The sequence below is a fragment of the Phascolarctos cinereus genome, unplaced genomic scaffold (genome assembly GCF_003287225.1).
Source record: "Phascolarctos cinereus isolate Bilbo 61053 unplaced genomic scaffold, phaCin_HiC Scaffold_1;HRSCAF=81, whole genome shotgun sequence".
Lineage (NCBI taxonomy): Eukaryota > Metazoa > Chordata > Mammalia > Diprotodontia > Phascolarctidae > Phascolarctos > Phascolarctos cinereus.
The window spans coordinates 129,515,178-129,659,356 of NW_027555514.1; the positions used below are offsets into that span (position 1 = coordinate 129,515,178).

The 144,179-nt window shown below is 37.2% G+C and overlaps 2 protein-coding genes and 1 non-coding gene across 9 annotated transcripts in view; 1 reads left to right on the forward strand and 2 right to left on the reverse strand.

Annotated features, from left to right (window-relative positions):
* Nucleotides 1–14,169, reverse strand: part of ST7 (suppression of tumorigenicity 7) — a 283,470-nt gene extending 269,301 nt beyond the window's left edge. For 2 of the 6 annotated variants that reach the window (XR_013486445.1, XM_078154113.1), the window contains exon 1: nt 13,831–14,169. Coding sequence is in view for 5 of the 6 variants with exons in the window: in XM_078154113.1 (XP_078010239.1) it covers nt 13,831–13,981 (151 nt within the window). In the remaining variant the exon portion in view is untranslated. The remainder of the gene's footprint in view (nt 1–13,830) is intronic. The other 4 variants (XM_078154112.1, XM_078154138.1, XM_078154131.1 and 1 more) reach the window with 4 other exon arrangements.
* A 25,688-nt stretch (nt 14,170–39,857) lies between these two features.
* Nucleotides 39,858–39,964, forward strand: LOC144455263 (U6 spliceosomal RNA). The gene has a single exon (XR_013483981.1). It is a non-coding gene; the product is annotated as a U6 spliceosomal RNA (small nuclear RNA).
* A 20,528-nt stretch (nt 39,965–60,492) lies between these two features.
* CAPZA2 (capping actin protein of muscle Z-line subunit alpha 2) lies at nt 60,493–109,685 on the reverse strand. 2 transcript variants are annotated; one of them, XM_078154143.1, is made up of 11 exons: nt 109,346–109,513; nt 92,099–92,248; nt 83,147–83,210; nt 79,220–79,271; nt 72,326–72,389; nt 70,806–71,012; nt 69,776–69,855; nt 66,634–66,712; nt 65,702–65,773; nt 63,067–63,129; nt 60,493–61,906 (listed from the first exon to the last, which is right to left on the reverse strand). In XM_078154143.1, the coding sequence occupies exons 2-11, from the start codon at nt 92,135–92,137 to the stop codon at nt 61,766–61,768; spliced, it is 861 nt and encodes a 286-aa protein (XP_078010269.1). In that variant the 5' UTR covers nt 92,138–92,248; nt 109,346–109,513; the 3' UTR covers nt 60,493–61,765. The 2 variants fall into 2 exon arrangements, with proteins under 2 accessions (XP_078010269.1, XP_020834972.1); XM_020979313.2 differs by lacking the exon at nt 92,099–92,248 and having other exon boundaries at nt 109,346–109,685.
* Nucleotides 109,686–144,179: the final 34,494 nt, after the last annotated feature.

Below are 144,179 nucleotides of genomic sequence, written 5' to 3' on the forward strand. Positions count from 1 at the left end.
AGGGCTCTGGATACTAGACAATGTGCTTGTGCTTTCCCAGTCACCAATGGAGTGAAACAAGGCTGTGTGCTTGCTCCCATGCTTTTTAGCATGAGGTTTTCAGACATGGATGCAGCATCGAGGTCAACTACCGAACTGATGGTAAATTCTTCAACTTGAAAAGGCTACATATAAATAAGCCAAGACCAAAGTGGAGGGAGTGTTGGTGCATGATTTTCTGTTTGCAGATGATTGTGCATTCAATGCAGCCTCTGAAGCTGAGATGCAACAAAGTATGGATCAATTTTCTGCCGCTTGTGTTAATTTTGGCCTAACAACACCAAGAAAACACAGGTCCTCCATCAGCCACCATCACATCATCTATATGTGAAACCATTGGTTACCGCAAATAGAGAAGTTCTGAATGCTGTGGATAAGTTCACTTACCTCGGCAATGTACTTTCCAGGGATATACACATTGATAATGAGATTGACACACATTGCCAGAGCTAGCTCAGTGTTTGAGAGGCTCTGCAGGAAAGTATGAGAGAGAAGAGGGGGATTAGACTGACTACCAAACTGAAGGTTTACAGAGTTGTTGTGCTGACCTCATTGTTGTATGCCTGTGAAACCTAGACAGTATACCAGCGCCATGCCAGGAAACTGAATCGCTTCCATTTGAATTGTCTTAGGAAGATTCTGAAGACCACTTGTCAGGATAAGATACCAGACACTGAGGTCCTTTCTCGAACTAAACTGCCAAGCATTCAAACTCTGTTGCAGAGAGCACAACTCCAATGGGCTGGCCACATTGTTCGAATACAAAATGTATCCCTGCCAAAAAACACTACTTTATGGAGAACTCACACAGTGCAAGTTTCACATGGTGGTCAGAAGAAGTGATAGACACTCTCAAGGTGTGACACTGGAGAGAGACTGAAACAGGACTGCTCAGCGTGGGGTGCCTACTTCTGAGAAGGTACTGCGCTCTATGAGCAAAGCAGAACTGAAACAGCTCAAAGAAAAAGCAGGATGCTCAAATTTAGAGAATCACCCCAAATGTTCACAGGGACTATCTGTGCCCGACCTGCGGTAGAGCATTCTGAGCCCATATTGGTCTGATCAGCCACAGGCGGGCACACTGAAACTTGATTCTAGCATGGTGATGTCATTTTGGTCCTCTTCAAGAACAAAGGACAACAACCAACCAATCACATGAAGGCTAGCAATTGCTGTTATTGTTATCGTTGTCATATTTTCCTTTCAAGTGAATTCAAAGAGCTTTATTGGGAAATGTCAACTTACTCATCTTCAGGTCAATCAAACTTACCTGAGGAAGATGGCAGACCTTATTACCTCTTGTTTATACCTGTCAGAGAAGCTTAGAAAAGTTGTATAAAACAGCCCCATTACTAATTTTTATGCTCTTTAAGGATTTTTTTGGAGAGCACGTAGAATCCAGGGAATTCTACCACCCAGATTACTCACTTATATCTCTGTGCCAGACACTGTTAAAACCCTAGAGATCAAAAGACAAGAGCTGGGGCAGCTAGGTGGTGAAGTGGATAGAGCACTGGCCCTGGACTCAGGAAGGCCTGAGTTCAAATACGGCTTCAGACACATAACACTAACTAACTATGTGACTCTAGGCAAGTCACTTAACCCCACTGCCTAGCCAAAAAAAAAAAAAAAAGAAGAAAAAGACAAGAACAAAAGTGTTTGCCCTCAAAGAGCCCACATTCTATTCCAACCACCAATTTTAAAGGATATTATGTGAATCCCCACCCCATTACTCTCTTCTTCCTCCACATTTTTTCCCTTTTTCTCTAAGTCACTTACTTTTTTCCTTACCAAAGAAATTAAAGGCTTTAAAGTCTGAAAACTTAAAAAAAAAATCAGACTTTTTTTTTTCAAAAAACAAGGAAGGACAGTGTGGCATAGTGGAAAAGTCAAATTCATCTGAGCCTCAGTTGCCTAATCTGTAAAATTAAAATCTTGACCTAGATGAGAAGTTCTGCTCTAATTCTTAATCCACTATGAATCTCTAGGTCTTCTTCAAAATCTACCTTTTTCCTCAGTCTCTTCCAATCAAGAAAATTTTTCTTCAACTATTCATGACAAATTTTTAAATGATTTGATTTTCTAGTTTTTAATTACTATTATTCTAATAGTGGAGTCTCCCATTTTTCACTCCAAATGTAACTGCACTATTTATACACATTGTTTTTCAAGGGAAATGTATTTCTAGTTCTATACAGCAAACCTGGAAGAAAATTTTTGAAATGCTCCCCATGTGAAAATTGAAATTTACCTGCATAAGAACTACAGAGTAGTAGAGCTGGTACATATAGGCACCCTCTTATAGGCACCCTCATTTCACATATGAAGATACTAAGGCTTAAAGAGATAAAATCCTGTTGCCAAGGTCAATCTGCAAGTTAAGTGACAGCTTTTTTCATGGCTGGCTGTTCCCAGTGCTGGGAATGTTCTCCTTCCCCATCTCTGCCTCCTGAGCTTATCTGACTTCTTTCAAGTCTCTGGTAAAGTCTCACCTTCAGCAAGAAGCCTTTTCTAGCTCTCCTTAAAATCCTGTCTTTCCTCTGAGATAACCTCCAATTTATCCTGTCCATGTTTTATTTGTGCACAGTACATCTTGTGCTGTCTCTCCCATTAGACTTATGAGCTCCTTGAGGGACAGAATTGTGTTAGGCCTTTCTTGGTATCCCCAGTACTAAGCTCAGAACCTAGCACATACTTAGTGCTTAATAACTATGACTTGGTTGACTGACTGGAGTTACAGAGAAAGGACTTGAACCTAAGATGTTTTTAGTCCAGGACTCTTTCTAGCTCATTAAGTTCCTCCTGCCCACAGGCAGCTTAAAGTCTAGGTGAAAAAGTAAAACCAGCTGGGTCCAAAAATAAATTTAAATTGAAGTTTTAAAAAAAATCTGGAAGCATAAAAGCCTAGCATACTGTACACACAAGTAAGAAAAAACACAATTAGGAGTAAAAATGGGAATGGCAGAACAAGATGTCTCTCCAACGATCAGGACCAGAAACTCCAGTATTTGATCAGTAAGTTTACTTATCTCCTAACGGGTTGGAATAACTTAATAAAATCTTCTGATGCTGTTAAGTGATCGTTATCTTTTTCAGTATCCAACTCTGTATTACTGCACTGATACAAAATTTTCTTTTCTAAAAAACTGACATCACTTTGCTTTATGAAACAAAAGAAACCCCATGAAAATTGGCTGTGAAACAAATTTCAGTATCTTCACATTGACTCCAATATAACAGCAGAATATGCTGAAAAATACGTTTTTCAGCTATGACTGAAAAATTCTCATATAGACTGAATTTATAACTTTTGGCAAAAGGGAAGATAGAAACGAGCCCCAAGGTAAGCTGAGTTTTGTTTTGCCTGCTGGCACTGTTTTGCAGCACCTTCCAGTTCTAAATCTTTCCTCTAGAGTTGGCCATCTCACTGACTTTTATCCTTGAACCACAAAATGTTTTCACACTTAAGCAGCAACTAGATTTACAACTGGAGAGCCCAACACACAACTGACAATGAAAATTACTGACATCCTAAGTCCTAGGCTAAAAGTCTCACCAAACAAATTCGTTTTCTCTAAATCAGCATAGTGAGTTCATTAAAAATAAAACATGTGTGTACCAACAAAAAAAATTCTTCAATCTTACAACACAAAACTGAACAAATACTTAGTTAAGCTCACGACATCGTAAGGACATGTGGATGCTATTTACCTCCCCCATTCCCACCCTATGTCTTTATTCCTACAAACCTATGCCTCAAGAAACCTACATCATTTTTATACAGTGAAATCCTATTCACTCCTCAAAACCTCACTCAAATGTCACAATCTCTGCATAACCTTCCCACATTTTCCTGATAAGAAACGCCTTTCTCTTCTTAGGAAATCAATTTGATTTTTCATTCAAACATTTATTAGGCATTTAATACATGCAATGCATTGCACCAGACACTGGGAAAGATACCAAGATAAATGAGACTTAGTTGACATTCTCAAGGAACTTAAAATCTAATGATTACATAAAACTTTAATTGTGTTTCTCTCATGCAATTTTGTATTGATTGTTTATATATATATGTACATATATATATATATATGTTTTCCCACTATACTGTATGCTCCTTGAAAGCAGATACCAAGTCTCATTAATCTTTTCATCCCCTCCAGGGCCTCCTAGCACAATACTTTGTACATAATTAACAGCTGCTGAATGAGTGAATGAATGAAAGAAAATGATATTCAAAATTTTAAATCTACTTGAGAGCTTGTGATAGAAGGGGACATCCCGGTGCAGTCATTTCAAAGTCATGCTAATAGGGAGCAAGTCACTTAACCTAGCTGTGTGCCCCAGTATCTTTATGTATAAAATGGCAACAATCATTCCTAAATTATGAACCTCACAGTGATACTGTGAGCAATGACTATGAAGCACTATAAATATATGACATTATTTCTTTCTTGTTACAGGAAAAGAATTCTCACTTGTAAAGGAAATTTCAATATGATAGACCCCAAGTCACTTTCCAAATAACACACAGCACTACTACTAAAATACAATTACTTTAATAATGAATCAAAGTACAAATAAAAACACTGTAATAATTCTAAGAAGGGAAATATTGCTTCCAATGGGGAGGAATGAGGGAAGGCTTTCACGGGGAAGATACTATTTGAAGCAAACCTTAAAGGACAGATAGATTTTTAATATGCCCAAGTACGAAAATGGTATGAGAATCATGTAAGCAAAGGCTCAGAGGTAGAAGAACCCAAAGAATGATGACTAATCCAGTCTGGATTTTAGGATAAATAAATGGAAACAATGGGATATAAGGCTGGTTGTATTTAAGTTAAGACAGGCCTTGAATTGATACAGTTCATTATATAGTGGTTTAAAAAAAGGGTCCTACCTAGATTCAGGAGACTTGGGGAATCCCAAAAATCCCACCTTGGATATTAACTGTGTGATCATGGACAAATCACTTAACTTCTCTTTATAACCTCAGTTTCCTCAGCTGTAAAATGGAGATAGTAAAACATATTATACAATGACAAGGAAAATCTGAGCTCACATCTAGCCCCTGACAATTACTAGATGTGTAACTGGGCAAACTCTGTCTGTTTCAGTTTCCTCCACTGCAAAATGAGGATAATAATAGCACCTACCTCCCAGGGTTGTCGTAAAGATCAAAGGAGATAATCTGTGTAAAGGCACAGTGCCTGGAACATAATATGCAGTTAATAAAAATGTTTCCTTCCTTCCTTCACAGCTCTGTTTTGATAAAATGACTTTATAAACCTTAATATATCAATATTAGTTGTCATTACTGCTGAATGCCATGCTCAGAAATTTTTACTTTATTCCTAAGGTAACAGAGAGTTTTTGAGTGACAATGAAGACTAGAGGATGGGAGGTGGGTTAGAAGTCTATTTGTTGTTCAAGTGAGGGGAAATAAGCAACTCAACTAATTTTGTGGCAGTGGGACTGGAAAAGGGGATGAATGCAAGGAATATTGAGGAGTCAGACTGTCAGACTTCTTAAGGTTTATAAAACATTACATTATTACGGAAACAGAGGCAGGAATAGCTCTAATTCTGGAATCTAAACTGGAAAAAAAAGATTAAGTACATCGAATTGCCTCATCATTTAACTCACCATAAGATAGTTCCAAGGTAATGAATTTTTCTGCCAGCCGCAGTTACAAAAGGGGTTATGATCATGGTAGGATCTGACAAAATTACATATCCTTGAAACACTGAAACATTTATTCCCTTGATGTTAATTAAGACAGTCACTATAAGATCAGTTTTAAAGACCAGAGTTTTAAATGTTGCTTACATAAATCCAGGGAGCTAGGTAGCACAGCGAATAAAGTATTCTACCTGGAGTCAGGAAGATTCATCTTCTTAAGTTCAAATAGGGCCTCAGACACTTAGTAGCTGTGTGACGCTGGGCACTTTTACCCCATCTGCCTCAGTTTCCTCATCTGTAAAATTAGCTGGAAAAGGAAATGGCAAACAACTCCAGTATTGCCAAGAAAACCTCCAATGGGATCATAAAGAGTTGGACATGACTAAAAATGACTGAACAACAAAAATTCCTAATGTCAAATCCATGATGGAAACTAGGACATTTGGAAGTACATTAATAACAACCATAATATTTTATAATGTGTTATTAGAGATACTGAGCTAGAGGGTCTTGATTCTAAGTGTCTTGAGGGTAGTGACCAGTGCCTAGCATAGTGACATGCATATGTGAGATGCTCAATTAATGTTTGCCATTGAATAAATAGTAGGGGCAATGCCTTATAACTGAGACTCAATTACTTTAATAAACTTCAAGAAATTTCACACTCCAAATTGAAAGAAATAGAACTTTGAGTGGTCAAATAGTTCGATTTAGCCCTTCATTATTAAAGTGGCCTTGACTCCAACCGGAATTTCTTTGCCATAATAATTCCAAGCTGCAATCTAAAGATGAAAATGCAGAGGTGGATATACACAAAACATTTGTGCACAGCAGTTTAAACAGCCAATTCATTGACTATCCAGTAAGGACAGAAATGCACACCCACTAACCCTGTCAATAGTGACCACATTCCCCAAAGGCATGAAACCCATTTTGTTAATCATGCTTAGACAAAGCTTCTTTATTTAACAACAATAAAAAAAAGACCATCCTAGGATTCCTCCCTCCCCTTCCAGGCAAAAGAAGGTTTTTTATATCTATCTATCTATCTATCTATCTATCTATATATTAATATATATCTGTGTGTGTGTCTGTGTGTGTATGTATATATATATGTATGTATATGTACATGTATGTGTATGTATGTGTGTATGTATATAATTACCAGAAATTGAGAAATATATATAATATTTTCCACCAAATAACTCCGATGAAGATGAAAAGTGACAGGGAAAGGAATAAGTATTTACATAGTGTCTACTAAGTCCGAAGCACTGTACTAAGCATGTTTTACAAATAAGTTCTATTTGATCCGCACAACAACTTTGAGAGACAGATGCCATTATTATCCAAATTTTATAGTTAAGGAAACTAAAGCAAACAGAGGTTAAGTGACTAGTCCAGGATCATACTATTTACTAAGCATCTGAGGCTGAACTAAGTACCTGAGGTCTTCCTGACTTCAGGCCCTATCCTTGGCACTACCAGCTGCCTCTAATGTGTAATCTAATTTATTTACAATTATACATTTAATATGTAATTTAATTAAATAACTTTAAGCCACAATTATCCCACTATATATCCTAGGCAACTGGGTGGCACAGTAGACAGAATGCTGACATTAGAATAAGGAACATAGGAATTCAAATCCTGCCTCAGATACTGAATAGCTCTGTGACCCTGGGTAAGTCATTTAATGATTACTTGCCTCAATTTCCTCACCTACAAAATAGGAATAATAACAGCACCTACCTCTCAGTTCTTGTGAGGAAAGAATGAGATAGTATCTGCAAAGCACTTTCCTAACATAAATGCTAGATGATAATAATAATAATTTCAGTGTATAAATTGCTAAAGTACATCCTCAACTGTGGAGACATGTTTCCAAAAATTATTTAAAGAGTTATAAAATCACTTAAGTCATCTGGCATTAAAATAGCAAAACTGCACATTTTTAAAAATGATATATTACATAAATTATTTTATGTTCAGCTCCTGCAATGCTTCAAATAAAGATAAAAGGACTACTGTCAAGATACTATGAGGAGACACCCTGTTTTCCAGAGCTAAGGTCCAGCAAGCAGGCTGTGCCCTGAGTCTGGCTTAACAACAATCCTTTTCGAATGGATGATCCCTGAGCTCAGGCAAGTACCAACAGACCCAGACGTGAAGCCCTGCTACGATGGGACTTTTCGACACTAGACAACGGTGCCTCACTGTTGCTGTTGTGCCTCACTACTGTTGCTATACTACACTGTTTAATTCTTTGTCTAGCCACAAGTATATAAAACAAGTTCAGCCACATTAAAGCTGGTCCCCCTACAAGGGGTAGGGGCCCCTGGCACATGTGTCTAATCTGCCTCCTTGCTTACAAACGGTTTCCCTCACTTCAAAATTAAACTTCTGTTTGATTCCTGACTCTCCCATCTGTAGCCTGCTCAGTTCAGCTCCAGCCATCCACAGGTTAGATGCCAGTTTGCTCCAGTTGACACACCTAAACAACACTGGTATAAAGTTAGTTATATCACTATGGTTTTTCAGAGCCAAAACTACTATACTGCTTTTCTTATTAAACAAAGCCTTATTTGATTCTTCCTACCTACAATTAGTTTTCTGTCTTGATATAAAGTTGACCTCTGGAGTTACTGCTCTTGGGAAAAATATGACATGTAATAAAATGTTCAGTGTTTTAAAAAATCTTGTTAAAAGCTTAGCCTACCATATTTTCTGTAAAACATAAAACCACATTAACAAACCTTCTCCATCTAAGCATAGGCCCATTATGTCACAAGTCCAAACACATGCTGTAGTGTTTAACATCAAAGTTAAAGTATGAAAGCTGACCTTTGTATTCTATTAGCCTTTTTCTCCCTTCTTTTCAACTCATTTTTCATTGCAAGGTTCAGGAGCCCCTGTAAAGCAACAGAGTTATCTCTGTAAAGTCTAAAGCAAGGGATGCTGGGAATTTTCCCATCTTTAACCTCCCTACTTTAATTGGCATTAGGTCAGTTCAATGAAAATACATCAATTCCCTGAAGGGAGAATGGAGGAGGAAAAGAAGGAGAGTACCAAAATTAACGTCAGAAGAAAATGAAATATATGTGTGTATGCATATATATATATATATATACACACACACACATATATAACAAATATAAAGAGCAGTGAAGCTCTTAATTTTCAGTATATTCTACAATTTCCCCCAAATTAGTAATGCCATTTCTTGGAAGAAAAAAAATTCCATAAGGTGTTATAAACCTTAGAAGTTACTTTTTCTTGGCCACAAAATTTGATCTAGAAATGTAAAAATGCTGGATTCCAAAATCACAAAGTACATAAACAAAGAAGGAACACTATAGGCAATATGCCAGTCAGTGAGAGTTTCAAGAAAAACTGACATTTTCAGCATATTTTCTATAACCTAGAGAAAGTGCAGAACTGGTTCTGTTCTAAGCAAGAGCCCTAGACAACCTCAGGATATTTCTTTCTCAGCCAGGCAGTGCTTGTAAAAGCAATGTAGAGATAATGTTCTCAATTTCCCAGAGAGGCCTGAACACACTTACTATCCCCTAAAAAGAGTTCTTATAAGAAAGTAGGCTCTCAGGAGACTATTTGCCTTGTCTGTCACAAGAAAAGAACAATTACCAGGGGAACTGTAAACAGTAAAATTGTCCATGTTTAAAAGGAATGGGTAAGGGATTTCTCTCTTTTCCCATACAGACTTTTTCAAAATAAGGAGATAGTTACTGTCTCAGGAAGCTAACAGGGCCTTTGGCATTTGCCCTTTGGCACTGAGGACTCAATAGTCTGACCTTAAAGACCTTTTCCAAAAAGGGAGAAAAAAATTAAACCTGACAATAAACTTTTGGCAGTTTTCCCACTATTTTCTCTACTCATTTTAATGTAGGGGAAAAAAAAGAAATGGTCTCCAGTGCCTCTTACAGCACTTAGAAAAAGCAAAATTATATTGAAGTAGATTAATTTAAGTCTCAAAAATGGAAAGCATCCTTAGAGGTTATTTGACCATACCCTATGCAGAAGTCCCCAGACAGATGATAATAGGACCTAGGCCTGTGAAGGGCCCTTAAAAATCACCTAGTCTAAATTCATTTTACAGATGACAAAACATTAAATTATTTACCCAAAATCATACTAAATGGCAAAGCTGGGATCACAGCCCCAAGTTTTCTGACTACATCTCAATGACCCTTTCTATTCCACCAGAAGGCTCCACAGTCTTTGCCTGAACTGGACAATCTTATTATTTAAAAATAAAAGAGGTGCAGCTATGTGGCGTAGCAGATAGAGCACCCATCCTGGAGTCAGGAGGACCTGAGTTCAAATCTGGCCTCAGACACATAACACTTACTAGCTGTGTGACCCTGGGCAAGTCACTTAACCTCTGTATGCTTTAATCCACTAGAGAAGGACATAACAAACCAGTCCAGTATCTTTGCCAAGAAAATCCCATGGACAGCACTGACATGATATGATCCACACTGGTCATGAAGAGTACAACAAGACTGAACAACAACAACAACATTGTTAAAAAGCTACTCCAAAGCCTAGGACAATGGCTAGGGGCACAGAGTAGGTGCTTAATAAATGCTTGTTCACGGACTAGACTGAAATCTGCCTTCCAATAATTTTCACCTTTTTGTCCTACCCTTCATAACAACAAAGAATAAGTAATATCCTTCTTTTAGTGGATAATCCTTCAAATAGTAGGAAACTGTTATCATGCTCCCTTTCCCCTTTAGATTCTCCAAGCTAATCATCTCCAGTTTCTTCAATCAATTTTCCATATTATATAGTTTCAAAGAATGGTGGAAGGAAATGTACTTTCAGATCTTTTTTGTTTGCTCTGTTTTATAACTGATTCTTCTGCCTCTTTTTTTTTTCATAGAGAAATGCCAAGGGACGTGAATTTCTCTCAGCCATTATCCTTTTACCTCAGGTACCTGCTTCCAAACACAGATGAAACTAGTCCTATATTAAACTGGTGTAACACCCCCTCAGTTTCTATTCTAGTCTTTGTTATCTCAAGAAGTGAAGATTCTACACACAAACTGCCAGAGCTATTTGGTGAAAATAGTTTTAAAGTTGTTAGAAAAGGCATATGATAATAGCTCATTTATGTATCCTTTCCACATAACAACACCATGAAATAGGTAGTTCAAATTCATGTTGCTACCTGCTTTTTACAGACTAGGTCACAAACCTAGAAAGAACTGCATCAGGAGTCAAAAGTTAAGTCTTTGATTCAAAAACTCTCTCCAAATTCGCATATATTTCCAGATCACCACGCTCCTGCATTAGTTTTTCTCCTAAAAACTAGATATCCATTCACCCCAGTTCATCCTTAACTTGGCTGTCAAATTAATCTTTCTAAAGAGCAGACTCAACCATGTCATCTCCCTGTTCAATAAATTCCAGTGGCCAGTAAGTGTCTGAGGCAAGACTCTCAATCCCTTGGGCTCTATTCATATTAGACCTTGCAGCCTAAATCCAAACTCTTTTTGGATTTGGAAATTAACCTTCAGAGAGGTTAAGTCACAAAGGTCACAGAGATTGCCAGAGGCAAAGTCAGAATTCAAATCAAGTCTTTGAATCCAAATCCAGAAACCTTTCCACAGTACTACAAATCCAAGATCATTTAGTTCTTAAGCTATACACAACACCTGAGAACCAAAAACCCTACTATTTCTAATTGAAAGTAAAGTTTTTCTCAAGTTCAGATACATGACTGCAACACAAGAAAAGAATCAATTAGTCAGTAAGTATTTATTCGGCACTTACTATGTGCTAGGAACTGTGTCTATCCTCTGTATACAAATACAAAAATAAAACCACTTCTTTCCTAAAAGGGCTTACAATCAAAGTTAGCATTAAATAACAAAAAAAATAATTTTGCTACCTTACATATTTAGACCCCCTCAAAAAACTATTAATTAAGAGTTTAATACAACACGTAGGAACTCCTCTCTAAAATCTTTTGGCCCCACCAGTTCACAGATCACTGTACTAATACAAAATCCACATGTAGTACAGTAATTCCAGAACTCTGAGACGGCTAGTAATCAATAGAGAACCTGTAAAAAGTAGTCCTGGGGACGGAAACTACAGTACACTTCAAGCCAAATTGTCATCACTTTCTAAAATACATCTCATTTTTTTGGTGTGGAATGTTTTGGAGAGGTTTCTGTTGCTGTGTTTTTAAGGAGTTGCTGGCTAGATAATTTTCCATTTTCTTCTACCATTACAAACCCTGAGACAGGAAAGTTGGGACACATTTCTTTTGTATGTGGGTTACTGCATTAAGTTCCAGACTGAAGTTCAGACAACTCTTGAAGACTCCAAATTGCAGAGCTGTTGCTGATCCTCAGAGACAGAGTGAGTTTCCTCACTAAGCTTTCCTTCTACCAATGAAATCACAAGTATGATCTTAAAAAAAAAAGTTCTGGACACAAATAATGAATGCCTTATATTCTGCTAAAGGAAGTGGAAAAGGGAAAGTTAGAAATTTCTTTAAAATTCCCACTAAGAGCACTGTAAATTCCAGATTTCCTGTCTTTATTTTTGTTCCTTCTACATCTGCTTTAGAGATCTGATGCTTCATTCATACTCCCTAACTTGATGAAAAGCAACCGACAAACCTTGTCAAAACAGTTAGAAATCCACCACCCCATTCAGCAGTCTCTGATTTTAAGGTCGAAAGCGGGTTACGAGTAAACAATCTTCATGCCACTCTGGCAGTAACACCGACTCACATTCATACAAATAGTGCTTCGAGGTTGACAACGTACTTTCCTTACACCCACCCCCAAGGACTTCAGAAGGGGGGCGGGGAAGACAGGCTGTTCTGCTCCCGAGCCAGCACCAGGCCCACCCAGATTCCCCACTCCTCCACCACCACCCCGGCAGGGTTTAGTCTGCTTTTCTCGACACGGAGCTCTCCTCTCCAACGCCTCGACAGGCCCGTTTTCACCCTCCCTCCTCATTTTCTGGCAACATCTTCACCCCCACGGTCTCCTGTAGCAACACTACAACCGGGCAGCACACCAGCGTGTGTCATGCCACAACTTTCTGACGGACGTCCAACTCGGTGGTGGAGCCTGGGCAACAGAAGTGACATATCTTTCTTAGATTCTGTTTCCTTTTGGATTTAAAAGGAACAAAATAGGGAAAAGAGTAGGGGTGATGAACTGGGAGAAGGAGAGAGATTACTTAGCAGCTTGAGGAGAGGTCTGAATGCTCCAGGACCAACCTGCCGGGGTGGTGGGGGGAGGCAGGAAGGATTGGGATGATTCCCCTTTCTCTGAACAGACTGACGCCCACCCCCTACCCTTCTCCAGCCTCTTCCCCGGACAAAGTTGCAAACTCTTGAAGTAGCTGCTGCTGCAGTTTGCTCTCAGCAGGGGGACGGCATGAGCAGGGGCAGAGGAGTGGGGGAGGAAAATTGGCTAGGATGATTCTCCTTCCACAGAACCGACCCCTCCTGCTTCCCCTGCCCAAGGTCCTTCCCAGGGGAACCGACCAAACTCTTCGAAGTAGCTTTTTTTTGCTGCACGCACACAGCAGGAACGAGGGCGTATGCGGAGGGGTCGCTTTGGGCCTGGCATCTTCCAGTGCGGGGCGAGGTGGTGAGGAAGCCCAACGGCTACTCCCCTACCTCCCGCACGTACGTGGCTCCCAAGAGCTCCACTCTCCCTCCTCCCCCCACCCGCAAGCTCCTGGTCCAGCCCTGCTCTCCACGCCGCCAGCTTCTCTTCTCCGGAGGCTACGGGAGAAGTTGGGGAAAGGTCACCCCGGGGGCTGTCCCCAGCCCCGGGGAACCCCACGCGGCCACTACCCGCGTGGGCGCCGAATCCCGCGGGCAGTAGGACCCGGGGGGAGTCGCCGCGGGGCTCATTCCCAAACTCCGCCAGCCCCCCCCCCGCCTCCGGGGGAACCCCAAGCACCCCCTCTCCCACTACACGCGCGCGGCCACTCTCCCCTCCCCCCCGCCCACGAGGCCGCCCGCGGGGGCGGGAGCGAGGGCCCCGGCACGAGTTGCACAAACTTTGGCGAGAGGGCCCGGGACGCCGGGCTCCCGCTTCCTACCTGTGCTCAGGTTGTCGTTGATTTTCAAGGGCACCCGCAGGATGTAGACGAGGAAGAGCATGATGAAGAACCACACGGTCCAGAGATAGGTCCACGACCACACGATGCACGACTTGAGCTGCTCCAGGAACCCCGGCCCCGCTTCAGCCATGTTTTCTGTCTCGCTCACCGGGGCTTTTTTTTTAAGTCAAGAGTTGCTGCTGCCGCTGCCGCCGCCCCCGGGGCTTCTCCGCACGGGCTGCCCGGCTGACTCATGGGCCGGCCCAGCGGGAGCGCGGCGAGCGAGTGAGGAACGCGGGCTGTCCCTCCGCCCCGGCCGCGGCGGCCCCGAAGCCCCCGCGCTGCCCCGGCCCACACTTTCTCCTCCCTCACGGCTTCTTCCCGGCTCGGGATCCCGGCCCCCGCTTCTCCTCCTCCTCCTCCTTCCCCTCCCCCTGCCGAGGTCACCGAGCGGCGGCCGTGCCCCCCCCCCCCGCCCGCTTTAATAGTTAGGATACTACTAGGTAACGAGACCGAAGTGCCGCCTCTTAAAGGAAAAACTGCGGCCCCGAGCACAGCGTGGCGGGAGCCCCGGCCCGGGAGAAGCACCCCCCGTCCCGGGCTCCTCACCCCTCCCGGGTCAAGGAGCCCGAGGTCTTGGGGCAGCCCAGGCACCGACCCGGCTCCGCGGTACAAAGGAAACCAACTGCACAGAAAGACGGGGTTCAGCACTCTTGGGGAGGCACACAATTACACATATTTCTGGAACAGATAGAGCATAAAATGTTAGGGTTACAAAGAAAACCAACTATATTGAAATACAGGGATTAACCGTCGTATAGAGTTATGTAATTGTGCAGATATTTTTGAACAACTTGTGTTGTTTATGTGTGTACACATATACAAAGACAAGTTATCTCAAAAGGCATAAAATAAATAGGATTACAAAGGAAACCAATTACACAGAAATGTAGTGATCAGTATTTATACAGAGGTTTTAAATTGTGTATATGTATATTTATGTACATATATACACATATTTTAGAAACACCTTGTATATGTATACACGTGTGTATAGAGATAGAAAAAGCATAAAATACGTTGGATTACAAAGGAAACTATATATGTGTGTTTATATTGTGCATGCATATATAGACACATAGTGATCAATATTCATATATATATTACATATATACTTTTGGAGTACCCTGTGCACATGTGCATACCTATATAATGAGTGTTTCAAAAGGCAAAGTACATAGGACTATAAAGGAAACCAATTGTATAAAAAATTCAGTCATCACAGGAGTGTTCCAAAGGCATAATATATATAGGATTACAAAAGAAACCAATTATATATAAATATAATGATCAATATATTTAAATATATAATATGCTGTTGGGAAACCTTTTATGTATGTGTATGTTGATTGCTGCATTTCTATACAATTGGTTTCCTTTGTAATCTTGTGTACTTTATGCCTTTTGACATCCAGCATATGCGTATGCATATGTGTATAAGTGTGTATGCATATATACTTACAGGCACACATATAAAGCGTGTTCAAAAAATGTAATACATATCCTAAATATGTATGTGCATACATATATATGCACATGTGTGCCAGGTGTTCAAAAAAATTCTCTGCAGCTTAACATTAAGAGAGCCAAGAAATATGAAGTAGGATTTTAATTGTATGAGTCAATGTGCATTACTGAGAGACTACTATGTGCCCAATATTAGGCTAAGCAGTGGAGGATAGAGAACTCAGATTTCTTGTCTCTTCCAAACCATGTACTCTTTCCATGACATCATGCACTCTTTTTATCCTGTAAGATTCAAGTACATGTTCTTCAATACATTTTCTGCCCGGGATTCATCCTGTGTGCTGAAGGCCTTCTAGGTCTTTTTACATTTTCAAGTTCCAAAGGAACCCACAAATGGCTATCTGTTATCCCTCGCTCTCAATATATAACTAGCTCACTTTTTTTTTCAAATTGTACATTTACTTTGTAATATCCCTTATACCAACACTAGGAACCAAACTTCCAGTTGGGCAACACAGCTTTCCTTCCTTCCTTCCTTCCTGTCTTCTCTCTCCATATAAGATATCATACCCTTCCTTACCTGCCAGTGCTCTGCCAAAAGGGAATGTAAATTTTAATCTCTGAAACTTTTTTGTTTTGTTTTTTTTCCCTTAAAGACCAGCCTTAACCCCAAATCACTGTCCCAGACCAAGCTCTACTTGGTCACTCTTTGGGCCCTGATTGGCTCAGAATGAATGTAAATAACAATTGTTTCTGTTTTGGCCAGAAATCCTGAGGGTCTTCCCCTCCCAGATTTTTTTTTTTAAAGAGGCCATTTTTTTGGCCTCATTTTTTATTAAGTCTCAATCACTGAATGGGCGCTGCCTCCATCATACCGAGACCTGTTAAAGACCTTGAAAAGGCCAAGGTCTTCCACTGCATCCTAGGCCATCTCCAGTTGTCCAGATCCATATCTGGCCACTGGACCCAGATGGCTCCAGAGGAGAAAGTGAGGCTGGTGACTTTGCACAGCCCTCATTTAAATCCAATTCGCTTGCATGTCATGGCATCACCTCCCCAGTGTCATGGTCCTCTTCAAGAATGAAGGACAAACAGCAGAAGCAACCTCATAAGACATTAGAATTGACCCACTTTCCCTGAAACCCCTAAGCTAAAATAATTCAGAATTACTATATTAGAGGCATTCTAGCACGAGTAGATCTTCAAGCTCAGCCAGAGTTGAGAGGCATCTACCACTTGCCTTTATTTTTGGTTTGTTTGTTTACTTTGGATTTTTTGTTGGCAGTTAGAGCCATGCAAGTTTTTTTGATACCCTTCCTCCCTTCCCCTTCCAAACATAGTCCAATATAACTAATATTATTAGTTTTTCTTCTACTTTCTAGATCACAGATCAGACATGCTCAGATCTTCCTTCCTAGGTCAAAGTGGCCCTTTTAAAATAAATGTATTCCCTTGTGTAGATTTGATTCATTAAGCTATAAGCCTGCTACTTATATCCATTAAGCTAATTATGAGCTTTCACTTATGCCTCTGAGGTGAAACAGTAGATAGAGCATTAGATTTTGAGTCAAAAAGAGCTGAGTGTAAATCCTACCTCAGACATATACTAATAAAATGAGGATAATAATGGCCCCTACCTCCCAGGATTATTGTGAGGGTCAAATGAGATAACATTTCTAAATAGCTAAAGTATTATATAAATGCTAGCTATTACAATTATTATTTTGGCTCCTGCCTTAAAACATTGCTACATCTGCTGATATTTTTAAAAATCTTGTCTTTTAAGTTGTCATCATAAGATCCTATGGCTCATTGTTTAGGTTTTAATGACTTAAAATTACTGTAAATTGCAATTGTTGTCTGTTCTGGCCAGAAACTTTGAGGGTCTTCCTCTCCCAGATTAATATTTTTGTGATGGTAAATTAGGCCATCTTTTGTCTCAATTCTTAACTAGCCCTTAGTCATTGAAAGGGGGTTGCCTCAGACAAAATGAGGCCTGGGAAAGACCTTAATTTAGAAAGACCAAGGTGGCCCCGTTGCATCCCAGGGCATCAACTGTCATCTTAATTTGTATCTTGCCACTGGACTTCAATGACTCTGGAAGAGTCAAGACAGCACCCTCCTGATGTCACTGATCATTGTCAAGAATGAAGGATGAACAATACCACCAATAACTGGTAAGGAAGTAGTCTCACCATTTCTTCCAACTAACATTCAAGGTGTTAAGTCATTTAGAATTCCAGGAGTGATATTTCATTTTCAATATTATTTAGTTTATTCCTTTTTATTTTTACCTATAGTAAAATAAGGTGTTCTATGCTTCCCTCTTGACATGAGCTTATGTTAATAGTTTAATGAATCTGTGATCTCATCAGTATGGATATTCTCTTTATTGGTGCAAATTACAATCCATTCATGACTTTTAGATAGATAAAGCTCCCTGTTTTCAAAGGGCTGAGCTAAGCACTGGAGATAATAAATACATACAAGCAAGCCAGTACTTGTCTTGTGAATGTATGATTGGGAAAAAAAAAAAGAATGTACAATTGAAAAAAGAGGTAGGCTAGCCAGTTGAGAGAGCTAACAAATGGACAGTCATTTATGAGCTCCACTGGAACCCATAAAATGTTGTTGTTTTTAAAGCCTTAAAGAAGGCCTATAGCACACTGGATGGATCCTGTGCAGAAAATCTTTGGGACAACATGGACAAGAATCCCACAGGATGAAAAGTTGTAGCAGCCAGGTGGCAAAGCGAATAAAGTTAGGAAGATTTATCTTCCCCACTTCAAATCTAGCCTCAGATACTTACTAGTTGTGGGCAAGTCACTTAACCCTCTTGGCCTCAGTTTCCCCATCTGTAAAATGAGGAGAAGGGAATAGCAGACCATTTAGTAGCTTGGCCAAGAAAACCCTAAATGACATCACAAAGAGGCAGAAATGACTGAACAGCAACAAAGTGCCTGGCGATCAGTTGGTCAGTCAACTAGCATTTCTTAAGCACCTACTATGTGTTAAGCACTGAGGATTGTTGTTGTTGTTTGTCCTTCATTCTTAAAGAGGACCATGACATCAGGAAGGTGATGCCATGACTTTCAAGTGAATTGGATTTAAGTGAGGGAGGGCTATGCAAGGTCACCAGCCTCACTTTCTCCTCAGGAGCCATCTGGGTCCAGTGGCCAAATATAGATCAGGACAACTGGAGATGGCCGCCGCTGGGGATACAAAGAAAGGCAAAAGACCATCCTTAGGATCAAGAAGTTTGACTATAATAGAAGAACTTACATTCATTTTATTAGCAATCAAAAGGCAGCATTTATCATTTGTTTTCATGATTATTGGACTGAAGTTCCTGGAGAGCAGTATCTTTTGCCTCTCTTGTCCTTAGAATCCTGCCTGGTACACAGTAGGTGCTTAATAAATGTTAAAAAAAAAAGAAATGTTAGTTGGCTGACTGTCAGGCGCTGTGCTAAGAAATAGAGATAAAACTTTTCATCTTATAGGATCCTTTTCCATGTTCCTCCACAGATTTTTTGCACAGGATTCATCCCATGAGCTAGAGGCCTCCTTCTAGGTATTTTTACATTTTATGGGCTTGGGTGGAGCCCATAAATTGTGGTCGTTTGTTATCTATCACTCTGACTACTTGTCTACCCCACCTCTTTTTCCACTTGTAGATTCTCTCGATAATATCTCTTACCTCATTTCTCTTTGGTCAACGTTGAAACTACTGCTGCAGCCTAAATATACCCACCATGGCCCTCTCCACCACCCTTTGGGTGATCCAGATGGATGTTTCCTCAGGTTTCAGTGTTCAAGATTCACGAGTGTGTGTGTGTGTGTGTGTGTGTGTGTGTGTGTGAGAGAGAGAGAGAGAGAGAGAGAGAGAGAGAGAGAGAGAGAGAGAGAGAGAAGGAGAGAGAGAGAATTTGAATTTTAAACAATTGTTCTTTTACTAGAGAACAGCTTCTCACCCTTAATAGTTCTGCAACATTTCCCAAATAAAATCCAACCTGCTTTTTTTCTCTTGTACTAACTAAATAGGCAAGCCAACCAGCCATGGTATGGCGTAGTTTCTACAATGGGCATCTTTTTTTAATCTTCTAGTTTTTCCTCTGTGGATTACTAACCTGACTTTTTCTTAGTAATTATGACTCTCACTGAGGAGATTCTGTAATGTTTTGAGGCTTGATAGGATCATCACAAGGTCATCTGCAAACAAGGGTACCTGGAGGACCTCACCACCTATAGCAGTAGGTCTGTGGATAGATTTCAGGGGTCTCTGGAATTGTGTAGGAAAAAGGCATATCTTTATTTTAATATCATTGATTTCCTTTACAATCCAGTGTATTTGATTTTCTTCACATTATCCTGTCCATAGATGTCACCAGATTGCCAAAGGGGTCTGTGGCACAAGAAAGGTTAAGAATCCTTTATCTGAAGGAAATCTCTCAGTTTATAAAACAACTCAAGGACTGAGGCTAGCACCTTTGCGATATTTCCACTTGAGATGTTGTCTACATTTGATAATAATCAAAGGGTCATTGCACAAAGTTATCTCCATTGTTGCACTTATCAAGAAATCTGAGGTGCTCTTAACATATACATGAGAAACTACTTGTTTAAAAGAACTTTTAAGGCTGCTTCTTTTTCTACCAAGTCAAATGCTTTCAATACAGCTGTAAGTTATATTCTGTACACCTTTGAGTCAGTTATATAACTGTTAAGATATAGTCTGTTGAAGAGAATGATTTACAAAAGCCTGCTTGCTCCCTTCTAATATTTTTATCTATTAACACCTTCAATTTGCATATAGATCATTCTCATCAAGATTTCATGAGATGAGAAAGTAGATATGTGGGTCAGTAATTATTTATGTTATCCCTATTGCCTCTATTAGATATTAATATTATTCATATTTTTTCCATTCTTTTGTTATCTTCCTCTCCTTTAGATATCTCATAAAAAGATCCATCAGAGGCTTTCAAGATTGTGTTACCTCCAACAGATTTCTTCCATGTACCTGGTCTAGCATCTCTGATTCATTTTAAATGCTTTTTTTTTTATTCCTTCCTAAAGCATATCAGAGAATAAGGTGTTAGTGTCCAAATGTGGTGGTCTGTCACTACTTCATTGTAGAAACATTGACAGATATATTCCATTTTACTTCTATTAGTTGCCCTGCCAGTTTCATCTATTAATGCTTTTAGGATTCTGTGTCTCAGCTGAATCTCATGCCAAGCCTTCTGTAAATTTGTCTCTCCTTGCGCTGCTTCTCATTGTTTTATGAGGTGACACTACTCATAATCTTCTTCAAAACACTTTACAACTGTGTATGATTTCTAAATTTGGATTGCCCCTGCATACAGTTTTTCTCAACTTGGCGAAGAGATCAAGTGTTTTCTGGCTTGGGCCATTCCCGGGCGCTTTTGGCCTCCTTATGAGGAATTTTATAACTACTCAACTTTGTAGGAAGTGGTGACAATTGAGATCAGTATCTTTTCCCGATTTTATCATTCCCCAGTTTGAAGTAATGACAGGTCCTTGAATGAATGCTTTGAAGCTGGCGCCCTTGTTGTCAGTACCTTCTCATCCTTTCCCTGTCTTCTGATGTGATGCTGAATTTGTCTTTATGCTTTAATCAATAGTCTGCACATAGATGGCCAGTTCCAAAATCAGGCAATCAGCAATCATTTACCAAGCACTTACTATGTGCTAGGTATTAGAAATACAAAGACAAAAAGAAAATAAATCCTTTTCCCTAGAAACTTACCTTAGACGAGGAGATAAAATATGTACACTTGGAAATATGGTACAGTGAAAAGAGTAATAGATTTAGCGTAGAAGAGCCAGGGTTCAAATCCAGTTTCTACCCCTTAATGCCAGGGTAATCTTGGGTAAGTCACTCTGGGCTTCAGTTTTCTTAAGTGTAAAATGAAGAGACTGGACTAAAAGACCTTAAAGGTTTCTTCCATTTCTAAACCTATAACAAATAAGTACAAACTATTTTGTTGAGTCATTTTTTCAGTCGTATCTGACTCTTCATGACCCCATTTGGGGTTTTCTTGGCAAAGATACTACAGTGGTTTGCCATTTCCTTCTCCAACTCATTTTACAGATGAGGAAACTGAGGCAAACAGGGTTAAGTGACTTGCCCAGGGTCACATAGCTAGTAAGTGCCTGAGGCTGGATTTGAACTCAGAAGGATAAGTCTGGCCTGGCACTCTATCCACTGAATCACCTAGCTGCCCCAATACAAACTATGTACAAGATAATTTCATGGTATGGAGGAGCAGGGTGGGCACTAGCCACTGAGATGATCAGGAAGTCACATACTGGAGATGGTGCTTGAACTGAGCATTAGAGACTAAGGTTTTTAAGAGGCAGATATGAGGAGGGAGCTTGTTAAAGCATAAGAGTCAGGCTAGGCAAAAGCATTACAATGGGAGGTGAAAAGTCATGTGTGAGGAACACCAACAAGGGAAGCTTGGTTGGACAGTAGAATACAAGAAGGGGAGAAATATAAATTTTGATTAAAAAGGTACACTGGAGCCATAGAGAAAAGGGCTTTCAGTAACAAGCAGGGGAGTTTGTATTTGTTCCTGGAGGAAACAAGGAAGCATAGGAATATTGGGAACAGAAAAGTAACATGATATTCAGTTCTTCTAATGGTCTATCAATTTATTGGTTGCTATTCAGAGTATTTTCAGCTACGTTAATGCTTGTAGGTGTCTACAAATGTGATTCTTAGCTTGTTCTGTCCCCGTTCTCCACCACCTCCATTCTTGTCACTATGGAAGCAAAAAGGCCTGCGTAGAACTGATGGCAACTTTTTTATTTTTATTTAAAAATTTATTACCTAGTAGTTAGTGTACAGACGAGCCTCTCGTTACATGGCTAGATTGAGTCTCATAGTACAGACTCAGTCATTCACTCCAGAACGGTACACAAAACTCTTGCAACCTGATAGAAGACAGAGCATCCAGGCTTACCTGGATCACCTCATCACACCATGATGAGGAATATGAATAGAACCTTGTGTAAGAATTTTATGGTATTAATTTATTTTCTTGAACATCCCTTTCTTTTAGTTATTTGTTCTGAATCTTCATGTATAATTTGCTACAATGATATAGGTGATCAAAAGCATGTAAGAGAATGTAAAATATATTCTCTCAGACACAGTCAATGCATTGATTAATTTTGTAGAACTTTTTTTTTCTTCTTAAACCTTCTTACAAGGGATGGTTCACTGAGTAAGATGTGGGAGAGGGAAATTTTTGGAAACGAATGTGATGTAAAAATAAAATATATCAGCAAACCCCAGACATTTAAAAACCATTTTTAAATGTATGTAGGAAAATTCTATTGATATGTATTTCTTTATCTATGGTAAACCAATAGATTTTGCATCCAGTAATCTACCCAGAGTCTTGATGGAATAAAACTGTTAAGGAAAGCAATCTAGTAAATTACAAAGACCTCTGAATGCCAGAGTTAGAGAATTATTTGGAAGACCACTTAATGTTGAAGCAGGAGGACCTGCGTTTTAATTTTAGCTCTGTTACTGATTACTTTGGGCAAGCCATTTAACCTCCCTAAGTCTCTCTTTCCTCATCTGTAAAATAAAGAAGTTGGATTAAATTATCTCAAAGGTCACTACCCCCTCTAGATCCTATGTCAAATCTATTGCAAGGTTCTAATTTCCTGTGACATTTTATTAAATGACTTGCTAGGTGTTGAATAATTCATATGCCAAGAATATCACCCAGTTAATTTATGTTATAAAAGACTTCCTCCTCATTGCTTATTCCTCACCATCATTAATAGCTGTCCTTGATGTTAAGGACATTACTTTATTACCAGCATATCAGCTATCATCATTACTTCCCAATATACTAAGATTTTTCTAAAGGTACAGTAATTTAAACAGATTTGGTTGTAATGATGATTTAATGTTTTATACATCAAAAAATGTGTGTACTGTCCTAGAAAAGGCTTCAAAAGAATTTCAGTCCACAGGAGTTTTCACAAGTCATTTCCATTTCTTTCGAAAGTAGGGATTGTTAACCTGTGGTCTATAAACTTATTTGTTTTAAACATTCTGCTACTGCATTTAAACATAACTGGTTTCTGTTTTTAGTCCTCTGTATTGTATTTTATGCTTAAAAAAAATTATTCTGAGGAGGGAACCATAGGCTTCACTAGGTTACCAAAGGCATTCAGGGTACACACACACACACACAAAAAGTTAGGAACGCCTAACCTAAAGGCCATGAACATAAATGTTTTTAGTGCTATAGAAAATTAAAACATGATTTTTCTTAGACCTAGCCAATCTCTTATGTCCATGTGTAAATTGTATTAATCATGGGTTATCATAACTATCAAATATTTTAATATAAACATTAAGTTTAGACTTGGGAAACTTGGAGAACTATTTTAGTTAATAACACATAAATATTAATATTGCTAATGCATACTTTTGACACCTAATAAATATCATGATTTTATTTTCCACCAAATAGTGAACATAATTCAAAGTTTATTTCAAAGCAAATAATAAGTAGAATCATAGAATCTAACAGTATAAAGGGAGTTCAGAAGCCATCTAGTCCAAACTGTACCTGAGAAGGAATCCTTTCTCTAATTTCCCCAAATAGTGGGCATCCAGCCTCTGCTATCAGACCACTTGCCAGTAATGGAACAGCCTTCACATTTCGTTGTTTGTTTGTTTTTTTCCATTTGGGGCTGTCATTACTGGGAAGTTTTTCTTACTACTGTGATAAAAAATGCCACTTTTACACTCACTGCTCCCAGTTCTGCCCTCTGGAGCCAAGCAAAACAATTCTAATCGTCTACCACGTGAAGGCCTTTCAACTAACAGATATCATGTCCCCTCTAAGTCTTCATTTTTCTAGGTAAAGGATCCCTACTTCCTTCAACCTTGGTTGGCACTTCTCAGGTTGCCTACCAGCTTATCAATGTTCTCCCTAAAATGTAGTCCTCAGAATTGAACACAGTACTCCATATGTGGTCTAACTTCAACAATGTACAATAGGAATATCATCTTTCAATCCTAGGCACTTTGCCTCTTTAATGTGGTTTAAATATTTGTTGAATTATGTAGTCTTTCACATCCTGAGGAAGTATCTACATCTAAGTGAAACTCCTCAGTACCTATTATTTCTCTTCAAATGAAGGTGCCTAAAATAAGATTAAGGAGCTTTGTTGATGCACACAACAATCCTGATTGACAGGATACCAGGTAGAGAACAATAACAGCTTTATTAAAAGATGATGGTGGCCTAGCCCTACCTCCTCCCTAAAATACCTGCCACTGGCAATGAAGTGGTGAAGCCCAGCTTCCATTAGGAAAGCAAAAGCACTAAACACCCTTTGAAAGGAAGTGGAAAGGAAAATGAACCAGCAGCCCTTCTGAACACATATTAATAGCTCTCCTTCTGACCATATAACTATATAGTACTTACAAGGTTATATAGTGCTTTAAGGTTTGCAAAGAACTTTACATATATTTTCCCCACTGACCAGGAGAAGATACTAGAGGAAGTAAAATGACAATGTAGGGATAAATAAATAGATCATCTCAAAAATACCAACCAAGATCCAACTTCTCAACAAAATCCAGCTGCCATATTATATGGCAAGATAGAGTGGAAAGAACATTGCAACAGTAAACAGCAGACCTGAATTCTAGTTCTTACCACTTTACTGACTTTAGTTTTCCTGATACTGAAACAACTAACCCTGCATTCCTGGTATAAAACCAACCTGGCCATAGGGTATAATTTTTTTATATTTTCTTGTAGCCTCTTTGCAAATACTTTTATTTTAAAATGTTTCACCAATATCCTTAGGGATATTTGTCTATACGTAGTAGTTCTCAAACTTTTTGCTTTTCAGGTTACACTCCTAAAAATTATTGAGGACTTCAAAGAGTTTTGCTTATATAGACTATATTTATCTATGTTTACCATATTAAAATTTTAAACTGATGAATTTTAAAAATTAAAAATTTAAAAATTTATAAATACCATTTAAAAATAATAATAAACCCATTACATGTTAACACAACACATTTATATGAAAAATGATATTTTCGAGTGACATTATTTTACATATTTTTGCGAATCTCTTTAATGTCTGGCTTAATACAAGACAGCTGGATCCTCATATGTACTGTATTCAGTCTCTTATGATGTTGTTTTGGTTCAAGTATATGAAGAAAATCCAGCCTCACATAGAAATAAAGTTGGCAAAGGAGGAAGCATTTTAAAAGGCAAATAACAGCATAGTATTTTTTTTTTTTGAGGCAGTGGACTTAAGTGACTTGCCCAGGGTTCAGATAGCTAGCAAGTTTCTGAGGCTGGATTTGAACTTGGATCATCCTGACTCCAGGACCAGTACTTTATCCACTGCACCACCTAGCTGCCCCAAGTTAGTATGATTTTGCAAATAATCTTGACTTCACCGATCCCCCTGGAAGGGGGATCCCCAGGAGTCAGAGTGGTACAGGTACCCCCTCCCAAGATCTTCAGAGGCTTCCTCAGTCCATGTTGGATCCATAAGGTCAGAAGACAAAGCTAACTGCTGGTTTTTGTTCTTGCTCCCCAAACCGTACACAGCCTTAAGCTCCTAGCACGGATCTTCAACCCTTCACTTTGCCCTGGTCGCTCCATTTGCCCTGTGTTCCAAACAAGCTTCCTGGCTTCACCCACCCCTCCCCAGAGCTTGCAGGCCTCTGGTAGGCTTCCTGTACTAACCTGGGCTGGAAAAATTACTGTGGTTTCTCCTTTGATTTCCGGATCAACCACATAGTTTACCTTGAGTTTTGTTGGACTAGTTGTGGGAGAGAGCTAGGCTGTATTGCCTTGTCCTAAGCTGCTTTCTTTTCCGGCTGCCCCAGAGATATTTCTGTATTTTGTTCTCCTAAAGTGACCATGCTTCCAAAAGCATCTTGCACTAATGAAGACCAACACAGAAGATGGATATAAAGAGACAAAGATATTTTCTAATGATTGCTGGTACCATTATCTTGCTTGTGCACTGATCCTTGCTTGCTTTGGTCAGGTTTACCTAGGACAACACAACTCCAACCAGCATTAATGTAGTTAAACAATACACCAACCAGTCACATAAGAAAAAAATCAGTAAAACAGATCATGTTATTTTAGTCTGCCATTTCCTTATTTGTGAAATAAGGAGATTGGATTACAGGATTGCTAAAGGACCTTCCATTTCAAACATTCTATAATTGTGTCACTGGTAAAATGATAGAATTAACCAGTGAACTCAAACTCTAATTCTGCACAAACTGCCTTGTTTTTCTTTGTATTGTCATCAGATGAGGTAATTCTTAGACTTCACATGGAATTATAGTTCCTGGTGTTTCTATGAATTATATATTATTCCCACTGAAAAATTTATTTCAGTTGAATTTACTCTGCCTATTTCACAAGTAATGAGCTACCTGCCACAAGATATAGTCAGAGATCTCTGTCAGTGACAGGATACCAAGCAGAAAAGCACAGTCTTAAGTCCATGTTTTCCACCACAGTGTGAACTGAAATACATTGCTTTGTATCATATGGATCAATTTTCTTTCATTTACATTTCTAATATCCAAGAATAATTATACAAACACCCAAAGTAAAGGCGAAATGTGTTAATTATCTGGTTTATTTGACCAGAGTAGAAAAATAATCCAGTTACTCAAACGTACATAACCCAAGTTAGTTGAATTCTATACAAACTATCCCCTTCATTTTGTGTTATCAGTTCATTCTCAGTGTCTTTTCTATTAGTTAGTGTTAATTATTGTGTACAATCATGCCCAAGGTAATATCATATGAAGATTTAACTAATGGACTTCACTTCCTTGTTAAAAAAGCCAATAAGTAAATGATTAAAACTGAGTAAGTGATTTCTCAGAGGTTGTTAATTCCCTGTCATCATTACCTAATAAAACACTTAAAATTTGCTTTTGTCCCTTTGATGAAAGCTATTTATCCAATTTTTTCTTTTGAGGATTTAGAGCATTGGATCAAGAATGAAGTTGGTAAATATGAGTGTCTTCTGATCCAAGTGCCTTACTGAAAGCCTACACTTAATCACATGTACTTGGCTTCCATTTACTGATGACATCTTAGTAATTTATTCCAGAATTGCACTTAGTTTAATTTAAACATGTCTAGGCATATTTGTTTAGTATTCTTTATACATTTATTGATAATGTTACAGTTGTATATAATTTTTACCCCCTTTCAAATAACCTGATTCTATTATTTGAAAACCCAAGACCCTTGGTAATATAAGTCCACGTGATTTTTTTCCCCCAGTAATAATCTCATTCAGTTTTTATGTGGCATACTACTCTTGATCTTCAGCCACTCCACTACACAGAATGGCAAGGTTTGCGCTATCCAGTGGAGACTAAAAATATGCTCCCAGGCAAGGACTTAGTAGTTAGTTTTGTCTAATGTGTCTAGGCATATTTGTCTAGTATTCTTTATAAATTTATTGATAGCTGCATGTTGCATTATTGCCCACCCTTTTAAACCCCATTTCAAATATCCTGATTCTATTAATTTTAAAATCAGAGACCTTGGGTAATGTAAATCCACATAAGAAAGCCAACTGCATGTTTCTGCATGTAATACCTATGTGCCTACCCAAGTACTTGCAGGAACAGAAGGAATGTGATCTACTTTTCAAGCGCAAAAACTGGAATTTAAGATATCAAAGTTAGAAAGCTGACAAGTAGAAAGACTGCAGCAGGCTTCTCCTTGCCTGGGCCTGCCATTGAATTTACTCTGTCTGTTTCACAAGTAATGAGCTACCTGCCACAAGATATAGTCAGAGATCTCTGTCAGTGACAGGATACCAAGCAGAAAAGCACAGTCTTAAGTCCATGTTTTCCACCACAGTGTGAACTGAAAACCCAGCTGCAGAGTTCCCTTATGTTCCTCTAATGACCATTCCTAAATAAAATATTAAGATGAATATCGTCTGGGAGATGTGTTTTAATCTACATTCCTTTGCCTAATTGTGGGAAGAACAGCAGTGGAAAGTTAAGCAAACTAAATTTTGCCTTTCCTAGAATTCCTGTGTTTTGTGGCCCAAATTCTGTTTAGAGTCTTGAATCTGGGAGTTATAGGACTAGAGCCACATGTTAGATAGTTTATGATGTATTGTTTTTATTGTTTCTATGCAAAGAATAAAGTTTTATAAAATGTCCAAGTATTCTGTCTGTCCCTGTGGAGAATGACTCCATTATAGCAAAGTCACATTACTCTTTGTGAAATATAGCACAGTCAAGGAGGAGGTAGGTTTTCCTTGAGGTGGTGGCTCATAGCTTTTCTGATTGAGTAAATCCACACTTATCACACATTACTGGGACCACTTAGTCATAAAAAATCCAGAGATTGGGACCTAACTCACTTTCTGGGAATCATAGAATGCTTGGTACTTTCTAGTCACTTCTGCCAGGTGAAGTACCATAACCACCAACATGAACATGGAACTTACCCAATTTCTGATCCCTCCTGCTAGCTACAATCTGGCTAATGATTCACATGCCACCTGGTGGTTATACTTCTATCTAAAATTTTGATGGTGTAATTATGTGTAATTCTTTCATATATAAATTATCTTAGTTTCTTCATAAATAAATTCCCCATTGATTTCAGACTCCCTGGAGATAGTGAGAATTACTTTTGGCCTCACTTTCTCTGTTTTCTCAAACTGATATTATCCACCACCTTTTCCTCACAATTTTAACATATATTTGCTAAATACCTACAAGCGTTTTAAAAATATTACTTGGTGACATTGCTACATGATTTTAAATAAATCCATCTAGACGTTCAGACTCATTCCCTTCATCCCATTTTCCTTTTATTTTTGATTTACATCATTTTGTAAACATTTAATCCAGAAAAGTCAAGTGTAAATCAATTTTTTTTTCTATATTTGACACATGGGAATAGGGGATTTGCTATTAATAGGAAGAAGAGAAGGAAGGAAAGTTGGCTGACCTGTATAAATGGTAATGCTGTTGTGTTGTAAGAAGTGATAAAGGGGATGGTTTTAGAAAAACCTGGAAAGATTTGTATGAATTGATGTAAAACAAAGTGGGCAAAACTAGAAGAATTTCTATAATAACAATACTATAAAGACAAACAACTTTGAAAAACTTGGGAACTCTTATCAACACAATGGAACCATTGTTCTAGAAGATCATGATGAAACATGCTGTCTACCTCCAGATAGAGACCTGATAGACAAAGTGCAGATTGAAGCATGTTTTCTGGACATGTATAAAACAGGTATTTGGTTTTTTTGATTTTTTTAAAATTTTTTTTATTGATTTATGTATTTTTAGTTTTCAACATTTACTTCCACAAGATTTTGAGTTCCAAATTTTCTCCCCATCTCTGCCCTTCCCCCGCCCCAAGACTGCATGCATTCTGAATACCCCTTCCCGTGATCTGCCCTCCCTTCTATCTCCCCCTCCCTTCTCTTATCCCCTTTTCCTTCTATTTTCCTGTAGGGCAGCTTAAATTTCTATACTCCACTGCCTGTATATCTTATTTCCCAGTTGCATGTAAAAACAATTTTTAACATTTGTTTTTAAAATTTTGGGTTCCAAATTTTCTCCCTTCCTCCCTCCCCACTCACTGTCATTGAAAGGCAAGCAACTTGATACAGGTTATACATGTGTTGTCATGCAACAAACTTTCATACTAGTGATGTTATGAAAAACGAACTATATTTCCCTTTCTCATATCCTGCTCCTCCTCCCATTTATTCTATTCTCCCTTTTGACCCTGTCCCTCCTCAGAAGTGTTTGCTTCTGATTACCTCCTCACCCAATCTGCCCTCCCTTCTGTTATCCCTCTGCTCTCTTATCCCCTTCCTCCCTGTTTTCCTATAGGGTAAGATAGATTTCCATAGCCAACTGAGTGTGTATGTTATTCCCTCCTTAGGCCAAACCTGATAAGAATAAGATTCACTCATTCCGTCTCACCTTTCCCCACTTCCCCTCCACTGTAAAAGCTTTTTCTTGTCTGTTTTATAAGATAATTTACCCCATTCTACTTCTGCTTTTCTTCTTCTCCCAGTATAATCCTCTCTCACCCCTTAATTATATTTTTTATATATCACTCCTTTATCTTCAGCTCACCCTGTACCCTCTGTCTGTCTGTCTATCTATCCATATAATTTTTTTCCCTCCAACTACCCTAATACTGACAAAGGTCTCATGAGTTACAAATATCATCTTTCCATGCAGGAATGTAAACAGTTCGACTTTAATATGTTCCTTATGATTTCTCTTTCCTGTTTACCTTTTCATTTTTCTCTTGAATCTTGTATTTGAAAGTCAAATTTTCTATTCAGCTCTGGTCTTTTCATCAAGAATGCTTGAAAGTCCTCTATTTCACTGAATACCCATTTTGTCCCCTGAAGGATTATACTCAGTTTTGCTTGGTAGGTGATTCTTGATTTTAATCCTATCTCCTTCAACATCAGGAATATCATATTCCAAGCCCTCTGATCCCTTAATGTGGAAGCTGCTAAATCTTATGTTTGAATGTGTTTCCACAATACTTGAATTGTTTCTTTCTGGCTGCTTGCAATATTTTCTCCTTGACCTGGGAACTCTGGAATTTGGCTACAATATTCCTAGGAGTTTTCCTTTGGGGATCTCTTTCAGGAGGCAATTGATGGATTTTTTCAATTTCTATTTTACCCTCTGGGTTCTAGAATATCAGAGCAGTTTTCCTTGATAATTCTTGAAAGATAACATCTAAGCTTTTATCATGGCTTTCAGGTAGTCCAATAATTTTAAAATTATCTCTCCTGGCTCTATTTTCCAGGTCAGTTGTTTTTCCAATGAGATATTTCACATTGTCTTCTATTTTTTCATCCTTTTGATTTTGTTTTATAGTTTCTTGATTTCTCATAAAATCATTAGCTTCCATTTGCTCCATTCTGATTTTTAAGGAAGTATTTTCTTAAGTGAGCTTTTGAACTTCCTTTTCCCTTTGGCCAATTCTGCTTTTTAAGATATTCTTCTCCTCATTGACTTTTTGGACCTCTTTTGTCATTTGGGTTAGGCTATTTTTTGAGGTGCTATTTTCTTCAGTATATTTTTGGATCTCCTTTAGCAAGCTGTTGACTTATTTTTCATGATTTTTTTGCATCACTCTCATTTCTCTTCCCAATTTTTCCTGTATTTCTTTTACTTGCTTCTCAAAATCCTTTTTGAGTACTTCCATGGCCTGGAACTGATTCCTATTTTTCTTGGAGACTTTGGATATAGGAGCTTTGACTTTGTTGTCTTCTTCTGGTTGTATGTTTTGATCTTCTTTGTCACCAAAGAAAGATTCTATGGTCTGACTTTTTTTGCACAGTTTGCTCATGTTCCCAGCCAATTACTTAACTTTTAAACTGTTTGTTAAGGCAGGGGTCTGCTTCCAATATGGAGAATATACTGTCCCAAGCTTTGGGGGTTTTGTGCAGCTGTTTTCAGAGATATCTAGGGACCTATATATTTTCATTTCTTCCAAGGTGGTATGATAAGGGGCAAGGTGTTTACTCCTTTCCTGGCATGTGCTCTGGTGTGTGAATGACCACAAGCACTCTTTTCTGCCCTGGCACTATGAGGAGGATTCTCTCTGTATCACCACCATAAGCTCCACCATGTGAGTGCTTCTCCTTTCCCTAGGACCGCCACCCAGGACTGTGACCCAGATCAAACCATGGGCAAAGCAAGAGAATCCTGCCTCAGCACTAGCAAAGAGATCCCTACAATCCCCCTCTGATCAGCCACTCAATTCCCCCTCAGTCTGTGGTCCAAGGGCTCTTGAAATAGCCGCTGCCCCGGGGCTGCGCCAGGACCAGGGCTGGGACCTAGCTTTTCTCTTATTATGGTCAGATACACCTTTTCTATTGACCTTCTAAGTTGTCTTTGGTGTTTGTGGGTTGAGAAGTCTGGAAACCACCACAGCTACCAGTGATTTAGTCTCCAGGAATTTGTTTTGCTTGATGATAGATAGATAAACAGATACATACATACATACATACATACATACATACATACATACATACATACATACATATATATACACATATATATACATATATATGTATATATGTACATATATATGTATATATATACATATATATACACATATATATACATATATATGTATATATGTACATATATATGTATATATATACATATATATACACCTATATGTATATATATGTATATACATATATATATATATACACACATATATATATATATGTATATACATATATATATACATATATATACACCTATATGTATATATATATGTATATACATATATATATATACATATATATACACCTATATGTATATATATATGTATATACATATATATATATACATATATATACACCTATAGGTATATATATATGTATATACATATATATATATGTATATACATATATATATATATATATACATACACACACACACACACACACACACACACACACACACACACACGGCCAGCTAAGTGGCATGGTGGATAGAGCACCAGGCCTAGAGTCAGGAAGATCTGAGTTCAGATCCAACCTCAGTCACTTACTAGCTGTGTGACCCTGGGCAAGTTACTTAATTCTCTTTACCTCAGTTTCTTCATCTGCAAAATGAGCTGGAGAAGGACATGCTCATCTATGTGGATCCTCAGAGCATAATTTCAACTATCCCTAGGGTGATGCGTTATATGCAAAAATAGTACTCCATCCTATCTTGTGATCTGTGGAATCCCATGAGTCTTGGACTAGTGAGTTATTAGTGAAGATGCCTGATGCTATGATGCTATTCTGGCTGGCGTGTCACTAGCAGCAGTGGCATCTTTGCACAAAAATCACTATGAGAATCTCTACTCTGAGATGTCTGGGAAATATACTTTCTCCTGCCCCCACCTAGTGACTGGCCTTTCATTCCCTATTAACTATATACATGGAGGAGCATCCTTGGGTAGCTTCTTCTACCTGCAGTCAAAGATGGTTCTAGCTAAGGAATGGCCATATGAAAAGCTCAAAATCCAGGCCCAAGAGGAGAGTGAAAGAAGGCAGAAGCCTAAAATGTAACCATCTGTCCTCTATCTTTGATTCAGTGTGAATAATTTGTAGCTCCATAATAAATATATTTTCTGCAAAAAATTTTTATAAAGCATCCTTAGAAGGAACATCCTTGCTATAACCGGAAATTCTAATAAGTTGTTTTTTCACTGTATCTACTATCTCCCCCACTTTCCCTCTGCTTCTCTAATAGGGTTACTGTCTGGGACTGAGTAAGTAGTTTTTTATTTCTCTAACTCCCAGTGTATAAAATAGACCAAAAAGCATAATCTGTTTTAAAGTGGCATAGCAGGTATGTGGTACAGTAGATAAGAATGCCAGGCCTGGAGTCAGGAAGACCTGAGTTCAAATCAGGCCTCAAACCTAGTTGTGTGATCTTGGGCAAGTCACTTAACCCTGTCGGCTTTAGTTTCCACATCTGTAAAATGAGCTGGAGAAGGAAATAACAAACCACAAAGATAACTGATCTTTGCCAAGAAAATCCCAAATGGGGTCATGAAGAGTTGGACATAACTAAAATAACTGAACAACAACAACAAAATTTTAAAGTGGAGACAATCATATTGTGAAAGTTAAAATCTAGTTGATGGAACAGGAGAATGCTATGTTCTTAGATATCTGGATTTTAGCCCAACATTTAACAAAGTTAAACTCCAATACAGTACACTGCCTTCTTAATAATTACATTCTCTGAAATTTACACAGTACTTTCAGCTAGAATTTGTCCCATTTCATAAAGTCTCAGAATCAGAAAAGACGTCAGAGGTTTAGCTAATCCAACCTTGCCTTAAATTATAAATTCCATCTATAATAATCTCTAGTATTTATTCAGCTGATGCTTTAATATACCCAGTGCTAAGGAACCCACTCACTGCCCTCCAAGGCATTCTGTCCTTTTTCTAATTGCTTGGAAGATTTTTGTTTTGTTTTGTTTTAATGTAGAGTTGAAATCGACCTCCAAGTAACTTCCATCCATTGATCATTGTTGGGACCACCTAGACCTTGCAAACTAGGAAAAATTTCACATTACAGTCCTTCAGATATTTGAAGAAACAGATTCCCTTAAGCTCTTTCCTTTACTAGTCAGAATCAGATCATAATAGCAGTGCTGCTTGTTGCTTCAGCCACCCTCTGGAACATGAAATTCTCATCAAAGGAAGTAAAAAAAAAATCTATAAGTTGCTTTCAACAGAAAGAGACCTTCAACAAATATCTGGATGGTTGAAGTCCTCTATCATAACTGCATCCTGGGACTGTGTCAGCTTTGTGATCTGGGTCAAGAACTCATCCAATTCCTCCAGCTTACTGTCTATATTTCTCCCTACTTTGCTCTTCCCCAAGTTCTCTCCACTGTGTTGATCTTCACAGGTTCATAGTGTCCACTGGATATCCTCTTGATCCTTCTTCCATTGATACGGTCATAGTCATGAGTCCTATACCATAAAACTTCAGTGATATCTGTGAGATTTTATCACATGTATTAAAATATCTGGTTCAATTTATCTATTTTTTGCATAGACTGCTTTTTCTTATACTATAGATCTATCCCACCCCTTCCTCTTCCAAAAAGGGGATAAAATTCAGAATTGCTAGAGAGTCCAAAAACCTCTGGTTCCATCTTCCATTAGGACTTACACAGTTCAAGTGATACATGGTGTCAGTGAAAAAACAGGTGCAAGTTGATCCTCCACTGCATAGATCGCTGCTGTGCCAGTCTTTGCCAATCTTCCTTGACCTTACTGTCATTGTCTAGTGAATTCTCCTTTTCTTGTTCTGCATCTCTCAGTCCCTATTGGTCTATATCTGCATCTGGTTTTGATTCTTCCTCTTCTGGGAGACCATGTAGTTGCTGTCTCAGTTTGTCAACTTACTTATGTATCTAATTTCAAAAGTAATGTGTGGACTCATCTTTGAATCTCACAGCATTTATTAGGGTCTCCAAAATACGTGTGTATACATCTATACGTATGCATATTTAGGTATGTATATACGGACATATCAGCTCACAGGAAAACAAACATTTGTAGTGTTGGAAGGGTACCCCATTTTAAATTGAGTGCTCTTGCATCTGGGCCAAGAATTCCTACATATCCATACTAGACCCCCACTTGCCTGTCCCTAGCGATACAGTCAGCTTTGTATTGGCTGGGATTCAAGGCCTGGCATTGTGCAGACCAGCGATTCCTGGCAGAACACTGTAAGTAGGCCATTGTGGAACTAAGCTTTTATAGCTCTCCTGAAGGCAATGGAAACACTCACTTGGTCCTTTGAAAAGTTGTGGTTTCCAATATTTGTTGACATAGTGCAACCTGTCCTTGTGCCTTATTAAGGCACATCAGGCCAATCAGCTCCCAGCAATAGACGCTGGCTAGGAATCAGTAGCAAAAGAGTGTGTTTAATAACCCAGTGAGTATATTCATGACCAAGTTAGTTTACCTGTCCCTCCCCTAAGTCCTAGTATATGTCTGGCTCAATTCTCTTTTGGCCTGTGTTGCCACCTGGTGGTTTCCCTGTGCATGAGGTTTGCTGGAAGTAAATCCACCTTTGTGTGGAGCTCTTCTTCAAGTTCCCCTGTCCTCTCCCGATCCTCACCTCTTCCTTTTAAAGGTAATCCCAACATTTTCACTCCATTAGCAATGTGGTATTAATTTATTCATCCTCATTTAAAAACTGAAGCTATGATTTTGAGTAAATGAAAAAACAAAGCACCCCATTACCAGTTCAGCAAAGCCCTCCAGAAAGATGAGTTCACACCTTTCAAGGACAACCTAAAGGGAGCTAGGGTTCTTCCTGGGTATATACCAGGACTCAGACTGGCTTCATTTTTAAAAACCATCTTACCTGCAATTTGTTACATTTAATACCTTCCTCCCACGTTTTTAATTAAAAGGCCTTAAAACCCCACTGAGCTAATTCAGGTTATAAAACCTTAAATCACTTTTAACTTACTAAGTTTTGTTAAACTCAAAATGACACATTCATTTTGGTACAGTGGAAAGAATACAGCTCTGACATGAGAGTAACTAGGTTCAAATCTCCCCTCTGATGTTTATTACCTGTGACCCTTAGGCAAGTCATTTATCTTCCCTGGGTTTCAGGTTCTTCATCTGTTAAATGAGGGGGCTGTACTGACGGCTTTAGAGATCCTTCCAGTTCTAAACCTATGCTTGTGTAACTTGCTGTTTTGTTCTGTGCTTTCACCAAGTCACAGTTTTTGCCATATAGGATCCTATTGACTGGATACCCAATATATGAAAAGTTCTTATTGCTTAAAATAGCTACCTTAACTGAATTTTAACCAAATGATTATATGCTTTCACTATTTATTAAAATTGATGAAAAGACCTTAGGTAATGGGAATCTTGATTATATCTATTATTTTTCCAGTAATAAGCCTCATGAAATGTGTAATAGCAAGGAATTTCATCCTTAGGGAACAGTCAATATTAAAAACCCCAAATCTAATTTTAATACTTAAACCACCACTGATTGCTGTCAACACTTAAGCAGCACATCCCTAAGATAATCTTCAAATAAATACAAACTGTCCACTGGGGAAATTACATCTTATTCCAGGGTCTTCATCTCCTCATTATCTAAGCAAGATGTAATCAACCAAAATTTCCCTCTTGGGCACAGACAGTCTCAAACAGAAACAAGTTTTACTTGTTAAACCTAACTCCATTCAACCTTCATTAGAAAGGAAGAAACAAATTCCACCTGCAGACGTCGGTTCTCTTCCGTGCTCTATTAACAAGTATCTTCAGATCTAAATGCAATTTGCAAGGGCCCTATCAACATGGCAGCAAATAGTGGAGATTTAATCAGATTAACTGATGGAGAAATTAAGTTGTTCTCACTAGAAACCAATCCAGATTTTCCATTTTGATTCTCGGCTTGGAATGTATATTTTTTTACTCACGTCTGACTCTTGGTATCCCTAGCTCAAGAAATAAGCTTAAGAGCCATCTCCTGGATAAGGCCTTTCATGGCCCCACCTTCCCATCCTCAGATCCTCATTTAGTATTTTTCCTCTCAAAAATTACTTATTTACTTTGTGTATAATTTTTAGTTACCCATCTGTGTTCACATTGTTTTACCTTACCAGAACAAAGGCTACCAAGGACCATTTCATTTTTGTCTTTGTATTCTTTGTCTTTGTATAATGTTTGGCATATGTGTGTATGTATGTATGTATGTATGTATAATGTGTTCTTAATGAATACATGTTGAATTGAAAAAAAAAGTAATTATAACCCAAGGCCCATGTATTCCAGCAACTAGTGTATTTCAAATTAACAAAGGAAATTCACTCCAGAACTACAGCATCTCTCGGTCTTAGTGCCATCTTGTTGAAATCCAACATACCATTAGAAGTAAGTAGAAGAAGAAAGAGAATACACAGGTCAGAGTATAAGAGGAGAAAAATAAGGCAAAGGTCCAGGTAGCCCGGCTGTGCTAACCACATTTGCCATGGTAACAGAGACATGGAATGCCAGACCCCTGTTGACAACTGGCAGGTCATCCTGCTAGACTTATACTAGCTCTCCCACTGATGCAAAACTCTTATCTCTACATTCTAATATGGGACTCTTGGTACCATTCAAATCCTACTTGTCACAAAATATTCCATCTTTTAATGAAAAATCAACTTTCCTGAAACCAGTTTTCTTAGTTATGTGCCATCCAGGATTCTCTTGGTATTCCAGACTGAACATTTTCTTTGTGGCTTAGCATAAAACTGTTATAATCAATCATTTTGCCTTTTGGGGTTGGGGGGGGGAAATCCCTTTATTACAACAGCTACTGTTTAATAGTTCTCATCCCATAGTTTTATAGTTACACAGGACATTAGGTTGAGAATTGGAATGGACCTCAATCCATGTAGTCCAACTCCTCATTCTATAAGAGAGTAACTCAAGGCCTAGTGACCTGTGCAAAGCCAAAGAGAGAAGTGGTGAGTCTGAGGTTTGAACTTAGGTCTCCTGACTCTAATCCCACACTCTTGACATTGACATAAAGAAAGAGCCCAACACTAAAATAATGTATATTTAATCACTTCCTTTCCTTTCCTCCCCTCATTCTCACCAAATTGGGAATAGAATTTAGGAGACTGGAGATAAAAGGGGGGAAAGCATTTTGAATACTTGACCTAAAACAAGTGTGACCTTCCTGGGAATCTTATGAGAGTCTTTATATTTGGCTCCCTTTTTCTGTTCACTTTCTCTTTTTGAGCCTCAGTTTCCATCTGCAAAATGGGGGTGATGATACTCATAATATAATTGGGCTATCATGAGAATCAAATGGGATAACAGTTCAACAGACCAGGGGAGCTCCCCAATCACTTGTTACGAAGTGTTTTGTAAAGTGCTATACTCTGAACACCCTTATTTCCTAGTGCTCTCTCCTGTCTCTCTTCTACTTACCTGTAATGCTGAAGCTCCCATTGGATTACTATAAATCTGTTAGAGTTTCAACTCTGCCTTTTAAAATTTTTAAATATTTAGAGAGTATAAGAAGAAAGAGAAGGAAACTAGAAAGAAACCAAGGCTGAAGAGCGTAATGGAGGACTGGCCAATGAAGGACCAGTCTTAGGAGTACATATGACTCTTTGGTGAGCCTGCTTTTCTGAGCATGCATGATGGAGGTCCCTGCTCTCCCCTTTCGAGCAGTTATTTTTAACTGTTTCCTATCTGCTTACCCTGTGGCAAAGGCTTCTGAGTCAGAACTAAATATGTATACAAAAGGCCTCAGTGACTTGACCCTATTCTCTTTCCAGCCTTGGTGTATTTGATTGAGGAGATAATAACTGTTTAAGCCTTTGAGTGGGGTGGCACTCACAGTAATCTCTGTTACTGAAGAGTCTGGGACTGGTGGATAGCTTGTGCTTGAGAGTTCTGAACTGCAGTAGGGCTTACTTAGTCTGAACTAAGGCTGGTACCAATAAGGTCAGCCCCTGCGAGCACAGGGCCACCAGGCCCAAACAGGCCCAGCAGTCTAGATTAGAAACAGAGGAGGTGAAAACTTCTGTTTCAATCGGTAGGATCAAGCCTGTGATTAGTCACTACATTTTTAGCCTTGTCAAGATAGGGAAACTCAGTCCAACACCCCCTCCCCCCCAAAAAAAGAAGTCTTTGGTTGAGGAGGGAAGTCGAAGCAGAAATGGCAGCAGTATTGCTGGTAAGTGGGGAAATGAGCACTCAGCAACATACTGCTGCCATTTCTGCTTCGACTTCCCTCCCTAACCAAAGGCTTCTTGCAGTTGAAGGATTGTTAGAGACAGTTACAGCCTCTGAAATGTTGAAACTTGGAAAGGTTATCAGCTTTGAAATATTGAAGAGGTGCTTGCTTCAGCAGCGCATACATTAAAATTGGAATGATACAGAGAAGATTATCATGGCCCCTGTGCAAGGACGGAACACAAATTCATGTAGTGTTGCATATTTTTAAAATTAAGGAGGTAAATAGAATTTTTTAAAAATTAGATGCAATGTTCCTCTGAAGAAAACTGAATGGAGATAGAAAGGAATATACCTTTTTCTCAGCAGTACATGGCACTTACACAAAAACTGACCATATATTAGTGTATAAAAACCTCATGATCCAATGCAGAAAGGCAGAAATATTAAATGCATTGTCATGTCATGATACAATAAAGATTACATGTAATAAAAGATCATGGAAAGACACATTAAAATTACTTGGAAACTAAATAATCTAATTCTAAAGAATGAATGGGTCAAACAACAAATCATAGAAAAAATGAATAATTTCATCAAAGAGAATGAGAATAATGAGAGAACATACCAAAATTTATGGGACACAGCCAAAGCACTTCTTAGGGGGAATTTTATGTCTCTAAATGCTTACATAAGTAAAGTAAAGAAAGAGAAAATCAATGAACTGAACATGCAACTGAAAAAGCTAAAAAAAAAAAAAGAATAAATTTAAAATCTCCAATTAAATCCTGATTAGAAATTCTGAAAATCAAAGAAGAGATTAATAAAATTGAAAGTAAGAAAACTATGAAAATAATAAATAAAACTAGGAGCTGGCTTTACTTAAAAACAATAAAATAGATAAACTTTTTGTTAACTTCATTTTAAAAACAGAAAGAACAAAATTTTTAAAAAGAAAGAAGAAAACCAAATTACCAGTATCAAAAATGAAAAGGGTGAATTCACCACCAATGAAAAGGAAATTAAAGCAATAATTATGAGTTATTTTGCTCAACTACATGTCAATAAATCTGATAACCTAAATGAAATGGATGAATATTTACAAAAATACAAGTTGCCCAGATTAACAGAACAAGAAATAAAATATTTAACCCCATTTTAGAAAAAGAAATTGAACAAGCCATCCATGAACTCCCTAAGAAAAAATCTCCAGGCTGGATGGATTTACAAGTGAATTCTACCAACATTTAAAGAACAATTAATTCCAATAATATATATACCATTTGGAAAAATAGGAGAAGAAGGAGTCCTAACAAATTATTTCTATGATACAAATATGATGCTGGTACCTAAAATGGGAAGAACCAAAACAGAGCAGGAAAATTATGGACCAATTTCCCTAATGAATATTAATGCAAAAATTTAAAAAATATATATTAGCAAAGAAATTACAGCAATTCATCACCAGGATAATAGACCATGACCAGGTGAGATTTTATACCAGGAATGTAGGGCTGGTTCAATATTAGGAAAACTTTCAGCATAACTGACCATGTCAGTAACAAAACTAGCAAATCATATGATTGTCTCAATAAATGCAGAAAAAGCTTTTGACAAAAAAACACTAGAAAGCATAGGAATAAATGGAGTTTTCCTTAAAATGATAATTAGTATCTATCTAAAACCATCAGCAAGCATTACATGTAATGAAGATAAGTTAGAAGCTTTCCCAGTAAGATCAGATGTGAAACAAGGATGCCCATTATCATCACTACTATTCAATATTGTACAAGAACTATTAACTTTAGTAATAAGAGAAGAAAAAAAATTGAAGGAATTAGAATAGGCAATGAGGAAACAAAGCTATCACTCTTTGCAGATGATATGATGGTATACTTAGAGAATCCTAGAGAACCAACTAAAAAACTACTTGAAATAATTAACAATTTTAACAAACTCAGAGGATATAAAATAAACCCACATACATCATCAGCATTTCTATATATGACCAGCAAAGCCCAGCAACAAGAGATAGAAAAAGAAATTCCATTTAAAATAACTGTACACAATATAAAATATTTGGGAGTCTACATGCCAAAGCAAACACAGAAACTATATGAACACAATTACAAAACACTTTTCACACAAATAAAGTCAGATATAAACAACTGGAAAAATACCAATTGCTCATGGTTAGGCTGAGCTAATATAATAAAAATGACAATTCTACCTAAATTAATTTACTTATTCAGTGCTATACCACTCAAACTATTAAAAATTATTTTATAGAACTAGGAAAAAATAATAAAATTCATCTGGAAGAACTAAAGATCAAGAATATTAAGGGAATTAAGGGGAAAAAATGCAAAGGAAGGTGGCCTACCCAGATCCAAAACTGTATTATAAAGCAGCAATCATCAAAACTATTTGGTACTGGCTAAGAAATAGAGTGGTGATCAGTGGAATGGGTTAGGTACACAAAACACAGTAGTAAATGACTATAGTAATATATTTGTTGATAAACTCAACAACTCCGGCTTCTGGCATAAGAACTCACTATGTGACAACAACTACTAGGAAAACTGGAAAATAGTATGGCAGAAACTATGTATAGACCAACTTCTTATACCTTATACCAAGATAAGGTTGAAATGGGTACATAATTAGACATGATTAGGATGGAACCATAAACAAATAAGGAGAGCAAGGAAAAGTTTACCTGTCAGGTCTGTGGAGACAGGAAGAATTTATGATCAAACAAGAGATAGAGAACATTATGAAATATGAAATGGATAATTTTGATTACATTAAATTTAAAAGGTTTTACACAAACAAACCAATGCAACAAGATTAAAAGGAAAGCAGAAATCTGGGAAACAATTTTCACAGTCAGTGTTTCTGATAAAAGCCTCATTTCTCAAATATATAGAGAACTGAATCAAATTTATAAGAATACAAGTCATGCCTCAGTTGATAAATCAAAGGATATGAACGGGCAGTTTTCAGATGAAGAAATTAAAGCTACCTATAGCCATACGAAAAAATGCTCTAAATCACTATTTTTTTTTTGTAGGCAATGTGATTAAGTGACCTGCCCAAGGTCACACAGCTAGTAAGTGTCAAGTGTCTGAGACCAGATTTGAACTCAGGTCCTCTTGACTCCAGGGCCAGTGTTCTATCACTGCACCACCTAGCTGCCCCTCTAAATCACTATTGATTAGAGAAATTAAAACAACTGTGAGGTACCAACTCACTACCATCAGATTGGCTAATATGACAGAAAAAGAAAATGACAAACGTTGGAGAAGATGTGGGAAAATTGGAACACAAATGCATTGTTGTGCAATGGTGGAGTTGTGAACTGATCCAACCATTCTGGAGAGCAATTTGGAACTATACCCAAAAGGCATACCTTTGGGTATGTGCATACCCTTTGATCTAGCAATAGTAGTACTAGGCTTGTATCCCAAAGAGATCATAAAAAAGGGAAAAGAATCCACATGTACAAAAATATTTATAGCAGCTCTTTTTGTGGCAGCCAAGAACTGGAAATTGAAGCGATGTCCATCAATTGGGGAATGGCCAAACAAGTTGTGGTATATGAATGTAATGGAATACTATTGTTCTATAAGAAATGATGAGCAGGCAGATTTCAGAACAACCTGGAAAAACTGATGCTGAGTGAAGTGAGCAGAACCAGGAGAACATTGTCTACAATGACAGTAACATTGTATGATGACCAACTTTGATAGGCTTAGCTCTTCTTAGCAATACAATGATTTAAGACAATTGCAAAAGACTCATAATGGAAAATGCTATTCACATCAAGAGAAAGAACTTTGGAGTCTGAATGCAGATCAAAGCATACTATTTTTTTTTTACTTTCTCATAGTTTTCCCCTTTTGTTCTGATTCTCCTTTCACAACATGACTAATGTGGGAATATGTTTAACATGATTGTAGATGTATAATCTATATCAGATTGCTTGTTGTCTTGGGGAAGGGAGAGAGAAGGAAAGGAAAAAATTTGGAACTCAAAATCTTATAAAACTTAATGTTAAAAATTATCTTTACATATAATTGGAAAAAATAAATAAAATTTAGTTTAAAAAAAAGAAAGGTTGAAGAGGAGTAACCAGGACCCAGCTTAGAAGTAGACTGACCCTGTAGCCAAAATACAAATTCTTGTAAGCAAGAGAGCCACTCTGTCCATCAACCATTACGCATTGGAAAGTGAGCTTGGTGGGGTTGAATGTTTTTTAGATATGGCTTTAAATCTGAACGTATTCTTCCCAAGGAACAAGGCAGTAGAGGGGGAAGTATGTTCCCACTCTTTGGGGGAAATGTTTGTCCTTTGCTTCTTACGATGTCTTTTCAATAAATATCTCTTTGTAAAAGCTAAATGATGCTAACTGGTTAAAAATATTAGGGTGTTAATCATTCTCCCCATCAGTTGCCTACTCTTCCCATCCAAAGACTTAAGTAGTTATTCCTTCCTGACTTGACCATATTTAGGCACAAAAGAGAAAAAGGTGAAGTCAATGGGACCTTTTGAATGCAGTCTCATTTCAGTCTCAGAAGCCAATCACAAAGCCTTTCACCTGCCACTCGGTGAGTGAATGAGAAACAGTTAATAGAAAACTGTGCATGCCCCAAATTGGAGAACAGAGCCCTCTGTTATACATACTCAGAAGCAGGCTCACCAAACTTTCATGTGCTCCCGGGACTGGGCCCCTATTGTCCAGTCCTTAGAATAATACCAAACATGTAGAGAAAATATGAAATTTCAGAAAATGATCTTCATTTCTTGAACACGAAAATAACACTGGAATCACCGTATTTTAAACTATGTTGAAAGTATGCCCTTGAAGCAAGAAAAGCATTCTTAATCTGCCCTGTAACAGTATGTTGAAATTACTTTGCTTTTTTAAAAGATACCTTTGAATTCAGGATTTCAAAACACTTCTCTATTTAGTATAGCCAACTGCATGAACGTCAATGGCCTACTTAACCTCTAAGCCTTAGTTTCTTTATCTGTGAGATGACAGAGTTGGAAGCATGACCTCTATGGTGTCTTATATTTTTAATATTCTATGATAAAGTTGGAGTGGCAATGGGGAAAGTATCTTGGCTCTGGAGTCAGAGACAGGCTGTATTTGAATCTTTCATCTGACACTACCTGGGCAAGTCATTTAATTTCCCTGGACCTCAGTTTCCTCATCTGTAAAATTAAAGGATTAGACTGTTTGGCTTTTAAAGTCCCTTCCTGCTCCTTTTTATGACCCTTCTCTCAGTGGACTAGAAAAATATAAAAACTACTTGTTCTAAATCTGTCTTTGAGGTAGGCTATTTAAGGGTCCTCACAGCCATTTTTTACTCATTATTTAGAAAATACTCTATTATGTTTTACAAAGATTGACGTCCTGGAATATATGCATTTGTTTTCTTGTGACTTTTAATAAATGCCCTCTCTCTATTTCTCAGCCTTTTTCTTTCTGTCCCAAGCCTCAAAGTATGATAGTGGATTTAGAAGAGCCTTTGATGATGTAGACTGAATGTTCCTCCTAAAAATACCATCAGCCAAAAAGCCCCCTTCTTTCCTCCACTGACTCACATATATACATAACCCTCCCTTACTGCCTTTGCTCATTATTCTTCTGTAACACCCAGACCTACAGTTTCCTCAAGATCAGGGAAACAAAGAGAGGGCAGGTAAATGGGTAAGGAAGCTTTCTTGCAACAGACTCATTCATTGTACCCTATATTCTTTCATGCTCTATTTGTCTTCAACTTATGGCTTAATATTCCTAAAGACTGCAAAAGGTGGCAGTTGGCTTGATGGGCATATTTCTCCCGATTTATTCTTTAAATTTCAAAATATGTTGTATTTTTTTTCTTCTGGGACTGATAATTTTGAAAATGAAACTCAGTGATTTCCAAACCATTATTCCAGAATAACCTTACTGAAGAAACCAAAGAAACTGTTTTTAAAAATGTGCTTTGAATAATCCAATATATGAAAATCCAAGTTTACAGAACAGAGGTAGAGCTGCTTTCCTGGCCTTTGGGGACCTTCTTTGCTGCAGCTCCTGCTTCCTTCCTCCTCTTCCCTTTTGTTCCACCTCATCTGCTTTTTTTTTCTTTCTTTCTCTTTTTTTTTTTGGCTAGACAGTGGGGTCAAGTGACTTGGCCAGAGTCACACAGCAAGTAAGTGTCAAGTGCCTGTGGTCAAAATTGAACTCAGGTCCTCTTGACTCCAGGGCCCGTGCTCTATCCACTGCTCCACCTCGCTGCCCCACCCCTCCCCGCTTTCTGTTTTTTTAAGGCTTTTCTAGACACTCTCCAAGGCACTCCCTTACCTCTTCTGGTGGCATGTTTGCTAGTAAGACAAGCTTTAGTTCACATTTCCCCCTCACCTCAGGTATTTGCTTTCCCAGCCCAGATCCCATTTGGATCTCAGGGACTGTTTTCCTTTCCAATTCCTGTTTCCAGGATCCTGCTGCTCCTGCCTAGAGACCTCAGTATCTGGGACCAGATCACTGAAAAGTCAACTAGACGTTTTCCCCCCATTTGATTCTTTTGGCCACTTGGTGTTTCATGGCTTAGCACATGGGCCTGAGGCTCTGATTGGTACAGACAAGAAAGATCAAGAAGATGAAATTTAAAATTTTAAAAGACTGTGCCTCTCCACCAGCCCTGAAACTCCAATGTAAGTAAGCCCTTCATAGAAAATTGAGGATTTATTGAGCAATGTCCAGTTGGAAAAATAATTTCTTTTAGCCAAGAAGATAAAGCTGAAAAAGATTATGCTGTATTTCAGGGAAAGGAGAATAATTTGATTTAAAAAGACCTTTTTTCAAAATTTATATTTTTAAAAATAAAGTTTAGTTAATTTTTAAAAAATTAACTTTGGTTAAGTCTTAAATTTTTTTTATGAATAAGGTAGGTTGGACAGTTACTATTATTCCCATTTTACAGATGTTTTTCTGCCCATGAGAAAAAAGATATTTCAATTTGACAGGTGCTAGCTTTGTATGCCTTTTCTCTCCCGAATGACAGTCTTCATATCCAGGAGACAAAATCTTTTGGAATACAAAAAAAAAAAAAGGATGACTGAGTACTCAAATATTTGCTTGTAATAAAAGCTATCATAATAATGGCATTTACATAGCACTGTAAGGTTTACAAAGCACTTTACATATATAAACTCATTTGATCAACACAATAACCTTGGAAGGAACGTGCTATTTTGTAGAGGAGGAAATTAAGGCTGAGAGAAGTTATATCACTTCAAAAAATAAATTTTCTGGAAGCACACTCTAATGAAATGTGGTGGTTCTACCTATGAAGAGATATAGACTTCAAACTAAAGTGTTAAGAGTCAATGTCAATGGAAGATCAGTAAAAAAGTAAGACAAGCTTTAGTTCACATTTCTCCCTCACCTCAGGTATTTGCTTTCCCAGCCCCAGAGCACTTTTTATGACATAGTTTCCCTCAGTCTCATGATTTCTATTGGGAAAACTTTCTTGTCATGCTGACTAAATTCTCTCTCCTTTAATTTGAACCAAAGGCTTCTTCTTACTCAGTGCAACTGACTAACTTTCAGATCCCTTACAATTATCATTTTGCTAAAAAAGCCCCACATCTACTTTATGCACATGACAGTCTCAAGGTAGGCTGATTTAATTTTCTCAGTTAACTCTTCCTTGAACCAAAATGTTACATACTCCATAACATTTATTATATAAATTTTTAAATGTTTAGGGGCACCCTAAGGCTATGGAGAGTTGCCATGAAAATGAACAAAATAAAAATAAACTTCCCACACTCAAGCCTATTTTTAAAAATTTTTTAAAAATTTTATGATAAACCACAGATGAATAAAATTTTATGAGCTAGTGTGTTGTGATAATTACTATGTATAATATGGCTGAAGCAATAATTTGAGAGCCCTCCTTTACAGTAGTGGCTTTTAAACTGCTGAAGTTTCTTCGTGTTTTGTGCATACAGAAAGAAAATTAAAGTTAAGTAGTCTGTATGTACTTTGTCCTTTAAGATGTTCAAGGAAATGAAAGTAAGCATGCTAAAAATGGACCCATGCCTCTTAAAGTGCTGGCACCTAAATAAGGCTGTAGATTTCATAGAATAGAAGGAAATGATCATCTTGTGGTTTTTCGGTGAAAGAAAATTATAGGGAATTGTTACATGTTAGCTGCACCCTTGACCTGAAATCATTCTCAAATTTTTGTGAAAGTAAAATATAGCTCTTCATTTAGATGGTCATCTAGCATGGAAAATCCTTCTACCACACATTAATAATTGGTCAATAATTTGTAGTTTTAGAGAGATGCCTAGCACAATGAGAGTTAAGCAATATGTAAAAACAACAGCATACAAACAAGATATTTACAAGCTAAGTTGGAAATAATCAACAGAGGGAAGGGATAAGCATTAAGAGAGATCAGGAAAGCCTTCTCATGGAATGTAGGACTTTGTAATAAGGATTCTAGTTATAATGAGATTAGAATCATAGGCTCTCAGAGTTGAATGATACCTCAGAGCTAAGTATAGTGCAGGGGAGCGTTTGGATTCAGAGGAATTGGGTTTGAATTCCAGATATTTCACTTTCTACTTGTGACTTTGAACAAGACATTTCATTTCATCTCTCTAGGCCTCAGTCACTTCTTTTGCAAAATGAGGGGGATGGGGGATGGAGGGTCAGACTAGATTACCTGTAAAGTTCCCACTAGCTTTAAATCTATGATCTAATTCAGGGTTTCTTAAACTTTTCTTCATGCAGGAACCCTTTCGTTACACGGCCTGGGGGCAGACACAGTGCAAAATGTGTATGCTGTGTGTTCAGAACCAAGGCTGCAGTGAACTTGTGCGATGCGACACTCTCAAGTGCTGCCAGAAACACCTCAGATTCATTACGTTTGATTTTCAATTATTTTTTGGTTGTTGCATGTTCAGAAACCTATTACTGTTGCCAAATTTTGGGAAGTGCTGGACTCTGATTCAACCCCTACTGGAAAAGAGAATCCACTTCATAAAAGGCCTGCCAAATAACCTCTCCACAAATGAGTAGCTTCCTGAGGTAGCCCATTTTTCTTTTGGTTGGTTAACATTATCAAAGAAGTTTTTCCTGGTATTGAACTAAAACCTGACTTTCCTACTTCTAGTTACTATATTTATATTATATTTATTTATATTTATTAAAGCCTCAGAGAGAAAGCAAACAAAGGGTTTCCGTTTTAAAACTAATGTGTTGGGCCATTTTTCCTATTCTTAGTTATTTCTGCTTCTCAGAGTCCTTATTATCAACAAAGCTTCCCATTACCCTTGCTGGAGTAGAAATTGTAAATTATAAACTGTAACCTTCAGAATGTCTAGAAATTGTCAACTTTTTAGCTGGGTCCATAAATAGTGAAGGCACAGCCTGATTGTTCCACATGATTCCCTTTCTTTTTTTTAAAATTTTAATTAATTTATTTTATTTTTAGTTTTCAACATTCACTTCCACAAGATTTTGAGTTCTAGATAGTCTCCCCATCCCTCCCCTCCCCCACCCCAAGACTGCATGCATTCTGAATAACCCCTTCCCCCCAATCTGCCTTCCCTTCTATCACCTCCCTCTTCTTTTATCCCCTTCCCCTTTTATTTTCCTATAGGGCAGCTTAAATTTCTATACTCCATTGCCTGTATATCTTATTTCTCAGTTGCATGTAAAAACAATTTTTAACACTTGTTTTTAAAACTTTGGGTTCCAATTTCTCTCCCTTCCTCCCTGCCCACCCATCCTCATTTAGAAGGCAAGCAACTTGATACAGGTTATATATGTATAGTCTTGCAAAACACTTCCACAATAGCCATGTTGTCAAAAACTAACTATATTTCCCTTCATCCTATCCCACTGCCCATTTATTCTATTCTCTCCTTTGACCCTGTTCGTCCTCAAAAGTGTTTGCTTCTGACTACCTTCTCCCCCAATCTGCCCTCTCTTTCACATGATCTCTCCCTTTCTTATCCCATTCCCCCCTATTTTCCAGTAGGGTAAGATAGATTTCCATACCCATTTGAATGTGTATATTATTCCCTCCTTAAGCCAAATCTGATGAGAGTAAGATTCATTCATTCCTTCTCAACTACCCCCTCTTCCCCTCCATGATAAAAGCTTTTTTTCCCCTCTTTTATGTGAGATAATTTATTCCATTCTACTTCTCCCTTTCTCCTTCTTCCAGTACAATCTTCTGTCACCCCTTAACTTTATTTTTAGATCTCATCCCTTCATATTCAACTCACCCTGTGCCCTCTGTCTATCTATATTCCCTCCAACTACCCTAAATCTTTCCACTAAATATCATCTTTCCATGCAGGAATGTAAACAGTTCAACTTTAATAAGTTCCTTATGATTTCTCTTTCCTGTTTCCTTTTCATGCTTCTCTTGAGTCTTGTATTTAAAAGTCAAATTTTCTATTTAGCTCTGGTCTTTTCATCAAGAATGCTTGAAAGTCCTCTATTTCACTGAATATCCATTTTTTTTCCCCTGAAGGATTATACTCAGTTTGGCTGGATAGGTGATTCTTGGTTTTAATCCTAGCTCCTTTGCCCTCCAGAATATCATATTCTAAGCCCTCAGATCCCTTAATGTAGAAGCTGCTATATCTTGTGTTATCCTATCTGTGTTTCCATAATACTTGGATTGTTTCTTTCTGGCTGCTTATAATATTTTCTCCTTGACTTGGGAACTCTGGAATTTGGCTATAATATTCCTAGGAGTTTTCCTGTGGGGGTCTCTTTCAGGAGGTGATTGATGGATTCCTCCAATTTCTATTTTACCCTCCATTTTTACCCAGGGCAGTTTTCCTTGATAATTTCATGAAAGATGATGTGTAGGCTCTTTTTTTTTTTGGTTTTCAGATAGTCCAATAATTTTTAAATTATCTCTCCTGGCTCTATTTTCCAGGTCAGTTGTTTTTCCAATGAGATATTTCACATTGTCTTCTATTTTTTCATTCTTTTGGTTTTGTTTTATAGTTTCTTGATTTCTCATAAAATCATTAGTTTCCATTTGCTCCATTCTAATTTAAGGCATCATCTTCTTCAGTGAGCTTTTGGACTTCCTTTTCTATTTGGCCAATTTTGCTTTTTAAGGCCTTCTTCTCCTCATTGGCTTTTTGGACCTCTTTTGCCATTTGGGTTGGGCTATTATTTTCTTCAGTATATTTTTGGATCTCCTTTAGCAAGCTGTTGACTTGTTTTTCATGATTTTTTTGCATCACTCTCATTTCTCTTCCCAGTTTTTCTTCTACTTCTCTTACTTGTTTCTCAAAATCTTTTTTGAGCTCTTCCACGGCCTGGGACTGATTCATATTTTTCTTGGAGGCTTTGGATGTAGAAGCTTTAACTTTGTTGTCTTCTTCTGGTTGTATGTTTTCATCTTCTTCGTCACCAAAGAAAGATTCTATAGTCTGACTTTTTTTGCACAGTTTGCTCATGTTCCCAGCCAATTACCTAACTTTTAATCTCTTTGTTAAGGTAAGGGGGGGGTCTGCTTCCAGTGTGGAGAATGTACTGTCCCAAGCTTTGGGGGTTTTGTGTAGCTGTTTTCAGAGATACTTCTAGGGACCTATAAATTTTCTTCTTCCAAGGTGATATGATCAAAGGCAAGGTGTTTACTCCTTTCCTGGCCTGTGCTCTGGCCTGAGAATGACCACAAGCACTCTTTTCTGCCTTGGCACTGTGAGGAGGGTTCCCACTTCACCACCATCACAAGTTCCACCATGCCAACGCTCCTCCTTGCCCTAGAACCGCCATCCAAGAGTGCAACTCAGATCCAAGCATAGGCAAAGCAAGAGAATCCTGACTCAGCACCAGCAAAGTGATTCCTGCAATCCCCCTCTGATCAGCCACTGGATTCCCCCTCAGTCTGTGGGCCAAGAGCTGAGGAAGTAGCCACCACCCTGGGGCTGTAGGCACTGGGGCCAGACTAAGCTTCTCTTTCACTGAGGTCTGACAGACCTTTCCTACTGACCTTCTAAGCTGTCTTTGGTGTTTGTGAGTTGAGAAATTTGGAAACCACCACAGCTCCCCTTGATTCAGTGTTCTGAGGCCTGCTCAAGGTTCACTGAGGCCTGATCTTTTCCTGCACAGCCCATGCTGAACTGCACTCCTCTCCCAACCCAGTGCAAGAGACCTTTCCCATCAACCATCCAGGTTGTCTTGGGCTTGAAATTTGTTTCACTCTGTCTTTTTGTGGGTTCCGCTGTTCTAGAATTTGTTTGGAACCATTTTTTTTTACAGGGATTTGGAGGGGTTTGGGGGAGAGCTCAAGCAAGTCACTGCTTTTACTCCACCATCTTGGCTCTGCCCCCCATAGTTCCCTTTCTTTGAGTATATTTTTGAATAGCTAGCATTAATATTGGAGAAGAAAATGGCAAACTACTCTATCTTTAGAGAGTGGTTTATCTTTATATCTTTACCAGGAAAACCCTAAATGAGGTTGCAAAGAGTCAGACTCAACAGAAACGATCAACCAAACAACAAAGAAGATATGGATACCTCATATAGGAAATTGATTGCCCTAACACATACCATACACAGTTTACTCCTCACCTTTGACTGTAGAGATTCTCCAAGTTATCTCTTCTAGGTTTGGTAATGTGGAAAGAAGGTCCTAATAAATTCTATGCCTTTCTAGGCCTCTGTGAATTCTTAACTGAGAGAATGAATAATAATGTTAATACATAAGAGTTTATATAGTGCTTTAAGGCTTACAAAGTGTGTTACACATATTGTATCTTTTGAACTCTCACAACAACCCTGAGAGGCAGATGCAATTGCTATCCTAATTTTATAGATGAAGAAACTGAGGCAGGCAGTGGTTAAGTGACTTGCCCTGGATCACATAGTGTTCAAGGAAGGATTTGAACTCAGGTTTTCCCAACTTCAAGGCCAGCTCTCTATGCACGGTGCTATCTAGCATGAAGATTATGTGGGATTGCTGCGTCGTTTAGTGGAAAGAAAACTGAATTTTGAGTCAGGGTATTTGAACTCTGCCATTTACTACCTGTTTGGCAGCTAGGTTGTAAATGGATAGAACTCTGTACATATGGACAGGAAGATCTGTGTTCAAATGTGGCTTCAGACATTTACCAGTTGTGTGACTTTGGGCAAGTAACTTAATCTTTACTTTTGTAAGATGATAATAATAGCACCCACCTCCCAGAGTTGTTGTGAGGGATCACATGAGATATTTGTGAAGCACTTTGCCAACCTTTAAATGTTACATAAATGCTAGTTTTATGTTATAATACTGTGCAGGTCACTTCACCTCTTGAAAGAGTCTTTTTTTTTATCTCTAAAATCAAGATGAATTAGGTGACCTTTATGGAATCTTCCAACTCTAAAATTCCTATGCTACTATGCCTCTAGTCATCTCTAATTCCCTGAAATTATTTGTATTTTCTCTTTTCAAAATAAACAAACACTAGGCTAGCCAATTAAAGGGAATGCCATGAATATCTGATTTTAAGCAAGGCATTTTTCAGTCTCTCACAATATCCTTGTAAACAAGGTAGATAAATTATGGATTAAATGAATGTAAAGTTAGGTAGATTTTGAATTAGTTGACCTAAAGAGTGATAATTTATCTATTGACATGAACCTCACATGGCTTCAATGATCATTTTGGTACAGATAATTCCCCAGTTCATACCTCCATTCTAGATGCCTTTGCTCCACTATTACCCTTCCTTTTTCCTTAGCATCTGCTCTCTGTTATTCCTGTCCCATTGGAGTCTTCTATTAACCATTTGGAGGAAAGCAATAAAGTAGAATTAATTTACACTAAAATGGGAATAACTAACATAATATCTTTGCTTCCCCTTCAAGTAATGTTTACATTTATAATTGGTTGTTGTCTTTTGTTCTCAAGAAAGGTCAAAATGACATTGCTAAGTTGGAGTGTGGCTGACTGTGGCTGCTCAAATAGGAGCTCAGGAGGCTTTACCACAGGTTGAGAATGAAGATGGCATCAAGGTCAGCTACCACACTGATGGTAAATTCTTCAACTTGAAAAAGCTACAAGCCAAGACCAAAGTGTAGGGAGTGTTGGTGCATGATTTTCTGTTTGTAGATGACTGCACTCAATGCAGCCTTTGAAGTTGAGATGCAACAAAGTAGGGATCAATTCTCTGCTGCTTGTGCTAATTTTGGTCTAACAATCAACACCAAGAAAACACAGGCGCTCCATTAGCCACCACCATACATACATGGAACCATCAATTAGCAAATGGAGAAGTTCTGAATGCTGTGAATAAGTTCACTTACCTTTGTAGTGTATCTTCCGGGGATGTACACATTGATAATGAGGTTGACACACACATTGCCAGAGCTAGCTCAGTGTTTGAGAAGCTCTGAAGGAAAGTATGGGAGAGATGAGGGATTAGACTGACCAAACTGAAGGTCTACAGAGTTGCTGTGCTGACCTCATTGTTGTATGCCTGTGAAACCTAGACAGCATACCAGCGCCATGCCAGGAAACTGAATCACTTCCATTTGAATTGTCGGGAAGATTCTGAAGACCACTTGTCAGGATAAGATACCAGACACAGAGGTCCTTTCTCAAACTAAACTGCCACGCATTCAAACTCTACTTCAGAGATGGCAACTTTGATGGACTGGCCACAGTATTTGAATGCAAAACATATGCTTGCCAAAAAGACTATTTTATGGAGAACTCACACAGGGCAAGCATGCACATGATGGTCAGAAGTGATACAAAGATACTCACTCTCAAGGTCTCTTTCAAGAACTTTGGAATTGATTGTGACATGGGATACACTGGCACAGGACCACTCAGCGTGGTATGCCCACATCAGAGTACTGTACTCTATGACCAAAGCAGAATTGAAATAGCTCAAAGAAAAAGTAGGATGTGCAAATTTAGAGAATCCACCCCAAATGTTCACTGGGAGTATTTGCATGCCCAACCTGTGGTAGAGCATTCTGAGCTCATCAGCCAGTCAGACACACTAAAACTTGACTCTAGCATAGTGATGTCATTTTGGTCCTCTTCGAGAACAAAGGACAACTAACCAGCAAATTACGGTTTGTGAAAAGCAATTTTTCCAGCACTATGCAGGAGAGAGAAGGTGCTGTTAAGTTTGGATGATCAATCTCAATGCCTGTTGGAAATCAGCTAAATGTGCAACATGTATAAAATGGAACTCAACACCCCCCCGCCAACTTCCCTTTTTCCACTGAGCTCAGCACTATCCCATTCACCAAGGTTCAAAACCTTAGTTATTCTTGACTCATCTCCTTCATCTTCACCCCCTCCAAAATCCAAATGATTTATAAAGTATTGTTTATCCTGCCTCCTCAGTGTAACTCCTCTTCTGTCTCCTCAAGTGCAACCACCACCACAGTTGACATCATCATCACTTGCCTAGACTATTATGACAGCCTCCTAAATGGCCTCTCAACTTCCCTTCTGTAATTTATCCTATACTCAGCTGACCCCCCCCCAAAAAAAATCTTCCTAAAGCACAAGTCTAAGCTTATCAACCTCCTTTTCTTAAGAACTTATAGTAATTCCCTCTTTCATCTAGGGTAAAATACAAATTCCTCAGTTTGACATTTAAGACCTCTTATCATCTTGCTTCAGCCTACCTTTCCATGCTCATTTCATCATAACTTCCTTTATGCAGGATACCGTGTTCTAGCCAATGACTTTGCATTCCCTTTCCCATCTCAGCATCCCGTGCCTGGAATGTATTGTGTCATCTCCCCTTGCCTCTGAGACCAGGTATTTACCTCCTATAGTAGGAAGCCTTTCCTATTCCTCCTAATTTTATATATACTTATCTGTGAATTATATGCTGTATTCCCTCTGGTGGGGGTATCCAGGTGGTACAGTGGATAGAATATGGGTTCTAGAGTGAGTAATAAGACTCATCTTATTGAGTTTAAACACGGCCTCAGACACTTACTTGCTATTTGACACTAGGCAAGTCACTTAACCCTACTTGCCTCAGTTTCTTCATCTGTAAAATGAGTTGCAGAAGGAAACGGCAAACCATTCCAGTATCTTTGCCAAAAAACAAAACAAAAAACCAAAACAATCAAAATAGGGTCACAAAGAGTTGGACACAACTCAACAAGAACAAAACTACCTTACTCTACATCAAATATTCCATCTACTACACTGAATACAGCACATTTGATCTCTACTAGCATAGGGTTATACAATGTGTTCCTGTATGGTAGTGACATCTTAATCTCTCAAGATTTTATGGGGGAAAAGTGTCATAAAGATCTTATAGGTGTTCTCCAGTTTCTTCAAACTGACATAAGACAAATGTGTATTTAGGTATGGATTAGAAAAGGGGCACTGAGAAGAAAGATCTTTTGAGGTAGGTAGTGCAAATACTATTATCCCCATTTTACATAAAAGGGAAGTGAGGTGGAGAGAAGTGACTGTGATGGAGTGGAAAGAACAATGGCTCTGGAGTCAGAGAACCCGGATTCAAATTCTACATCTGAAACTTAACGGTGTGACTTTGGACAAGTTAATTAATCTCCCTTCATCTTTGTTTTTCTTTTATGTAAAATGGAGTTCGACTAGTTGACCTCTGAGGTCCATTTTAGCTCTATATCTGTGATCCCATAACCCAACATAGCTAGTATTTCAAGCCAGGACTTGAACCTAGTCTTCTAATTCCAAATCTAGTGCTTTTCCTTATGCCATATTTCTTCCCTTCTTCTCTTTTTAAATTAAATTAGGTTGCTTCCCCATCTTCACTACAGGGCTATAAATATATATACATATATACATACATACATATATATATATGTATTTATACACACACACACACACACGGTACAGGGTTTTAAGAGGCTGAAATCACTATCTTCAAAGTAACTCAGCTTTATAGTAAAGCAGTTGCCATATCATGATGGTGAAAACTATGAGGTAATGTTAAAAAAAAAAAGCCTAGTGGAAAATTTCTCATCATGTAATATTTTTAAAACATTTCCCATGCTACTGCTTTGAAGATAAATTCTTGTTGGTACTACTGTAGAGGATAACTGAAGTTAAAATTTTAAGGTCTGTATCAAACAGTCTTCTAGTTAATGTTGCTTGGGTTTCATACGCAAAGATAGTTATTGATATTGTTACTGTTAGCACAGATCTTCCCTATCCTCCTCAACCTATCAGGCTCTTTTTCTCCTCCCCACACTGTCAAACTCTGAGTCATCTACAGCAAGGCTATCAAACTTAAATACAAATGGGGGTCACTAAATCATATATAAGGATCTTTTCAGTGGCATATTGACTTAGAAAACCACATAATAACGTTATCTATACTCTACTGTATTTTTATCAAATATTTTCCAGTTACTTTGTTGCCAACCCCAACGCCCCTGTTTGATGCCTCTGATCTACACTGACTCCACTCACCTTTTTTTTTTTGGTGAGGCAATTGGGATTAAGTGACTTGCCCAGGGACACACAGCTCTATCTGTGTGCTCTATCTACTGCGGCACCTAGCTGCCCCTCCACTCACTTTTCAACCCATAAAATACTGATTTTCAACCCCATCGTCAGTTGTTGTTTGGTACTGATGTAGTCCCACCAGCATTATGGTTGGCCCATATTTTCAAAACAGCTGGCTAAAAACAGTTAGGTGCCGCAGTGGATAGAGTGTTAAGTCTGGAGTCAGGAAGATGATTTCAAATCCCACCTCTGATACTTACTAGCTGTATAACGCTGGGCAAGGCACTTAACCTTGTTTGCCTCAGTTTCCTCACCTATAAAATGAGATGGAGAAGGAAATGGCAAACCATTCCAGTATCTTTGCCAAGAAAACCCCAAATACGGTCACAAAGAGTTGAACACTACTGAAATGACTGAACAACAAAAGATTTAAATTGTAGTTGTGGTGATGGAATAGACTCAACAATTAGTTTATATTGGTCATAAACCAAGATCCTAGCAAGTGTTAGGACTGCTATATATCCTGGTTCCTCCTTCATCCCCCTCCCACCAAGACAACAAAGCTCTTGGGGACTTTGGCTCAAGGGGCAAAGTTACTCAAGCTGCCTCTCTTGACACAGTTTCCTGGTGGCTTAATGGCATAAAAAAGCCCACTCATGCAGAGTCTATACCTTTAAGAATTGGCAGAAGCACCTAGACTGTACAAGTCATTACTTTTTGCCCAGTTGACCATACCCATTTCTAAATGCAGGTGAGGGGGGCTCAGCTACCCAAGCTAATAGTATGTAATAGTATGCTTACTGAATATCCTTTCTACGGCTAAGTCAGTGTTTTAACTTTTGAATGTCCACCTATCACACAGCATAATTCACAACACTCTCCAACTAAGCTAACGATCTATGCACCAGTAGCCATGTAGTCCATTATTTTCATTGCTTTTGGTCATGTCTTTTAAAAAAAAAATGAAATGATATACTATCATTAGTTCATTTTCTTCAGAAACTTCAGATACAATCAAGTGCAGTATAAATTTTAAAGCTACAAAAATATAAAAGCCCAAGTACCTTACAATTCCCCAATTTCATGCTGTGAAACAATCAAGATCAGCCTTGCACCATCACCAATGCTCCAAGTAGGGAGCTGCCACTGACGAAGAATACCCCACTGACAATGAGGATTCAGGAGCTGTCCCCAATGTGTGTTCCTCACAAAAACCAAAATCACTTTGGATGCTTAGAAAGAATGAAAAGATCTAGACATTTCAAGACAATGAAATAGTTTATTGTATCCAGAAGGGTAGGAGCTCCAGACTTGGCTCTTTCTCAGGAACTAGAATTTTCCACACTTGGTTCTCCTGGTTGCTTTTGTAGAATCCTCCAGGTTGCTCTTGCGGAGGCAGAAGCTACTTCTCCTATTGCTGTGTGCTGACTGTCACTGCATCTTGGAATTACCAACTGCCAACATAGGAGGGAGGAGGTGCCACTACCATTGCCACCAACACTGATCTGCTCCAAGTTTCTGCTGTACCCAAGGATCCTCATCAGCGTTGTCTGTACAAGGATGGTAAAGTAAAGTGACCAGTTGCACCTTGGGGCTGGAGGCCTTTACCACATAACTTTCCTGATCTTAGCACCAACTTCCTGGCATACTGTAATGAAGAGGCCGTCACACAGCTCAGGATTAGTGACCCATGAGACCTTCCTTTTCAATCGCTTCCAGTCTATTACATACTTCTTTGCTGCTTACAAAAACACACAGATCTTCCCTATCCTCTTCAACCTATCAGGTCTTTTTTCCTCCCCAACACTGTCAAACTCTGAGTCATCTACACGAAGACTGCCAAACTAAAATACAATTGGGGCCACTAACTCTAACATATATAAGGATCTTTTCAGTGGTGCATTGACTTAAAAAACCATATAATAACATTATCTATACTCTATTGTATTTTTATCAAATATTTTCCAATGACTGTGTTGCCAACCCCAATGCCCTGTTTGATATCTCTGATCTACAATGACTGCCTCCACTCACTTGTCAACACATAAAATTCTAATTTTCAACCCCACCATTCTGCTGAAACTACTGTCAACAGTTACCAACTATCTCTTTGCTTTTAAATTCTATAGTCTTTTAACCATCTCTGTTCCCCCTTGACCTTTCTGCTGTCAAATCCTGTTTGATCACTCTTTTCCTGGATACTCTGGCCTCTCTTGGCTTTTGTGATATTATTTTCTTTTTATTCTACTTGTGCTTGGCTGCTCCTTCTCAGGCTACTTTGCTGGACCATCATCCATCACTTACCCCCTTCCCCCACGGTCCTCACTCCTGGGGGTCCCCTTCTTTCTCTATGCAGGGTCTGAGTGATATCATAAACTCCCATGGATTCAACTAGTTCTATGCAAATGACCACCACGTCTACATAAATTTCTTTCCCAAACGAGTTGCACATCACTAGTTGTCTACTGGACATAACCAAACATCTGCATGGGTCATCTCGAACTCAAAATGTCCAAAGCAAAACTAATCTGCCCACCAAACAACTCTCCTCTCAAGCTTTCTGATGTCTTCAGAAGGCTCCACAACTCTTTTACAGTGTTGTCAATTCCACTTTGCTCATATTTTTAAACACATCCCCTTCCCCTCCATTCACAAGTGCACCACCCTATTGCAAGACAACATTAGCTCTTACTTGCACTAGTAAAATACTCTCCTAATCGGTCTCTCAGCTTCCAGTTTTTCCCTTCTTTAAGCCATCCTCTGTATAGCTGCCAAAATAACCTCCCTAACATAGAGGTCTCCAAATGTATTTCCCTGCTCCAAAACCTTCAATGACTCCTTATTACCTCTAGAATGAAATATAAACTCTTTACCCCTACCTACATTTAAGGAACCATACAGTCAGTTTCCAATCTTCCTTTCTTTATTTAACATTACTCAATTTTATGTACTCTATCGAAGACAAATTAGACTATTAGTTATTCCTTAAACTCAACATTCCATCTCCTGTACCTATTAGCACATATGGCTGGAATTAATTCCTCACCATCACTTACCTTGCCAGACTCAGCTGATTTGCTGCCTCCTCCTGAAAGCTTTCTCTACTCCTCAAAACTCCTCTCTCAGTTGTCAGTGCTCTGTACTTATCTACATACAAACTGAATGCCCAGCACTTATTAGTATATTATAGGTATGTAATACACATCTGTTGACTTGAAATCCTCTTAGAGGAAGGTAGGAAGGGGGAAAAGAGAATACTTGGTATGCTTAGAAAGAATTAAAACATCTATACATTTCAAGCTAATGAAATAGTTTATTGTACATAATAAAAGTGGTGTTTCTTAAAAAAACATTTTCCAGCTCCTGGACATCTGCAGAAGAAGATGAGGAAAGGATTCCACTCTCAAGCAAAGTGAGTGTTAGTTTAGTTGATGAAGTCATAATCCATTCCACTCTCTACAGCAAATGCTAATAGTCACCACAGGCTTGAAACTCCTGCAGTAAAGCATCAATAAATGTATTTTTAATATTACAAACATGCTTATTAGCACAGGAAGATGGAAAAATTTAGAATGTTACAGCACACCATATGTACTCCCAGCTTTTCTAATTTACAACCAGTGAAGAGCCACAACATCCAGAGAAAAGTATTTTAAAATAGTATATGACTCACCAGTAAGTGACTTTCTAGTCAAATAAATAGGAAAATTTTCATTTTAATGTCACATTGAATTTTAGTACATTTCAATCCAAGGGAAAAAACCAAAACATGATCATAAGTACAGGGTTATATATATATTACAATCTGCCTTGTTATAATACATTTGTGGCTGTGTGATAAAATGTAACTTGAGGGCAGATAGAATCCAGGCTCAATTGAGTAACTGTCACAGGAAAGAAGGCATTAAATACAATTCTGAAGTAAGTATTTTTGTTTAATTTCAAAATCTCAAAATAGCATTAGATCTTGGCCTTGTTTAAAAAAAGTTTAGTTAAACACTAAGCTAGCTAAATAACTATCTTGAAAGGTTTAAACATAATTAATTAATATAGAAAATACTTTCCCTCTAAACTCAATCTTACATACATGGAAGAGGAAAGGGGGAAAGGTAGACAATTTCTTCAGCAGCATATATGGCTAAATCCATCAACCACCTTAAACTAGAAATGGCCATTAAGGACCCCATTAAAAAGAATCTGGCAAATTTCAAAAAAGTTATCCACTTCATAAAAGACATCAATTAAAGGGTTACATCAAGCAAATATAGTTTTCATACACCTTAACTTTTTCTTAACCAAAAATTAGAGGCATCACTTCTCTTCAGAGTAAGAAACAAAATATTTCTTACCTAATGTGATTTGCAACCCTCTCTGAACATAAGGAAAACAAAAAAATTGAAAAACAAAGATTGATTAGCTAAGCCTCGTGCTCTAACCAAACTACTTAATTACAGTGATTTTCAATGGCAAAAGCCCATGCTAACTGGGCAACTTGACAGTTTTGAATACTTTTGTAATTATTTTTATACATGGACACTAAAATGATCCAGTCATGCAGTGTTCATCTTAAGCATTCTGCATCTCCTTCCCAATTTTGTAACTAAGGATCTTATTCCAGTCAATCTTAGTGCGTGTAACTGGTAACTGTCGACGTAAGGCTTTGAAAGTAGTGTCCGACATAGTCTGATAATTCTCACTGATGGCAGTCTATTAAAAACACAAAAGAGTTAAGAGTTATAAAGTAAAATAAAAGGAACAGAACAATCTACAAAACAGATGGTTTTTTCAGAAAAACACTTGTGTTGTTCATATATGCCAGCATACTGTTTCATTGCTCCTAAGTGGTTGCATTAAAATACCAAAATGTTTTAAAAACTGATAGAATGAAAAAAACACATTACAAAACAGCTAAAGAAGCAAAAGAAAAGTATGTTCCTATTTTGAATAATAAATTTATGGAAAAACAGATAATATTCCTAGTTCTAACTCTGTATACATGTAGTTTAAAATTTCATTCCTGAAAAGGATTTTAAATTTTTGTCTGCATATAATCAAATACTTCTAAGTTATAAACTAAAAGTTCAAGTTCAACAATGTTGTCTGGACATTGATCAATTACTATAAAAAGCAGGGTATAAATTTAGTCTGAATGGTTTGGGGAACTATCTATTTTCCATAAGCAGACTTCCAAAATTAAAATAATTTGGTTATCATGAAACAGAATAACTTAAATTTTATGGCTTCTTTTGAACTACAAATCAGGATGGATTAAAAAAGTAACACTTTTTTTTACTTTGAAAATAATATTTTAGTCTCAAGGAATAAACATTTATTAAGTATGTATACTATGTGTCTGGCACCATGCTAGGTGTTAGAGATGTAAGTTCAAAGAATGAAAACAATCTTTGTGTAAAAGGATCTCAAATTAGTATCAGAATTATCTGGTATCTACTTTTTGAGTAGATAGGTATGTAAATTTGCTTATACATCTGAAAAAGGCATTCACTTACAAAAAGCAATTTAGAACTGGAAATTAAAGTGGGTTTCAATACCACTTCCCATTCTCCCACACCCCCATTTTAAAAAAAATTTGAACCTGTAAGTTTGTTAATGTAAAGAACTCCTGATAGAGCATCTCCCTAGATTCAGATCAGACTCTCCTTTGCAACTTACAGGGCCTCTGGCACTGAGTGGTTAAGTAACTTCCCTATAGTCACAAAATTAAAGATGTGTCAGAGGTTTTCTTAGAACACAGGTTTTCGTGACTCCTAGTCTGTCTCCTTAACCACTATGTCACATGGGCTCTCATATTCAATGTCCTTATCCAACAGTAAATATAAGGTATTAAGCTATATTGAAAATCATACCTGATATTCATTTTCTGCCGCTTCTACAATCTTTATAAATTCTTTTGCTGTTTGGACTTCATTCTATAGGAAAAACAAATAATAAAGTAAGTCTTAAAAATCGACCATTTATATTTGAAGATGAGTTAAAATATTTGACTACAGTTAATAATAAGAGCGCATGACTCAACAAACCATCATGCTGGACATTTGTTCACACACAGACTAGTGAAGTACAGAGTAGCTTATCACCATAAAGGTGGTCCTCAGTCCTGAACAGTCCCTTAGAAAATGGTGAATCCTGCTAATAATGGCAGATGGTGCTAAGATCACACTGTCTATAAATATTTAACTGACTACTACTCTAATTGTGCAATTTTAGCCTAATGACCAAAATCTTGCTATACTAGGAAAGGAAATAGAACTACCTGCTCACTGACATTATTGTTATAAATGAAGTTAGAATACACAAAGAAATTACAATTAAATGTAGAGGGTTTATAGGTTGGTTTTCCTTTATCAGGCAAATAAAGGGGTTAATGGATTTCTTTTTTATTGTGTACCCAAAGACAATAAGCCATAACATTTCATGGGTCAGCACTTGCTAACTTCACTTTTCATTTTCAGCAACTAAAATGATCATAAGCAAGACTATTATGAAGATCACTCAAACTTATGCAACGAAATATCTAGCAGAGGCTGATCAGCAGAGGAATTCTATGGAAAACCTGACAAGACCCTCTAAACATATAAAGGTTGGTAAAGGGAACAGTGATAACTGTTAAAAATGTGTGTGTGTGTTGTGTGTGTGTGTGTGCAGCCATGATTAGTACACAGGTTAAAAAAAGAACACAAAATTAAAGGATGAGAAGATACTGTGTGCAGTTACAGTAGCCCCAACCTGACCTATTTAAACATAATGTTAACACTGAAAAATGGGAAATGGATAAAGATAAAGGTTAGCTATAATCTTTACCATTTCTTACAGAGGTTTAACCAATGAAAAGTCAGTCACAACAATGAAGAAGCCAAAACATCCAGAGAATCCTCTTCAACCAGTGAAACAATTAATATCTTTGCTAAATAGTCACTCTGCTAAGTGGCAAAGGGTAACTAACATCCATTTACAGTACAAGCACACTTGCAAAACATTAGAGGGAAATGACAGAAAAATATGGGTAATTTTGCCTTACAAAACAGTGAAAAACAATAGAATAGAAAATGAAGACAGAAGAATGCCTAACTAATCCAAATCATCTAAAGATCACTATAGATAGAAATTGATGAACAAAAAAAATAGCAGTACCATGGAACAGGATTACTAGTGTTTCTTCAAAATCTATTCTTATAAAAAATAACATTAAATGACCATTTTCACATTTTACTATTCTATCTAATAAACTATGTGATGACATGGAAATGGCACTTAAGAGGAAAACATCATGACAGAAGCTAGACTTAGTTCAGGTTCTCATCTCTTCTTTCCTGGACTATGGCAATAACCTTCTTGCCTCAAGTCTCTTTCCCTTCTGATTTGTTCTCCACATAGCTGCCAAACTGATAATCCTAAAGTAAAGATCTTACCATGCCACTTCCTGATAAAGGAGATTCAATGGCTCCCTACTACCACAGGTATATAGTGAGGATGAGACAACACATATAACACTGTGCAAACCTTAAAAGTGCTATATAAATGTCAGGTATTATTAGATGTTTACTTATTGTATACAAAAGTGTTCATCTATTATCAAAGACAGTGTCTTACCTAAGGTACAAATTAGTAGGTAGAATACCTACAGATTATATAGTTCTGCAGATGCTTCTATTAGTGGATGATATTGTGCTAATTACATTCAGAATATTACAATACAGCAGCAGCAAGAGCTCACAATTATAGAGCTTTAAACTTTGCAACAAGATATGGAACTATTCAAAAGAGATTACCTAATGATCCATATTGGAAAAAATGAATGAATGTAAAATGCAGTTATCTAGATATGCAGTTGGAAGCCTTGTCCACTGAGTCAATATATCAACATATATATTGATAAGAATTAGACAGATAATAATCTGGGTCCCAAAATGACTATAAAGAAAAATGCATACTAGACTACATTTGTGAAATTATGTTGTACTTTTAATGATCTCATACTGCTGCCTGACATAAAAGTCCATCTTTTTTACTATCTAGATTCTCCCAGTGATGCAGTTTGATTGTGAATCTTAGACCAGCACAATATTTTAAGACTAAAAACTGAAAGTGACCCAAGGGCAATGGAGAGCTGCTCAGTGGGCTTAAGTAAGCTACAGTATGTTTCCAACATGACAAATAACAAGAAGAAGCATAAGGGTTACAAGCACTAGAGAGAAGAAGAGTTAGCCTAACTTTTTGTACACTGCACAAAATGTACAAAGAGAGAGGAAGGCCTTTAGTATATGTCAGGAAGATCTAAAGGTCTGTTGGGAGAACATGGACAAAAATCATCCAGGACAAGAAAACACAAATAGAGTATGAACTGCACAATGAAGGGACTACCTATGCTTGAGGCTATATAAAAGCAGAGGGGGGGGAGCCATGCCCAGGGACACTTTGTCAACTCCTGACATATACTAACAAGATCATCCTTTCATTAAGTATTAAAATGTTACTACTTACAGACACTGTTAGAGATTCCTGTATGTCTTTATGGCTCACTAGTTGAACATTACCATCTTCATAATAGTGAACCTATTCAAAGAAATTAGAGCATTGGCATTATAGTACCATCAAGACAGGAAGAGTTTGCAACATAAACGGCACTTCACAATGAACTTAGAAAAAATACAATTCTCTGAAAAAGTTCTAATAATGTTCTATGAACTTCAAACATTTCACTAAGAGCCAGAGGAATTAAAAATGCCAAAAGTCAATTAGCAAAACACTCACAATGAGTTATAAAATATTCTATAACTGAAAAACTATGTAAACTATTCAAGGCCTAATGCTTAAAGTTGTATATTATAATCTAAGGAACAGTGGGATGGGTGTCTGATCTGTATGGTAGTCTCAGTTCCAGAATTATCTGTGTGATGCTGGGAAGGTGACTTCAGTTCTCTAAGTTTCCTATATATACAATTAGGGAGGATACTAGGTCAGGTGATCTTCAAAGTTCAACCCTACATTTGCCATCCTAAATCTTATGTTCCTACCACAAATACATGAAAAGCAGAAAACAAATGGTTGTTTTTAATTCTATGGGTTTCAGAGTTTGTCAGCTATACCCAAAACAAGAGGACTGACAACAAACTGTTTAATGTAAAAAAATATAAGTAGCTAAGAATGTATATTATTTTCAAACTTCGGGCATCAGGCAAGGCCTATAAAACTCCTGCCTATGGCTGAACCATATTAAAGTACAACTGGCAAATGTTTAACAAAATAAATGCAAAGAAAATAGAACATAGGCAATGTTCATTTGTGGTTTTCTGAGTCAATATGCTGCCCATTAGATCATTTCTATTTGAGTTTGACACTAGAGACCTACACCTAATAAGATTAGTATAATATACTGATTAACTATTATCTTAGCTAATTAATGATAAACCTACCTGAATTTTCAAGATACCAACCACCTGCGTGGTAGAAGGAGAAACTGTAAACTTCCACTCCGATCTCCAACGACCATTCCTTAAAAATAAAAACAGCAGCTGTAAATAAGGTATGGAAAATAACTGAATAAACTAGGTTTCAAATATTAATTTCATGCTAAAAAGAGGATGTGTATATATGCGTAGGAAGAATATACATATTCGTGGGAGACTAGAATGACGCTACGATATTGGGAAAACATGGTTCATGGGGCAGCTAGTTGGCACACTGGATAAAGTACTGGGCTTGGAATTAGGAAGACTCATCTTCCTGAGTTCAAATCTGGCCTTAGACACTAGCTGTGTATTTGCAGACAAGTCACTTGACCCTGTTTACCAAGGTTCCCATCTATAAAACAAGGTGGAGAAGCAAAATGGCAAACCACTCCAGTATTTATGTCAAGAAAACACCAAATTGGGGTCATGAAGAATCAGACATTACTGAAACAACACCACAGCAACAATACACATACCCTTAATCTCAGTAACGCTATGCCCAACTAATCAAAGACTAATATGCCCAAAGGCAAATATCACAATTATATTTCTTAAGGTTACCAATAAATGGCTTCTTCTCAGTCCTTATCCTTCCAGTCCTCATCCTGATCCTTGTAGGTCATTTGACACAGTTGATTACTCCCTCCTCCTAAATATTCTCTTCTCCCTGGATTTTTGTGACATACTTTTCTGCTGGTTCTTTTCCTATTTGTCTGGCTACTCCTTCCTACTCTGTTTTGCTGAATATCATTCACTTCTCATGCTCTGAGTGTTCCCCAAAGTTCTGTACAGGGACCTCTTCTCTTTCTACACTGTTCTTTAGTGATCTTATCAGCTCCCATGCAGTCAATTATCATCTTTAGGCAGATGACACCCCAATTAATAATAGATGTATCCCTATTCTCTTTTTCCTAAACTCTAGTCATGAACTGCAAATTCTGTAGACATCTATAACTCAACATGTCCAAAATACAACACATTATCTTTTCCCCAAAACCATCATCCTTTCCTCACTTCCCTGTTCCTTTTTTTGTTTGTTTGTTTGGTGAGGCAATTGGGGTTAAGTGACTTCCCCAAAGTCACACAACTAGTGAGTGTTATGTGTCTGAGGCCGGATTTGAACTCTGGTCCTCCTGACTTTAGGGCTGGTGCTCTATCCACTGAGCCACCTATCTGCCCCACTTCCCTGTTGCACTGAGGGCACCACTACCCTTCTGTCCAGCCAGATTAATAATCTGACTTTACTTCTCCCTTATCCAATAAGCTTTCAAATTCTGTCATTTCTACCTTTCTATCTACAGCTCATGCTCTAATTATCTCTTGCCTAGATTACTGCCACAAAACTACTAGGTGACCTCCCTGCTTTACATGCTTTCCCTCTTCAATCCATCTTTCACTTAGCTACCAAATGGATATTCTTAAAATTCAAGTAGACCATGTCGTCCCTGATCAAGGATATCTAAGGTCTCCAGGTTTCCTTTTATAATTCCCAGTTTCCTTCAAAGTTCAGCTCATGTGCCTCCTATACAAGGCCTATTCTGATCTCTCCTTCCTAGACGCTGGCCTTACCCACCAAATTACTTTGGATAAATTTTACATTTACTTCATGATACACAGATATATGTATATATAAATAAAAATAGATAGATACATAGGTACATATAGATATAGATAGTTTTTCCCCAATAAGTAAACTCCTTGAGGGCAGAGATCAGCACATAGTGTTTAGCCTATAATGTAATAGGCATCTAATAAACGCTTTTCAAATAAAAAAAGTTCAATCATTTCAAAATTAGCAATGACACTAATGGGAGTAATACTAGCACATTTATGTAGCACTTTAAGATTTACAAGTGTTTCCCTCATAACAATTCTAGTTTGTGCAGGTATTAGAAGTATTACAAGGCCCATTTTACAGATGAGGAAACTAAAGTTCAGAGAGGTGAACTGAATTGGAGTAAAAAAATAAGTGTCTAAAAAGAAGGATACAAATCCAGAGCCCTTGATGACAAATGCAATCTTCTTTTGATTACACTATGAATTGACCAAAAAATATGAGCTATGTAATAATGATTTTTACCTAAGTGTATTAAGCCTACACATTTAAAAAACGTAAAATACATTAAAATATCTTATTAAAAAGGTATAACTAGGCTGAATGACAGAGTTATCCAATTTAATTCACATATTATCCAATTTAGTATACTCTATTGGTGCTGGCTCTGGGTAAAGCACATACTAGAAACTGGTAATAGAGACCTAACTCACAAGGACTGAATGCTGAAGGAATGGAATATAGAAGAAAGACATGTGCAAATAACATGACAACAAGAAAAGCTTTATTCATCAGAAGCATGTGAGACATATTTGACTCTTTCATGACCTGGCTGCCCAAGGAGATGTCAGTCTAAGCATACCATTAAACAACCCAACCCTCCTAGGGAAATGTCCTTTTGGAATCAAAGATCTGAGAAAAGAGGACAGCAACTCAGAAAAGAAAGGTTAAAAAAGAAAGTTTTCCTCATCTTATACTACATCTCTCGATTTTTCTAGAAAACCTTTCCCTGAAACCAAGAAATGACACTACCTTACAACTTCCTCCCCAGTACCATCATCTTACAATGCACACAATAGAATTTAATAATTGTTATGGAATTAAAAATTTGACGTTTCCTAGATTTTTTTATCTTGGAAAAAAAATGGCTATGTCTCTCTCTCGTCCTAATATAATATGCACTTGGAGATAGTTCTCTCTAAATATGCCCAACCACCTATTATTCCCTCTCCCTGAAGGCACTGCCTATAACCTTGTATTTTTTCAAGATTTCTGGCTATCATTACATAATAATGCTGACTATCTCTCTCTCTCTCTCTCATACCCCCCCCCACACACCCCTTTTTATCTCTATCTCTATCTACCTACCTATCTATCCATCCACCTAACTATCTACTCTTTTTGGTTAGCTAAGTTGAATTTCATACCATATTTGGATTGCTGTTAGTCACTCTTACTAATAAAAAGTACGGTCAAGGACTAAGGTAGTCAATACAGAGGATTCAAACAATTTCTCTCTCAGTAAACATTAAAGACATAACTTGAACTTACCAAAAGTTTTTTGCTTGAAACTGATGACTTTCTATGCATGCAATAATGGTTTGTTGTCCATCTATTGTTTTACCATAAACCTTTGTTGCAAAGAAAATATGTATAAATTTCAGTTTGGGACAACAGAATATCAGTCACTAAGCAATTATTAAATTATTCAGAGAATGCATAACATACTGGTGGCTACATATTAAATAAAGGAAATTATTATTCACATGTGGTAGACAACAGAAAACACATTCCTCAAAGTTGATCTTTTGACTTAATAAATGCTTGTGAAAACAAAATACTGTAAAAATCACAATAACTCTATCCATTCAAATTCATAGAAATCTGCCCCAAAAAGCTGTAAGATAACTTAATGTACAAAAATGGTAATTTTTTAAAATGTCACATACAGACAAAACAAAAAATGGGGCAGCTAGGTGGCTCAGCAGATAGAGATCAGGCCTTGGAGTCAGGAGGACCTGAGTTCAAATGTGGCCTCAGACACTTGACACTCACTAGCTGTGTGACTCTGGGCAAGTCATTTAATCCTGACTGCCTCACCAAAACAAAACAAAATAAAAAAATGTCACAGACTACACTTGATCTTAGTTAGAATGAATAGCTTGAGAAACAATAAGTACAGTAATTATTTTTAAAGTCTTTATAGGAAGGCATGACTAAATAATTATGCTTTTTAGGTAGAAAACAGGAATGGTAAAGAAGTTAAAATAGCACCATTTTTAATTTCCAGCTAGCTCAATAGCCTTTTATCTTCATAGGTATCTCTCCTGTATACCACAGAGCCTTGAACATGGTAGGTACTTAAAAAATATTCGTTGAACTGAATTTCTCAGCAAATAACGATTTGGATAGTGACAGAAAATAACAAACATACAATTTCAATTGTTAGGGAAAATTATACATTTCATCAGGTCATGCATTTGAAGGCCCAATTTTAAAGCTCTATCAATTAAAAGTTCATCGTACTACTGTCACTTATGAAAAAATTATTTAAAGATTATCTTGTCTATTGTTTACTTACTGTACAGACCCCATTAGGGTAATGTTCCTTTACATAGGCTCTCATGGCAGTTTCTACTGAATGTCTCCAAGATTCAATGGCATTTTCACCTTCGTAGGGCCTGGGGTCAGTAGCTTCCTTTCTTAAATGATCAAATTTGAAAGAGACCCTATTTTTGGGATCCAGAAATTTTCCATTTCCTAAATCACCATGCTCTGTTATTAATACCTTCAATAAAAGAATAAATTTTGAAAAAAATTTATTACTTCATGTTTAAAACATATCTTTACTTAACTATTTTCATGAAAGCCAAACCTATACAATTTTATACTGAAAACTTTAAAATGAGGTCCACCAGCTGAGTTGACAAATGAATATTTTAAAAAATAAAGGCTGCTCAGATATTTCTACTTGTTGTCAAAAGAAATACAAACTCAAAAGGGAAACATGCAGGGAAGAGGAGGTTAAGAGGGAAGATAATACTGAGGAGGGAACAGTAATAATCAAAACATGTTTCCTGATCCTGAAGGGAACACTAAGGAGGAGAATAGAAAAGCAAAGAAGAGGAACTTAAAAGAGAATATTTTAGATTTCCTTAGACAATAGGGAAATATCTGGCCAAATCATTATATAAATGTAATGGTATACTATTATACTATAAAGAAATGAAGACAATTTCAGAGAATTCTGAGTTGTACAAAATGGCACTAAGTGAAGTGAGTAAAACCAGAAGAACAATTATACAAAGATGGCAACATTATTAAAAAAGCAAAACAAAAAACAATTTTGAAAGACATAGGAACACTTATCAATCTTGTGGACGTAGGATGAAAAATGTTTCCCGTCTCTTTCTAGAATGTAAAAATGTTTCCTGTCTCAGAGATGGATAACAGCTTAAAAAAAAAAAGGCATACATTTTTGTGGCCAAAACATGGTCCATAGATTTGTTTTAATTGCCTATGATTATTTCTGAAAAGGAATTTTAACCCTTCCACCTCAAGTTTTAATTGAGGTGGAGAGGGGAAGGTTAGCAATAGTGATGTCAAAAAAGGAAGCTATTAAAAATGCACAGAACAGAACAGAAGGAATCTGAGAAGGAAGCACAAATAAACAAAGTAGTTTCAAAAGCACTCTATATAATACATACACACTTTCCATTTCATGCTGCTTGCTTTTAAAAAATATATTTAATATAAATATTACAAATATTTAATAAAAACATTAATTATAAAACTTAAAAGCAAGCCATATGAAATGGAGATTTATGGTATCATCCTCTTTTGGGGTTCTGCTGTGTGTAACAAAATGCTCCTAGGTATTTAAGTTCAGACTAGTTTTTTTAATTCAACCATTTTATAGCATCATTAATAGTATCAATGACAGCATACAACATTAGAACAATTAAATCTTTAAGAAAAATGGGTCAAATTTTTCAAAGATTATGCTCTTCCAAATAAGTAATTCTGAAACACCATGTATTCAGCTGAGTATTTTTACTATTATGCCTTTACAGCAGTATAAATGAATGATTATTATCATACCTGTTCTTCATAGCCTTCAATTTTTACTGGAGTAAACTGGTCCAAGTTATACTGTGCAAATGCACTAAAAAGGGAAAAAGGCGAATCACTTGAGCTCATTCCATTTATTTTTTCAGATTAAATGCAATAAATAATGCGTTCTTACATTCCATACAGAAAAAGAACTAAAGTTAACATTAAAAACTATTAGTAGGCTACCATAAATGATACTATTTCCAAATGCACTGTTATCTTGAAGAAGTTTAGTGATTTTTTTTTAACCTGAAATTTTTTTTTCATTAAGAAAACTCTCAAAATAAGTCTTTTAATAAAAAACACAAATTGAGATAACTTGCTTCTTATCAGTTTAAAGACCTAAAAGAAAAAGGGTCATTTTCTGTAAAAACTGAATCTTCCATTAAAATATAAGCATGAAATCTAGGTCCTCTGACTGGTTCTGTGACTTTGAGACAGAAGTGGAGTAGTACTGACTGGTGCTCACTCAAGACCAGAACAAGTTATATCCCTACAGTGGCAGCCTCTCCTTGGAGAGTTTCTGTCATTTCTCTGGAGGAAACCATCTGTTTCTTCAGAACCAGACTTCTCTACGAACAGTTCCCAAAGCTGTTCTGATTAGCCTAATCTTGCATGGAATCAGATGAATTAGGTTTTGGTACAGTCCCTGGCTGCCTGGCATGGGAATCATTAGTATCTATGTCTACTGTCAGGCTCAATTTGGGCGGCATTTAATCCAGTCCAGTGTGGAACACTGGAACTCATCCTGGGGCTGGGTGGAAATGAAGCTTTGGGCATGGAGGTGGTTTGAGGCCCCAAGATGTGAGTGTCGATAACCTTTCTGTCTCTAGCCACCAATGGCCAAAGAGAGAAACCAAACCTCTTTGTAGTTCCTTTAAGGAAGCCCTAAATAAAACTTGAATTAAGAAAAAAAAGTTGTGATATTACAAACATATTATATTGACACAAGCAAAATATAAACTGTTATATTGTATCTAAAAATCTGGGAAATTTTATTAGGCCTTAGTCAAATGCTGAGGCATGTTTTTGTAGTTACCTTATGAAGTTAAATAATATTTATTCTAATCATTCTGCTGCTGGTCACAACATTTTAGAACTCCTTTTGAAAATGTTTCGCGAACCTGTAGCATACAACTTTTGTCCTTTTAAGGTGGATTTGACTTTTAGAAAAAAGATGGGATATTCAAAGTTACATTTGATAAATAAGGTGGGTGATTTAATATTTGCAGTCAAAAACTAATACAATGTTCTGTGACCTAATGTACTATCATGAGGAAGCAGCAAACTGGAACCCTTTTTTCCCTTTCTGCATCAACTCTGGTTCTCTCATATGCTTTTTACATAATGAATCAGACAGTGATTGATCTTATGAGTTAAATTTTGCACAATACTAACGTTAAAGAAACAAATAAACATTTTATTCATATGATTTTGATATGCACATTCTTGGGTCCCAGGGTAATTATTTTGCTCAAAAATATCCTCTCCCACCTTTCTTGTAAAAATATAAACAAATTAAGTCTTTGATGTTTCTGTTCACTCAAAATGTGTGATATATTTTCATAGAAACTTAACTAAACATTGTTTTAGAATGAATGTCTATTGGAATTTGACTGTTAAATCATTCTTATAGCTGGACATTTGAATGTACAAATCTCCCACTACCTTTGCAGAATATTTTGATTTGTTCAGTGTGACTGAATGATTGCTTTGCATACAATCAAAGATATCTCTGCTACCTTCTTTAAATCTTCTGTGTCAGTTAAAAAATCTTGCTCTTAATATTTTTTATTTTTTAATTTCATGAATTTGTTTTAAAACTGCAGGAAGCGTAAATGGGGAATGACTGAACAAACTGTTAATGGATAAATTTTTTTTTAAAATAGAAAAGACTTTTTAGAAATGATGGAGAGTAAAAAAAAGATAACTAAAAGAATAAATACAATTACTCCATATAAATGAAGACAACTGTAAATGATCCTTCTATAAAAAGGAAAGCTACTAAAGTCTAAGTCTCTTTGTTCCAAATCCAGTTTTTGTTCTTTTATCTAGTTTCAAGAATCTGTGGAGTATTCAACTGAGAATATATGTGGGGTGGATGGCTTACATGCTATATTGAAAACAAATTTATCAATTAAAAAAACCTTCCTACTATTATTTCAATTTGCTAAGTTAAATTAAGTCATGTATCTCAGTATTAAATTTTATGTGATATCAAACAAATCTTGGCTCTAAATAATTAACTGTCATATCAACAATAATAACAAAACAACCCATGAACTTCTATTCCTCACAGCTGTTAGTAAATGGTCGACGGGCAGACCTTGAAAATAATGCTAACAAATGAACCTAGAAGTTTAGGGTTCAATAAACCCAAACCACTTTGGATACTGGGGTAAGGACTCACTATATAACAAAAACTGCTGGGAAAACTGGAAAGCAGTCTGACATCAATTATGTTTACAGCTACAATTCACATATAACAAGACAAGCTCCAAATGGATATATGAACTATATAAAATGACCCATAAACAAATTAGAGCATCAAGAAAGAAATTACCTTTTGGATCTGAGGCAGCTAGATATCACAGAGGACAGAACAATGAACCAGAATCAGAACACCTGAGTTCAAATCAAGCCTCAGATACTTACTAGCCATGTGACCCCCATGCAATTCACTTAATCTCTGCCTTAGTTTCTTCAACTGTAAAATGAAGTGTAAATTGGAAAAATAATAGTACCTACCTCCCAGAGTTCTTATGAGTATTAAATGAGATAATATTTGTAAAGTGCTTTAGCATAGTGCCTAAGGCACAGCAGGTAATAAATAAATGCTTATTTCCTTCCCTCCATCTATAGGGAAGAGTTCATGATAAAACAGAAGATAAAAAGATCAGAGAACATATGTAAAAAACCAATTCAAACTTACAAAAATAAAAGACATTCACCAATTGATGAATGGTCAAAGGATATGAATAGGTAGTTCTCAAGGAAAGAATTCAAGTTATCTACAGTCAACAACTATTAAGTGCCTACTATGTGCCAGGCACTGTGCTAAAGTGTTGAAGATACAAAGAAACACAGAAGACAGTCCCTGCTCTCTCAAGGAGCTCACAGTCTTAGACAATATATAAAATAACTATGGACAAACAAGATGAATACAGGTTAAATTGGAGATAATCAACAGAGAGAAGGTACTACTATACCAATGTTAAGAGGGATCTGGAAAGGATTCTTATAGAAGGTAGAATTTTAACAAGGGCTTGAAAGAAGTGAGGGAAGCTAGGAGGAGGTGATGAGGAAGGAAAAAATTTCAGGCATGGGGATAGTCAGACATGAAGTGTTTTGTTCAAAAAACAGCAAAGGAGGTCAGTGTCACTAGAATACAGAGTAAGGGACAAGGGCAGGGAGAAGTAAGAAGACTTAAAAAGAGAGGAGTGACAGGTTCTAAAGACCGCTGAACACCAGATGATTTTATATTTGATTTTGGAGATGACAGGCAGGCAATGGAGTTTAATGAAGGGGGTAGACACAGTTAGACCTGGGTTTTAGGAAAACAGTCTGACAGTTGACTGGAGAACGGACCTGAGTGCGGAAAAACTTGTAGCAAGTAGACCAACTAGAAGACTATTGCAATAGTCCAGGTCTGAGGTGATGAGGGCCTGTACCAGGGTGGTGACAATGTCAGAGGAAATAAAAGGCTGTACAGAAGAGATGTTATAAAAACAAAATAGTCAGAAAAACCTGGGAATCCTTATATAAACTGATGCAAAATGAAGAGAACTATAAAAAATTATACAACAATAACACTGTAAAAATGAACAACTTTTTATCGAAATTTGTTACAAGGGTTTGTTATGATTGTTTTGGGGAGAAAGTAATTGCTGGAAAAAATTAATTTTAAAAAAGAAATAAATGTAACCGCAAATAGTTGGAAGTAAAGTGGATACCAACTGACTGGGGAACAGTTCAACAAATGGGTTTGCACAATAAAAAAAAAAAAGGAGTTCAGAGAAACCTGGCAAGACTTTTATAAATGGACACACAACAAAATAAACAGAATCAGGAGAACAATTTACATGACAACCACAATAATATAAAAGAATGAAATGCTTAAATACTTTAGGACTCTGATCAACTCAGTGCTCAATCATAGTTTTAGAGGCTTGACAGTGAAGCACATCTCTGTTTATTTCAGCTGAGATGTAGTAAACTATAAGTTAGGAATGAGACATAAATTTGCAGACCACAAGCCACTATGTTCAAGTGTTTTGCTCAAATGTACTTATTTTTACAAAGCAGAGCTCTACACGGCGATGGAGAATTATTGAGAAGTAGCAATAAGGTAAAAAGGGCATCAATAAAATATTTTAAAAAGAAAAATAATATATACTGCTGCACATGCTATAACATATCCCCTTTTACTTTAAAAAACTTTTTATTTGTATCTTTTTATAACTTTCATCTCCCAATCTGTATTCTGACACCCAGAGAACCAACTCTTTTAAGTAGGAATATATAAAAAAGAGGGGAAAAAACAGTTCAGTAAAAACAATCAGTACATATGATTATATATGCAGTATTCCCCATCAACAGCTCCATACTTCTCCAAAGATGGGAGGGAAGAACATTCTCATATTACTCCTTCAGAGCCAAGTCTGGTGCAAAAAATGAATTATAAAGTGATCAGTTCAATTTTTCTTTTGTTCTTTTCATTTACATTGTTATAATTACTGTGTATATTGTTTTCCTGGTGCTGTTTACTTCATTTTCCATTGGTTCATTTAATTGTTCCCATGCTTCTCTGCTATCATATTCATAGTTGCTTAAAGTACAGTATTAGTCATAACATTCACAAGCCACAATTAGTTTAGCTATTTCCCAATCGATGGCAACTACTTTGTTTCTCCTACTACAAAAAGAATTACTTATAAATATTTTGGTGTATATGGAGCTTTCTTTTGCCAATGATCTTCTTGGAAAATACATTCATTTTTGTCACTTTACTTCTATACTTCCAAACTGATTTCCAAAATGACTGGATCAATTCACAGCTCCACAATAAGCATCACTGTGCCTATCATTCTATAATCCCTCCAACACTGACTATTCCCATCTGTTGATATCTTTAAACCTTGGAGTTGCTTTGATTTGCATTTTTTATTAGTAATTTTTGAGACTCTTTCATATGGTTGTTAGTAGTTTGTAATTCTTTTGCTAATTGTTTAATGGTTCTTAGCCATATACATTTGAATTAATTTGATACATATATACACACACATACATGTAAAATTACTTTTGTCAAAGATATTTCACGCAAAAAAAATTTTCCCTCAATCGACCCTTTCTTATATTACTTGTGTTGATTTTATTTCTTCAAAGGTATCCAATTTCATGTAATAAAAATTATTTATTTCTTCTGTGATCACCTCTCTCATTTTGTTTAGTTAAGCTTTCTCTCGTCTTGAGTGTGAAAAACATCAAAACATCTAATTTTTTTTTGGTGGTATGACTTTAAACATTCAGGGATGGATAACTTTCGAATTTATTGTGAAATATGGTGTGTCTGTTCTGTTAATCTTCTTTCTTGTTTTCTCAGCCATTTTTGTCAAATGCTAACATCAAATAACTTATTTTTCTCCTCAGTAAACCTGGTTAATTAAGTTCATTTGTTTCAATTTGTCCTTATCTAGCCTGATCCAGTCATCTACTTTTCTATTTTTAATTCAATACCAAATAGTTTTGATGACAAAAATATTCATGTTATGAGTATGTCTTAGAAATGTACATATGAAACACCCATGAGATTTCAAACACATGAAAATCAAATTCATTTTATAGTAATACTTGATATATATGACAGCATTTATAGCATTATGAAAGTTAAAGATCATAAAACATGTCATTATATATTATGTACACACACACACACACACACACACACACACTCGCTCTCTCTCTCTCTTTCTCTCTTCAGGCTAAAGGAATAAGAAGCAAGCCTGAAAAATTTCAAAGAAGTTCATAATTAGAGTCAACAAGTATGAAAACAAATGATACAGCATGTGATATTAGAATTACCAGAGAAATAAAACAAGGCAACTTCTAGAAGACTACTTAATTTCCACTTATGTTTGTGCGGACTTGACAGAATACTGCCAGGAAAAAAAAGGCTAAGTATAAATTCTCAGTATTATCCATAAAGGTATCTATGACATACCCTTAGCAAGATTTGGTTCTTTCAAAATCTCAATCTGTAACAAGATGATAGTTTAACATAGTGACTCTCAACCTTTTTTTTTTTTTCATTTTTCATTTCTTCAAAGTCTTTATAAAGATTGATAGGAACTAGGGATACTGACAGCAGTTATTAACAGAGTGAGGTTGGTAACTTTTATGGTTACTTCTATAACCACACCTTCCTCGCTGGAAATATTTCTGGGCCTTGAAGAGGAAAATGTAGCAGTGGCTGATTTTCTTGTGTCAGGTTTTTGAAATGACCTGTTAGGTTTAGGAGCTTTGGCTTTAAATAAGGGGGGAGGTAAAGGGGGAGAGATAATGCTAATGCTGTGAGCCAAAATATATACATGACTTTTATAAAACTAGAGTTTTTAAAATAAGGTTAACTATCATTAATGCTGGAAAGAACTTATGGCTCTATGTCATATACATAATATGAAATGAATGAATGGAAAAGGTTTTTTACTTTTATCAGTGACTCAAAGTACCAATTCGTTTAGCTCTTGTCTAAAGTAACACCAAATCACAATTAAACTATGAGAGCAACTATTCTATTCAATAAATTATGAACACAAGCAATACTTAAAACATTTTTATTTCTAAGTATTTTTACATACGGCAAGTATAATATTCAGTACTTACTGAGCTGCCCCTTCCCTGAGAAGATTATCATTATTAAGCAATAACCGAACATCTGGAAAAAAAGTTTATTAAAAGTATCTCATTATTTGTATATATTTGAAAAGTTTGCCAAGATTACAGTAATCACACAAAACAATGAAAAACTGGTTTTGTTATGCTTTTCCCCCCTGAAGAAACTGACCAGAAGAGAGAGAGGGTCAATTCCTAAGTGGCTCTGAAGAAAAGCAAAGGTAATTAACATCTATTTTATACTCAAAACAAAACTGCAATTAGATGGAGGAGGAATGTGAAGTACCCCCAAATAACAAGATAAATGGAGAGATGGACACCAGAAAGACGATGTGATAACTGTAGTAAACACTTTAAATTCTCTACCATTTAATATGACAACACTAGCATCAGTTTCACAGGTAACCACTCTACAGAAAAGTGATCAGACAAGGAAAAAGCTTGTCATTAGCTTCAAGCACTTCTTTCTCACCTTTGGAATATGACAATCATGCCACACATACATTTAATTAATTTTTGTACAACTGCCCTACCCACTTTGTTGTCCTCACTTTGGTGACAGATATAAGATGCCCAAGAGTGGTATCATCAAAAAGTCAGTAAGTTAATATTTATGCTATTAATCATCATTATGGTTTTATGAGGGCTGCATTGGCTAAAAAATATTGTCACTAATGCTTACCTCACCTCCTCATGTAATTATGAATATTACATGCAATTTTGGTTTTATTAAAACTACTGCCAAACCACAGCCTATTATTTTTGGGTCTAGAGGCCTACTTTAATTTTATTTGGTTGATTAGATAGACTGTAGAATGGTGGTGCTGGTGTTTTTCGTTTTCGTTTTTCAGTTGTGTCTGACTCTTTATGACTTCATTTGGGATTTTCTTGGCAAAGATACTGGAGTGTTTGCCATTTCCTTCTCCAGCTCATTTTACAGATGAGAAAACTGAGGTAAACAGGGCTAACTGACCTGCCTAAGATCACACAGCTATAAAGTGTATGACGCCAAATCTGAACTCAAGAAAAGGAGTCTTCCTAATTCTAAGCCCAGCACTCTATCCACTGTGCAACCTAACTGTCCAGAATCGTATTTAGTCTCAAATTACTGAACTAAACAATGGAGACTTCTTATGTAACTCTCTAAAAATAACAATCTTCATGAGCAGTTAGAGATATAAATCAGAATCCTTCTCTATTAAAATAAAGAGAACTTGGGGGTTTTACTTTATTTTTTTCTACATGGATTTTTTTTTTTTTGGTGAGACAATCAGGGTTAAGTGACTTGCTCAGGGTCACACAGCTAGTAAGTATCATGTATTTGAGGCCACATTTGAACTCAGGGCCTCCTGACTCCAAGGCTGGAGCTCTATCCACTGCACCACCTAGCTGGCCCCCTGAATTTTATTTTTACATTTCCTTCCATCCCTGCTTACCACTGTCCTATATCTCTTCTGCTCTTTTTAGCTAAACTCCTCAAAAAGACCATCTACAATAGGTGCCTCTACTTTGTCTCCCACCTTTTTACAATCTGCCTTCCAATATTATTCTGCCCAAACTGCTCTCTCAATCTCTTAATTTCCAATTCCAATGGCCTTTTCTCAACCCTAATTCTCCTTGATCTTCTTGTAGCTTTTGACACTCTTGATCATCCTCTGCCTCTTCAACAATTTCTACTCTTTATGTTTTTGAGACACTTCTCTCCCCTGTTTCTCCTTCTACCTATCAGACTGCTTCTTCTCAATCTCCTTTGCTGGATTCTCATCTAAATCATGCTGTCTAACCACAGCTACCTTTCAGGGCTCTGTCCTGGGTGTTCTTTTCTCTCTTTCTATACTTCATTCGGTGATCTCCTCAGTTCCTATGAATTTAAAACTACCATCTCTATGCTGATAACTCTCAAACTCTTTCTGACCTCCAATCTTGAATCTCCAACTGCTTTTCAGACATCTCAAAAATGAATGTCTAATAGACATCTCAAACTAAACATGTTTGAAACTGAACTCATGAACCCTTAAATTACTTCCCACCTTCTCTCCTATGACACAACTATTGCTCTAGGGTAGGTTCTCATGAATGGACTAGTGCAATAGCCTACTGGTGGGTCTGCCTGCCTCCAATCCATCTTCCATTCCGCCACTAAAAAGGTTTTCCTAAATCACAGACCTTACCATTTCACACTCCTACTCAATCTCTGATCCAGTGATACTGACCTCCTGCTTGTTACCATGAACAAGAAATCCCTTCTCTCAAAGAACAAAATACAAACACAGAAGACAACATACTTAAAACTCCCATATACAAGCCTTAAAGAAAAATATGAATTGGTCTCAGGCCATGGAAGGGCTCAAAAAGAATTTTAAAAATCAAGAAAGAGAAGTAGGGGAAAAATTGGGAAGAGAAATGAGAGTGATGCAAGAAAATCACAAAAAAAGAGTCAACAACAACAAAAAAAGGGTCAACAGCTTGGTAAAGGAGGCAAAAAAAAGAAAAATACTGAAAAAAAAATATCACACTTTAAAAAACAGAATAGGCCAAATGGTAAAAGAGGCACAAAAATCCAATGAAGAGAAAAATACCTTAAAAAGTATGATAATACGCTAAATGGAAAAATATACACAAAAATTCACTGAAGAAAAGAACTCCTTAATAATTTATTAAAAATTAGAATTGGGCAAGTAGAAGCTAATGACTTTATGAGACATCAAGAAGGAAAGGCAAACCAGCCCAGGTTGGAAAAAGAGAGCATGTCCAAGCTTAGGTGCTCTTCAGTATGGGGAGCCGACCTATGAGTAGCTGCTGCACTTGTGCCTCTGATAAGTTAAAAGAGATCCAGTTGCCAAAAACCAAAGAAACAAATAAAAAAACTGAAAGTAAATTAAAAAAACCACAACAGACACTCTCACCGCCAGTTAAAAACATTTTTTAGAAAAAGATTGTCATGCAAATGGAAAATGAAATGATCTCATCTTTCAAATTATTTTAGTATATGGCTCATATTTAATGACCACCATATTCTTTTTTCTCCAAGATTATTTCCTCTAAAAAGAAAAAAGAAGGGTCTTTTGAACTTAGCATTATCAATTCCCTAAAAATAGTGGCAATTTCCTATGTGTTGCACTGAAAACAAAAAAATTCTGTAATTTCTTACACAGCAATTTTTAAAACTTTATGCAGATAAAACGATCTCAGATATTCTATAATTTTGCTTTTTCATTACTATAAAACTTAAATAATTTGGACTAAAGCAGTATACAAATAAAAATAAGAACAGAAAACAGCATTATATATGTTAAATTAAGCCCTTTCTAACTTTATGGAGGCAATATGGAGTCACGGAGTCACGGATAAAAAGCTGGTTTTGTAGCCAGGAAGGCCTGTGTTTAAGTCCTGCCTCTGACACATATCAGCTGTGTGAGCCTGGGCAAGTCACTTCAAATTTTCAGTGTTCTAGGCAATTATTTTATAGGCTGCAGACAAAGTGATGACTTGCACTAGCAGAAAGAGTTCAAGACTTTTCTTCTTCAAACAAATATATATCAACTTATGTAACATAGCAACTCAGATTAGTGACGGTCTAAAGTGAAAGAGGCTCATCCATCAGATACTGGTGGCCAGGTAATTATTATTTTTCAGCCAAAACAATGCATGAAGATAATCTATTAACCACTAAGGATACAATTACATTATGTTTTAGTTTAGGAACCATACACTAGCAAAATAATGACTTACAGATTTAGTGTTCAAAGAGACCTCAGAGACCATTTAATCCAAGACCTTAATTTTAAAGATAAAGATATAGGCTCAGAGAGTAGCTAGAAACCAGGTAAGACTGGGAGCTGAAATCAGGTCTTCTAAATCTAAATCCAGTGTGCTTTTCACTATGCTAACCATTAAGTAAGCAATTAAAACACTCACCATTAAATACCTCATTAAATTCTCCTGGAGGGGCATGGATGATGAATTTTGCTGCTATGCGCACCTGAAATAGAAATGAAAATATTAATATTATAGCACATGAAAATGAACAACTATTTTGAAGGTCAAGGCATACCACCAGCAAAACCTTAAAAACTAGAGCCCTATTGAAAATACCATCAGAATGTTCCAATGGAAGGAGAAGAAATTCATTCCAAATTTACTACCATTTAAAAATCAGTATTGATTAAAACATACAATTCAATATAAAACATGCCATTTAGAAGTTGGATGCTAAAAGCAATCTAACAATCAAAATTCATTCCTATCAACAACTTTTAGATACTTCAGAATATGTATAAAACAAAGAAAAGTGAACTTTTCATGAACACATATATGTTATCTGGGCATATGAAAGAAGTATACCTGTTTTTTACGGAAAAAAGCTACTGATTCAGTGATTGTAAAGGGTCTGTCACAAAGTAGTGGAAAATTAAACAAGAAGAGGGAATAAAAAGGTTATCACTGTACTCAAGACACAAATGATGCCAGAGCAGCAGCCGAGAGGTTTCAGCCACAAAATAAATGATAGGGAAAACAGCTTTAACACAAATAATGAAGTATACTTCAGGCAAGAATAGACTTAATAGTTATTCTCAACAATAGCCTAAAACAGTAAATTAAAGCCAAACATTCATGTTCATAATAAAAAAAAATTTAAAAGATTATCAAAATATCTGAAATACTACATTTGAAATGTTTGTAGAGGATATTCATCTTCATGTACCTTAAAGTTTTTTTTAAAAAACACTTTTATTAAAATTTTTTGATCTAAAAGTCCTTTTTTAATCTGAGCATTTTTAGTAATTAATCACAATTAAGATTTGGGTATTTGTGAAGGCAAGAGGTTAAGAAAAGAAGGCAAACAAAAAACCTCCAACAACCATTGCATTTTCTGGTTCATTTGTAGGAGCTTGTGGAAATAATTTTTACAGCAAGATTATGAGAAGCATAGCCTACGTAAACTACTATAGGCAAAAACATAGATACAGTAATCCAATGATAAGATAACTAAAGTAAAATAATCTTTGGAGAGCTAGTGGAATTTTAAGGTGACAGCTATTTATATTTTCAACAAAAAAGTTAAAAGCACAAAAATCACATCAGCACTAAATTTTAAGCTTAAAAAACAGCCAAACATCAAACCTCATCTGAAATTTCAACACATTATCTATAGCTTTGCAATTTGGTCTCTGATTAGCAAGCGCTTAATAAAGGGCCTACTATGTGCCACACAAGCCCTGGGAATTCCTGTCCTCCAGGAGCTCACAAACCTAATGGTGAAGACAATGTGCAAACAACTACGTACAAACAAAAACATACACAGAACAAATTGGAGGTAACCAAGGAGAGAAAGCACTACATTAAGGAAGACTGGGAAAGTCTTTTTTTTTTCTTAAGGCAATTGGGGTTAAGTGACTTGCCCAGGGCCACACAGCTAGTAAGTCGCAAGTGTTTTGGTCTGAGGTCACATTTGAACTCAGGTCCTCCTGACTTCAGAGCTGGTACTCTGTCCACTGCGCCACCTAGCTGCCCCTGGGAAACACTTCTTGAAAAAGATAGGATTTTAGCTGAGACTTGCAGAAAGCCAGGGAAGCCAGGAAGCAGTAAGAAGCATTACAGGCATGAGAGTTAGGCAGTGAAAAGGAACTAAGTGGAGAGATGGAATACAGAGTACATGGAAAGGAGTAAGGTGCAAGAGACTAGAAAGGTAGAAGGGGGAGAGATTAGGAAGGGTTTTCAAAGTAAAAGAAGTCCTAAACTGAATTATCTAGAAAACAGAACATGCAAAAGAAGGAAGGCACACAACTCTGGCACTTATCATTTATGTGATTGTTCTAAAGGTCCAAAGCATACTTTTAATTGAAAGGGAGTGTCTTGTGAAGCAAAGTCCTAGGATATTAGGCTAAGACCACAAAACATCCCTGGATCAACCAGATCAGACATTAAAGCTTTCTAGAAACCCAATATACCTGTGGTGTTCACTGACTCATAGAGGGCTCTGTGATGTCTCAAAGTAGGTGAGAAAAAACAGAAGTCAGAACTTTCTACAAGCCTCACTGTTACTCAGTATAACAAATAGGAGCCAGGCTCTCTCCCCAAACAAGAGACCCACAAGTTGGTAGAGATTTGCAAAAATTACTTTCAAATACCCTTCATAGGACAGTTACAAGTCATCTCAGGAATAAAAAGAATGGGGAGTAAGAGGGAGGAAAGGAGGCCCAAGTAAAAACCACTGGTTTTTTGCCGTTTCTGTTATCATTCTATTCCTAAGGACTGAGGCTGATTGGAAGATACACCTCGAACGATATCCAATATCTTAATTAAAACTCTCTTTGCCCTCACCAACAGCCTTCTTCTAGGTGACCTCTAAAGAGGAAGAACAACTTTTGTTTTTCTAAGTTATTACTATCATTCTGCAAATGTTCGGGGTGGGGCAGGGGTTGCAACTATTCATCTAAGCAATACCTTAGGTAACTGGCATTTGACATTTGTACCAGGCAATGAATTTAGTAAGGTTAGAAATATTTTTTAAAAATTAATAATTTTAAAATTATGATTTAAATTAAATTATAATTTAAATTAAAAATAATGATTTTAGAAGTGGAAACAACAAATTAAAGACAGGTACTACATGAGAATCTTAATAGTCACTTTAAACTCTTACTAGGAAATTCTTTAAGTTACTAATAACAATGTTTTAATACTAAGAATACGCTAATTATGTTCAAATAATATAAACTGCCTTCTAAATAGTTCAAAAAGGCTTTAAGTTTTGCAAAGGACTTTACACGTTATCTCATTTGAACCAGATAATAGCCCTGTAAGGTAGATGCCATTATTATCCTCGTTTTGCAGAAAAGGAAATTGAGAATGAGAACAATTAAGTGATTTGCTCAGTGCAGCTCAGGCAGAATTTAAATTCAGGCCTTCCTGACTTAAGTCCAACACTATTCACTGTGCCATTTAGCTTCCTCTATATTTGTGTATTTAACAAGTATTAAAGCCAGTTTCTACATTTTAATTATTAGAAATCTCTCCGAAAATTCATTCAGGAAAAATAGAATATTTCATATACTCCATTTAGAAGAGAAAAAAAAATCAGGATGTAACATGAAAAAAACTGGAATTGACCACCCTCTCTCTACAAACTCCAAGTTTCAACAGTAACAACAATAATAATAATACTAGTTAGCATTTGTGAAGGCTCTTAAGGTTTTCAAAGAACTTTACAAGTTATCTCATTTCACCTCCACAACCTTGTGAAACAAGTGCTATTATCTCCATTTTACAGATGAGGATACTGAGGTAGGTTAAGTGCTTTGTCCAGGGTCACAAAAGCCAGTATGTACCTGACGTAGAATTTTAATTCAGGTCATATTAACTCCAAGTCCAGCACTCTACCCACTGCCACTCAGCTGTTTTATGCAATATCAACAGTTATTGTTGCTTTACAAAGAGAGATAAGTTGCCATGAAGAAATCTTAAATTCTTTATCAAGAGACTGGAAACACCAATTCAAGTACTTTGCAAGTATGATGATATTCCTCCTTTGTTTTCACCAACGGCTTACTTTCTCTGAACAAACTGATGGTGGTATCAAAATATATTTCAGAAATTTCATCTAATTCATTTTTTTACATAAATTTAAAAAAGGTAATTTGGTGGTCATTATTCCATTTATACATACCAGAACCAATTTTGGAAACTAAGAAATAATCTGCTATTCTAATTTCAGCTGGACCACGATCTAAAGGTGACTGCTTTAAAAAATTCTCTCTACTAATACAGAATTAATATCTATTCCCTTTTACTTTCTCTTAAACTTAGATCTGTACATAGTATCCTAATCTTGTACAGTTGTATGCTGTTAACAGAATGGCTTGGCTTCCTACAATAACTGATGTCTTATTTTATTTCTAAACCAGTTTCATTAAAAATTTTGTAAAATAAAAATGACTTCTATCTTGTCTTTCATGTGTGCAAAATTGCCAGGGAATGTTTAAGATATTTTAAATTGATTTATGATCCATCTTCAACTAAAACTGAATTCCTAAGTGTTCTCCCTCATAGTGTGTCATTGTAATATGTTATTCTCTATATGTGCTCAATGAATATTTACTACTTAACAGTAAAAATTCAAATTACTAAAATGCTTACAGATTGAGATATCCTAGTTAACTGAATTTTAAAACTGAATTAACCAAAAATCTTTTTGCTTTAACCCTTACTGAAAAATCTTACTAAAATACATGTCAAATTCCTGTCTTTTAAAAAATAATTTAACATCAGTTATCTTTATTGGTTCTCAAAGTGTGATACAAAGACCCACGAATCTTTGAGGGGAAGCCTATGAGGTCAAAACTATTTACATAATAATAGTAAGACATTACTTGCCAATTGAAATACTACTCCCTTTTCCAACTATATATTTGTGTAAGGAGAGCTTTCCTTCACATATTTCAACCAAAAAAATATTATTGAGACAGACTGTATGTAGAAGCAGATAAGCAAATCCAGGTATCTTCTACGAAATAAAAAAATTAAATAGATTTGCAAAAGTAAGTACACTGCTATTCTTCTCACTAAGATTTTTTTAATTTTGGAAAATTTATTTTTTCATTAAAACGTTACCTAGTGGTGCAGCGTATACAGCACCAGCTCTGAAGTCAGGAAGACCTGAGTTCAAATGTGGCCTCAGACACATGGTATTTACTAGCTGTGTGACCTTGGGCAAGTCACTTAATCCCGACTGCATTGTTAAAAAGAAAACACGAACAAACCAATAACAACAAAAAATTACCTATGTTTACATGTAATGGGGTTTACTGTTACGATTTTTAATGAATAAACCTTTTAAAAATTAATCAATTTTAATTTCAGAATGTGGTAAATATTTATAGATATAACCCACATGAAAAAAGCTCTTCAGGGTCCCCAATAATTTTTATATGAACCTTTTTTTGGGTAGGCAATGGGGTTAAGTGACTTGCCCAGGGTCACACAATGTCTGGAACTCAGGTCCTCCTGACTCAAGGGCCAGTGCTCTATCCACTAAGCCACCTAGCTGCCCCATCCCAATAATTTTTAAGAGAGTAAAGGAGGTCTTGAAACCAAAAATTTTGAGAATTGCTGGACTAATTATTGTAAGTCTCCTAATTAGTCTCCCTGTCTCAAGTCTCTCCCCACAGGATAGGGTGGATGTCAGGAAACCTGAGTTTAGATCCAGCATCAGACACATACATAGTTGTACAACCCTGGGCAACTTACTTCATTTCTCTCAGTCTCAGTTTCCTTATCTGTAAAACAGGGACAATAACAGCAGTTATTACTTCCCAGGGTTTTGATGAGGGTAGAATAAGATATTTACAAAGTATCTTGCAAACTGTAAAGTGCTATATAAATGCTAACTATTATTATTACACACTATGGACAAAATAACTTTCCCTAAGCAAAGGTCTGATCAAATAACTTTCCTACTCCATCAAATCAAGTGGCTTCCTATTCCCTCTAAGATAAAATATATAAACTTCTCTTTTTAACTTTTAAAGCCCTACACAATCTGGCTCCAACCCATTTTTCTAGCCTCACTGGACATTACTTTCCCTTTCCCATAGAACACTTCATCTCTGGCCATTTCCACAAGTCTGGAATATACTCCTTCCTCACTTCTCACTTGCAGAGTCCTTGACTTCCTTTAAGATGTAGCTTAAATACCATTTTTTCCCCCCAAGAAGCCTTGATTTAAGTATCCCCAAAATACTACTTCCCTTTCTCCCAATGTTGTCTTTCATTATTTTGTGTATATTTGTATTTATTCATTTTATATATTTGCTGTATATACTTACATATGTACTTGTTTCTCTCATTAGAATGGAAGCTCCCTGACAGCAGGGATTGTTTCATGCCCAGTGCCTCACACACAACAGGCCCTTAGTGAATACATGTTGATAGATCTTTGCTCAGTTTTACTCTATATGTATTCTCCTAATAATCAGTTCAAATTTGGTAAGAAATTTAGTCAGTAACAGCAATTGATAGCTTTTGAGCTTTCTTAAATTAAAGTTCCCAAATAAGGTCTATAATTATCATTTCCAGGAAACCACCACTCAGTACTTACTCATTAGGCATGCCTAAGGCACAAAGCTTAGCACAGTGCCTGACACATAGTAGGCATTTAATAAGTACTTATTGACTGACTAGGCCAGACTACCTCTTATCATGAAAGGCAAGGAGATTCAAATTGATACAAATGGGAACAAAACAAGAGTATCCACCAAGTAAAAATACGCAATTTTTTTAAGTCCAGTAACTTTCCCTTTCGTGCCTCCATAAACTAATTATTTCTTTAATTTCAATTTAATTTAAAAAATATATCTACTGAAAGTAAATCATAAGTGCAGGAAAAACAATTCTATTGTTTATACTGTTATTCTGATGGTGAAATTATGGTGTGATGGTTTATTATGCTTCTAATGATCAGATAAATTCTCTCCTACACTTACTTTTAAAAGACCTTCTAACTTTCCATCCCTTTTGCTTTAATGAAATCAGTGCTTTCAAAATTCTCTAAGTTTGTCAATGATTTATCCTAGGAAGGAAAAGAGAATCAGGGTCTTCTCTCTAATTCTACATCTTCTGACATAATTTTAACTAGTGGTGAAGCAAAGAACTGAAACATCATTTCAGCATATTTGAAAAAATTATCCATACCTCTACAGGAGTGACAACATTTTGATGGTTACAAAATGGAAATTTTTTTTTGTACTTTATATAACAAAAGGAATCTATATTCTGCACCTCACTATCACATCTTTACTAAGTTCCCTAAAATATAATCATATCTTCACAATTATTTTGTATTGAACAAAGAAAAAGAAAATATGATATATTTTTATATACCGTTTAAGAATTTCAACTGGGCTAAACAACTAAAATGAAATAATTTTCCTCTACTAAAATAAGAAAGGAGAAAGAAGGAAAAATGAAACAATTACAAAGCAACTTGAGGATTATTTTAAGCAATTTATTTCAATAATTATCTAAGATGGTTAAGGCAACACATGTTCTTCTCAATGAAGATTCTTTGTAATCTTCCTCAAAAGGCTAAAGTGTATAATCTTCAGAATGGCTTTTTTGGTATCTGTTTCTACACAAACCTGAATGCTTCAAGCACTGTAATTTTACTGGTGCCAGTACCTACCTCTACCAATGCAGACAATAGTCTTTCTGTAACCTAGCAGACAGTTTTCATGGACTTTTAGGAATTTAAATTTATCATTTTAAAGCTAAATCATCTGCACTAGTTCTTTACCTCAGATCAGCTGATTACAAAAGCTCTGGTTTTTCTAGAATTTTATAGATTAACACTTTTTTCTTCTTTACCATTGATGCAATTCAGCTCCACACAACACAATAAAATCATTTTACTGTGAGTCTTATGTGACTTAAGAGCCCTAATATGAGTTAACATTTTTACCTAACAGTAAAAACACAGCCTGGATCACAACAGATGTTTACTTACAAGATTAATTGGAACTGAAGGCAAACCTGTTTGAATCAGTGGTTCCCAACCAAGTTCCCCGTCAGAATCCAAGTAACTTAAGATACGGTCTCTTTGCTTTTCTACTTTTATTTCAATGCTAACATAATAGCACAGTGCTTAGCACGGAAAAATTTTTCTTCATTGGGTTCATCATTTAATAGACATTAATAGTACAACTAGTATATAGGGGAGCCTTGAAAATTTGACATAAAAAAGAGCTATTCACACTCAAAAAAGACCAGCTTAATGACTAACAAAGGCAAAAAAACCACCCCATTGAAATTGGTTGAGTTTTTTTGTATTTTTAATTGTGGCAAATGTGAATTGCAACTTTTTGTTTGCTCCTGTTTATACAGCTTATGGGGAAAGTGGATTTTTAAAAAAAATCACACACAATTTCTTTAGTACTGTGACCTAATGGAAATCCCTTAGAGAGACTTCTGTTACTCTAAAGAGTTTACTAATCTCTGACCTAAGTAAATATAAGAGATATTGGACCTGAGCATATTGAAACTTGCAATTTAAAAATGCATACCATAAATGCATTTTGTGATTGATTTTCGGTGTCTGAAACTTTAATTTTGGAAAAATTAAGACTTTAAAATAGAAGTTACTTGAATTTATCACAGCTTTTCTTGTTTTGGTCTTTCCATTCTAGACAGTTCTCCTCCATTATATACCATAAAGATAAAATAAAAACAGCTTCTAATTTCTCATTTACCTAAAAAAAATATGCTTTAAAAAAAAGTCACAGGGAAGTTAAAAAGCCTAATATATTTTTGCTGAACAATTTACATCCATAACTCCAGAAGAAAATAAAAAAAAATAAAATTAACTTTTGTGAAAATGTATGATAAAATGGGAAAAATGAGGAATATTTAGATTTCATGTTATAAGTTTTTAAAAGATTTAAATATCACTGAAGTGACAAATATTAGGCTAAAGAATATATTCACAAGTACATTATTTATATCACTGCTTTCAACAGTGTTAAATATTTATGAAACAATAAAAACAAAAGAGAACTTATACTGTCCAACATTCTATACAGCAAATTCCTGAAGGACAATTAAAGACAACTACAATATGCACACAGATGTGTATTAGTACCCCGTGGCAGCTGTGGTGTAGTAGAAAGAGTATGAGTTTTGGAAAATCATTTAATGTGTAGTCCAAGTAAATCATCATTAAAATGGAGAAGGCAATGTTTACACTATCTCATGGGTTAGGAGGATTGAGAAAGATAAAAAATACAACATAAACTATTATTAATTACAGTATTTATCACCCATTCTTACCTATGTAATACACCTACCATAAGGATATCCACTCTCTCATTCACCTACCCATGTATTTTCTCCATATTCTTTTCCTAGTCTTCTCATCTTTTCTTCCCTTCTACTTTCAATGGACCTCTCCTCTCCTGATTGCTTCTTCTTTTTCACTCACTTTTTTCTTCCTCTTCCTCATTTTTTTCCTTCTCCTGCAGTTTATTTCTACCACAATAGCAAGATATCATCTATTAATATAAGAAATGAGTACACATATACATGTACTATAGTTAAGAATATGTTTACATATATAAGTCTATAAACACACATTTAAAAGTGTTTCAAGACTTTTTTCTTTGGTACCATGGGATACATTGAGACTTTTAAGAGCCCTTAGAATAAAATTCCTGCGCCCTTGTGGGCAAAGGGTTCTTAACCTGAGGTCCAGTCACACCCCAAATGGGCCCATAGATATCTTCAAAGTTTCCATAAAGTTGGATGGGGGGAAAATTATCTTTATTTTCATTGACCTCTAGGTGAAATTCAATATTTCCTTCACTTAAGAATTTTTTAGGGGCAGCTAGGTGGCACAGTGGATAGAGCACCAGCCCTAAAGTCAGGAGGACCTGACTTCAAATCCAGTCTCTCACCAAATACTTGACACTTACTAGCTGTGTGACCCTAGGCAAGTCACTTAACCCCAATTGCCAAAAAAAAAAAAAATTTAAATTATTCAGACCCCATAGGACTTACCAGACTACCAAAGGAATTGAAGACAAGAAAGGTTATCTTAACCCCGCTTATCAGTCAAATGATTCAACTGTTCTCCCTTTTTAAACAGATCCAAAGAACTGACTGGAGAAACTGAATTATTAAATATTTAAATAGGAATTGCTGGAAATTTTGATAGCATTTTACAATTAAACAAAAGATATGAAACACGCTCTACCTCAAATTAGTTTTACCAAATTTCTAGAGCAAGGTTCCAAGGTTCCTTTAGATCCACTAGAAAAAAAAATCTACTTCCCAACTTTATAGGCAGCCCTATAGTATGAGCATGGAGGGAGCCAGGTCCCAGGAATTCACCTTCTCTTTTGAACAATATAATGCAGAAGACTATGAATCTGCTATGTGAGGGATCTCTGAAGGGGAGGATCTGTAAAGGACACTGGGGAAACTCTCATGAAGGAGGTTAGAGAAGTCCAGTGTAGAGATGGGCAGAATATGGCAGCTGTGTCTTGCTTGGACTTTGGGATGCCTGGTTCACACAGCCCAAGGTTTTGATTATTATCCTGATCCCTTGCTGAGATCACCAGCACTCTCAAGACTGTTTTAGGGTTTCAGTAACCACCCAGTTGTCAAGGTATAAGAAAAGCCCCATGCTCTCTTAAGCTGTGATGAATTTTATAACACCTTTCAATAAATAATTTATATATTCTCTGGGACAGATTCTATTCAGGATAGAGGAAAGGGAACAAGCATTTCTTAAGCATCTGTGTGCCAGGAACTGTGCTAAGTACTTCATATTATCTCATTTTAATCTGACAACAACCCTTTTAGGTGGGTGTACTTATTAACCTCATTTTACAATTGAGGAAACTGAGGCTGAGAGATATTAAGTGAGTTCTCTAGGGTTACAAAGCTGTTCAATGTTTAAGGTCATAGATGAACACCTGACTCCAGGCCCAGGGCTCTATCCACTGTATCACCAGGCATATTCTGAAGAAAGATTGCAGTGCTTCCTGGGATTTGGGGGAGGGGAGGAAGAAAAGGCAACCATTTGGGAAAAGGTGTACAGAGCAGTCAATATCTGATTCAATTTCCTCTATTTCTTTGTTATTTTGCTTTATCTTCTTTTGCTTTGATAGTCATCTAGTTTGGTCTGGTAAATGAAGTGACAACAAGGACAACAATTCAAAAGGCTTTTATTAAGAACCTCTAGTGTAGCAGGCCTGAGGGAAAATAAAGGCAAAAATCAAAGTAGTATTTTCCTGCAAATACCCTTCCTACGTGTGGTACGGATTTTGAAAAATGAACAATCCAACAATACTATAAACCAGGGTGTAGCTGAGAAGACAACTGTGGGTGCTATGATAGTAAGGCAAGGAGCTTTTTTTTTTAAACCAGGTAAAAAGCCAACCAGAAAAAACAGATAGGAGGACTAGGTCTTCTATCAGCCAAAGCAGCAAATCATGAAAACTAGACAATTCTTTGAAGGAAAAGAATGATAAACCAAGATGAAAGGAAACCAAAATAAAAGGTAAAGCTTGATTTTGTACAAATAAATTACAACAAAAAAACTAAGAAAATGACTAAGAAAAGAAGCATATGAAAAAGCACAACCTAAGCAACTAGGTTAAGTAGAACTATATAGATGTAAGAAACACAAACATAAATATCACCAGGAAACAAAAGAGCTAGGATCATGACTGCCAATCTGATGACCAGTTACCAGGAAGAATTCAGATGGATAACTAATTTGGGCCAAATTCTGCAATGAATTATTTGCTTGCACTTTGGGGTAAAATATGAATTTCCTATACATAACCTTTCTTTTAATACCCAGCCAATTCTTGTGTACATGATTATCATCTTAATCCTGTTGTTGTTAACTTGTTCATTTGCAATTTAGTTTGAGTGCTCTATTAATATTCCATTAGCTCTATTAGTATTCTTTTAGAACATTGTGTTTTCCCAGATATGTGATTTTTGAAAATGTTTACTGCAGTCTTTATGAGTTTTTATTTCTTCTTAAGAATTATTTTTATATCTCGATAATTATAAATGTCAATGGGAAAGGGTTAACAAATTTTTACTTTATATACAACTATTAAATTCTCTAACATTTTAAATGTATGAATCAAGGGAACATGTATATTAACTGGGTTATTTTGCTTAAATACTAATAACATTTCTACAGCACTATAAAATTTACAAAATATTTGATGCTTACAATAATCCCATAATATAAGTACTACAGTTGTTATCCTGAGTTTACAGATGAGCAAACAAATTCAGAGAGAGTTTAAGTGACTTGGACCAGTCACAGACCTAATAAAAATCAGAGGTAGCATTTGAATATAGGTCTCTCCTGACTCTTAAGTGGTGCTCTTCCCACTTTGCCATAGTGCCTTTCTACAAGAATCTCTTTAAGGGACTACTTTATCAAAAGCAAATAATTAGATGATACATAGATTGCTAATTTTCAAAGACACCAGATTTAACAAAATACATACCTAACATTAAAACTACCAAGATTATAATGAAATCTGTCTTTGATGACTCAGGAGGCATTTCTGGATACTGTACCCTTTAAGCTCATGATTATGAACTTCTATTATTGTTGTACAATACAGGGGATCTCACGGGTTGCCTCAATGAGATCCACAGTCAATCTAAAGAGATTAGTTTAACAGGAAAAACCAAGTAGATGAATACATAATAAATGAATGGGTAATCTTTTGAGTTAATCCTTTAGCACTTATATCTTGGATAGGCACTGTAGATAGATGATGAACTAGGCCCTGCAGGAGAGCAATTATGGAGAAATGCACAACCATTTCAATGATTCCAAACTGCAAAATCCCATCTTTTAAAAACCCAATATTCTTTTGGTGATGGTATACCAATTAGCATTTATTAAGCACCAACATATGTCAGGCTATGTGCCAACAGTCAAGGCTAGGTGCTAGGGCTAAAAAAGGCACAAGAGAAACAGTTCCTACCTTCAAGGACCTCACACTCTATGAGGACACAACATGTACACATTAAAAAAAAATATATATATATATATATACACACACACACACACATACATGAATCAAGTCAACAAGCATTTATTAAGTGCTTACTGTGTGCTAGCCACTGTACTAAGCTCTGGGGACATAAAGAAAGACAAAAAACCATCAGGCAGTTTCAACAGCCCAGGCGTGAGGTGATGAGGGCCTGCACTGGGCTGGTGAGTATAGGAGGAAAGAAGGTGTTGTATGTAAAGAAATGATATAAAGGTAGAATTGCCAGGAGTAGAGAGGGCAGGGTGAGAATAAGGAATGGAGGATGAAACCTAGGCTTCAAGGCTCAGTGACTGAAGAAATGGTAGTGCCCTGGACAACAGTAGGAAAGTTAGGAAGAGGGGAACATTTTGGAGACAAGATAAATTACTTCAGTTTTGGACACTGCATTTAATGTGTCTATCAGATATCTAGTTGGAGATGCCCAATAGACAGCTGAAGATGTAGGACTAAAAGTCAGGAGAGAGGATAGGTTGGATAAATAAATCTGAGAATCATTTGCATGGAGATAAGAGTTGAATCCACGGTGGTTGGTGAGCTCACGAAGTAAAATACCTCTACAAAAATAGAAAACATACAAATAGTAACTTGAGGAAGCACTTGTAGCTGTAATGATTGGGAAGAGGCTTCATGTAGGCAGTGTCATTTCTAAGAGGCAAAGGTGAGAAGGATGCATTCAAGGCAACAAGTTAAAAAATGTTATGTGTGACTAACAGAAAAGCCAATTAGCTGGACTGCATTAATGAAGAAGATGAATATATAATAAGGCTGGAAAAGGAGGCAGGAACTATACTTTGAAAGGCTTTAAATGCCAAACAAAAGAGTTTATACATGATCCTAGAGGTGATAAGGAGCCACTGGAGTTTATGAGTAAAAGAAGAGAGACATGAAACGATCTAATATGTTTTAGGAATATCACTTTGGCCACTTTATGGAGGATACAATGGGAAGAGGAGAGATTTGAGGCTCGAAAACCAATCAGAGTACTATTGCAATAGCCTAGTTAAGAGAGGAGGCAACTAGGTGGCTCAGTGCAAAAAGTATTGGGCCAGGAGTCAGGAAGATCTGAATTCAAATCTAGCCTCACACACTCACTAACTATGTGACCTTGGGCAAGCCACTTAACCTCTGTTAACCTTAATCAATTGGAGAAGGAAATGGCAAACCATTCTAGTATCTTTGCCAAGAAAACTCTATACACAGGGTCACAAAGAATCAGACACAAGTGAATAATGACAAGTTCGGAGGAGATAAAGGACCTGAACCAGGTATTATCCCCATGAATAGAGAGAAGGCAATGGATAGGAGAAATATAGAGGTAAAACTGTTAAAGACTTCACAAGAGGCAGCTAGATGGCTCAGTAGATAGAGTGTTAGGCCTGGAGTTCAAATCAAGCCTCAGACATTTATTAGCTGTGTGAACTAGGGCAAGTCACTTTGCCTGTTTACCTAGGAAGCAACTAGATGGCTCAGTGGATAGAATGCTGGACCTGGAGTCAAGAAGAACTGAGTTCAAATCCCAGCTTTAGACACTTACTAGTTGCGTGACCCTGGGCAAGTCACTTAGCCTTTGCCTTAATCCACTGGAGTAGGAAATGTCCAGTGACTCCAACATCTTTGCCAAGAAAACCCCATGGACGATATGGTCCATGGGGGTCATGAAGTTGGAAAAGACTGAACGACTGAACAAATTAAGAGGAGATGAGGGACCTTAACCAGGGTGCTATACCTATGAATAGAGACAAGGTGATGAATGAGAAAAACATAGAGGTAAAATAGTTAAGACTTTGCAACTAATTGGATATGTCAGATGAAGAAAGGGAGGAATTCTATGACTCCAAAGTTAAAAACCAGCAAGACTGGAAGGGTGGTATGCTCAAAAGAATGGAAAGTTCAGAAAAGGGGTGAGTATGCCAAAATCTTTGAAGAATCAAAACTATAAGTCACTCAAGGTCAAGCAAATGTTCATGTTGGTTTTAATAATCTGTAAGTCAGAAGTATAAAGGGCTTTATCTAGGATGTACATGACCAGAAAGGAGTGTGCTGGTCACAGAGCAAAAGTTTAGGAGTCATGTAACAAGAGCAAGACATAGTGATGCAACAAAAAGAGAGCTACATTTGGAGTCAGGGTTCCCAGGGAATTCAATTCTAGCTCTTCCTCTTATTACTTGGGTGACCATGGGCAGATTTTCTCACATGTAAAATGAAATGAGAGGTTTGGACTAGATGACCTCTGAAATCCGTTGCAGTTCTAAATCTAAGATTCTGTGATAACAGACAAATATTATTCTGATATTCAGGAAGTATCCAAACAATGCCTTCAAAAGGATTATGGGAAGACAAGGGCAATAACCTTCAGATGAAAAGGCTCAGATAGGCTGTGATTTGCAGTGCTTGAAGGAGTGCCTAACTTTGGTAGGATCACAGATCCACTGAAATGTAATAAAAGTATATGCAGACTGGTATGATTCTAGTATTAGTCCTTTAACTACCTTGAAAGTTATTTTTAAAAACCTGATAGTTTGTCATTTATATTTTTCTCATAGAAGTATGTCACGTGCTCTATCAAACTCAATTATTTTATTTTTATTACTGCTTGGATTCTGGATAAAAACAAATTTAGCACAATATTTTAAAGAAAAAGACTATTATTCAAAATAGGGGCTAGGTTACTAAATGAAAGAGCTAAGCTCCGTACTTCCTAAAATTCTGGAGACAGGATCTTAAAAGATTATCTAGTCTTGCTCCCCTTATGTGACAGTAAAATGTCTTTGCTACTGTAAGGAAATGCTGAGATGAAATATTTGGTTTTCTTTTAAATCCACGAAGGTGACATAAGACACTGCAGATAAATCAGCTTTCAGGTCTAAGATCACTTCTAGTTCCAACTACATATTTATAAAAACTATTAAAAAGAAACACCAAATGTTTACAAATAGTTCACTATTGAATCTTACTATCAAAAATTATCTAGTCAAAATGACATTATGTAAGTTATTTGAAGCTGCTCTCAAACAAAAGATTCAAACTATTTTCCTACTGAGTATCAAAATTACTTTCTGACTTTAGAAATCTCATAAATTAGGCTGTTAAATTTTTTCCCTTTTGCAACACATATTCAAAATGATAAAGTTCAAGTTGACTTTATTATGGGGCTAAGGCATCTAAAAAAATGTTAACTGTATAAATAGACTACTCTGAAATACTAGCCTCTCCCTCCTTTCTCTCCTCAAACCCAAATTCCAAAATAGTTAAAATATTAATATTAATCTCCTCCTACACTTAAACTTCTAGTATCCATTAATCCTATAAATGATGACTCGAATATACAGGAAATGGAACCAATTCCTCTCAATAGCTACTGTTTCCTGAGGGTTTCCCTGAGCAGCAAAAATTCCCCTCAATTCACACCCCATAGATATGTCCACAATCCCCTCACATGAACACTGATAATAAAATAGGTGAGAACAGCATTATTCATCTCATACTGTTGACCTTGCCCTATAAGCAGGTACCTATCTGCAAAACTAACAAGAGTCAAAGCTAACCGGTATGGATCATCTGATGAAATAATCACATAAATCAGGCTTTCAAGTTGACTATTTAATGATTCTGATACCTAAAACCACAAATGTTTAATAAAATATTCTGAATAAAGTAACAATGGCCTACTGCACAAATCCTCTCAATTTCACATCTAACACCAATGTTCCCATAACTTCAAAGTTTCTCAGACTCTATTTTTCTCCCCAAAGTAAATGTCAGGTCGTTTGTTTCCCTGTATATTCTCCAATCTCTACTTTGATAGATTATGGGATTTCCTGTGTATCATACTGTTTTTTAATTTTTTTAAAAAAAGCAATGAATAATCAAAATATCTTCAGATAATATTTTGGGGTTAATTATGTGTTTCTACATTAATGGGTAGGTAGAGCTTGATTCCACATAAGGGAAAAAAATTCAAACAATCAGAACTAGCAGAAAATGGAATGGCTACTCTTGGAGGTAATGGTAAAGATCAAGACTGGAGGTCTTGAAGTAGAAGTTGAATATTATCCACTGGGGAAGGACTAAGTTCATGCTTCTAGTGAGACTCAAAAAACTATAGGAGCTCCCTATCACCGCCAGGATCAAATATAAAATCCTTTCTTTGGAGTTCAAAGCTCTTCATTATTTGCCCTCCTTTACATTATTTTTATACCTTACACCCCTTCCCTAACTTTTCAATGCAGTAACACTAGACTCTTCATAGTTCCTCAAACAAGACAGTCCATTTCCTGATATCATGAATTTTCAATGTCTCTTGCTCATGCCTAGAATGTTCTACCTTCTCATATCTGCCACCTGGTTTTCTTCAAGTCACAGCCAAAATCACATCTTCTACAGGAAGCCTTTTCTGATCCTTCTTTATTCTATGGCCTTCCTTCTAATTATTTCCAATTCATCCTGTATATAGTTTGTTTGTACACAGTTGCTTGCATGCTGTACCATTAGACTGTAAACTAAGAACAGGGACTTTTTGCCTTTGTCTTCCCAATACTTATCACAGTGCCCGGTACACACTAGGTGTTTAGTAAAAGGTTATTCACTGATTGATTGGTGGAGGAAAGGCTAAATGACTTCTTTTATTTCAAGAGTCTATGAATTTGTGGTTTTGTGGGTAACAACCTTCCCTATAATTATCACAATCCTTCAACACTTTTAGTAAAGATAGTCTTAACGAACTGCTGGAGCTCATCTATTAGTGATGAAATCCTCCAAACTTAGCTAGGCTGATCTTTGAATTTACAGGCATAAAGTCTGGCTTCTGCCTGTATTAAAATCTTTTCATCTTAGAAAGATCTTTTAACACCTCCGTTCTGCGATGAAGCAAAGGAGGACTTTTAACAATTGTTCTTTGTAGGAGATAATACTTAGTAAAAAAAAAAGCCAAGACCATGTATATAATTTGACCATCTGTTCATTATCTCACGCTACATGTCAACAGAACACTTTACATTCCTCTTTACAGTCCACTAAGAACACAGGCTCATCCAGAATAGGAACTTCTATGATAAATTATACTATCAAAACACACTAACATTAAGCAATCATTAATATTGAGGATGATGTTTAACTTCCCATAAAGTCTCACAAGTACATATCATACTCTTAGAAATGAAAAGGACCTTTGAGATCATTTGGTTCAACCTCCTTATTTTACAGTTAAAGAAAACAAAGCCCAGAGAGGTTTAGTGACTTGCTCAGTCACACAGATGACTTTGGCAGAAAAAGGGTTTGAACTTGAGTCTTCTAACACCACATCCAGCACTCTTTCCACTGTATCCAATCTAACATTAAGAGGATCAGCACTAGGTTGGCTGCAGGATGATTATTTTTTTCAGCCACAGTAATTCATAGAAGATCATCTCTTAAGTAATAGAGGGACTGTGATCTGCTTCAATAGAGGGCATAATGACACTAAAGAAATTACATATACCTGATGTACTGACATATAGGGATGATGCAAACCCTCCCTCTGGGAGCGACAACCTCCCCAACATTCATCTGAACCTTCTAGTTAGGTTCTTAGGACAAACACACAATAATGAAGCTAAAGATTCAGTAAATGAGACTGGAAAAAATGGTCAGACAGATATGAAGAGAACCAGAAGTAGAAGGGATGCCAAGGGAGGATAGTGTATTCAGAAGTTAATTGACAGTGGGGAAACAACAGAAATGTCCAGAAGAATAAAGCCTGAGAAGAGGTTCCTGTATTTAATAGCTCTAGGGGTGGCAGGGGTGGTCTTCTGGTAACCCTAGAGGGAGCTATTTCACTCAGATTGTGCAGAGTCAGATTTCAAGAAATGAGTGGGTGATGATGCAGGCACTTGACAGTGAAAAAGAGGACACACAGAAGGGACAGCTTAAGGAAATGGCAAGGTCGAGAGTTTTTTAAGGACAGGAGAAACCTGGCTGGACATGTTTATAGAGAGTAGAGAAAGAGCTAGGGTACAGAAGGTATTTTTAAGAGGGTCCATGATCTGTGCCTCTAAACTTCGTATTTCCAAAAGGTCAAGTATAATATTCTGCACACAGAATGTATCTAGGGAGGGTGTGTACACTCATAAAAATCAAAGAATCTTAAAATCTAATATCATTATTATGCCTCATGTTAATATGAGGGCATCAGAGGGATTACAATTTCATATTCTTATGCACATCTTAAATTCCTAGGTCATGATGCAGATGTGACAGAGGTAAAATCTTTGTTCATATCAGGATTAATTTTCTTTGTACATAAGCCATCATTGGTAATTAACTGTGTTGAGTGGCAATTATAAATAGTGTGTTTATCTAGGCTTAACAAATAAAGAGCTTAATCATACACCTAAAATCAGTACGACCAACTTTTTCCTTAATAAATTTATCATTTCTATAGACGTAAATTATGGCAGTTAGGCGTCACGGTGAATAGAATGTAAGGCCCTGGAGTTGGAAAGACCCACCTTCCTGAGTTTAAATCTTGCCTCAAACACTTCCTAGCTGTGTGAACCTGTGCACGTCACTTAACCATGTATGCCTCAGTTTCCTCATATGTAAAATGAAGTACACAAAGAAATATTAAACCACTCCAGTATCTTTAACAAGAAAATCCCAAATAAGGTCATGAAGAGCTGGACATTACTGAACAGGCCCAAAGATCCACATAAGTATGTATATAAGTATAACCTAAAGGTCTATATAAATAAGACCTGTTCCTGCCCTGAAAAGACAACAGGGAAAATAAAGCATGTACCCAAACTGAAACTGTCTGAGCCTCAGTTTCCTCAGTATAAAATGAAGGTAATGCATGCATTACCTAAATCATAGTGCTATTGCAAGGATAGCACTTTGCAAGCCTTAACTATAAATTATTATTTATCATCAATTAATAGAAAAAAAATTTCACTTAGTAACAAATGGTCTTCAAAAAATCTTTTCATGTACTTGCGAAAAATGTAACCTACTGATAAAACCAAACTACCTTGATTTTCCATCTGACTAGGTTACTGAACTAGGTAAATTAAAAATCAAGATTAAGATAAACTCTTTGAAAAGATCCTGGTCCTACTTTCTATGATACACAAAATGCTGATTGGAATACTCAGAAGAATTCAAAGAATAGTTTCTAGTGATGTGAATAATTTCACAGCAACACAAAATATGTTGGTAATTGGACTGTAACCAGCATCACCATCTGCATCTCAAAATGTATGAGGCACTTCATTCGCACTATGTATGAGGTTCGTTTGGTTATAAAACAATTTAGGAAAAATAGATGATTCTTCCCATTCCTACTCTCACCCAAAAGCTGGCCACATAGCACAACTACTATTTTTCAGGCTCTATCTATTATAACATCTTTTTCTTTTAAACAATTTCAAATAATTTCTTTCATAATTCATTAAACAATATTTGGGCATCTTATAAAAGGCACTGTAAGATACAGAAAGATCAATGGCCAATCACTGCCCTCAAGGAGCTTAAAAATTAGCAGGAAGATAAAGTATGGGCATAAATAGGGACAATCAAAGGCAGCAGCAATATTATTCGTATAACATATTCTTTTTAAAATTTTTTTGTTAGGCAATGGGGTTAAGTGACTTGCCCAGGGTCACACAGCTTATGTGTTATGTAAGTGTTATGTGTCTGAGGCAGGGTTTGAACTCAAGTTCTCCTGAATCCAGGGCCAGTGCTCTATCCACTGCGCCACCTAGCTGCCCCAAGTAGTAACATATTCTATATCCCACAAGTGTATATAGTCCAGTAGAATTTCTTCCTTCAGGTCACTGTATCTCCAGTGCACTGTGCATAATAGACATTTAATAAATGTTTGCTCAGGTTGAAGTATAAATTTCAGAGTATCAAATTTTTCTTCTAGTTGGAGTAAACAGGAATGGCCCCATGTAGGAAGTATTTTAACTGGTTCTTAAAGAATGACTGAGTTTTGTTTCCTCTTTCTAATGGTTCCTCCTATTGGTTTTAATTTTTACTTACAACTTCACTAATGTGAAAATATGTTTAATAAGAATGTAAATGTATAGCCTATATGAGATCGTGCACCATCTTGGGGAGGGTGGTGGGGAGGATGGGGAGAAAAATTTTAAACTTTTTTTTTAATTTAAAGCATATGGAAGTAATTGTTGATAAATCAAAATAAATCAATAAAATTTTTAAAAAAGAATGATTGAAATTTTCATAGACAATATTTTGGGGGCACAGAGAAAAGAATAAGAAAACTTCCCAGGAGTAGGAACAGTTAGCAAGCGGAGGCAAGCAAGTACAAAACATGCTTAGTAAATGATCAGTATTCTCACACATGGATGTGAGGAACCACGTGTGAGAACAAGTGTTTTGTAAACCTTAAAGTATTACGTGACTAGCGAAGAAGTGATGAGGTTGGAAAGGTAGGTTGAAAAGAGATTCTGCAGGAGTTGTACTGACAAGCTAAGGAGCCTAGTAGCTACTCAGGAGCTATTAAAGGAGTATCAATATCACAGCATTGCTTTAGGAAGACTAATCTGGTAACAGTACAAAGATAAGGACACTAGATGCTGGGAGACCAGGAAGGAGGCTATTGTCATCGTAGAGCAGGAGATAATAAAGACCTGAACTTGGATAGTAAGTAGACAATGGAAATGAGAGGAATAGATTCAAAAGTAGACAGTGACACAAGACTTGGCCATTAATTGGATACAAGAGAACAAGGGAAATGGAAACATCATAGATGACTTGAAGTAGATTGGTCTGAGAGGCTGGTGGCAAATAGAAATTGGGAATTCTGAATAAAGAGCTAGTTTTGGAGACTACAAGCTTGCTTTTAGACATGCTGATTTTAAGATACCGAAAAGAGATATCTTACCTGAGGTAAAACTGCCTAAACAGTTTAAATGTGGGACAAGAGTTCCATGAGAAAAGACAGGATTGGACACAAAAATTTGGGAGTTATCTACATATAAATGATAATTAAAGACATAGGTGGACAGGATTGCTGAGAGAAAATGTAAAAAGAAAAAAAGAACTTTCCAGTTACTATTTAAGGTACTATCTAGGACTTCTGAAATATTACCAATTTCAGAAGTGTAATGAGTAGAAGACTAGATATGAAAGTCGGGAGGTGTTTGAAGTCCACCTTACACATTTACATTTACTAGCTATATGGCCCTGAGCAAATCATTTAATCTCTTTGGGCCTGACCTTGAAGGTCCCTTCTAGTTCTAAATCTATGATCCTAAATGTTTGGCATAGTTCTTCCTGTAAGCCTAAAGTCACAAGCCTTCAAACAAACTGAAGTTCTCATAAAATTGTTTCACAAGCTGATAGAATAGAGTTGACCCTTGACAATGTAGGAATCGAAGGGTTAAAACTGTATTTAATTTCTGCATCTTAATGCAGTACTGATTTTAGCAAATGAAGTTAGTACTTCCATCAATATGACCCGTACCCCTCATACTTCTGCCATTACTTTTGGTTTGGTAGAAAGGATTCCCAGAATATATTACATACGTCTGCTACTCTGTTGCAACTGTAAGGGAACCTTTAAAGTTAAGGATTCTTTTTTTTTTTTTGGCTAGGCAATGGGGTTAAGTGACTTGCCCAAGGTCACAGGGCTACTAAGTGTCAAGTGTCTGAGGCTGGATTTGAACTCAGGTTCTCCTGACTCCAAGGGCAGAGCTCTATTCACTGCGCCACCTACCTGCCTAAAATAAGGATTCTTAACAAACTTTTTGTGTCATGGACTTCTTTTTGCAGTCTGGTGAAGCCTATGCATCTCTTGTCAGAATATTTTTATATGCATATAATAAAACACACAAGATTACAAAGGAAAAATTATGCTGAAATGCAGTTATAACAAGTATTTAAAAAAACAATTTCATGGATCCTAGGTTTAAGAATTTATGTCATAGTCTTTTCTACTCAACAAGCAGTTTTTGACATGGACACCCATGATCCTGCCTCCTGTCCCTTCTTTGGAACCTCCCCTATGTGGATGTTGCAGGCTTGGAAAATTCCAGGCTAGATACTTCCAATTTCCTAGTTACTGGCACCTCCCTGACTGGTACCTCAAAGGTAGGAAACAAGTCATATTCTGCCTAGCCATATGAAGAACCTAAGTAGACCTTAAACATGGAGTGAAAGTGGACCTAGGAATCCCTGTGAAAAGCTGGATGCAATTTTTTACAAGACCAGTATAAACTCTCTCTTCCTGCCATGGCATTAAGACCACTATGCTTGAGATTCCTTCACAACATCCTTAGAAGTTTCCCTTCTTTGCTCTTTCTTTCTACTCATAGCATGTTCATCTGTCATGGAGGATAAGGAGGGGTCTGAGGAATGGGGGTACTGGTCATTGTCACTGAAGCTGCCTTAGTTTGGAGATGAAAGTCTTTATTCTAGTGTTAGATGCAGTGACCTGCTAGTCCCTTTCCTAGAGTGTCTTCTGTTAAGATAAAAAGGGCCTAAGGCTTTCATCACTGACTGGATCTTTTAATTCTGTGAAGGCCTTTTAATTCCAACAATAGCCCTCTATGGGCTTTTGCTTTTATTGGTATTACTGAACAAAACCTGTACACAACTAGAAAAGTTACCCAAAGAAGAAAAAAAATATTCTGAAAGCCCCCAAGTAGGACTTCATATTATTATAACCTGAAATAAAAGTTACAATGTTAGCACAAATAACATTTTTAAAGGGTAATTTTAAAAACAATTCTAAAGTAATTAAATTACTAATTACAGAAAGCAGAACTTTGTTTTTACTTATGAAATTTTTTTAAAAGAAAAGATGGCTTTCTCTCTTGTCAACATAAGGCAATACAAATAAAAGCAGATAAAGAAAAAGGCATTGCTTTCAGCTGACTCATAATGAATAAAAAAAAAGGAAGTACCTGAAATTACTAAGCTAACTGTTTTGAGAGGCAGTATGGCCTAGTTTGAGTACACAGAGAGAGTTGGCTTCAAAGTTAGGAAGACCTGGATTCAAGTCAAACCTGACACAGAAGGGCAGCAGACTGTGTCTGACAAGCCATTTAACTTTTCTGTGCCCTAGGCAGGTTCTAAAACTTCTACGAAACCTTCTCTAATTTCCCTGAGTCTTTGGTCCTCACAGAGCACTTTTTTGTACTTTTCTGATGCAGTCATCTATTACAGTCATTTATATATGTCATATCCCTCACTAGACTGTAAACTCCAGAGGTCAGGGATCAGATCTTTTTTTTCTCCTACAGTACAAAGGACTTTAGAAGCTATGAACTGTGCTGATTTGGCATCAGTTATCATTACTCTTAAAATAATATCTTCTAAGTTGAAAAGTTAGGATAAAAGAAACTCAGAGAAATAAAAACTCTTGAAAATTAAAGTAAGAAGCAGAAGTAGCAAAGTAATCAAATAATTCAAGTGACAGCAATCAAGGTAAGAACTCCCTATGAGGATCTCCCTTCAACCAATCCAAGTCAGCAGCACCTTCTCTGCAATTGTAGTCTTAGCGTTGCCTAGAGCACTGAAGTTAAATGAACTGCCCAGTGTCACACAGTTTGTATCACAGGTAGGACTAAAACTCAGGAACCACTCTAGCCCTATAAACAATTCTTGACCAAACAGAGGACTTCTGTCTGATTCCTTCTAAAAAAAAAAACCTTCAGTCTCCTAAAGCTAATACTCTTGCTAAAAATGATGAGTTGATTCAGATGACTGATCTGGAAAGAAAAATACCACTTTAGTTTAAACATTTATTTGAATTTAATTGAGTCTGAGAAATAACAAAAGTTTATAGAAAATCTGTATATGTAAGCCTATATAATTACTTACAGAAAATTAGGTTTTAAACTTGAAAACAATATTTTTTTACAATGGAAAGACTAAATTCACTGCCACCAAACTTTAACAGTATGTCTCCTTTGTGATGCCAGTTGCACACATGCAGTTATATAATTTTAAAATAAATTTGCTATTTTAGACCTTTTGAATGCACAGCAGTTCTGTATTAACCATCCACATTACCAGATCTTCAACTATTTGATTTCTGAGAAATCAGTTAGAATATATTTGAAGATTATTAGTGATTTGCCAAGAAAACAGGAGCAGTGTAAATATTCTAAGTTAGCTCTTCTGACTCCAAATTGAGGGACTTTCCATTCCTTTTAACTCTACTTCATTTTCATGGGATATGAAACAACATGGATAAAAGTTGCAATGACAAACTCCCCCCAGTATTCTAACTGCAAACACTGAACAGATACAACAAAACTTCAGGTGTTCAGGTGACAGACTAGCATTTCTGTAGCTATCTAAGTCTTCTGCTTCTTTTTTTCCCCTACTTTTGTCATTCATTAATCATTTCCACCAAAGCACTAGCAAGGAAGATGAGATGACACCTAGATGAAATTTTATTCTGCTTAGGGGCATTCACACCATCTAGTTGATAACTGGTTAAATTAGTTGCTTAAACAGAGACTTCTGAAATTGAATCATTTCCTTATTTGTGCATTATATTGACTGGTTCTGGATTTGAGAGATCATACCAATACTCTCCCAAATTATCCTGAACAATCAAAAGTAGTTTGGTTTTTTGGGTGGTGGGGTGGAGGAGGAGGCTGTCAATTCCCCCAAACGGCCATATAACTGCAAAGCATTTAAATCTGCAAAATGCAACCCTCTTCTTATGGTACAACGATCTTTTTTTTTGTTACTTAAAGTCTGAAAAATCAAATGCCGGTCTTAACTCCAATGCTGCCAAAGCATCATCCAAGTGCCAAACACAGTAAGAGAAGTTGCACAATCTCCCCCATTTCTAAGACAGCAGGACCACCAGGCGCCACAACATCAGCACCCTGCAGTGGTGCTGTAGGAGGTTGGAGAGGTCGCAAGAATTGGGGGGGGTCTTGAAAGTGGATGGGGCTCCACACCTTCCTCGACCACAGCAACTCTAAGCAGGGAAGTCCAACTCTGCCCGGCACACCCGTGAGCCCGAACGGAAAATAAAATCCCTCGAGAGAAGGAAGGTGAGGGGAAGAGGGAAAGGATCATCAGAAAAAAATGGGGGTGACGTGAAGCAGTTCGGCTGGGGGGGGTGATCTCTTTGGCGCCTCCCCGCTGCCCCTCTTCCGGCTGGCACTGCCCTCGGGCCGCTCCCCACTCCGGATGCCACCTTCCCCTGGGTCCCCGGCCCGGGGCTCCGCCCGCAGCCCTGGCAGGCGCGGGGGGGCCCCCTCAGAGCGGAGCGGCCCCCCACCCCCCCGCGCCTCGGGCCACTTCCCCGGGCTGGGGCGCCCCCGCCCCAGCTCCGGCCTCCTATTTTCGGCGCTCACACACCCTACAAGGAGCGGAGGGAGCAGTCGAGCGGCCTCCGGCTGACTGACAGGGGCAGCGGCCGAGTCAGGCGGGCAGACAGGCGGCGGACCTTCCTCCCCAGTACTCAGATTCGGGAAAAGCCCTCTTCCCTCCCCCATCCCCACGCGCCGGGCGTCTCAAGACTCCGAGCCCGAGGGGGCTCTGCCGCCCTCACTTCTCCTACCTTCTCCTCATCCGACAACTGCTCCTCCAGATCCGCCATCTTCCTTCTGGCGACAAGCGGCGGCGGCAGCGGCCACCTGACTTCCCTCTTCCCGTACCGTGCCTGGCGCCGCGCGCCCCCGCAAGGGGAGGGGCCAGGGAGCCGGAGGCCCGCAGTCGCGCGCTTGCGCCTGCGCCCTCTTCTCCCTTCCCCTCCAACCCTTCCCTCCCCTCCCCAACCCGGGACCGCCTCCTTGGGCTGGGAGGGCGTGCGGGCGGAGGCTCGTGCCTCTGGGTTGGGTTGCGAAGGGAAGAATTCGAATGGCTCGGCAGGCAGGAATATCTGTGGCTGACTTTTTCGATTTCACTCGGAAAGCAGATAATTAGCTCTCCTCCCCTTACCCTCCTCCCCTCCTCGCTCAGCCAATAAGACTCCCCTCGTGGGTGGACTTGATGAGGGCGGATGTGCTGGGAGCAGCCTCCGAGCGGAGCAGAGGCGCTGATTGCCATAAAAGGACTGGTAGAGCCAATCTTTTTTCGTCCCCAGCTCCTTTCAGACCTGCTGCGGGGGCTTTTTGGAGTCCAGCAGGCGCCTTGGGGACCCGGCTCATTCTTGAGAAGGGCGGTCTGCAAAAAGTACAGCCCATAGTTTCTCCCATGTCTGGTCTTTGCTGACATCTCTTCTGAAATAGCAAGTACTTTGAATCTCATCGTTCGGTGCTTGTAAGGTCAACAAACATTCGTTAAACTCCTACTATGTGCCAGGTACTGTAAAAAAAAAAACCACCAACAGTCCTTACCCTAAAAGAGTTCACATGCAAATAACGATTTAAAAACTATTTAAATTGGAGATAAGCTAGAAAAAATAATCTTCCTAGCATTAAGATAATTTGAAGTCAACAAGCATTTATGAAGCTCCTACTATGTGCCAGTTACAGTGAGATTTAAAAATAAACTAAAAAAGTCCCTTACTTCTGGGACCATCCGTTCTCACAGGGAATGGGGGCAGAGGCAACATATAAAATACTGGTTTGTGAGTGCTTATTATGTGCAAAACTGGAAATTCGGCTAAGACTGGGTACCTCTAGTCAGTCCAGTAAAGAGATAAGACTTGTTTGCAAATAAAAACAGTTCAAATTAGTACATGAAATTGTATGAGAAGCACACATAAAAAAAAAGTATTATGAAAGTTCACAGAAGGCAAGAATCTCTGGAAGGGGGAGGGCAACCAGAGAAGTGTACATCCAGGAAGTGGCATTTGAGCTGAAACAGGACCTTCAGTAAATGCTGTTGCCTGACTGATTTTGGTGTTCGGGAGGGAGGGAAAAGGAGGTAGGTTTCTAAGCGTAAGAAATCAAATGTATGCGGGTAAGAATGGCTATGGGCTATCTACGCCCAAAACAGTGAATGGACAAGTTAGGTCAGAGTCTAAGGAAGAGGCTGGTGAAATGTCACAGAAATGTTCTCACCAAATTTGAATTAGAAGGGACCTCAGAGGCCTAATAGTCCAGTTAACACATTACAAACCCCCACTATGCAACATCCCTTAAAAATCCAGCCCTCCCTTAAAAACCTCTAGTGAAGGGGAAAACCTCCTTAGAAAGGAAGTTCATTCCGCTTCTGGACAGCTCTGTTAAGGGTTTGTTTTTGTTTTTGTTTCTTCCTTTTATCAAGACTAAATCTAGGGGCAGCTAGGTGGTGCAGTGGATGGAGCATTGGCCCTGGAGTCTTGAGGACCTGCGTTCAAATGCAGCCTCAGATACTTACTAGCTGTATGGTCCTAGGCAAGTCACTTCACCCCATAGCCTGTTCCCCACCCCCCAAAAGAAGACTAAACCTGCCTCTCTGCAACTTCCACCCCTTTGGTTCCTATTTCTGTCCCTTTATTTCATCTCTGATATTGAATAGTTATGTGACCATAAGTGTCACTTAATTTTTCCAATTTTCAGTTTTTACACTGTTCAACAGTGATTAACTACTGAAATACCTCACAGGGTTGTTGTGTGGATCAAATGAGATAATTTATATAAAGACTTTGCAAACTGTAAAACACTGAACGTTATCTCCTTATGACAGTGGTCTCCAGTGTGGAATAAAGCCATAAAGGTAGTCTGAAATCAGATTGCATAAGGCCTTGAATCACACAGTCTAAGAAGTTTACACTTGTAAGGGAGTGATACAACTGGACCTGTGCTTTGGGACCTGGCAGTAGGTTCTTGGATGGACTAGAGGGAGAAAAAAGGAAAGCAGGGAAACCAATTAGGGAGACTATTATAGCAGTACAGCGACTGGACTAGGTAGGGTGATAACTGTAGGGGGAAGGAACAGATTTTTAGAGGTAGGATGATGAAGATTTGGACAGATTGGATGAGGTGGGTGAGAGAGAGAGGCATGGAAGGGTGATGAGGCTGATGGCAAATTAGAACACAATGTTAATAAGGATAGAAGTTTCAACTCTGTAGGACAGTTAGATTTGCTGTTATTCTCTGGCTACAGACCTCATTCATAACTTCAGCCAACTATTCAAAAGGGGAGTGGGCAAGGGCCCTGAGAAGAAAGTATGAATTGATTAATGAAAATCCATCACCACTGACAGATAACATATGGCGTAAGAACTGACATACGTTTTCTATTTTCCACTCAACCCAAGTGAAATAATATGTATTACGGTACTTAAAATTTTTGTAACATCCAGCTTTTAACTTTAAGCTGTATATAGTTCTTGAGGTTTGCAAACACACTTCTTATAAAAAGCATATGAGGTACATAGAATATTCTTTTCTCCATTTTACAGATAAGGAAACAAGATCAAACAGGAGGTTTATTATTATAATTACAAAGTGGTTATTCCTTGGTCACACACAAACAAGTATCAAAGGAGGCCATAGAGTTTTACTGATAAACTGCCATTGATGTCTTCATTTTTTAGTGTGCTTTCCATTTTAAAATGGAGGTTGAAGTCCAGGGTCTACCATTTTTATTTGTGTGAGACTGTGCAAATCATTTTAGCCTCCTTAAGTCAAAGTTTCCTCACCTAGAAAATAGGGATAATAATCAATATCTCAAAATGTTGCTGTGATGAAAGCACTTTATTAACTGTAAGAGTACAGATAGATGCTCTCATAAAAGAGGTGAGGGGTTTGTAGTGACACATATGTGCTCTCAACAACCCTTGTGAAGAACTGACCAGGGTTACAAGTGAGATCTGTAGCCACAGAATAATAGCAGACTAATTATTCCACAAATGTTGAAACCCATAACCTTGTCTTTATTAGCACTGGGCTTTAATTTATTATCGTCTTCATCAGCAGGTAAGGTTGGTGCCCCATATGTACAGATGTGGGGTGAGAAAGAGGGTGATTTATATATATGTTGTATGAGGCAATATGGTGTAATGGATAAAAGGTTGCCTTGGAGAAGTCAGGAAGTCTTGGGTTTAAGTCTTGCCTCTGACACATATTGTTTGTTAAGACCATTAGTGAGTTACAGCCTTAATTAAACACAGTTGTACTTTCTAACTTAATAATGAGCCTACTGAAAATAGGGCATGGATTTTGAATTGCTTTTCCTGAAGATTTTTCCTTCAAATCACTTGTTTTGTGTCAGTGATAATGGGGCTCCTCTTGTGAGCAATTGGTTTCTTTTAGGAGTGAAATTACCAGGAAAGAAGGAAGCAAAACTAACTTGCCATCAGAGGGCTCAAATCCACAACTCAGCATTATGCTGTAACTAAATGACCTACTTGTCCAAAGATAAAAATACAAAGTAAAAAATGAATAAACTATCGTTTATCCTTTAAAATAACTCATACTTATATAGTGTTTTTCAGAATCACTTCTCACAACTGTGTGAGGTATGTGTAACTGTTATTGTCACGATTATATTTTTGTGTGTTTAGTTAGATATCTAACAATACTTCTATATCTATATAGCTATATGCATATAGATATATATAATTTAAGGACACCTTGGTGGTGCCAGGCTTGGAGTCAGGAAGACCGGAGTTCAAATGTGGCCTTAGACATTTACTTAGCTGTGTGATCCTGGGCAAGTCACTTAACCCTGGTTGCCTCAGTTCCTCAACGGTAAAATGAACTGGAGAAGGAAATGGCAAAACACTATAGTATCTTTGCCAAGAAAACCCCAAACAAGGTCATGAAGAGTCTGACATGATTGAACAGCAATATATTATCTGTATTATTTACTTATATGTTATATAATTATCTAACTACGTACATATGTACACATACTAGAGCTTAAAAGGATTAATTTTGTCATGGTCACAAAACTAACTGAGATTTGGACCTGTATAAGTCATAGGCTTAGAGGGGCCATAAATACCACTGAATCCAACCCCTCACTTTTTAGATAAGAAACCTGAGAACCAGAGAGGCATCGATCAATCTATTTGCTCAAAGTCCTGAAGGTGGAAAATGGCAGAATGAGGAGTCAAATTCAGGTCTTCCAAATCCAAACCCAGTAGTCTTTTCATTGCACCACAGTGCTGCTATGCTGACTCTATGAAACATTTCTAAAAATTAATTAGTTAATTTTCAGTTTTCAGCATTCACTTCCATAAGCTTTTGAGTTTTAAGTTTTCTCCCTCTCTCTTCCCACCTCCTTCCCCAAGAGCTTGCAGTCTGATATAGGCTCTACACCACACACACACACACACACACACACACACATACGTGTATGTGTATATATATATGTATATATACACACACACATGTATGTGTATATATATATGTATGTATATATATATACACACACAGATACATTCCTATTAAACATATTTTCACGTGAGTCATGTTGTAAAGAAGAATTAGAACCAATAGGAGGAACCACCAGAAAGAGGAAACAAAACAAAACAGAAGGAAAAAAAGAGCAGAGAGTGTGCCTCCATCTGTATTCAAACTCCATAGTTCTTTCTCTGGTTGTGGATAGCATTTTCTGTCATGAGACTTTAGGAGATGTCTTAGATCCTTGCATTTGCTGAGAGGAGCTAAGTCTCTCAAAGTTCGTCATCACACAGTGTGGCTGCTACTATGTACAATGTTCTCCCGGTTCTGCTCCCTTCACTCAGCATCAGTCCGTACAAGTCTTTCCAGGTTTTTTCTGAAGTCTGTTTGCTCATCATTTCTTATAGCACAATAGTATTCCATTACATTCATATACCACAACTTGTTCAGCCATTCCCCGATTGATGGACATCCCTTCAGTTTCCAATTTTTTGCTACAACAGAAAGAGCTGCTATAAATATTTTTGTACATAGGGGTCCTTTTCTCATTTTTATGATCTCTTTGGGATACAGACTTAGAAGTGGTATTGCTGGGTCAAAGGGTATGCACATTTTTATAGCTCTTTGGGTGTAGTTCCAAATTGCACTCCAGAATGGTTGGATGAGTTCACAATTCCACCAACAATGCATTAATGTTCCAATTTTTCTATGTCTCCTCCAACATTTATCATTTTCTTGTTTTGCCATGTCAGCTGACTTGATAGGTGTGATATGGTACCTCAGAGTTGTTTTGCTATGCATTTTTCTAGAATCAATAGTGATTTAGAACATTTTTTCATGTGACTATAGATAGTTTTAATTTCTTCATCTGAAAACTGCCTGTTATGAACACATTTATTAGACTCTCCAAAGGTCAAATAACCGAAAACAAGTTTTGATAGGGCCACTTGAGGAGAAAGGACATGATGATGATGGTTGGGGTGTGAGAAAGTAGGTGCTTTTTGTCTTGCCTACAGTAAAATATAAGTTCCTTCTGATTAGGGAATATTTCATTCATTGAACAATGCCAGTGGTTGACTGGCCCAGAATGATATTTAATAAATGCTTATAGATTGATTAATATGTGTTGGTGTATAACTATCTCCACTCTGTCATTGGTCAGTCATGGATATAAATATGAATTTTGTTCTTTCCCCTAAAATAAAATTTAGCAAAGACTAATTTCAGAAATTGCCTAATAGCAAAGACTAACTTCAGAAAGAGCCAAAAATACATGTTTAGTGACAGATGTGTCTCTCTCTTTTTGTGACTCTCAAGCTTGGCAGGGATTGCCTGGCAGGTAGTTAATCTATTGTTTCTGCCAGTAAATCTAAACAAAGGGGGTGGAAAGGATTTTCACCAAGAACTCTTCCCTCATATCATTATGGATCTCCAAGAAGATCTGACGACCTGTTCCCTTATGTTTAGATTTTACTCCTTGTTTCCTCCATCAGATCTGTTCTCTTACCACAGCTAAAAAGGGCCTGGTAATACCAATGTCTTCTACCCAGCAGATTTTCAGTAAATTTTTACCAACTTCTCTTCCTCCTAGCAGCCTCACCCATATCTGATAATGTCTTGCAATAATTTGAGTCAGAGAGTGTGTAGACTTTACGTTCTGGTCTCCATGGTGATACCAGCAGTAACATATAGTTCTTAACAAGCCTTTCAGTAACAGGACCACTCCCACCCCTCTCAGAGAATTAGGGAGGCTCATGAGATGCAACACACCCAAAGCCTTCTTCATTATTAGTAAGATTCTTCTCCTTTAAAGTTCTCTGTTGGCATTCTCTATTAGAATGGTTGGAATTGGGTCTCCCAAGGGCTTGTGCTTCTTTTAGAAATATGTTCCAAGAGTCTCTTGGACGCAGGATCTTTTTGTTGATGTTCACTCATTTCAGTCATGTCTGACTCTTTGTGACCCTATTTGGGGTTTTCTTGGCAAAGATACTGGAGTGGTTTGCCATTTCCTTCTCCAGGTCATTTTACAGATGAGAAAACTGAGGCGAACAGGATTAAGTGATTTGCCCAGGGTTGCACAGTTAGTAAGTGTCTGAGGCTGGATTTGAAATCAGGAAGATGAGTCTGACTTCAGGCCTGGCACTCTATCAGCTGTGCCATCTACCTGTCCAGTCTTTTAGCCTTGGCAGTTGAGCAACCTGTCAGATTGTATTTAATTATTCACATTCTCACAATTCCTCACAGGAGTGTAAATGTAGGAAGCATACCGATAGATAAACATCAATCACATTTGTAGGGGAAAAAGTCATGAACTGGAGTCATATAGGACCTGAGTTCAAATATTGGTTCTTTCATTTACTATTAGTGTGACCTTGAACGAGTCAGTTAACATCTCAGGGCTCTAGTTTCTTCATTTGTGAAATGATGGATTTGGACTGCTTAGCCTCTCAAGGGCCTGCCAATCCTAGATCTATGTATGGTCCTATGAAAATTTAGCTAACAGAAAAGCATGCAAAAATCATTATTCATCAAAATGGGAATCAGCTTAATCAGATGGTATAGTGGAAAGGGCATTGGAGCTGGGATTGGGTCACTTGGGTTAAAATTTTGACTCTGCTGCTTACTACCTATATGACCTTAGGCAAAATCAGTTTGCTTCTCTGGGCCTCAATTTCCTCATCTGTAAAATATAGGTATTGAATTAGATGACCTCTAAGGTCTCTTTCATCTCTAAATCTATGTTCTAAAGTAACTCTTTTGCTTGATTTAACAACTTTAACAACTTCTAACAGTTACTCATACAGTACCCAATTCAGGTAGGGAAGACTCATAGAAAAGAAAGATAAAGGGCTAAGATTCATGAGAAGACAAATATTCTCTCTCTCTCTCTCTCTCTCTCTCTCTCTCTGCCGCAATCATGATTATACAGGACTTAGCAGCTGCAACATTAAAAGATCAGAAGTTATGGAATGTAATATTCCAGAAGGCAAAGGAGCTAGGACTACAACCAAGAATTATCCACCTGGTGAAATTAAGCATAATACTTCAAGGGAAAAAATGGTCATTCGATGAAATAGAAGGATTTCAGGCTTTCATAAGAAGATCAGAATTGAACAAAAAAAATTGATCTCCAATATCAAAACTCAAGAGAAGCCTAAAAAGGGAAAAGAAAACATAAGGGATTCAATAGAGATGAACTGTTTACATCCCTATATGGGAAAATGATACTTGTAATTCTGAAAAATTATACTACTAATAGTACAGCTAGAAGGAATATACATAAACAAAGGGTATGAGTATAAGGTGAATTTGAGGGGAATGACATTAGAAAATAATTAAGGGATGAGAAAGATGAGTACACTGGGTACAGAAGGAAGGGAGGAATAGAGTGGGGTAATTTATTTCACATGAAGAGGCAAGGAAAACCTATTATGGTAGAGGGAAAGATGGGACAGTGGGCAATGGGCATTACTTGAATCTTACTCTCGTCAGTATTGTCTCAAAGAAGGAATAGTATACACCAATCAGTTGAATATAGAAATCTATCTTACCTAACAGGAAAGTAGGAGGGGAGGAAATTAAATAAAGGGGGAGGAGGAGAGAGACTAACAGAAGAGAGGGCAGACTGGGGGAGGCAGCAGACAGAAGCAAAACACTGGTGAGGAGAGAAAGGGTGAAAGGAGAGAGATGACAAACAGGAGGAAAAATAGAATGGATTGTGAATGTGAATGGGATGAACTCTCCCGTAAAACAGAAGCAGATAGCAGAGGGGAGAAAAATCAGAATCCTACAATATGTTGTTTACAAAAACATACTTGGATAGAGCTATGGCCTTCGAGTCAGGAGGACCTAAGTTCAAATCCAGCCTCAGACACTTGTCACTTACTAGCTGTGTGACCTTGGGCAAGTCATTTAACCCCATTCTCTACCCCCCCCCAAAAGGAAGGAAACTACATCCTGCTAAAAGGCACCATAGACAATGAAGTAATATCATTACTAAACATATGTACCAAGTGGCATAGTGTCCAAATTCTTAAAGGAGAAGTTAAATGAGTTACAGTTTCATGAGCAAACAAGAGATAAAAGAGCATTATGAATGTAAAATAGATCATTTTCATTATATTAAATTAAAAAGCTTTTACACAAACAAAACCAATGCAAGCAAGATTAGAAGGGAAGCAGAAAGCTGGAAAACAATCTTTACAGCGAGTATCTCTGATAAATGCCTCATTCCTCAAATATATAGAGAACAAGAGTCAAGTTTATAAGAACATAAGCCATTCCACAATTGATAAATGGTCTAAGGATATGAATAGACAGTTTTCAGATGAATAAATCAAAGCTATCCATAGGCATATGAAGAAATGCTCCAGACTACTTTTGATTAGAGAAATGCAAATTAAAATAACTCTGAGGTACCACCTCACACCTACCAGATTGGCTAATATGACAAAAAGAGGAAAATGCTAAATGTTGGATGTGGGAAAATTGGGACACTAATGCACTTTTGGTGTTGTGAACTGCTCCAACTATTCTGTAGAGCAATTTGGAACTATGCCCAAAGGGCTATCAAACTGGTATTGATCCAGCAATACCACTAGTAGATCTGTATCCCAAAGAGATCATAAAAAAAGGGGAAGGGACCTACATGTGCAAAAATATTTATGGCAGCCCTTTTTGTCGTGGCAAAATATTGGAAACTGAGGTGATGCCCATCAGTTGGGGGATGGCTGAATATATGGATGTAATGGAATACTACTATGCAATAAGAAATGATGAACAGGCAGATTTCAGAAAAACCTGGAAAGACTTGTACAAACTGATGCAAAGTGAAATGAGCAGAACCAGGAAAATATTGTAAACGGTATTAGCAACATTGTATGATGATCAACTATGAATGACTCAGCTCTTCTTGGCAACACAGTGATCTAAGAGAAGTACAAAGGACTAACAAAAGAAAATGCTACCTACATGTGGATAAAGAACTGATGGACTCTGAATGCAGATCAAAGCATACTTTTTTCACTTACCTTATTCTTTTTAGTTTTTTTTTCTTTTAATCTGTTTCTTCTTTCACAACTGTGACTAATATAGAAATGTTTTACATGATAACACATGTATGACCTATATCAAATTGCCTGTCATTTTAGGAAAAGGGGAGGGGAGGAAGGAAGAAAAATTTGGAACTTAAAATCTTGTAAAAATGAAAGCTAAAAATTGTCTTGACAAAAAAAGGTATAAATGAATACCAATATTCTACTCATTTTCTTATATAGCTGCAGAAATAGCCTCAGAAAGTGTGAGTGACTATCATACAGAGGACAATGGACAGTTAGGTTCTGGAGCAAAATCAGGATACAGCACCTAGTCAGTGTGGAACTTATAAGAATATAAGTAGAAGATGTCATTAGGGAAATGCACGATAAGGAGAGAAAACAGATTAATGGAGAGAGCAAGGCCTAACAGTGTTCCATTGTTATCCTTGATCTGTCAAGAGAAACTAAGGAAGGCCTCCAGCATATTGAATGGACTCCCTATAGGGGAAGTTATGGGATGATCTGGACAACAGTTCCACAGGAGGACTAGGCCAGGCTGCAAGATATGGATTGTGATCTGTGTGATAGAAGGAAACATCTAAATTGGTAAGATCATAGATTCATTTGAGTATAATAGGCCTGTCTGTGTTCAGACAAGTTGGGATTGTCTCTTTGAGGGAAAAGAAATAAGAGGGACTTCAAAGAAGAAAGATGTCACCACCTTTGTGAAGCCAGTTCTCTTGTTCTTCCCTACTCCTTCTACATATCCATCTAGGACTAATTCAACAGTCAGATGAGTCACTTACCACCATTATTATGGCTTCAGTATATCTTTCAGGAACATACCATGTTAGCAGCACGCCAACAAAACACAGGCTACCAGTAATCACACAGAACAACTACCCTGTAACTGGAAATGCAGCTACTCTGTTAAAAGTAGACAGGCATAGTAGTAGGAGTTATGGGGGGGAAAAAAAAACCCAATATAACTTCTTTCTTGCCAAAGGGGAATTTTTTAGCTCCATGTACTTTCAAAACCTTGTACAAATATGTCTCCAGGAAATCTTGCCTGATTAACCCTACTAAACCCTGATAACTCATTTAATCTTTTCTTATCACTAAATGTTGAGAGTCAAGAGATTAAAAAAAAAGTAAACACATTTTTAAATATTCTGAAAATAAGTATTTGACATTTAAAATTAAAATCCATAAATTTTAACCTACAGGCAACCTGAGAATTTTTTTTAATCAGGTCTATACCTGAAAAGTAGATATATTTATTTTAAGTGGCATGAATATGGTAAAAAGCATCAGGTCATCAAATAAAAATGTATGGCCTACCTGGAATGACAACCATAAAAACATGTAGAATTTCCCCAAGCTGAAATAGCTAGGTATAAAACTTATGATCATAGATTTAGAACTAGAAGGAACTTTAGATGAAGTCATCCAGGACAACCCTCTCATTTCACAAATTAGGAAACTGAGACCCTGGGAGGTTAAGTGTCAGTTCAAGGTCTCCCAGGGTAGTAAATGACAGAACTGGAACTCAGACCCATTTCCTCTTACTCCAGCATTATTTCCACTGAACCACTTATTTTATGTATGTGTGTTTCCTTGAAGGAAACTAGAAACAAATTTAAATACTCACAAATAGACTAAGTTTTAAAGTGCTTTCTATAAAGTGAAAGAGAAAAATGTGACTTTAGTCAGACTGGCAAACATACTGAATACATCAGAAGAAACCAAGGTGTATGAATGAAAGTAGGCTTGTGGGTTGAGTGCATAGAACAACAAGAAGAAAAAATTACTTTGATACTTAATATACCTAATTAATAAACTATCATGTATGAGTTCTTTGCCTGGGACTTTCTCCAACTTAGAAACAGGAAATGCCCTATAGGTAGGATTTCCTCCCTAATATTTGTTTTTTGTTTTTACATGTGGCAGATATGAATGACTCAGGGGTGGGTGTAATGGAGTCAGGTAATCAGGCTATTGATAAGGAAAGGTGAGGTAACATAGGCCATTGTTTTATTCTACTTTCTCTTCTAGCTTTCAAAGGAGATGCTAAAGGAATGATACTTTCATCTAGTGGCAGGTCAGAGGGAAGTACATTTTCAATTTTAGGCATTAAAATGAGAAAAAATATTGTAATTCATTACTTCCCCCCCCCTTTTTTTCAGTGACAATGAGATATAAGATAAGTAACTGGGTAATTTATAAAAGTAATCACTATGCCTAGATACTTAGATCAGGGGTCTGAAGGAACTAGAGAATGCTCAGTTTTATCCAACCAGATCCATATTCACTAAAACCAGTTTAACAGTTAGGGGAGTGAAGGATGACTTTGGAATGTACATTTGTAACCCAAAGAAAGTTCTCTGTCATAAGAAAATTGCAGACAATGGAAATATAAATGAAGGAGCCAACTCTGATTATAATATAATATAAATATAAATATAAAATATAAAAGATACTGCAACCTTAAAATTAACAGATTGCATGTAATGCAATCTAGAATTGTACATACAAAGCTATTTGAACTATCCAAAATTGGACAGTTTCCTTGGGTAATTAGTTGCTTATCACTGGAGGTATTCAAGCAGAGGCTGGGCTACCACTTATGGGAAATTTTGTAAAGATAATTCATATTTTGGGATTGGAATTGGACTTAGATAACCTCTAAGATCTGTCCCAACTCTGTGATTCTATCATTTGGTGATTAACTATATACCAAGAAAAATTAGTGAACTGAAATGTGACAGCAATTTGAACTATATGAATAACTAAAAATAAAAATAATAGGCATAATTAATTAGCTATTTAATTAATTACTTCAGCAAACATTTCACTGAGCATCTGTTATATGCCTAGCACTATACTTGGCACTATAGTAAATAAAAAAAAGAAATAGAGAGGTTTCACCTCCTACCTTGCAAATTGGCAAAAATATTTTTTCAAAAATGAAAACAGTCTAACTTGAGGGGCTGTTGGAGGATAGACATAATAATATACCATTTGAAGAGCTATGAAGTGGTTTAACCAATCTAAATATTAATTTGGATGTATGTGAGAAAAATGAATAAATTTTCCACATGCTTTGACCTAGAGAGTCCACTACAGGATGTATAGCCCAAGAAAGTCAGAGACAAAAAAAAGGTCCAATATGTACCAAAACATCCATAGCAGCACTCTTTGGGATAGAAAAGAAATGGGACAAAATGAGTATCCATCTGTTGGGGAATGGATGAAAAAACTGTGGCATTTGAATAGAATGGGAAATTATTATGCAATAAGAAATGACAACTATGAGGAATTCAGAGAAAGATGGGAAAATTTATATGAATTGATAGAGAAAAATAAACAGAACCAAGAGAATAATATATCTATAATGACTATGACAATATAAATAAAAAGATTATTAAAAGAAAGTCTACCTTTTAGTAATAGAAAAACCAATGAACATCCCAGAGCACAGATAATTGAACATACTTCTTCCTTCATGACAGAATAATAGGGCATTACTAGTCCTAAATATCAACTAATATGTAGTCAGATGTGGTTACTATATGGGATATTTTTGCTTTTTTTTTTTCCCTTTGTCACAAGTGAGGGCTGAGCCTGGAGTTGGGGAAAAGTTGAAATGACCATGATATAAAGACAAAAGGCATAAAAATGTATTTAAAAATAAAATTTAAAAGATAGATATGATCTGTACCACATGGTGCAAATAATGCCATTTAGAAGACATGAAACAAGTAGGCAGCAAAAGTAGATACATGGTAACAGAACAAATTATGTAGCTACATATTATAAGAAGGGCCAGAGTGGGATGAGATCAATAGGATTTGGTAATTTAGGAATGGAACAGATGGGGCAGGGAGAAATTGAAGACCAGTTCTACTCGTAAGTACCAGTGTGTCAAGTCTTTTAGCCTCTCTGGGCCTCAGTTTCCTTATCTGTAAACTGCAGGGATTAGACTAGACCTCTAAAGTCTTTCTCTGAGTTTTAAATCTATGATCCTATGACTCTGAGATTTGGAACCATGGCAACTAGAAGAATTAATGATATCATTAGCAAAAATAAGAACATTAGGAGAAGGGATAGGTTTTAGGAAGAAGATGCTTTCAGTTTTGGATTTATTGACCTTGAGGTGCTCCAAAGACATCTAGGTGGAAATGTGGGTCTCCATCTCCTCTCTGCTTATTATTACCTTGTCCTCTTTAAAGGTTTTCTATGTTATCTTTAGATTTTTTTACTTGAAGGTAGGATGAGGGAAGATGAAGAAGAAATCTTTCAGATTGGGTTTATCTATGGACGCCTGAACCTTCCTTGAGTTTCATAATAGGGTCCGAAACTTGGGAAGAGTGGGAGTAAGCATTCTTGGCTATAGCAAAGATTAAATGCCTTTCCTAAAGTATAATACCTTGATTGGCATCTCAAGAACTCTAAGGAGTTGCAGGCAAAGTTTGATTGAAATATTAAAGTTGTAGATTGGCTAACAAGTAAGTTATTTATTGAACACATACTTGGGGTAGCGCTCTGTCTGAGACAACACATAGAGCTGTCTCAGCTGTAAAACTTTCTGGGAAATCATGGCAACCAGCCAGTCCGTTAGTTAGATTTTATTAGTTAGATTTAGTTAGATTTCCCAGGACTCTGGCCAGGAAGCCATAGATACAGCAGAAGTCTGGATCATAGATCATGAGGATGGCATTTTCAACTCAGCATACATGGGTATCCAATTACTTTGGAGACTCATATCTCTCAACCTCACTCTTTTCAGCCTAACTCAAGAGATAGAGATGGCAAAGGGAAAATTTTGAAGCAGACAAAATATGTCCTTAGCTTCTCTGTTCAATATCCTTTCCATTTTAGTGATGCCTTGCTTCCCACCCCCCCAAAAAAAAACCCCTGTCTTCAGATCCTTTATTTGCATTCATGAACAAATTATCTGAAAGAATTATTTCCCAAGGGATATTTACATTTAATCAAGGATCAACTCTTTAGAATCAAGAGCCTATTGGATATGGAATTAGGAGACCTGAATTTTAACCTGTATAACTTTAACTTAAAAAAAATCTGAAGATGAAAGTCTTTGCAAACTTTATTTTACTGTAGTTTCTGATTGGTATATGGGGAAAGTGCATGATGCAAATTTGAACATGCCTGTGCCTCCACTAAATCTAGATACAGTATCTATATAATCGTATGAGTCACAACTTTTCTAAGCCTCTATTTCTTCATCTGGAAAATAAGGAAAAGAACATGTACCCTACCTACTATATAGGGTTGTTAAAGGGAAAGTGCTTTGTAAAGTGTCTTTTAGATGTGAGATATAATAATAATTACTCAGAAAAAGGGACGTGGTGGAGGTAAGTTAAGTTGGTGAAAGTGATTGGTGATGGATTGGTAAAAAGGGGGTGTGAAGACTTTCTATGTGGGGGAAGATGGCATCCTCAGAGGCAGGAATACATAAAATGTTAAAAGAGTACTTAAAAGCCTTTTTCTTTTCCCAAGTTCCTCTGTTTAGTAAAGGGATGACTAGTTTGCTGGAAAAATAAAGACAAGGGTTTGCTTCCTTTTTCCAGAGAGCTCCATTTTTACAAAATATTCTTAGGTTAGTTTTTGATTGGAAACATAACTGAAAGCTTTATTAAAAGCATAGAATCTTTATGTGAAATATAAACTACATGAATATACAAAGATAACCATCAAAGAGCTTGCAATGAAAGAGCATTCTAATGATCTACTTAACTACTTTGTCATTTCTTTTATCACTTGATATTCTTCAAGCAACTAGATTGATTTAATGCTTTTATTTATTTTTTTTTTGGCCTTTTTTTGGTGAGGCAATCAGGGTTAGGTCTCCCCAGGGTAGTAAGTGTCAAGTGTTTGAGGCCAGATTTCAACTTAGGTCCTCCTGACTCCAAGGCTCTATCCACTGCACCATCTAGCTGCCCCCTATTTAATGCTGTTTTAGTGTTGTTTTCCATGCTTTTTTATTCCCAGTTCTAAAGCTGTTAAGTTCATATTTGGGGATTTATGAAAATGAAATCACTTATAGGAATGCATAGTAACACTTTTTATAGTGTCAGGAAGTCAAAACAAACATTCAAAAAAAACTTATGATGTGCAAAGTACTGAGATTGCACAGAAATATAGGTCACCTTTTAAAAATTTTTTTTGTTTTGAACTTAACCAAGTAACACGAACACTTCAACATACAAAGAAGATAAAAAGAGACCTTTATGTGAAACCATGAACTTTTGTTATATATTGTTTCTTTTAAGACTAGTGTATATTAAATTTAATAAAGTTGAATCAAAATTGTCCTTTTTGTGTCCCCTTCTGAACTTTTTGTTTTCCCTCTTATGTATTTTTAAATGCTTTGTTGATGTTTTCTTTCTTCTTTTTTTTGTATGTCTCTAGCATGACCCATTAATTTCTTCTTTTTCCCATAGAAATTCTACCTTGTAACAAATAAATACAGGCAAGCAAAATACATCAACCCATTTGACTCCTGCTCTTAAGAAGTCTATAATCTAGTTAGGAGAGAGAAAATGCATAAGCATAGAAAGTTAGGTAATAATTCCAGGCAGCATCTGATGAATATGATAAGTGCCAAATAAGTAATAGAGATAATAAGAACTGAAATGAGAACTGAGATCATTAGGGAAAAGGCTTTATGGGAAAAGATGGGATTTGACCCGGGTCCTGAAAGTTTGTATATGAAATAAATAAGCAGAAGATGAGATGAAAATTGAGCAAAGGCACAAAGAAAAGAATGTTCAAGGTGTGTTTGAGGGACTGTGACTAGAAGGTGGGAACTTGGCTATGATTTCATTGATATAGCAAACTCCTGGGTAAAGAAGTTCTCTCTACCAATGTAGGTCAACATCATCTCTTCAACTAGATTTATAAAGACTAATCAACCTTATAGCATTCATTATAAATCTGTAGGATACCTATTCACATGAGTGAAGGGTAAGGGCTTAAAGACATATTTCCTGTTCAGTTAAATGATCAATATTAATATGACCAAACCCCCTCTGAAGTCCTATACTTATGCCTCATTGTGAAATGTGGCTAAAGCTTGTTTTTTAAAGGTTATGTCAGCAGAGTATAAGGTTTAGCAGATCCTGCCAAAGCAGAAAGACTTCAGGCATGGGCCTGGCAACAGATTTTGTGTCAGATGGTAGATAAGCCTAGTTAAAGGGCAGCTAGAAGCTTGAAATCAGGAAGACTCATTTTCCTTAGTCCAAACTTAACCTCAGACATGACTAGCTATGTGACCCTGGACAAGTCACTTAACCCTGTTTGCCTGAGTTCCTCATCTATAAAATTGGAGAAGGAAATGGCAAACCACTCCATATCTTTGCCAAGAAACCCCAAAATGGGATTGTGGAGAGTCAGATTTGAGTGAACAACAACAAAGCCTAACTAAAAGACTTTTTATCAAATTGATTGACCACTAATGATTCATCATCTTTTGGTTCAGCAACTCACAAAAACCCTCTATTAAGGGTGTGAAAGGGTAGTGAATTTGCATTGAGGAAAGAGTGCTCATAGTGATGAAGCCATGGATCATTTGAAATAATACTGTTGAAGGGCTCCTAAGTTTTAAAGAATGGACATGGTTCTTTTAATTTGGATTCTTAAATACAATTTACTAGATAGGTTTCATGGTAGAATTGGTACATGTAGAAGAAGGAATGTGATATTATCACCTGAATTGGGTATTAAATCAAAAGAAGGATTTCAATAGGCAGAGTTTTAGAAGGACTCTATTACAGGAATGGGATTTGGCTTATCTGGATTCACCAAGGTGGAATAAAAGGTGACAAAACTGGGCAATAGTTCATTTTGACTGGAATATAGAATATATTAACCACAGCTATAACATCTAACATTTATATATAGCATGATAAGGTTTGTGTCATTCTAAAAACATCTTGTTTGAACCTCAAAATAGTCCTGTGAGGTAGAACTACTGGTATTATTGTTCTCATGTACAGATGAGGAAAGTGAAGCTCAAATAGATTATGTGATTTACCAATAATCCCAGCTAGTGTCGGGGATGTGATTCGAATCCACATAATCTTGACTTCAAGTCTAGTATTATAGCGAAAGGAAGTAATGCTAAATAAGACTGGAAAGGTAGGTTAGAGACATTTTGTAGGGCTTTAAATGTCATGTTAAGGAGTTTTATTATATGTAGTAGATCATAGAGAATGAGTATAGAACGTTTTTCAATAGGTAAGTAACACGGTAAAACCTGTACATTAGAAAGATTATCTTGGCAGCTGTATAAAGGATGGATTGCAGGGGGTGGGAAAGGTGGAGGTGTGTGTGGAATCAGGCAGAATTTATTAAGAGGCTATTTTACTAATATAAGCAAAACATGATGGAAGTCTGACTTGGGGTGATAGCCATGTGAGTGGAGAGGATAGAACAAATGCAAGATATGTTGTGGAGGTAGATTTTCTGACAAATGTTTAGATAGAAACGATAAAGAAGTCTTCATTTCCCACCTGGCTACAGTCTTGGACTTTTCCATCAAACCCCAGGAACCTCTTCATCCTGCAGGATCACATCAAACCTAAAACTCACACTTCATTAGTACCTCTGTCCTGAGGCTCCTCCCTCTAATTGGAGGGGAAGAGACCTCTCCCTCCTTCTAGAACCTCCATTTAAGGAGAGAACCCAGGTGAGTCATCTCTTCATTTTCCACCAGCTAAACTCCTCTAGCTGTCTCTATAATGCCTTCCCCGACCTTTTGTGTTTCTTTTTGTGTGTTGTTTTCCTCCATTAGATTGTAAACTCCTTGAAGGCAGTGACTACATTACCAAAAATGATTTTTCTTGAAAACTATAAATGTTATTCTATATATCATGCACCTGTGTGGCAAGCACAATTCTGGCTAATCACTTACTTTCCTTTTCCATGGATGTGGGCCAATACCCAGCAGGTGACAGAGGACCAAAAGAAAGGCAGATTGGAAGCAGGTGTTTTCATCTTAGGTCATTATTAATTTATCCATTTTAATGCGTGGGTGTTTTCATTTTAAAATATAATTCATATTAATAATTTTGTACTTAGGATGATTCAATTATTGAGCTGAACTAACTAGTCTGAGAACTCTGAAAACAAAAAATGCTTTATTTATAATACAGAGCTGAAACCTTATGTCATAGAACCTTTGGCCTCTAACCAAATCCTTACTAATATAAGGGGAAAAAATACCTGCCAAAATTTTCTCTTTTCTTGTAAATTTTCTGATATGAGTAGTTGTTAAAGACTGGGAAGAGTCACAGTGGGCCCAAATATTCCTCAAATTATATGATTATCTTTTGAATACTGATATAAGCAAATAATGTAGGATACCTGAATGTTCCAATTGTATATTTAGATATAACACTCAAATCTTTTGGTTAAATTTTTATTTTAAAATAAGAAACATAATTTAGGTATATAAAATATATAAAAACCAGCTGGGATATTACAAATTAAAGAAAATGATGATAATAATAATAACTATATAGCACTTCATATGTGTCAAGCACTGTGTTAAGGGCTTATGATTTTCTCTTTTGATCCTCACAATAACCAGAGGAGGTAAGTGCTGTTATTGTCTCCATTTTTCAGGTGAGGAAACTGAGGCAAACAGAGGCAAAGTGACTTATCTAGGGTCACCTAACTAGTGAGTATCTGAGGCTGAAGTTGAATTCAGGTCTTCCTAACTCTAGGCCCAGCATTCTTATTCACTGTGCCACCTACATGCCCCTAAAATGTACCTAGTAAGATTAAGAATTTTTGGGGCAGTTAGGTGGCGCAGTGTATAGAGCACCAGCCCTGGATTCCGGAGGACCTGAGTTCAAATTCGGCCTCAGATATATAACACTTATTAGCTGTGTGACCCTGGGCAAGTCACTTAACCCCATTGCCTGGCCAAAAAAAAAAAAAAGAAGAATTTTGCTGCTGTGTTTACAAGGAATGATGTAATTTATATAATTATATAATTTATGATCCTAGAAAAGCAAAATGTCAGTTGCCTTGGTCCAAGCCCAGCCTACTCCCTTCTATTGTTATTGATAGCTGAAGTCCTCAAATAAGTACTCTATACCTGAATATAGTATAATAAATGTACCCTATTTTAAAATTTTTTATTAATATATTTTTGTTTTTACATGTATTTTATTTCTGATTATATCTTCCCCTTTCCCCCCACCCACAGGGCAGGAAACAGTTTAAAAAAAAACATTTCAGCAGAACTAATACATCAATTGAGTGACAATATGTACAGTGTTCCATATCCTTAGTCTCCCACCTCTCCAGATAGGGGAGAGAATAAATGAAAAAGCATTTATTAAACATTTACTATGTGTCAAGCACTGTGCTGAGCACTAGGTATATAAACAGCTATAGATGAGCTCAAGGAGCTCATACCCTAATTGGATGAAATCACACACACACAGTCACACAAAAAGTGAGCTGCAAGGTGTATGAGAATCCCAGAAATCCTAATGGTTCAGTGCTGTGATATATAGCAAGGACTAGTAGTCCTTAGGTTATGTCACTAGGTTAGATAAGTGTACTACGGGTCTTCAGGGTGCAGTAGTAGGACAGATAATAAGACTTGGTGGTCTTCAGTATAACTAGAAGGAATAGAATTGCTGACTCATCTCTCCATTCCATATGAGCAGTCAAACAACCCAGATGGGTTCTGGGCCAGCCTTGGCCAGAGCAAAGGTAAAGAGGGAAGGATGCCCTTAGTCGGGGCAGGTCTGGGGAGAGAAGAGCGAATGAAGAGTCGTGGAGGAAACCAGAAAGGAGAAAGGGGCAGTTTTCCCTCCCTCACACCATACTTTCCTGACAGTTTCTTCTTCCTGTTAACAGTGAGAAGAACTATAAAAATAGATATCGAAAATGCACAGAAACCACAGACCGAGCAAGAAAGCCCATGGAAGTCAGAATGAGGGTTTTGATTAGAGAGGGCAAAGTTGTTAGTAGATAGTGGAAGCTGCTCAGAAATACTTTCTCTGGACACTTTCCTTTTTTCATTGGCAAAACAAGGGGACTAGAACAGATAATCTATAAGATCCAATCTAAATCCTTTAATCGCGTACATCAAACTATCCTGAAACCTGCAAAGCCAAGTGCAAGCCCTGAGAGGGTTTGACCACAAGTAAAGACAAGCGAATTATTATGATGCATTCTAATAAAAATAAAACCTGATGAAGGAAAAATTAAAGATTAATGAGAAAGTTTCCATCTTGTATCTTATGGTTTATTTTTTTTTAAAGTGTGGGGACTCTAGTAATTATTAAAACAGTTAAATATAAAACAAAAATATTTTAATTTTTAAAAAGAAGTAGAAAATTATTGGTTAAACCTTGATCTCAAAGCCAAAGTATGAGAACACTGCATAGTTATGTACCTCCCTCTCCAGTCTGCACTGAGACTACCACTTGATAACAACTACCCACATTTGAGGGGCAACTTTTTGAGAGGTTAATAAACCCCTCTGAGAACTAAATTTGCAAATCCCAAGTGAATAAATAACAACTTAATGACACCTGCTTTTTACATTTCATTACTTCTCCTTAATCCCATGCATTCTGAATTAGATTCCCATCATTCTACTGAAATGCCTCTTTATAGCAAAATCCTGTGATCAATTTTCTGAGGTTCCTTCTCACTCAAGGTCTATGATCCTATGAACTTTCCTCAGTCACCATTTTCTCTGATAGCTCTGATGCATTTTTTTAATATTTTCTTTATTATTATTATGAACTAGACAAACAGGAGTGACAGCTAGCTGCCACAATGTGTATAGAGTGCAGGGCCTGGAGTCAGGAAAACCTGACTTCAAATCAGACACTTACTAGCTGTGTGACCTTGTGCAAGTCATGTGACCCTCTATGCCTCAGCTTCTTCATCTGTAAAATGAGCTGGAGAAGGAAATGGCAAATCACTCCAGTGTCTTTGCCAAGAAAAACCCAAGTGGGGTCACATAGAGTCTGACACAACTGAACAATTAAAAAACTCTGGGCCAGTCATTTGACCTCTATGTAATTCAATTTCTTTAAAAGAATAGGCCATAAACTTAAAATCATGTAAAAGTGAATATTGAAAACTATCTTTACATGTAATTGGAAAAAATAAAATACTATTAAGTGGGGAAAAATACTATTAAGTAGAAAAAATAAAATACTATTAAATGAAAAAAAGTAGAAAAAAGGTGCTTGCTGTCTTAGGAAGGGGGCAGGTGAGAGAGGGAGAAAATTTGGAACTCAAAACTTTTAAAAAATGAAGGTTAAAATTGTAATTGGAAAAAATGAAATATTATTTAAAAATATTGGTTTTTTGCCTCCTGCATTAGTTTGTGAGTTCCTTGAGGACAGGGACTCTCTTTTATCTCTTTTCTTATCTTTGGTGCTTGCCATAGTCTAAGTATACAAGTAGTAGGTACACAAAAGCAAATAGTAGGTGTTTAATAAGTGTTGTTGATTAATTGACTAAATAAAAAAAGAAAAAGATATTTCCCCCCAAAAAATTATTCTGTTTTTACAAACAACATCTAATAATGGTACTTTAGAAATCACCTTGAATATATATGGAATTATTTTACCTAACTATAAATAATTGCAAATTATGTTTAATTTATTGCATTGTGTGATATTATCAGGTTAATAATAAATCATTTAAAATATAAAACAAAATAAAATTCTCCAAAAAAAAGGAGGAGGAGGAGGAGGATAGGCCATAGCAGTGGAGGGTATTTCTGGTGTGTGAAATCCAAGGGTGAATTGATCTTCAGTTTCTGGGTCATACTAGAAAAAGTCCAGGAGAGTTCTGAGTATAACCTTACTTTAAACCAGGAACCTTATCCATGATGCCAAACTGCCTTATTCTGTGAGGAATCATAATAATAGTTCTGTGTGGCATTACCAAATATTGGAACTCTGGGTAGATAGGCAAGTCTCTTAATCTCTCTGGAATTCAGTTTCATCATCTGTAAAATGAATGAGTTGCAGTAAATGGTCTCTGAGATCTCTTTCAGTTCTAGATCTATGTTCTATGAGCCTAAGATTGAAAAAGCAGTCTTATCAATGTAGTGGTAGTCGGACTTTTCTGAAGACTCCATTGTTTTTCCTCCCTTGTAAAGGGCAGCCCACACTTGACTGATTATTTTGCCTCTTTTTCTGTATGAAGAAATATTGCACAAATTGATAGTTTTGAAACCAAACTTTGTCCAGTATTACAAGAAAAGCAGCACAGGAAAGACTATGCAAGACCGCTTTGTAATTCCCAGTTCAAAACTTGGCAGAACAAAAGCTATGGTATGTCACTACAGTGCTCTTCTTCCTCAATCCCTAAATTTGATAGTTCCTTGAAGAAGATACCTAAGTGGTGTATAATAATATTTTATGCATCCATATAACATATATGCATAGAGAAATAACAAAAGTTTACAAGGCCTGATAGGCAGAAAAAGATATTCTAGAACAGAGAACATACACATATGTGTGTGTGAGTATATATTTCTTCTTACCATGGGAAAGTAAAGGGTGATAATGTCCTTACGTACTCTGCATTTTGAAATATATTTTATATGTACTTCCCCATTTGTGCTGTCTGCCAAAGGGATATATATGCTGGAGATGCTAGTCAGGGCAGAAAACTTCAGTTTATTTGATCCACCGACTATAGCTTAAAAGGTAATATTACCTTCCCTTTGTTCTGGAGGAGAAATCTCACAAGAGGAGAGATGAGTGCGGGAATGAGCTAGAAGACAAGAGAGACACATTGGAGAAGCACAGGGGTGAGCAATATAGCTACCTGGAATTGACCTTGATGCTTCTGACTTTGCCTGCAGCTGCTGCAAGAATAGCGGGAGGCGAGTGATAAGAGCCTGAGAAGGGTACAAAGGAGGGCCATTTTAGAACTGACCATTCTGGAGAAATGATACCAGATGGTGATTTTTGGCTTTCCCTCCTCCTCTTTCTTTCTAACTGGAAGGTCTTAGATTCCAAGCTTGCCTATTCGCTGTAGTTTGCTTACATTTCCTTTCAATTTGTATGGGGAACTTGGCATTAGATAAAAAATGTACTCAACCATACCAACTTCAGATTTTTATGTGTTTCATTTTGGGTAATGGAAAACACAGGAAAGGGCAGTGACTAGCGTGTGTGTGTGTGTGTGTGTGTGTGTGTGTGTGTGTGTGTGAGAGAGAGAGAGAGAGAGAGAGAGAGAGACAGACAGACAGACAGACAGACAGAGAGAATGAGACAGAGAAAATAAACTTTGCTAGAAGTCACTAGTATTTGTCTTGATGGGAGGGGCTCTATAGTTAAATTAAAATAATCATTGATTTTAAATTCCACAACTTCCCCAAAGAGGGAAAGATTAAGTAAATCCAAACCTAGGCAAGATCTGAGCCACAAGTAAGTTTTAGGCAGTTGGGGAAGTTTGGTGAGTTAAATAAAGTTGGAGGAAGTTCCCTCAGAAGCACTGGTCTTCAGGAACCCATGTGAGGCGGCGCTGCCAGTGGTGACTGTAAAAATCACAGTTAGTGGGAGGAGAGTCATTCCTCCAGCACATGGTTGGAGGCCATCCAAGAGGGAGTAGCTACCTGTTTACTTTAGCCGAACACTGCTCCCTCCCCATCAACTGCTATGTACCTATACACATACAGTACATATACATATACCTGTACATATACCCTCACATACATACACAATACAGATGTACACAGTACCTACATGTAATGCATGTATACATGTGTGCACGCAGAATACATAACATATATACCTGCTACAGTACACATCCATGCACACACATACACAGCATATGCTGGTAATATGTATATGTTTACATGTATACATGCACTACAGGTACATGCATTAAACGTGCGAGCACACGCACACATACTGAAGAGTAGAGGCCATTTTTGTTCTCATTTGTTTCACTGCTTCTTGTTTTGGCAAGGATGACTTCATGTCAGCTTTTTTCTACTCTTGTTGCTGTTGTGTGTTTTAAGCAACTTTACATGGTTCTTTATTTTTATTGTTCTCTGGCTTGGTGAGGAGTTTTGAGGATACTTGTCCTCTACCTTCCCCCACACCTGAATTAGTTTCAGAACTCTCTTACTTTTTCCTGAGGGTTCAGAGGTTCAGGGTCTCTCTTGCTTTCTGGCCTAAGCAGAGCCTTAACAAACACCAACAATAACCATCAAATGGGAACTAAGCCCAGGAATGTCTTCACTGTTCTGTATTATCTTCCCATAAGTTCCAGTTTCAGTCCCAGAAGTTGTTATATCCATATGTTTTATGAATTCTCTTTCTCTCTGTGCACGTCTGTGTATGTCTTCTTTTCATGAACCTTAGCCCTATTTAGCTACTTTCTTTGAGTCTTCTCTATTCTTTAAGTTGTTAAAGCTAAGTTTCTAGGGCAACGTAATTGAGTTAATTCTTATTTTAATGAACATTTTGCTTACTTGCCTGAGCTAAAATTTCCCCAATATGATCAAAGTATATTTTAATCCCGGATGCTTAATAAATTTGCACTCTTCGTTTTCAAGGAAGGACCTGTGTAAGCAAGAGTAACTGGGTGCAGTCTGCCAAGACACGCTATTGCCAAGGCTAAAAGCTTCCACGTTCATTGGGCTGAATGTAAAAGAAGCATATGCTCATGAGAAAAGTTTCTGGGAATTTGTATAAGAAGCATATGTTCATGTAAAGAATCTTGCTAATGGTTTTGGTGGTAAGTATGGGCATGCATGTGTGTATGCATTTCCATGAATTGTATAGGTGATGATAGAGTATTCAGGCAAAATAATGTTTGTGTCACAGTGAGTGACCACAAATGACAGTAGCACAATTGTATTCTTGGCTAGACTTGGCCTAGCTTTCATTTCTATTAGTTTGTTGAAGAAGTGTTTATGTATATAAACTGAGAAAGAACTTTGAATGCTAGATTTGAAATATTCTTGAAATGTGCAACTTAGAACTATGTTAGTAATTAACAGTTCTATGAAGTTTTAGTTTTAAAGCTAGAAAGTTTGGGCCTTGAGACTTCCTATGTAAATGAAAGAGGAAGAGAATTTGGAGTTTTGGCTTTGTGATGTCCTGTAATAGTCATACTCACATGCAATCTTCCTTCTCTTCTGACTGTTATAAAGTTTACTTTATTGTTTGTTTGTGTGTTTTAGGCAGTTGGGGTTAAGTGACTTGCCCAGGGTCACACAGCTAGTAAGTGTCAAGTGTTTGGTCTGAGGCCGGATTTGAGCTCGGTACTCCTGACTTCAGGGCCAGTGCTCTATCCACTGCGCCACCTAGCTGCCCCTATAAAGTTTACTTTAAACTGTACTGGGCAGGTGCACAAAGCTGCTCTGGGACAGGTGTTTAGGATAGCTGTTAATCTTGGCTCAAATTAATATATGGATTCTGAAACTTATTGTCTTCCCATTTTGGCAACCACTCACCACCAAAGACTTGGAATTCCTTTATAAAATGCTTCCCTTTTTAATCTTACTGAAAATCAATGCTTGTTTGTTATTACCAACAAAACCCAACAAGATAAGCTAGAAAGGGAAATTCCATTACAAATAACTACATACTATATAAAATGTTTTGGAGTCCACCTACCAAGAGACACACAGGAACTCTGGATGGGGGAATATAACATCATCATCATCATCACCAGCATTTACATAATACTGTGTGCCAGGCAAAGTGTTAAGTGCTTTACAATTATTATCTCTTTTGATCCTCAGAACAGCTCTGAGAGGTAGGTGCTGTTATTATTATTATTCCCATTTTACAGTTGAGGAAACTGAGGCAACAGAGGCTAACCAAACAAGGAATAAAGAGGATCAAAAAGAGAAAATTTTGATTACATAAGATTGAGCAGCTAGTTGCTGCAGTGGATAGAGTGTTAGGCCTGAAGTTAGGAAGACTCATCTTCCTGAGTTCAAATCTGGCCTCAGACACTGCCATAGCTGGGCAAGTTAACCCTGTTTGCCTCAGTAAAATGAGCTGGAGAAGGAAATGGCAAACCACTCCAGTATCTTTGCCAAGAAAACCCCAAAAGGGGTCATGAAGAGTAGGACACAATTGAAAACAACCAAACAGCAACAAAAATGGAAAAGCTTTTGCACAAATAAAATCAGTGCGGTTAAAATTAGAAGATAATTAGATGGCACAGTAGATAGAGCACCGGCCCTGAAGTCAGGAGGACCTGAGTTCAAATCCAGCCTCAGACCAAAAACTTGACACTTACTGGCTGTGTGACCCTGGGCAAGTCACTTAACCCCAATTGCCTAAAAAAAAAAAAAACCCAACCCATAAAATCAGAAGATAAACAGTTAACTGGGAAAAAGTATTTGCAGCTAGTTTCTCTGATAAAGGTTCTCATACCAATAAATGATTCAAATGTACAGGGTGTCTCAAAAGTCTCAGTGCAGTTTTAAGCTTTAGTAGATTAAATATAAAATAGCTATTAAAAGTTAAAACTGCATTAATACTTTTGGGACACCCCATATAAGAACAAGAGAAATTATCCAATAGATAAGTGGTTAAAGAGTATTAAAAAAAATCTAAGCTACTAACAATTACATTAAAAAATGCTCCAAATCACTAGTGATAAGGAGAGAGATAGAGGGAAGGAACTGAACCAAAGATTTCATTCGTATAGGGAGCTCCCAGGTGAAGAATCTCCCTCTAGCATGGCAGACCTTCACCTCCTGGATGAGAGGTTTAAGTGACTCACCTGGAGTCGGAATCAGTATTTTTTAACACTGAGATTTACCACAAAGTAGGCTAATGTTTATAGACTGGGTCAGCTGTATGGTAGCTGTAGCTAGGAAGCTACAGAAGCAGGATTCAAACCTAGGCCCTTCCTTCTTATCCCAAATGTAGCTCTTTTCCCGCTATACTCTGCTGCCTCTCATTATTGGTCATTTGGGGAAATGGTCAAGTAAAGAATGCCTCTTTGAATTTTCAACTTGTTTCTCTTGTCTGTAGATTTGGCTTTGAAGCCAGGAAGACCTGGGTTATGTAGTACTTACTATATAGTGAGTACTAACTCACAGGTCCAGTGCCTTTCCCAGTAGCACCTACTTCACAGGGTTTTGTGTGGATCAAATACGATAATACATGCAAAGCTCTTTGTAATCCTTAAAGCTCTATATAAATGTTGGCTATTATTATTAAATTGTACCTCACAATCCAGAAAGCTCTCATTTCTCAGGGAGTAAGGTGCCTGGGAAACATTACATTAAATGAGGGTCCATATGTTTATCTAAGACCTGACCATGAGCTCACACAGATATAATCTAACTATATAATTAAGGGTCCTAGACTCAGACTCAGATCCTTAGGCAGTTAGTATCTTACTGGGAAAGGGATCATTTTCTACAGTTTTTCTTCTCAGCTCAAACTGTGAGTCATTTATTCCAAACTTGCCTGCTTATTTCCTATAGATCCATCTAAGAGGGAGAAAGTGAGAAGGTTGCCCTGTTCTATTAAAATTATGTGTACATACAAGGGGGGGAGGGGAAGAGAGAGAGAGAGAGAGAGAGAGAGAGAGAGAGAGAGAGAGAGAGAGAGAGAGAGAGAGAGAGAGAGAGAGATTGACTAGGAGTTAGAACTAGGAATCTGCTGTTTAAATACCCTAGATAATTTCCTATAACAAACATAGTTAAGATTGGTGAAGTAGCCTCTAAGTTAATGTTAGTGAAATAGCCATTGGAGGGCTAATCAGTTTCCTTTTCTCCTTCAAGTTTTATTGTTTCCTTTTGTATTTACACGCAGTAATTTATTTCTGCTTTAACCTTACCACTGCTGTACTCTCCCTTGCAACAAAACTCAACATCACCATAACCATGTGATAGCCATAGTTCTGCACCTTTCCACTAAGAGGAAAAATGTGCCTTTCACCATCAATTCTCCAGGACTGAGATGGATCATTACAGTTAGTTTGATTGCCTTTTAGAGATGTTTTCATTAACATGATTGTTCGAATCCTGATTATTATACTTTGTATCTGCTTATAGAAGTTTTACTATATTTCTCTGTATTTCTCGTGTCTATTGTTTCTTAATCCAGCCTTCCAATTTATGGGCAAATTTGAGGACAATACCTTTAGAAAATAGAACGGAATTACTTATCCTTGATAACCAAAATTAAGCCTTCTTTTACATGTTGAGAACATTGTATACACATAAAATGTCCATTAATTTTAAGAATTGATCAACAAAAAGGACAGCTATACAAAGTAAAATGTGGAAACATATTTTAAAACCTCATTTTTAGTTTTTTCTTTCCTATCCCTTTGCTTTTGGAGATTGGCCTCCATGTCTTGTCCAGGCTGGGAGTATAGTACTATTCAGAGTCCTAATTCCAAAACTGATCAGCAGGGAAGCTTTAATGTGTTAAGTTCCTCCAAACCCTTCAAACAGCCCGGAGTTGGACTTAACCCCTACACCCTATGGGCTTCACCCATACTATAGCTAAGAACTCCTATATTCAAGGGATCCACCTGCTTCAGCCTCCCCAACTTCTCCCCCTATTACAAGCACCATGCCTGGCCATTTTTAGTTTTTCCAGAAATATTAAATACTATTTCCCTTGTCAGGCAGTTAGGTGGTGCAGTGGGTAGAGCCCTGGACCTGGAATCAGGAAGATTCCTCTTTGTGAGTTCAAATCTGGTCTCACAGTTACAAGCTGTGTGACCCTGGTCAAGTCACTTAATCCTGTTTGCCTCAGTTTCCTCATCTGTAAAATGAGCTGGAGAAGGAAATGGCAAACTACTCTGGTATCCTTGCCAAGAAAACCACAAATGGGGTCATGAAGAGTCAGACATGACTGAAAAAATACCAACTCAACACCACATTTCCCTGGTCAAAAAGCCCTTTACAGACTTCCTTGTTTGAAAGTGGATTAGATTGAGGGCAAAAAGGCCTTTCTTTCATAAGGAAATAGATAAAGGATAGAAACCAATCATTTAACAAAGAGTAACTTGTATATAAGATAATTGCCTTCTCTGTCCCTGAAGTGACTAGAATGTTGACCTATCTAAGGGTAATCACCTCTTTATTAATCTTCCTAGGACTTCCATAGACCAGAAGTCCTATTTCTAGCTTGGCATTCAAAGTCATTATCCAGGAAAGGAATTCCTGTGGAGAAGGGGTCAGCCACCCTCACCAACTACCAACCATTTGCTACCTATGGGGTAGGCAATCCTGCCCAGCTGAGGCACCAAGGCATCCTGAGAGAGAGATAGGAGGCATTGTGTGCTAGGTTAAGTCAAAGTACCATCATGTCAACCATGTTATTGGGGGGATGTTATTCCCCCAAAACATCAGAACTGCTTTCAGCCCAGTACCTATAGTTAGTCAGTTGACAAACATTTATTAAGCACCTACTATATCCCAGACACTGTGCTAAGCACTGGGGATACAAAGAAAGGTAAATGACAATTCCGGCTCTCAAGGAGTTGTTGTTGTTTGTCCTTTGTTGTTGTTTTCTGAGAGGACCAATGACACCCCAAGTGCTGTCTTGACTCATGAGTGAATTGGTCTTAAGTGAGGCAAAATTGCACAAAATCATCAGCCTTACTCTCTCTCTTCCAGAGTCATCATAAGTCCAGTGGCAAGACAAAAATCAGAATGACTGGTGATGGCCCAGGATGTAGTGGATGACCATGGCATCTTTGATGGTTGACCAAGATCTAAGCAGTTGCCTTCATGGCCTACTCTGCTGGGGGAAGTCTTCACGTGTTTGGGGTAGACATCCCCCTAACTCACCCATGGGTTTGAGACTCATCTGTTGGTTACCCTCAACCTCGTTTAGCCCGTTTGCTGACACATTTAAGCGGGGGTGGCCACTGCACATGCTACAGCTTCTTGAAGCAGCAAGTGAGAGCGCCAGGCAAACACCAGGGTGGAAGAGCGCCCCAAAAAGGGCTCAGCAAGCCCTCACACCAGAGATGCTAGTCCATCTTGACACCCTGTATATCCCATTGGCTCACAAGGAGCGAATGGGAGAGCCAACATGCAAACAACCACAGACAAACAAGATATAAACAAAACAAATTGGAGATAATCAGTAGAGGGAAGGCATTAGCATTAACAGAGGCAGGAAAGACTTTTTTGCAGAAGGTGGGATGTTAGCTGAGACTTGAAGGAAGCCAGGGAAGTTAGGAGGTGGAGGTGAGGAGGGAGAGAGTCCCAAGAGTAGAATTCTGGTATGACAGACAGACAGTGAAAATGCCTGCAGTGGGGAGATGGAGTATTTAGTGTGAATAGCAGGGAGACCTGTGTCACTGGATTGAAGAAGAGTATGTGGGTAGGAGTGTTGTAAGGAATAAGAAGACTGGAAAGGTAGGAAGGGACATGCTATGGAGGGCTTTAGAAGTCCCAAAGAAGATTTTATATTTGGTCCTGGAGGTGACAGAGAGCTACTAGAGTTTATTGATTATGCATGTGTATGATGGGGTGGGGGTGGGGTTGGTGATATGTTCAGACCCACACTTTGGGAAGATCAATTTGACAGCTGAATGGAGGATAGACTGAAGTGGGAAGAGGCTTGAGATGGGGAGACCAACCAGCAGGCCATTGCAATAGTTCAGACATCAGGTGATGAGGGCCTGCATCAGGATGGTGGCAGTGTCAGAGGAGAGGAGAGTACATAGAGGAGATGTACAAAGGTTGAATTGAAGGGACTTGGAAATTGATTGGATATGGGGTGAGAGAATGAGGAGACCTGGAGGTTACCTAGGGTGTGAGTCTGTTTGACTGGGAGGAGAGTGATATCTTCAACAGGAATAGGAAAGTCAGAAAGAGGGAAGGATTTGGGAGGGAGAGGTAATAACTTTGATTTTGGACATGTTGAGTTTAACATGTCTATAAGATACCCAGTTTGAAATGTCCAATAGGCAGTTGGAGATGAAAGACTAGAGGTCAGAAGAGAGGTTAGAGTTGGACAAATAAATCTGAGATCATCTGAATAGAGATGATAGTTGAAATACAGCTATCCTCAAGGGCAGATATTGTAGAAGGACCTACCTTCCTCATCACCACGAGCAATATCTGCTGACCAACCATCACCAATGAGCAGATAAGCACAAAAGCCCTGGGAGTGGCAGCACCCTACCCCCACTCCCAGACCACTGGCTCTGTTAGAAGCCCAGACCTGATAACTATTATCCTGGGAAGCAATTCCTGTTGAGAAGGGCCTACCTATCCCCACCAACTGCCCATCAACTGCCACCTGCAAGGCAAACAGGTCAGCCTAGCTGAAGCAGCAAGGCAACCTAAGGAAAGAGACGGGCAAGTCAGGCAACCTTGACCACCATCTCTCCTCATACCTTGATGAAGATAACCCAGGATCTTAAGTAAATCCAAGAGCCTTGGGATAGCAATGCTTTCAGCCCGGTGGCCATAGCTATCTTCCTTGAAGCAACAAGATGCACCCTGGTCAACTGTGCTCCTGGAGGTGCCACAGCCACAGTTCCTGGAGACTCAGAAAAGTTTTCACTTACCATCAAAGTCCTGGGCAATGTTGAATGGTTCCATGTCAGAAACTGATATGACTATCAGTGGACTGGGATATTAAAGATGAGGCATTACTGTCTGCTTTCCCGAAGCGCCCTAAGGACTGTGGGACTTTCCATCAGACTTGCAGATGAAACCTTGCATTTGTTGTCTCCCTCATTAGAATGTGAAGTTCTGGAGAGCAGGGGCCATCTTGCTGTTCTGTTTGTATCACCAGGACTTAGCACAATGCTTTGCACGTAGTAAAAGTAAAAGTTAAAAAAAGTAAAAGTAAAAGCTTAAAAATTGTTTTCTTCCTTCCTTCCTTCCTTCCTTCCTTCCTTCCTTCCTTCCTTCCTTCCTTCCTTCCTTCCTTCCTTCCTTCCTTCCTTCCTTCCTTCCTTCCTTCCTTCCTTCCTTCCTTCCTTCCTTCCTTCCTTCCTTCCTTCCTTCCTTCCTTCCTTCCTTCCTTCCTCCTTCCTCCTCCTTCCTTCCTTCCTTCCTTCCTTCCTTCCTTCCTTCCTTCCTTCCTTCTCCCCTGAAAAGATTAGCCCTAGATGTACTTGGGGGAAGTGCCCTGAGGACTTCAAAGGGAAGCACCCTTTTCTATTATTCAGAAGAGATTTGCCCTCTTTTATTCTGAAGATATTCTTCAACAACTCTCAAAAGGGGGACCATGAAGTCAAAAAAAAATTCATAATAATGTTAAGGTGTTCAGATTTTGCTAAATATAGATAGCTATAACCCACATAAATGAAAGTACTTTGAGGAGATCCTCAATAATTTTAAAGAATATAAAGGGGTCCTGAGACCAAAAAATTTGAGAACTGCTGTCCTGTATCAATTTTGGGAGGGAATCCCATTGATTTCTTGACCAGAATAGTCCAGGAAGAAATGATACTTTTTTCTTTAACTCAGCCTTCCTGGAATTTTGACCCTAAAACTGTCCTTTAACATATTATCACCCTAGAAATGTTCCATCAAATTGTATTGAGGTAGAGAGCTACATTGGAGGGCATGTTTGAAGTCATTTTGAAGTTTGAAGTCAGTTTGAAGATCTCTCTAAGGCAGAATTGACTTAAATATTAGATTAATCATAAATTAAATAAAATTACTTCTGCTAGATTTTCTTAAAATAAAAAGTATTTTAAGCAGCTCAAATACATTTAGTGGGTATTAGTTTGATCAGGGATTTCCTTTGTACTTTGGAGGTGTATTGGGGATGGAGGAGACTTGTGACTGATTTTGCTATCTTTACATCTCTTTTCTAACCCACCCAGTACACCCGATAAAATAGTATTAGGAATATTACATGAGTAAAAGGATTGTGCTCTTAAAATTTCTGGGTGTAAAAATTCCCCATTATTAAGTAATTAAATTCATTAGCTAAGGGCAGATGCAGAAAGGAGGATTTAGGTTTTTTTCCCTTGTTTTGTTTTTTGTACTTTCAAGCTTTCACTGGAGAGGGTTTTTCTGGTTATAGAAAGGGAAGAGGCAATTTCATATGAGATCAAAAAAAGGACAGAGGGGAATTAGGGGGAACCGGAAACCCAATAAGAGATGGTACAGGGAGATAGCATCTGTTACACATTTCCCTTCTACTGCCAAATTTGGAATGAGAAAAATATAGAAATATATAGTTGGGAGTTTTATGTAACATCATTAAAATACATTTTCTAAGAATTAAAAATATTCCTGTTACTAAAAACAATAGCATTCATTTTTTAAAAAGTGGAACTGAGGAAATACAAATAAAATGAGGACAAAAGGACTTGAGAGAACATGTGCATTCACTCAAGGCTGTGTGATATCCGTTATGACAACTAAAAAGGTCAACTCCATTCCCATAAAGAATCTGTGTGGCAATTTTTCCTCAGTTGGAGGGGTTTGGGAAGGAAAGATGTGTGAGATTCCTAAAACCTACGCTATAATCCTAAATTAGCATTATGCTGAGGGTACTATATAGATAATCCTTATTTTTGTGGAAAAGTATCAGGAAAAGTGATTTTCATAGATTCGACATCTTGTTCTCTTTCAAGCAAAGTATATTAGCTCAATTATGGGGTTATAGATGGTATAAACTCCTAAAACCAGAATTTTCTCTTGAAAAATCTTTAAGTAGAGTTTGTCACTAGGGGTACTGAGTACTGGGAGTGCTATCTCAAAGAATTCCTATAAATTCTCTGTACTCATTAAACTTCCTTCTCATTAAGCTCAGGACTCTTTATGTGGTTTTCCTTGGAAATTAGTTTTCTTCTTCCCTTATATTGCCGTTTTCAATGCTTGTCAGAGAATTTGAGAAGTTTTTACTTCCTCTTTTCCTCCTAATTTTCTTAATCAAAGGTATTTCCATCCAGATGACTATATACCATTCACCTTGCCTGTTTTTTTTGAAAGTTTGTTCTAAACTTTTTTTTAACATTACTACCATTTCTTGATCCTATCGTCCAGAGAGTCTTATAACAAAAATAATTATGAAAAACAAACTGAAATATCAACCCCACCTAATAGCTATGCAACATTCACCATCCCTAG

Coding starts and splice junctions, on each gene's coding strand:
- CAPZA2 (XM_020979313.2), bottom strand. CDS start 109,384: ATGGCGGATCTGGAGGAGCAGTTGTCGGATGAGGAGAAG. Junction 83,211..109,345: donor AGTTGTCGGATGAGGAGAAG/GTAGGAGAAGTG, acceptor TTTCTATTTCAG/GTGCGCATAGCAGCAAAATT. Junction 72,390..79,219: donor CTCAGGGAAGGGGCAGCTCA/GTAAGTACTGAA, acceptor TTCCCTTTTTAG/TGCATTTGCACAGTATAACT.